At 42.1% G+C, this 144,179-nt stretch overlaps 2 protein-coding genes across 3 annotated transcripts; one reads left to right on the forward strand and one right to left on the reverse strand.

Annotated features, from left to right (window-relative positions):
* The first annotated feature begins 28,542 nt into the window (after positions 1-28,542).
* RMDN2 (regulator of microtubule dynamics 2) lies at positions 28,543-75,529 on the forward strand. Of its 2 annotated transcripts, XM_075708176.1 has the most exons (11): positions 28,543-28,997; positions 36,555-36,753; positions 37,721-37,823; positions 39,921-39,981; positions 53,098-53,173; positions 54,861-54,938; positions 63,715-63,813; positions 65,531-65,584; positions 65,673-65,753; positions 74,336-74,383; positions 75,476-75,529. In XM_075708176.1, exons 1-11 carry the CDS (start codon positions 28,543-28,545, stop codon positions 75,527-75,529), a joined length of 1,308 nt encoding a protein of 435 aa, XP_075564291.1. The 2 variants fall into 2 exon arrangements, with proteins under 2 accessions (XP_075564291.1, XP_075564292.1); XM_075708177.1 differs by lacking the exon at positions 74,336-74,383.
* Positions 75,530-100,900: 25,371 nt separating this feature from the next.
* On the reverse strand, positions 100,901-105,021 carry CYP1B1 (cytochrome P450 family 1 subfamily B member 1). The gene is made up of 3 exons (XM_075708162.1): positions 105,002-105,021; positions 103,186-104,202; positions 100,901-101,513 (listed from the first exon to the last, which is right to left on the reverse strand). The coding sequence occupies exons 1-3, from the start codon at positions 105,019-105,021 to the stop codon at positions 100,901-100,903; spliced, it is 1,650 nt and encodes a 549-aa protein (XP_075564277.1).
* Between the last annotated feature and the right edge of the window lie 39,158 nt (positions 105,022-144,179).

Consider the following 144,179-nt stretch of genomic DNA (forward strand, 5'->3'; position numbering starts at 1 on the left):
CCACTACTCTCCCTTCCCTTTCACAGCCACACTTACATGCACATTACTTCTGGGCATGACTCACTGTCCACCTCTCTCAGGAAGAACCTCCTATCGAGCTGGGGTGCACTGGATTGCACAATGTTTGTAACTGTGTCTCCATACTCAAACACTTGCATAATGTGCTTGATTTGGTAAAGAAATGAGGTACACAAATGCTTCAGCAACCTGAGCTGTGCTTGTTCAAAGAACCTAGCTGGAAACCAGGGGATGATGGCAGGAGTTGCTTAATCTGATTTTTGCAATTCACAACTAGCACGAACAGACTTGAGCTTTAGGTGGTAATTAGATGCAATGTCAGAGCTGTATCTTACTTTTGAGTCCTTTGCAGATAACAAATTATTGACCTTAAAAAGGGTTGAGGTATGTCCTTTTCCTAAGATGTTACCTTTCTCCTCATCCTTCTCCATGTCTTTTGTGCAGCCCCATAAACTGCTCTTTTAACAGCTCAGAAACTAAGTAGCAAAACATTACCAGCTCAGAGTGCTTGTGGTGCCCTGCCTGCAGCAATGCTCAGGTGCATTACAGGTGGGAAGGGAGAGGAAATTTCTAAGAAATAAACCCAAGTCTTTCTGTGAAGTGTGTTCCCTCTGTGCTGGGGTGGAGGTGGTGGGTTCCTTTCTTCTTCTGTGGACCCAAGCCCTGAGTTTATAATAACTGACCATGCAGGGATACAACATACAAATATTGAGTCGTCTTACACCTTCTCTGTTCTCCCCTCCATCCATGGCTTACAGATAGAGCACTGCTTGGACCTCTACTGGGACTCTTAACTCTCCGTCTCCAAAAGGCTTTATTTCTGCCTAGGGAAAGGAGGCTAACAAGTAAAAAATGCGGGGCCATATTTGGAAGAGTGATCCCTGTAGTTCTTTTTGCTGGCTACAGTTTTGCACACTACTACTGACTAGTCCATAGCAACAACTAACAACAGGGACTTCTCTGTATCCCCTTCTGTATGAACACTAAGTACTAAAAACAGATGCTAATTGTATGGTTCCAGAGAAAAAGAAAAAGAGTGTGCTGGGGTGACTCAGGACATATTCCCACTGTTGTGCAAGGAAAAATGGTATTTAGATATGTGGAGATTTGTCTGTGGTTAACTGTGGCTTGTTGGGGGCAGGGGAAGGGTATGCATGTATATGCAAAATCTCACAAGCACCACCCTGAGCTATTTTAAGTCTTGGAGATGAAACTGGTGATTATCTACTGTCTAAGTTGTTAGCAAATGACTATTCAATGCCATGGTGGGACAAGCTGAACTCAGTGACAAATAAAGAATGGGATAATAAACAGAATTTTACGTGTTTCTTTTGAAGCATAAAACTTGCTACAAATTACATGTCATTAAACAAAGGCATAAAAACTTATTGGAAAACAGAGGGTGGCAACACTTAGACAAAAATGTAAATGTGACTCTAGTGCATGTATTTTTACCTGAGGGAAATCAATGCCTGTGAAAACACTCAAGACGAGAATGCCTATGAAAATGAAAACACTCAAGGCAAGAATTTATTACCCTACAACTATATATTTTTTATTGTATTCTTGAACATCCAGCCAAGTGATAGGAATGCAGTGCTCTGGTTCACAGTCACCCTTCTTTTAGTGCTTGACTGTAAGCACTGACAAGGAACTTAGGACACCATTTTACATCTCAAGTAAGACACTTAAGTTTATAATTAGGCACCTAAATAGTTAGCATCATTACCTTAGCTAATAACCACAGAAACTGAACAGAAAACTTCTTTAGAAAAGTTAACTGAAGTTGTTTATTTAGGTGACTTACAAATACCAAAGCTTGACAATGCTGTCTATAACCTTCCCGTGCCTTCAATTACTTTAGTTGGAGGGATTGTAAAACTTCACTTGTTACATGACATCGCATGCTACAGCTGTTTTTTGTCACTGTAAAGCTCCTCATGCTGGAGTCAGGTTATTAATTAAGAATTAGTTTTTTGACACTCTGCTGTGACTTACATCCATAATGGACTTGCAGCAAACATTGGTTCCAAGCAGTTAGCTTCTCCAAACTCTCTTTTGAGTATCTCCTTGAATGTTTGAATAACAAAAGCCATTATGAAGGGTATGGCTGTTTTCCTTGGTATGGTCCTTCCTTGTCCCACCTGATCTAAATTCTGTCTTCAGGGCATCTTCACTTTTTGGACAGACATAATTCTTTCTCAATAATGCTCTAAGCTGCTAATAAGATTGTTTATGTAGACTGTAAGTAGTTAGCAAGAAGGAAAGCTATTTTTACACCCACCAAAAATGAAAATTATGGCTCTTGACACCCCTTTTCATCATAAGCCTTCTGGTTATGAGGTCTCATTTGTTGCAATGAACTGTCAGATTCATTGCTAAATGTTACGTTACTCTCCAGTTCCAAACTCCAGGCTGCAAAATCCTCCAGTAATCCCTCCAGACCAGACAGAACTCTGCTGGCAGGATGAAGCCAGGAGTGAAGGAGGAGTGGCAGCAGTATACTGGAAGCAGCTCTCCAGGCGTCTGCAGCAGTGAAAAGCAGCATGTGGTGGCCAGGGCCAGAAGAGCAGTAGCAAGCAGCTACTTGTCAGCGGTCACCAAAGAGCTCCTGATGACAGCAGGCCACAGCTTGCTGCTCTGTGGCTCTGCACCCCAAGGTGTAACTGTCTGTGGGTGGAAGGAATAACCTTCATGTTGGGCATGAAGAGATGCATTTATTTTCCTATAATACATGGACCTGTTGGGGCTAGGTATGAAGGTGTAACCTGAACATTTACATTAATTCTTAAGGCAACTGTGCCCTGAATATTTGTATGCAATGTCTCTGGCAGGCCTCAAGAAGTTCTTCAGCTTCTTTGCCTGTGGACATTTGGGGGACACTGATGTGGCTGGCAAATGAAGAACCTGATGTATGAAGAAACCAGGATAACTTGCTCCCAAACTTCTAGCAGATTAACGGCAATTCCAGGCAGAGTCAACAGTGGCATCCCACTGTGCTAAAGGCAGACAGGGGTCTCTGCTGGTAGGGTCCTCTGGTATTTGGGGTGGTATCTGTATTGTCCTGCTTTTTTTAAAGCTGTACATGCTGTCGTCAGGTTGATATCTGTGAATGTGAGCTTTTGTTAAAAAGGAAAATAGTAATTTAAAACCAATAGTCTTCAATATGATAACAAGAAGCTTGAAAATGTAAACCCTAAATGTCCTAAAACCATGAGGAAGCAAAAGCAATACTTCTGGTTTTTTAGATCTAGAATTTTTAATCCAGCTTTTGGTGGATGCCCAGGAATGGGCTCAGTTTCACTTGGTTGTTTTGCTTTCCCTGCACATGTCCTGTCACTGGAGAGCGGTGTCCAACTTTGTTTCTCTTACCAGTGATGCTGGAGTGAGAAGGTTTGCCACCATGAAGCTTATGTTTACACTGGCTGCACCGTGGCCCCTTTTTGTGGTTGTTTCCCTCCTTCATGCCAAATACTTAAGTTTCCACCACCAGAAATAAGAAGATGAGGTGAGTGAAGGGTTTTGGCGTGAGTGAAAAGCAAAGATGGGGTGTGTGATGACAAAGGGAGCAGAATTGGGAAGGGGGGGGAGAATGGAGAGGAGGAGGAAGCTGAGACATCAGGAAGGACTGTAAGACTCAAATGCTTTGTGTCATTGAACCTTCAGCACTTCCAAGACAGAGATCTCTCTAAGTTCTAAACAACATTATTTTAGTCTGGTTACTATAAACTGATAAACAGGAAATGTGTTAAAGTAATAAACAAAGGACAGGAAAAAGGAAACGCTACTAATCAAACAGGAACATGGGCTGGGAACTCAAAAAGGAACAAACAAGAGTTAGGTTTTGCCCCATTCTCGCTCAGGATTGAGAACGATAATAAGTATGACAAAGCACAGGACAAAGAAGAAAGAGACAGTTGTGGTAGGACAGAAATGAAGACTAACATTATCAGAGACAATTTGGGGCCTTGTTTGTTGCTAGGAAAGAGGATGGGAGCTCTTGGCCTTGTGCAAACTCTAGCTGCTGTTCTACCTCTTACACGGGAGAGTTTTACAAGCCTATCTGTGTACGAAACTGTAACTACCCCACCTTAGATCCGTCTCTTGTCTTTTGCACGCATGTTTGCATCAACAGGATGAAGCTGTATTAGCATGAAAACATGTACAATACTCAGCAGTTGCAAGAGCTAGGCTATGCTAGGAAAGCAAAAATATAACTTCTTTCATTTTTGTATACATACATTTTTTATATATATATATGCACACATATATATATAAAAAAATATATGTATGTATTTCTTTGTGCGGGAACATCTATTTCCAGCATTTTTAGGTTTTACTTCAGGGCTAGGGAGTATCCTTTAATGTACCCTTTGTTCTTTTTTTGTATGTTTGTTCTGTGTTTAGCCACAAAACCCTCTTTAGAAAACAGACTGTTTCTGTAGAGAGCCTTTAGTCAAAAATAAGTCCTAGTGTTCTTCTAAATGTTGTCCCATGAGGTTCACCCTGAAAACAAAACCACTTTCTTGGAAATATTCTGTTACAAATTTTATTGGATTATGATTCACTTAATAATCCCATGGCTTTATGTTGCACCTAAAACACAAAGGTGAATAATGGAGAATCATTTGGATTTATTTTCTACAAATAGGTCATTCATAAATAAAATGCTTAAATGAGAAAATGAGCTTCCAATGGGTAAAAGCTAGCAGCATTTGAAAAACCTGACTGTTCTTCATTAATGACCTAGATAATGAGGCAGCCTGCACCATCAGCAAGTTTGCAGATGGTACAATACCAGGAGGAGTGGTTGATACACCATATGGTTTTGGTGCCGTTCCAGGGGACCTTGACAGGCTGGAGAAACGAGCCAACAGAAAACTTATGAAGTTCAAAAAAGGGAAATGCAAGGTCCTGTCCCTGAGAAGGAATAACCCCATGCACCAGTACGTGCTGTACGCTGCCCAGCTGGAAAGCAGGCCCTGGGGATCCTGGTGGACTAGAAGTTGGCCATAAGCCAGCAATGTGGTGGTACCCACTGAAAGGACAAGAGGCAACAGGCACACACAGAAATACAAGAAATTCCATTTAAACATAAGAAAAAATGTTTTACTGTAAAGGTGATCAAACACTGGCACAGGTTTCCCAGAGAGGTTGTGGAGTCTCTACCCTTGCAATATTCAAAAGCTGACTGAACAATGTCCTGAGCAACCTACTGTAGCTGATCCTACTTTGAGCAAGGCGGCATTGGACTTGGTGATCATGAGATGTCCTTTCCAATGTCAGCTATTCTGTGACTGTGTAAAATAAAAAACCCCAATAATGACAGGCTGAAGATTAAATGACTGGCAATTCACAGTGAAGGACAAGAAGGGGAGTAATCTGCAGAGCACCTCTGACTACCTCATTTCTGAAGGTACCCAAAAAGCAAGGAGATGCTGCTCAGCAGTGCTCTGGAGGTGACTGGAGAGCTGACATTAGCAGGGACCAAGCAGTTGAAGGAGTGCGCTGAAGTTTCCTCCACCAGACACTACAGATGGCTGAACCAGGAGGCAGTCGGTGAGGAAATTCATTGGTTCTGGGATGAGAGAGAAGAAGTGCAGGTGGAGTCTCAGCATGCTGTTTGGAGAGGGTTTACATGGTGGCACAGTAGCTGGTAGGGATGTGGCTGGCTCCCACTGCGTGCCTCAGTCCTCTTAGTGCTCCTGAATGAGTACAGGGTTGTGTCCAGCCCAGATGGATGCTGAGCTTCGGCTTGAGAATAGGCATGGGTCTGGCATGAATGCTTTCTCATTCAGCTCTGGCCATCACCTGCTTCTTTCACTTTTCCCCCCAACTGGCTTTAGCTGATCATCTAAATTCCTACCGATCATGACAAAATGACTTAGATATTCCTCAAGCAGTACAGGAAGGATAGCTTTGGAAAGTACTACCCAACATAAGGATGGCAGAAGGATGGGCTGAAGCAAATCCATCTCCCTTGTCTCTTTTGGGTCCCTGTGCCAGAAAATAGCACTGCAGAGGTCTGGAGAAAAGGGACTAGACAGGGTTAACATACACTACTTGCATGAACTTCCCACATTGTAGCTTAAAGAAAGGAGTGAGATACTGCTCCTCTAGAGACCAGGGTACCTGCAGCTTCCAGCCTAATTAGCAGTGGACTGTACCTGTAGCTAAGAGCTATATTTCTCTGTCAGGGAGGCACACATGTGCTTGCTTCGCTCAGGGTTAGCATGGAGGAAATGCTTCACTGCTCTGCCGGGAGCCTGAATCTGACAGGCTGTAAGCACATTTTCTAGACCTGCATCCTCCCTGCAAATGCCCTAGCTTCTGTCAACGGATATGCCTGTAACTGGTATCAGAAGATGATTTCAGGTGTTGACTGGTTTCAGCACACTTAAGCTGTCAAATATGGACCTTGTTCATTACTTTCTCTCACCACTGCACACTCTGATCGCCATCCTGTTTGGCGTTCCCAATACAAGCAAAAGCTGTGGCAGAGCAGCAGGAGTGGAGAAAGAACAAGTTCAGAGCAGACAGCTCTTCCTACATGACAGACCATTGCATTAAGCAAAAGGCCCAGTCAGACTGGGCACATATGATGTAATTAAGCTGATTTAGCTTAATGTGTGTATTAAAGAAAAGGACACAATTGTATAATGACCCATTCCTACTAAAATGGCATCAACAGGACAAATCTCAAATTTTGCCTATATGAAACCACGCTGAGGTCGTGAGCAGAAATACGAAGTGTGGGGTGCAGGACAGATCTCTGACTCCGGACACACAAAATACCACACATGGTCCATCATCATAGCACACAAAGGTATCAGCATGTATCACCAAATATGGCTGTGGTTTAAAACACTGGTAATTCTGATTCTCAGACATATCAGCCAGTTCTGCAGCTTTATTAAAGTGGCATATTTTCCCTCAGGCCATAGTTTGAACCCATGCCTTATCTGCTAAAAATCCTGATACTTGTATTTTTTTGCACACACTAAGTGCTGAACACAAGTATGAAGAATTTTGGTAATAATGATAGATCATTCACACTGGCTAAGCACACAGCAAGCAAATCCTTTATGCAGCCCATTTCTCCTCAGTATTATTAGTAAAACTATTTAAAGTTTAATCAGTCTTTCCAGTTCTTGGCTAGGCTCTCATTCTGATGTCTGCATGAAAATAAAATGAAAAATCTCTAATGAAAAATTCCCTAAAGAAGTTTTGTGCCACTAAGCTGATACAGGTGCAATACACCAGCTTGCTAAAGCAAATTACTCTGGCTTTGAAAACCTGAGACATTTATTCTTGAGTCCAAATTTTAAAAGCTTTAAAAATCAAATGTTAGAAGTAGAAACATGGGAGTAAAGCAAACCAAAGACTGCATAAGTTAGTTTTGGCAAAATTCGTAAAGAGAACAAAATCAAATACGATCAAGGGAAGGGGAAACCCACGAACATAAAGGCACTCACGGTGTGATTTTTTCAAAGTGGATTTTCACCGAAATCTTTACATAAACTGAAAACTTCATTAAAACATAAAGCTTGAAAGGGTTTAGTGGACAGGGCTCTTGTTTATTATGTGAGACTGTGATGTCAGTCCAGGTGGAGGCTGTAATGAAAATAGTTACATGATTTCAGTGCAGTTTCTTTGAAGGTTAACCTAACATCACAAAGCCACCATGTCGTACATATAACGCCAGCTGGTAAGGCCAGGGCTGCTTCCATCTAGAAAGCCCTAAGGCTGTGTGGAAGGTACATAAACCAACCTACAAATCATTTGCGGGATAGTGGCTCAGTAAACGTAGGTTAAAATCTTTTGATGCTTATTATCGATAGTTTGGAAAAGATGAAAGGCCAGGTTTTCCAGAAACATGCAGGTGTCTGTCTTGAGCATGAAAAATATTCTCCAGGTGCGAATGGGATCAGTGTTTGCACAAACAAATACCTGGGGGCACCTGACTTGCAGGTTAGTCCTGAGCACTGTGCACACTCATGTCACATGTGATGCAGACCATTTAAAAAGCAAAGCAAACAGTATCTTTGTAGGAAATACGCTATAACCCCAGAATGGAGAAGAGGAAAGAGAGGAATTCAGCTGACAGGAAACTTGCCACATATCCTCTCAGCTTGATGCGATTTTTATGAGAAGCTAAAGAGAAACCCTTCTCAGGAGGTCCCACAATGGGTCTGAACCAGCCTCCAGGATCCTCTTCTTGGCAGAAGAGCTGTGATATGCTGCCTCTGTCTGTTGCTGCCTGGGAAAACAAGTGTAGCGAAATTATTAATGCTGGCTGTTATAACTTCACCTGGGTTAAGGGTATCGCAAAGGACCTTTATTGCAGCTTGGCCACTATACACTTAGATAATTATCATGCACATGTACACACAAAAGGCTGCATTTACTCATTATGGTGTACGCACCACAGCCTTAGCAAAGTAATTGCATTAAACGCAATCCTTTGCTAAGGAGGTCTTTATTCCAACATTGCAGGAAGGAAATCTGTCTCTTGCAAAGCATGCATTTCAGATTTCTAACTCAGGCTGTCAGACGGGCTGTCAGATGGGCTGGGAGGGCTGCTCTGTGCTCCCCCAGCCCTCCCTGCCCACATTTTCTCTCATGCCCCTCACTAACAGCTAACAGCACGGAGGGGATCCACTGCTCCCAGTTAGTACCTGGATACCTTGTCAGACACTGTGTAAGGAGTCCTGGGAGTCTCCTGGAAGCTGAAACGCTCATTGTGAAGCCAGTGGAAAGTGCAGAGGGGCAGGGCAAGGCTCTGGGGCAGGTGGGGACCTAACCCCACACTGGCTGGATGCATTTACATCTCAATATTCATCACCATGTGCCTTTTCCTCAGCACAGGTACCAAAAGCAAGTCAGCCCCTTTCCACGAGAAGAGGGTACTGTCTGTCTTTTTCCCTTTATAAGAAGGGTGCAGGTTATTCTACATATCCTGAATGCCCCTTTTTTGGCAGGGGGCAGACTCTACTATCTTCCAGAGGTTGCACTAGTCAGATGAATCAGGAGCAAACACCTTTGCCAGGAACACCATGTGTCAGACCCTGTGACAGCGCGAACAGAAAATGTCTGGAGAAGCAGGCCTGCAGGCAATGTAGATGTGCTAATAGCTTGTTTAAGAAGGGCTTAAACATGTAACAGCATGGACATACCAGCACCTCAGTAGTTATGACACGCTGAGGAGCGGTAATTTAGGGAGGCAGACAACTCCGGTGCCTCCCTGGGCAGGTGCATTGGAAAAACTGCTTGGAGATTTGAGGGCTGAATTCAGGTAGCTGAAGTGGCAGGTGGGGGGCCTCAGCCCCTTTGGGAACTGATCCTCTCATGGTTTGCTAAATATGGAGCAGGGGACTGAAATTTTTCTGCAGGAGTGAAAAAGAAATTGTGCTGTTAGTGAAAAAACCACCGTTACAAGTCTTTGTGATTTCTGCAAGGCAGACTTTGTCACAAGCCCAGGCAGCAGTCTCCCAGAGCAACCTTTAGAGGCAGCTTTATTCAGAGCTCTGCCACTGCACTTGGGTGTGCACGAGCTCCTCAGGTGCTTATGCAGTAGTGTGGAGCCCATTCAGACTTCAACGAGCCTCCCAAATACTCAGCTTCAGATGTATTTTCCTGTTCCAGTTTTCTCATCACTGTGGCAGTCTTTGGCTCTAGTTTGTACCAGAAGAAACCATGCATTTGGTTTTTTGTTCTGAATTTGTTGGCATTTTTTTCCTTCTGCCAACACCAGCCCCCCTGCAAAGTGGCAAGTCAGAAAGAGTTCTGTTAAATGCTTGTCTAAACCTGCTTCCACCTAAGTAAGTTACCACTAAATTCTGCTGACTGAGCATTTTCACCTTATGTATGGGGACACAGCTTTGCCTGGTGGCTGGAACCAACCCAGACAGTCTGGGTTTCCAGGCGAGTGCCGGCTGCCTGGGCCACGGTCCACTCCAGAGTATTAAGTGAGCCCTAGGCTGAAGTAGTCAGGAGACCACACAAAGGTGCAATGCTTGGGTTTGGGTACAAACAGATTCAGTAAGTCCACGGACACGTGGTACATGCCCTACTAACAAATGCAGAATAGTGCAAATCCCAAGGTCTTCCGTAATTTGACAGCTTGTAAAAGTAAAGACTGTTTATAAGTTGTACAAACATTCCTCAAATTTTATTTAAAATTAGAAATTTTCATAGAATTATAGAAAGACTCAGGTTGGTTAGAACCTTCAAAGACCATCTAGTCCAACTCGGAATCATGAGTAAAAGGATTCACATGTGAAAGCCAAATGCCATAAGCCATATGCTCACTAATCCCTCAAATCATCTTCTCTGGAGATAAGTAGCAAACGTATCTGCAGTTCTACACCAAAGGTGAAATTGATGTAATTTTCAAATAATTTTTTTACGATTTATAAAGAAGGAATAATGGCAGAATGTCACGTGTGTCATGGCCAGCACAGGGTGCAAGTGGAAAGGAGAGAGTGCTGGGCACAGCGTATCTCTACCTCAGCAGCTCTCTGTGTCTCAAGGCGGCCCACAGAGCTCTCCTTCCCCGGAAACATTAATGAGCTTGTTGTTATTTTCATATATTTATTTTTCTTAGCATCTAATAGCAGAAATACATTTGCTATTACACCTTCGTTGGAAATTTAATAGCTGCTGTCTTTAGACTGAACTATTGTTTTATTAGTCAATTCCAAATAAATTGCTTTTAAAAAGAAAATATTTTTTCTCAAGATAATTAATAGAAAACAAATGCAGTTTTTCAAATGTTCTCTACATTTCTAACCTCATTTTTATGTTTCCTTTCTTTGAACTAATTGCTCATTCCTGACCGGTTCTGTTTCCCAGTATCCCATCTGAACATCATTACACTGTGGATGTATTCAATCACCTTTTTATCACCTCAGAAGGAGGGGCTTGTAACATACTACTTTCTCTAGCTTACTCTTATTCAAAGAAAAATAATATATTACTTTAGGGACCAACCTTCTTTTACTCTGGTTATTGATGCTATCATCTGATATCCATCAATGAAGCTTTTTATTCTGTATATATCCATGTATAATACAATTGTCTGGAGAATCAATGTGACCTTTTAAAAATCATTAAAACAATGTACAACCTCCTTTATATGTGATAGCAAGTGAAAACCTTGTACAATTAAAGTATCGGTATTGGTTTGGTTTAGTTCCCAGATGTGCATGTTCTGCTTCTCCCGTAACTCTCTATAAAGACCTGTTTGGCTCAGTATAGCAAGTCTGTTAAAAATCTCCCCAGTAACATCCATGTTACAGCAGAAGTGCTTGGCTGCTAGAAGGATTCTGGAGTTTGAATGTTTTCCTGTTTGCGTAATAAAAAATGTTGGATGCGAGGCTGTGACATCACCGTGTCCCAAATCCTATATTTACAGTTTCAACTGCTGCTTTCCCATGCTTACAGCAGTTTCAGCTCCTCCAGCAGCTTGTTGGTTCAGTGGAGAAATTTTTGACTCTTTCATCCGAAGTCTACCAAGCAAACACTGGTGATATGGCATGAGTGGAGAGCTTTATTTGCTGAAGTCTGCCTCTCAGGGGAACTTTATTGGCATATTTGAAGAACTGAGGATGTTTTTGTAGTAGAGAAGCCAAGCTGACTGTGATAAGACCCTGTGGGGTGGAACACCACAGTATTTTCTGTGTTTAGTTAACCTCTTGTATCTGTGAGTAATTTAAAATACTGATTAGATTTTATTGAAGACTTGTGATTCCATTTTCTCAAGAGGCCTATAAACATGAGGGTCGTCTTAGTCTATGAACAACCCATATTCCAATGCCAGGATTTATAACAAACAAACAAACAAACCCAAAATGTCTCCTAAGACAATAGCTGAGATTCTAAAGGCCTATAAATTAATTAGCTTTCCAACAGGAAGAGAGGGTAAAGTCTGGGAGAGTCACTGACTTCCCAAAATAATGGGCTAAGCAAGCCAGAATCTGACCCAAGGCTTGTTGAAGACAGTGAAAGGACTCCTTTCACTCCAACAGGAGTCTAAGGACTCTGCCACATCCAATAGCACCATGAAATATAAGGAATTGTGACTCAAATTTTATGACATATTACAGTCATTTGGACACATGACATTTGGAAGGAATATTTACTTTATGGACAAGAACAACAGAGAGCTGGAATTTTATATATGTGAGACTGTCTTGACATAAGTCTGTGGGATAGTAGAAGTTACCAGCGCCAATCATTAGTTGAATAGTAATAGGATGCCTTACTTTAGTTTGTCTGGTCAAGACAAATAGAAAGAGCCCACAAATATATAGGGCAAAATTACTTCCAAATTCCTGTCTTTCCTTGCTGAGCTGATGTTTATACAGTATGTGCAACAGATACAGTAGCATGTTGCACATACCAACCATTCTGCTGTGACTGCTACCCTGTTAACACTTGCTGCTCGGTATATAGCTAGCATATACCTAAGAGATATTCACACTAAACATTATTTCTGTTGGAAACAACCTTCGATGTTTATGACAGTCTCTAAAAGAATTACAAATATATAACAATTCTGTACACCTTGAATCTGAAATACTCCACAATTTACAAAAATATTAGTTCCATTGTTTCCAGGAAATCTGCCCTGTATTTTCCCATTGACTGACATGACTGACTTTCATGACCCAGCTAACCTAGACTGTTTTCTTGTGACACAGCAAGCAGGCAAACACAGAAACCTCTCTACTTTCTGTAGCAGAGATTGTAATCATTTACATGTCTAAACTACCAAAAGACAAATTAAATAACCTCCATAATACTTTGCTAGTTGTATGTTGGATCTTTTCCTGTGCTAAGCTCCTCTGCGTCCATAGGATCACAATTTCACACTGGTTGTATATCTGCTTTAAACAGCCACATAAATAGACATCCACTGGGGAGAAGAGGGGACTGCTGCAGTTGATGGGATTTTGACCAAATCATCCACAGTGAAGAAAGAATTAATTTTGCAATATCTTACTCAAAACAAAAATTGAAAACCTAAATGTCTAAAGACGTGCTTCTGATTTTCACGTTACTTGTATCTAAATTCATGAGCACCCATCTGCTACTCTTGAGTATTAACTAAAAACACACCAACAAAATGATATTTGGAAAAGACAATTATTTCTCAGGTTTTGTTTGGTTTTGGAAAATGGAACTTTTACGGTATTCTGGAGTGGTTTTGCCACATATGCTATGTAAAGGATTGCGAGGAATATAACTTCAAGCACCAGCTTGTTTTCAGTTCTAGAGCTGAAGGATTGAGCAGCCAGCCAAGAAACACCACAGAGGAATGTGTTGGGGGAATAGTAGTTCAGGTAGATGGTTTGGCATGTTTCCTTCTACTGCACCGTTAAATTCCAGACGACTGGGCTTGCCAGGACTCAGTGCAGCCTTCTGCATTAGTTACAGCCCGATGGGGCTCCCAGATTCACTAGATTCACACACCAGAAACCTGCCAGCAATGCTGCAGAAAATGTAACTCTTTGAAAACCAGGCTTGCAGTGGCAGAGAGGCCAGTATTCATACGCTCACAGTATGTCCAGAAAATCCCACCCATCAGCCTCTTGCTGTCAGCACCTTAACAAATCCTTCTGGAGTCTCCTATAAATTATTTTTCAAGAAAAATATACTTTTCATGGAGTTGCATATGTTTTGTCACAAAAACACAGATCCTAAGAAGCTTTCATTTTCTTTTAAAATGCTTTAGAAGTTCTATAGTAATTTGTTCAGGGTTTTGATTGCTCTCTGGCTTTATCTCTATTGAATTTTGTGAAATGCTTTCATAAAGGAAATAATTCATTAATGGTGGTAGCCCTTAGCACAGGCCTAAATGAGGAAGGGAAGTCTGAGCTCCCCATTGCTGGTGATGGCAGTACAGAGGAAATCCTTGCCCAGTCCTCCCACCCAGTACTTGGCACGGGACATGGTTGGAGAGCAAAAGGTCTGAGCCAGGGAAGCACTATATCTAAGGTGATTACGATTTATTAGGGCTATACACAAACAAATCCTCTGCACTAATTAGGGAGACTGGCAGAGAAGGGAATAAATTGCAGCTGAAAAGGAAGACAGGAAGGTGAGCAGATAAGAGTCTCCCTGACCAGAAGCCTGCAGGCAGTGCTGTCAGCGCTGCTTGTTTTCAGTCCTGTGGTGAACTGCAGGCCAAGTTAAAATCAGTGCTGCCCACTGAGTGCTATGGTCTCGACAGGACCCTGATTTCAGCTGTCATCTCTAGAGACTGTATTCAAAAGGAATGAACTTCAGCAAGAGAAAGACAGAGGAACAACAGCGGGATTCCTTAGAGCTCTTAAAAAGGTTGCCCAGGGAAGAAGATACAGACTACGTGGATTTAAAGTACTTGCAGGTTGTCTCTGTCAGGTACTGCTACAGGGAAGAACCAAGACTTTTCAAAAGAGAAAAAAGATCTTTTCTCAGACTCAAATTTCCTTTGACATCCAGGTATTACTTTGTCTTATGTTTGGAGTGACAGAACCAGGTTTTTCTTACCTTCATTGAGCCTCAAAACTCTTAGCGATGGAAAATTGTCTTGTTTAATCTTTTCACAGTGGCTTATTTGGTCTTTGGCTTTACTGGTTCACTCCTGATTCTATAGTCTCCATCTGTAAAGCACACCCAATGTAGAGCTGTATTAAATTCTGTCTGCTGTTCTTGTTATTAGGAGCGTGATTTCAGTGATGAATGTTTATAACACAGCTTGAGGAATTTCATCCTCCCCTGGTAAACTGTGTAGGAGATTGCCTTAATGGACAAAGAAAAATGTCTGCTGGATTGTAGCCAGAAGCTTGGACTTGCTTACAAAGACAAAAACACGTTTAACCTTCTGGTCTTGTGTACAGAAGACACATTTAAAAAAATATTCACCTCTCTTCTCACAACCTAAAATGGAACCAGTGAAACTTTAATGTAGTTTTCACTATTTTGCGGCAAATCACTTAGTTGTGACAAGTTTAATTCTCCCTCTTAACCAGACGTCTTACAAGGCTGTCCTGCACTATTTGCTTCCACAAATACCTCTAACTGGGAAAATAAATTACAGATTATTTTGAAAAACTGAAGAGAACTAAAAGGTATGCAAAGAGAAAGTGATAATAGGCTTTATTCACAGGTGCAAGGATTCTGACTTGAAACAACAACTTAAAAGCTGCAGCCCAGTTTTAACTTCTCTGAAGAGTCTTCTTGAGCAAGACTTGGGACCTAAATTCAGCAAGCCATGATGTTAGATAGATTTATGCTTGTGCAGTTCATTTAATCATGGCCTGAATAAAGACTTCAGGATGTGAGCTGTTCTGAAGTCTACGTGACACAGGGTGTCCTGAGCTTAAGTTAAATTCACGGTAGAACAGTTTCTAACCTACACTGAAGCGAAGCAGAATCACCATGTGTTGTCTGGCTATCTATTATGTTGCATTTATTGTACAGGAAATATACATGCTCAGAGGTATATTGAAGAATGGCTACTAACAGGTAGAGAGCCTAAAAATATTCATGCCAAACAGTTGTTGAGCATTTCACTGCTTGCTTAAAAACTGTAGATGCCTAGCAGTTATAAAAGAGAGTTCCAGACAGGGCCTAAGTATCGCTGAGCCAGCAGCCAGGGTGCACTAGTGCCTCTCTCAGCCTGAGAAGAGTAACTGAGAACTTTGAATCACCCTCTGTGTTTCTTCCCCTTACTCACTGGTCTAGGTTAAATGTCCGTTAACCATATCCCCGTGGAAAATGTTATGTGCCAGGAATGGAAAAGTACAGCAACGATAGTCCCCTGCAGTTGATGGAGTGATTAAAAGTTGATGGGTTCCTTCTGCTGCTGCACCTCAAAAAGGGAAGAGAGGATGCCTCTTTTTCCTTAGAGCGCCTTATCCCTGCTGCTGCTTCTGGGTTGGAGAGGGATGGATGCTCCTTCTGCTGTTGGCATTGCCTCAGGTACTCTGGAATAGGAGATTATCTGCTCTTTCCTTCACTGGAGCCCTGGAGAACCAGAATTTCTCTCCCACGTTTCTGGAAAAGACTATCCATCCAAAATGGGATTACAATCAAAATGTGGGCTTGATCCTGGCCCCACCTCTCAGGTTCGCAGGCTCCCTGACCCATGGTAGCTTCCCTATTGAGCTGTCAAGACGCCCAGAAAGCATGCAAACTGCTGACAGCGAAAGCCAAGTAAGCCTGCAGGGGAAGCAGGCAGCTTGGGATCCTGCCTGGCTTCTGTCAGAGCCAACGTGCTGCTCAGAAACCTGTCAATTACAGTTTGGGGTTTTTTCCCAGTGGAGAAATTTTCTGTCAGAAATTTCCAGCCAGCTCTGCTCTGTGTTGCTACCGCTGCTCCAAATGAGAAAGGCAAAAAGGCCCAGAGAGCCTCGCACAGGGAAGGCACAGGTCCCTGGGAGACCTGGCATTACAGCGTGGCTGCAGTCCTGGCTGCCACAACCCAACCACGAATACTCTTCTGAAATGTCAGATATTCGCGCCAGAATTAAGTATGCGTATTCACTCTAGTGTGACCGCCAAAACAGTGCACGTGCCTTGCCAGTGACTTTAAATAAAGGATTTTATGCAACACTGTAGTCCTCTGATAAAAAGTTCTGCTTCTTATTAGAGTCCCAGTCCTGGTCAATATTCTTTGCATTTAAGAGGAAAGTGAATTCTCCCACTATTTTTTTTCCACAAAGAAGTATATGCTTTTTTTATTAAACACCCAGTTGTTTAATAACTTGCACTTGTTACCTTAGCTGACTGAAATGCACTTATAGCCAAGCTGGACAATGGCATCTATCTGAAGTATGCAGAACAACCAAAATTACTGGGTCCAAAACTGCTACCACTGAAGACAGGCTCTTAAAATGAATCGGGACATTGCTCCTGATGAGTAATATTGTTAAAGTGTTACTGTGACTTTGCTGGCTCAGCTTAAGCAACAAATCAATTATGTCATTTCTTTACATTGCAACTCTCCATGTACTACTCTTTTCCATACATTAGGAAGTGAAACATGATGAAAATATGAAGCTTGTGCTTAATGCATGTTTTTTCACCTCCTCATGGTATTTAGAAGTAGATATTACAAAGAAAATGAACCAGAATCTAAGTAGTAACTTGACTTTTAAAATAAAGTGCCTATAATAATGCTCTTTTCCAGCTCAGTTTCAGCTAATTTTTATTATGCTTTACTGGTAAACACTGATTATGGTCTTAGAGCCATCACAGCTAAAGAATGCCATTGCCTCAAAGAGATTATAGTATATATATATTAAAAAAAAAAGATGCAGATAAGAAAAAATGCACTGAGAAACCCATGTTTGTTTAGAAATACTGGTCAAGCTTCTTTGCTGCACCAGACTGCTGTTCAGTACAACTCTGTGGGAGAAGGCAGCCAAGATAAGCAGGGAAGCTATCATAGCTTCGTGATTTTCTGCTCATCTTCCTGTTTCAGTTCAAAATAGATTGCAGGACATCTTGCCAAAGGTTGAAACTAAAGTGACCTTTTTTAAGGCCAAAGGGACAATGATGATCACATGGGCTGCCCCCCACCCCCCCCACCTCCCCCATATAACGCAATCCAGTATCTGTCTCCAATAATTTCCATGACAAGGATATCTTGCAATAGGCAGAGGTCAGTACACCCTAGGAACTTAAGAGCAAGACTCAGCAGTCTACAGCCTGAAGCAGACAGAAAACTACGGATATCCAACTTGAAGATCTGTTCCCCTCTGAAGGGGCCTTTCTCTCCACAGAAGTTACAGGAAGCCTATACCTGCATACCCTGGTTAGACATTTAAATTCAGGACCAAGGAAGGAATCCAGGTCATGGCCACCTTTGTTGCAGAGACAAGCTCTCTTGGCATTTAAAATTTTACAGACCTTCTCCACCTTCCTTTATTTCTTGCTTCTTTGCTTTTACCTCCAGTTTTTACTTATTATTATCACACATTTCTTCTGAGCATCTGTTCTGCTGCTTCCATTTCTCTTTGATATTTTTGTTCTAAGACTCGAAGGACACAACACTCTGAGCTGAATCTTTCTCATTAAGGGTCAACTTACACAGAGCCACACCATGAGAATTACTCTAGTTCAGATCTACACTAGAAGCAAGTACAAACACTACAAAGATTTCTCCCACTCTCTTAACTAATCCCTGAGATATCTGTTAATCTCCTCCTGGTACAGATACAGAATACAAGCAGTTAAGCACTGTCTTTCCTTTCTCCATTTGCATCTTGCACCTACTACAATAGACCCACTTAGTGGTGCACTCTCAAGGCGCAATTCCATGAGACGAGTCGAGTGGAAGTCACTGTTTTCCTTCAGCCCTTGACCATGTGCTCCTGCCTCTTTTCTCACACTGGGCTCTGCCCTGAGCTGATTCAAGCCACCAGTCTGGCAGAAAATTAACTCAACCAAAAAGTGGTTTTCAGCCAAGTCAATGAGCTGAGCCACCTAGTGAACACTGGATTCAGTGCAAGGGAGGGTGTAAAAGCACAGGGGAAAATAGGGCACCTGCTTTGGATGGCAGCAAGCTGTTGTCCAAGCAGCTTCATTTCCCACTGCCCATTCTTCTCCCTCATTCAGTTTTCCTTTTTCCAGATTTCAGGTCTTCCCTCTTTCCTTACCTCTTCTTAGGTAAAACTAGTGAAAACCAAAGCCTAACATGGCTGTTTGTTCACACCTCAATCTCCTGATGCCAAAATTTTAAAAGCCAAGCTCCTAGATTCACCCAAGGTATGGCCAAAGCGATCGGCGGGTACCACCGGACCCCCGGCCTGCCCCGCTGCCGGGCACCACGGATGCCACCGCTGCCCACGGGGCGCCTGCAGGAAGATTTCACAGCCCGATCTGCAGCCGGCCACAAAAACCCAACAACAAACGAGTACCTCAGGCCAGTCCCGTCGGGTATGACCAGGGATCTCACACGAGGGGACTCTGGCGTGAGGCTTCTTGTTTATCGCCGGGGCAGCGGGCACTCGAGGCACGCCGCCGCTGCCATTTGCCCCCCCCCCGACCCCCCCGGCATGCACCGCAAAGCACCCGGGCAAGTGAGGAACACCGGGGAAGGGGAGGGGGGTGCGTGGGCTTTTCCTTCGTTATAAACAGGCTCGTTTCCAGGCACATCACCGGCCCTTCTCGCCCTCAGAAGATCGGCGTCTCCCCACACCCACTGCGACGCCCCCCGCGCACCGACGCAGTTTCACGGCGCTGCACAGCGGGGCGGCTCGGGCCGGCCTCGGCGGGAGCCGCGGGGAACCTCCCGGAAAGCGGCCAGGCCGCGGGGCTGCCCCTAAGCCGCGGGACAGCGCCCGCCCGCGCTCCCGGCCCGCAGGCCGGCGGCAGCCGCTCCCCGCGGGCGGCACCGGGGCCCCGCCGGGCCCCGTCAGGGCGGCGGCCGCCGCCACCCCCCCCACATCCCCCGGGCCTGACGGCCGTTGGGCGGCGGCGCTCGCGCGCCACCCAGTGGGGCCGTTGCGGCGCGGCCGCGGCCTGAGGGCCGCCGGGGGAGGCGGGAGGCGGGAGGCGGGAGGGGGGTCGATTCCCCTCAGGTGATGATAACCCGTGTCACTTCTAAGGGGCCTTGCGGGCATGGCAGTGCGAGGAGGGTGAGTCCCTGCTGGGGCCCAGAGTGTTTCCGAGAGCAGCCGCCTGTTGTGCGTGGGGAGAGGCTCGGGCACTGCGGGAACCACGGAGGGCTCCGTGCTCCCCCTGCCCTGGAAGCACATGCTGCGCGTATGGCACCGTGTATGGTCTGGGACCAGAAAGGGACCCGAGGGCCACGGGCTCCTGTCCCCTGCTGTCTCAGGGAGGCACGTTACGAAAACCAGGCAGCGTTGCTGCATTTCACACTTCATTGCAAGGCTGCTTTGTAACCCAGCTCCTCTGATAGTTCTCATTTCCAGGCTGTGCCTGCCCGTGGCTAGCATGCACCAATTTGGTTTTATGCCAGGTGTGTGCTTTAGCATGGGTACCCCTTCTCCCTGCCTCCCCCCACCCCCAGCGTGTAGGTAGCGGCCTTGCCCCCTGTGCTTGGCTCACCAGCCGGGCTCTGGTCACTCGTACCTGCGTCCCTTGGCAGGAGCCGGTTGCTGTGCGTTTTGGTGGCGGCAGAGTGTCGGGTGAAGGGAAGGTGGCAAGCGGCAGGGTGCGGTGTGCTTGTGAGACAGGTGTCGTCCCCAGGACGGCGTGTGGCCTTGGGGAAATCATGCGTGTCTCAAACTACCCCTGCAAAAGGTTCGCTCTCAGGGACAGAGGGGACCAAGGCTGGTTATGGGGAGGCATGTGACTCATGCGTCGCCTTGGAGCCAGCCAGTACCCAACTTGTGCCCTGACCTTCCCAGCCTGGTTCTGCTCATTGCTGCGCAGCCCCACCTTGCCCTCCAGTCTCCCACTTGCAAGCCCTCATCAGCAGTTCCAAACACCTCAGCCCAAAGGCATCATTGCATCATGACACTTAATACTGGCATGATGCTGGTTTTGATAAAAATATCAAGGAAGATTTAAATGTCGTCGCCCAATATTACTTTGCAGCCTAACACAAATGAGTAGAAATTACTCTGAGATCAAACAGATTTCCTATTCTGCACATTTAAAAATTCCATTTGCACCCTCATTTGGGAGAGCACTGCAGCAAGTTAAAGGATAAGCACCCTTTTTTAGCAATTCTTTCTGCATTTTTGAATCGGGATCTGCTGCAAAATAGTGAAATTGATACCTTATCTACATCACACACTGCTTCACACACTGTTGGCTCTTCAGAGTAACTCTTGATGTGTATCAAACTTGTTCAGAGTGTAGTGCTGGATTTTATCCTTACTTCAAACTTCTTGCTTAGCAGGACTTTCAGTCGTGTGAGGAATGCAGATCTATGGATTCCTTTAATGCTTTAAAAGCATTCTAAATTTTAAAACCAGTTTTGCATCTGGAAGATGTACCATATTTTGCCATTATAATACTTTTGGAAATTTTTTTCTTGCCTTTAAAATAACTGTAAGACCAAACCAACCTTCACACTCCCATTCTATTTAAAAAGTGACAGGCACAATCCCACTGAAGTGAAAACAGCTTAATCAAATTGCTTTGACATTAATTTTAATTTTGCCAGCTCTGGGGCAAGCTCTTCCATTTCTGTCTTTGACTTTTCTAGGTGTTTCGCTTGCTTAAGTCCAGCTTTCCCAATCCAGGGCTATTGAGTAAAACACAAAATACCTCCTTCATGAACATGGATGATCTTGAAAAACTGCTTAGTAACCTACTAAAGTGGATTATGTCAGTGTGCAATAGAAGTGTATCAAGTATTTGATGTGCCTGTTGACATTCAAATCTGTATTTTCATGTGCATTTGAAAATTGGAAAACAAAAAAAGAAAACAGACAAACATGTTTCAGTTGTTGGTACAATTTCTTCTTGATGCTGGAATCTTACTCTGTTGTTCTCAGAAATAACTGGTTTGAATACAAAAGCACATGCCAATGAAAATGCTTCTAAAACAACTGCTCTGACCAAAAATATGCCTGTTTAAGAGAAATAGTGTAATGTTGCTTCAGATGCTGTTCTAGCTGTTCATTAGATTTGGATTTTCAAAACTACATATTGAGTAACCGTGCAGAGCTTTAAATAGTGTCTATAAGAAGTAGCAACAGAAGAAACAGTTTCACTGCTTTCACAGACAGCAGTACTGTATACTCCAGAATGTACCGGGAGGGATTTTGTTACTCCTGCTAAAATACAGTACAAAATTCTAGGCAGTCAAAGAACCCAAATCTCGATCTGGACCACACTGAATAATGATTCCCCATATAACCTAGTGGTTTAATCACTCTAAAACAGGCTGGGTGAAGTATCTCTAAATTAGGGAAAAAAACCCCAACAAAAACATGGAAACATTTAAAAGGCCATCATTACAATTCTTGACAATTGATCTTAACACCCTCTTTTACAAGAAGGCTAACTTGGTGTTGAAATTGCTGCAGCCTTTTTTTCCCACAAGGTAGCAGCACTAGAACTATGAATGAGCAAGAGGCTTGCGAGCCCATCTCACCAAAATTCAGAAAGACTGCCTGGTTTATTTACTTTTTAGTCTTCAGGACTGCAGCTCAGAATCAGAGGAAAAGCTTCTTAAAGACCAGGACTGGGTGCAAACAGCAATTAAAAGAACAAAATCTACATTTGCATTTTACTTCAACAGACCTGTCTCCTGCTGAAAAAGCACATCAGGGGACTTGAAACAGTAAAATGCTGTGTATATAAATGTATTTGTGTGAGTGTGTATGTGTGTGTACATTGAACACAGTAGAAACCCTGTCTTGTTGTATATAGCAAAAATCTTGTAACTCATTAGCAGTTTCTTTCTGCTTCCCCTTAACTCTCCTGGTTTCACCACTTTTCCTCATGCTTTTTGCTGCATTCAACAAACAATTGTCATTGTGCAAAAATGATCCTACAATGAAGGAGGGACCCCTTTGCCAGCACACAGTAACTGCAGAGGGGAAGTGACCTCCCACCCTGCATTCACTCTGTCCTACCTGAATAATTGTGTAATCCACATCAAAACCTCCTAGTGTAACTATGCGTGTATAGAGTAATGATTTGGGTTGGGTTAGGTGTGCACTTCTGAAGCAAATCTCCCAGCCATCCCAGCGTGGCAAGCTTTGCTTCACCCCAAGGAGCAGCCTTGGGGCATACGGGTTGCACTTTGGGAAGATCCATTGCAGAAGCACACCCAAGGCACTGCAGCCGCAAATGGGTGCGCAGCCCCTGCAATCAGACTAGAGTCAGTCAAAAGTTCACCCAGGGCACAGCATGGATGTCACGGCCTCAGCACCAACTGCTTTGCCTGCAGACGGTCGGTCCCCACTGCTTGTTAATGCAGACAGAGCCTCAGATGGAAAGTGAAAATCAGAAGGGAAATTTTTATAAGCTCACAAGTGCTAGTATGGAACAGGGGCAGAAATGATGGCAGAACACACCACATCACCCGGATTAAGGTGTTTTTTTTAATGTGAAATTGCAGACATTCTAGGGCCATGTATTAGGTGGTACTTACTGGAGGGACCAATCTGTGGAGTTCAGGAAGGGGCACTCTGGCATTTGCAGGTGGAAATGGTAAAAGTCTTTAATATACTTTAATATGCTCTGAAATTGCATATTGATAGGAAAGTTGAAAAAAGAAACACTTATTAAATAGAAGAAAATATATTAGGTGATGTGGAATGTATGTGCGCACACACGCATATATTTACAAAGAGTTTGACTCTTTTTGAATTTTGACTCCCCAGGAATATATACATATATATGTACAATATACGTTTATACATACATACTCTTATGTTTTTTATGAGTATTCATATATTTTTCTTCTTTGGAGTATACCCAGGCACTCCCAGGACCATTTCTCTTTGTGAAGGAATCAGGCAGCGCTGTGGAATTACGTCTCATGTACCCTTGAGTATTTATTCCTATTGTTGTCAACACAACATGCACAAACCCTTTTGGGCTGCCAACTCTCTTCTCTTACATCAAGGAAACTGAGTCATGTACCTTGACCTAGAAAATTAACATAGCTTGCATAAATATATTTGATAATGTCCTTGAGCTTCCTGGTGAGACAAAGACAAACACAAAGAAGCGGGAACAGCATGTACATTTTTTTTTTTTTTTTTTTTAATGCCATGGCATCAGTGACCATTTGTACTTAGCTGAAATTGCAGCACTGGATCCTATCAACACACTAAATAAATAAACAGATGGTTCTGTGTGTAGTTGAACTAATGAAGCCAGGTCTCCTATCAGGTTATAGCTTGTAGTTCAATTCCCTCACATCTAATAAAATGTAAGCTCTGCTTTAGCTTTTCCTATTCTTGCAAAATCCTTTTCTCCTGTGTAGATTCTCAGTTGTCTAAGAAGGGGTGAGCGATCTTCCCTATAGTGGGGGCACTAATTCAGGGCTTTCTCCTTTAAAAGATCAACTAATTCAAAGAAACTGGTCAGAAGTTAGTTTCTCTGTTGAATTTGACTGAGATTGGCGAAAGATTCAAAAATATTGGAGAGGATGCAGAGGTACAGTTACACTTGCACACACACAGACATGAAGACAGTGCAGTTAAAGTAACTGTTCTCCTCTAGGAACTACGCTAAGCAGTATATCTTTATTTGAAGAAAACAGAAGAGATCAATGTGCTTTTACCCCACCTCCTTTTAACTCCGATTTATTAATTTTTCATTAAGGACACTGGACAATTGTTCAGGGCAAGAGCAGCAGAGAATATTGACAAGTCTGGTAGTGAATGCTTCCCCTCCCTATGAGGTAAGATATAATTTTGTTTATTTTTATAGCAAAAGATTCAGGAGAATTCAATACAACTTGACAGAACAGTAGGATTTCTGGCAGGCTGGCTGCAAGTCTGGTCAAAGGTATTCAAGCTTTCACAATATTTGGTGATTTATTAACAAGGTTTGATTACACGCTTGCAAGACAACTGCTGAAGTAGTAAGTATGAAGTGTTACTAACATGTTAAAAGTTTCTGTATTCGTTACAAGCTGTAGATTAATCTCTAGTTGGGTGGGGGGCATTTCAGAAAGAAGAGCATACCACAAAATAAAATTTACAGAAGGATTACAGCTAGAGAATTTTATGTCAATTGTAAAATGCCAATGCCTTCCATACAGAAATGAAAACACCAGTACATTAAGCTACATCTTGGCTGGAAATAGCATGCATCCATTATAATGTAGTGATTCTCTCACCCACTGAACACAATTGCTCAATAATAAGCTACCTTTTCTAATATGACACAAAAATACTGTCCAAGTTCAAAATGTCCCAAAAGATCAGTTAAACTGCATGGCCTGGTTTTAGACAAATAGTGCTGTAAGAAGGCTGGTGCCCTGTGCAAATGTGTCAGTGTTGCAGCTCTGGTGTGCTGAGCTCATCCCCGAACACCTGCCTGGGGCCAGGGGTGGAGGGAGGCAGGATGTTCACAGGGTCTTACCACCCCAGAGCTGCTGACCTTCATGAAACTTGTTGGAACTTCACTATGTTGACATCCTTCTTCTGTCAAAATTGGCTGAAAGTAAGCTACAGCTTCCAGAGCTACTACTAGGTGGAGAAAGTGTCACGGTATTGCCTGACAGAAGGACAACACACAGACAACGTGGGGACATAAGCTTTGTCTTCTTAGGAACTAAGGCTAAAAATACACTAAAAATACTAAAAATACACAGGGCTAACCATTTTATAACAGATGGTGGTCTGGACTTGCATGGTTTTTAGGACTTCAGGTACAAAGTTTCTTTTCAACTAGGAAAAAAATTCCACGTGCACAGCACTTTTCTAGAAATAGTTCCTTTCATTTTTTTAGAACATATATCAGATTTAGACAAATTTAATTGTGCCAAATCTAGGTAAATTTGCGTTTAGTTCCCCAGTTTGGAAAGCTGTTGTGTTCTGGCAGGTTTCTACATGCATGCAATAACTTCTATGCTTCCACCCATGTGGCCTGGGTGAAATGGCCACAGGTGAAAAGCAAATAAGGAGTTTGGGACCAGAAAGGTGACCTGATTTTCACAGTTGCTATTCATCCAGGCAGTTGCAGACAGCAGTTCTCCTGGGACTTCATTTCTGAAAACAGGCCACTTGTCTAAGGCCTGCAAGGTGAGACAGCCACTTTGGAAAACTCACTTTAGTTTTTGCATCCATAGTTTTTTGTTTCAGCTTTGTGCTGTGTTTGCCCTCCAATTAATTATCTTTTAAAAATCCTTTCCCTTTTTAATTGCCTTATAGAAAGATTTTTGGCAGATGATATTGAAAAGAGAAAATAAAAATAAATGTTCTCCAACAAATTTTTATTACCATTCCTGAAGATTTGAAATACCATCAGCATGGAGATTCATGTAGTCCTATGCCATTTTAAAACACTGATGGATTACGTAACTTAAAACAATTACTTATAGTGAAATTTGTTCTTTAAAATAATTTTATTTTAGTAAAGTTTCCATAAAATTGAGGAGATTACCATCCGCAGTTTAAAAATCTCAAATTACAAACATATGAACAGATTATACTTTTTTATAACTAGGAAAACTGTAGAATACCGAGACAGTATTCATTTTTCCATCTTAACAAATTTCTACATTTCTGTCAGGTTGTGGTTTGGTCTTGTGTAAGGCTAGTTTCATCCTCAGGTTCTTAATGGAGAATTAATTAGCAGCTGTAGTTATTTTAAAGGAAGTCTTTGTTTGAAGATAAATAGACATTAGACATTTACATTTGATAATTTGCAGTAAGAATGAAAATTCTTGAGTTCTTGGTACCTGTTTAAGGTACTTTTTTTTTTTTTTTTTGAACAGCACTTTGTTCACTTTTTAGAGGTAATTAGTATGTTTTTTAAGAACTACATTGTATTCCTTTGTTTCTGAGTGATATGGCTGAGGAAAATTCCAACTGTTGAAGAGCAGTTTCTTTCATTGCACAGATACAATGGTTTCCATAATGGTTTCCGTGAGCCCTCATGCAGAAGAACATGAGTTTTACGCTTTAAAATTCAGGCAGGATGTTGTGCATGGGCACCCTCCAGAAACCTTCAGGAAGACAAATGGGCACAGCAGGCTGTCTGACACTCCTTCTTCCAGTCAAGGCCAGGAACAGGAGGCACAGGAGGCAGATCCAGAAATACATAGTGTCATAGAGGAGAAAGAAGGGTCTCATGAACATCACCGATAAAAGTGATGTCTCAGATGGGACGCAGCAGCAATACCTCCCCACACCCTGTTAAACCCAAGGTCCTCCATGACTTTGGGCAATCTGTAATGGACTTTGGTGAACTGAGCTTTGGGCCCTTAGTGGCTAAAATTGCAATGAAGCTTTTGTGCCAGGACTGCTCCTCTTCCTGGCAACAGGGCAGGGGTTGTCCGTGATTTTGCAGCTTCAGGTCTCCACTAATGCAGTGGAAACACTCTAGAGTCATAGAACTGTTTAGGTTGGAAAAGACCTTTAAGATCATCCGGTCCAACCATTAACCTAACACTACCAAGTCCACCACTAAACCAATTCAGGGTAGAGTAATAATTAATTTCATGTTTCCTGGCTTGGTGGCTGGATTATTTTTTAATGAGTAAAACTAGGAATCATTAAGGTTGGAAAGGATCTCTAAGATCATCAGTCCAACCATCAACCCAACACCACCATGCCCACTAAACCATGTCCCCAAGTGCCACGTCTACCCATTTTTTGAACACTTCCAGGGATGGTGACTCCACCACCTCTCTGGGCAGCCTGTTCCAATGCTTGACCACTCTTTCAGTAAAGAAATTCCTCCTCATATCCAATCTAAACCTCCCCTGGTGCAGCTTGAGGCCATTTCCTCTCGTCCTGTCGCTTGCTACTTGGGAGAACAGACCAACGCCCACCTCACTACAACCTCCTAGGACCAGTAGCCAAGGTTAAGTTAGTGAAAACAGGTAGCCAACGGACTGCAGAGAGACACACGAACATCTACATCTGCACCCGAACAGCGCATTCCAGCAATGCCTGGCGCAGGTGCAGCAGCCGCCCCCAGCAGCACCGCCCGCCCGCACTCCCAGAGCCGCGGCGCATCCGGGCCCAGAGCTGGAGGCCGCGGCCAGGCCGAAGGTCCCGCCCGCCCGCCGGGCCTGGGGCCGCCAGGGCCACAGGGCGGGCCCGCCGCGGCCCGGCCCGGCCCAGCCCAGCGCCCTCCTCCGCAGGGCAGCGGCCCGTCACCCGGGCGGCCCGGCCGGCGGCTGCGGCGGAGGCCCGTCCCTCCTGATCCGGGTATCGCCGCCCCGGGGCGGCCCCGCCGCCGCCGCCGCCACCGCCCCCTGTGCCGCGGCGGGAGAGCTGCGGGGCCGCGCCGCGCCGCGCCGCGCCTGGGCCGGACCCGGACCCGCACCCGCACCCGCACCCGCTCCCGGACCGGCCCTCCGGTACGTAACGGGGGCGGCGCCGGGCTCGGGGCTGGGGGACGGGCGGGCCCCCGCGGGGAGGCGACCGCGGGGCTCCGGCAGCCGTTCGGGGCAGGGGGGCCGGGGCGGCGGCCAGACACCCCTCCGGGCGGCGCGGGCTGCGCTACGGCCTGACAGCTGGGTTTCCGCCGCTCCGCAGTTGCGGAAAATCCGATTGTATGAGTTTCTCGCATTAAAACAGAAAAGAAAAAAAAAAAAAAAAGAGAAAGGAAAAACAACCCCGCCAAGATGCGGAGAAGGTGAAAAGTGACGGCTGCGGTCCTGCGCACGTGCCGATGCAGAAGTGTGCCCCTCATCCCCCCCGCCCTCCCCCAGCCCTCTTGTTTTTGCTGTCATAGCGCATAGCCTTTTATTGCAGAATCTGCTGGAGTTGTATTGTAACTTTGTATCTGCAGCGCGTGCCAATTATTCTAGCCTTACACTGCTGTGACTTCAAAGCTAAGTTGTTTTGGGCAGAGTAGGAAAAACGTCTTTAACTCCGACTTATTGTTGTCTCACGATTTTAGGAGAGTGCAGAAATGTCTCGCTTCGAAAATAAAGGACTAATATTGGGCATAATGGCAGGGACTGCTGGAATAAGCCTGATGCTGTTTTGGTACCGTAAGATCCGAAAACCCGGTGCAGCTGTGCGTATACCTGCGTTCCTAGATGTAGGTAACAGGCTTAATTCTATGGGCTTGCCAAATGAAGCTCCTAATGAGCAAGGAGTAGTAATGGTTTTACATGGAAGGCAACTGCAGATACTAGAAAAATTGAATGGCTTGCTAGTAAGTGTGGACGAACTAAAGAGAGAGGTGACATTTCTGAAAGAAGCTATTCCAAAGCTTGAAGAGCTTATTCGAAATGAGCTTCAAAGGAAGGGAGATGTTCAGAGAGTTAGCCCATCGCACAGAGCAACAAAGCGGAGAAAAGCCGAGACAGCTCCTGGTGCAACAGAAACTACCAGCTCTGAGGAGGCCGAAAGTGAAGGAGGGTGAGTGAATAATATTTTGTATATGTTACAGTACACATACAGTGCAAACTGTGTCATTACCTATGTGAAACTTCATATAATAAACAGGAGCCCTTTTAAAGTTTTATGTATATTTTATATTTCTCTATGTTCAGGGGAAAAAAAACCCCAAAAATTCAGATTAGTGATTTTTAGATCAGAGAAAACTCTGGGTGACCATCTTTAAATCTGCACTACAGCTGAAGTTGGCTGAATACCAAGCATAATAGAGATTTTTAAGGGTGCATTTGATAACAATCTGATGCAGTATTGCTACATAGCTATGCCATGAGAGGCAAAGTTCAGAATAATGGTGTGATTTTAAAAGTGCTTCTAGTAAGAAAGTAGTCTTGTCTTGTGTCTCTGACAGAGTTTGTTCAAACTGTACAAATGCTCTTGTGCTTTTCATGATAATTGTCTTCTATGGGCCTTAAAGATGAGTTATTACAGTGTTCTGCCTAAAGGTATTACATGTTATGAAAGCTATGTCTGAATGCAACACGTGTACAAATGGCAGTATGTTTATGTATATTTGCTGTTGTAAACAGTTTCTGGTGGCTTAAAAAGTAATCATGAAGGATTTAGGATACTGACTCCATAAGGTAGAAAGTTCCTAGTTTTGATCACATCTTGCTGTCCCATTGTGTCCCATGGGACCTTTTATACGTGTGAGTTGAGGAACATGCTGAAGGATCAGATGTACCTGGCGTCCCGGAGAAGGACTATATTTTTGTCTTTTGATATGTTACCTAATATACCTTCCAGTAGTAATGTAAAAATGGTGATGACATGACTCTCCTGTAATTGCAATTTTGTTTTGAAATAATCAGCTGAGATACTTACATGCAATTTAATAAGGGTATGTTTACAGCAACTGAGTTTTTTGAACCATCTCCTCAGCGTGTTATACATACCTGCGTAGGCAGCATTGTATCTGTAAATTGCCTATCTTAAGTCACTTTTTTTCTTTAAAGATATATTAATTAACTGTAATATTCTGAAGATAGCAACATGCTGCATATAATAATTAATGGAATTCTATTTTTTGAGAGTTCCTCCAAATTTATTTTCAGTTCCTGTGGGCGGAATTTCTTGTTGTGTTACATGCCAGCCCACATGCTTCACAAGTCTTATATTTTGATACTGTATTTTGAGACCTGTCAGTTCTATTATGAACCAGTTCTTTAAGTATTCAGTATTGGCAGGAGTATTCAAAGACATTCCCCCTTTGTATGGTGTAGAAACAATTCAGTTCTATTCATTTCTTAGATTGTTTTATCCATTAGTTGGTTTGCAGAGGCCTTTATGTTATGCACAAAATATTTGGAGATGTAGATAAGGCTAAAGGACCAGTTTATGAATAATCAGGTTCGCAGATGCAATATAGGGGTTATTCCACACCTAGCATTTGAGAAGATCCCGTTTTCTGGTCAGGAGAGATGCATTGCTGTTTGGGAACTAGCCAAGGAAACTTGTCTGTTCAGGTTCTGCTGTGTGACGAAGAAGCTGACGAGATGTTCTAATACAAGTGATTATAGTGTGCAAGAGCTTTGAATGTGTCCTTAAGAGAGGCCTTCTCTGACAAATATTTGTATACAGTCAGAAGGAAGGAAGATAATTCAAGGTTATAAATAGCGTTAGTCGTTTGGGTATGTGCTTTTCCAATCCTATTTTTTAACCCCTTTTGAAAAGAGGTGTTTTTTTCCTACTAACACCTTGTACTTGATGTCCTTGTTTTGCATATCTTCTGTAAATTTAAGATAATTTTATTTCATTTAAGTAATTTTCTTTTTGTATTTTTTTCTTCCTCTTGCAAATGGAAATAGGTTGTTAATCCTAATGTGTGTACAGTTGCAATGTATATAGCTTTTTCTGAGGTCTTATGTAACTTCAATCACAGTGGTGCATGTTCTGTGAGAGTTTACCATGAGAGACAATAACAACACACTTTTTTTTTCCAGTTAATGTGCATCACCACTTCATGTGCTGTAGGTATAACACTATGTGCATTGTTTTATACTGTTCTGTGGTGAATTCCACACAGTAACGCATTTGGTTGCTAGTTGGTGCACTAGAGAAATAATTTTTCCCTTTGTTACAGATTAAACATTTTTTCACTTTCTGTATTCTATCTAAAGTACATGCTACACATTTCACTGCCTCAGCAGTATTTTCATAATCTAGAAGACAGGATTTTGCTTGTATTAAGCACTGCTGGTTTTAACTGACAAATGGGTAGATGCTGGAAATTGACAGATGGAGTAATCTTAAGTTTTATGGACTTGTGCTGGATGACTACATAAGTTTCAGATTTGTAAACTTCTTCCAGAAAAACTTTTAATACTACCTGTTTTTTCCATAAAATATTTGAAGCTGCAGTCTCTGATATGGTCCTCACTGCTTTGATCTGCTCTGGTCATATTCTCAATGTCACTCTTGGTATTCAGCACCTTGGGAAGAGAAGCTTTCTATTTTGCCTTTCAAAAATTATCTATTTCTGTAAGTGAAAAAATATCACATGCTTTTTAATAAATGAGATATATTTTTACATAAAAAAACAGATAGCGTGAATGGAAGGTACGCTGAATGGATGGGACATTGGCTGTATGCCAAAAAGCCTGCGGTTTCTAGTCTGTGCTTTCCTGTATTCTGTTCTTTATAGTTTGTTTCAGTTTCCATCATTCACTAGTGAAAACTTTAATCGTTAACATTTGAGAATGTGTAACAAGCACTCATTCATTTACAAATACAATAAATTGTGTCTAGATGATCACCTGGGATGGAAAGTGTCACCTAATTCTCCTCTTTGTGATTTTAAAGCTGTTTCCTCCCTGGTACAGCAGTGATGAACCATTGACATCAGTGTCATGTTTGGCACCGGTCTTCAGCTGGCCTAGCATCCAAGCTTTTCAAATTACATTTGGCATCAGTCACCAGAAAGATTCACCACAGTAAATCGTTTTCCTGCAGATGTTTTATTTATAATTTTTCCTTGAAACAGTTTAAATATTCAGCAGGAAGAAATGTTTCCCTTGCCTGCTTCTGAGTACCACTTCACTTATGATTTCTTTATTTCTTCATTTATTTTTGCTGCCCATTTTGTTTTCAATGCAACCCTCAGTTGACCTAAGAATCTGGTTTGCCAAACTTTTCCTTGAAGGCTGCTTATCATTACTTATGGATATGCACTCTGCTGGGTCATACAGTGTAAATTTGATCCCGATCAGTCTGTGACATATAATCACCTTTCTATTGAATTAGCTGGAGTGGATGAGACGGTGTTTGTGTCATCTTGTGATTTTTTTAAGTTGGCAGGGAGACAACAGATGATATTTGATCTGTCTAAAAGCTGAAGTGTTGTGAACAGACAATACCTGGTTAGGCCCAGTGTATGCCAATTTACAGGCAATCCAACATGGTTTTTGAATGAGCAAAGTGAGTTTATACCACAGTGGTATTTTATACCATGTAGCTCAGTTTTTTCTTAATGCAGTACTAGGTGCCTGGATTTACTAAACAGCTTAACCACGGTGTGGTGAGTCTCCAGCACAGTTTCCACTTGGTCTTTGAACAGTCCTTTGTGATCCAACTGATTCATGTTGGTTGATCATTGCTCCTCATATTCTTACCACTGTTTTTCTCTTTTAAATAAAATCTAGTGGTAATAAAGGTGAAAACAAGTTGGCACTGACTTTTTTAAAGTTCTTCCATTTTCTCTCAAATATTGGTCAATGTGTTTATCACATGGAAATACTCAGTTTTCTATTTATCATCTGATAAAACCTTGTGCAGCAAAATACCAAGTAGAATTGCACATGTCTGTGTTGTTATATGAAATATTTGTAAAACAAACCATAATAACTTTTTCTCATTTTTTGTTAATTTCCCTTTTGCATTAGTGTCATCAGCCCTTAGACTCTTGGAGGTTTTAAACTGTGTTAAAAAGGATCTCCACTTCTGTTTGTGTTAGTACTGATTTTTTTTTTTAATAGTATTGCTTTTCATAACATGCTTTTCTAGAATGAGTAGATGTATAAGTCTGCTAGCTGCTTTGTTGAAGTGAATTATCAAGCTCTTCTTATCATGGTTTTATATCAATAATATCTGTTACACTCTTATTTTGTCCTTAAGTATCTGGAAGGACTTCCTGTCTTGTAATAAAACTGGCTTCAGTTCAAATTGGTAAAGTACAGCTTACCCAAGTTGTTAGGAAAAATCCTAGCTGTTTATTTTTTAAAAGTCTGTATTTCCTTCTTAACATGTTATATTTTCATGCTTAAAACATTTCAGCTATGATAAGGATCGAACAGAGAGATAGTAAGAAAATAAATGTCATCAGGAACAAAACAGAAAAATATTCTTTATGCCTAGTTTGCCACAATGTTTGAAGTGATATTTAGTGTTTTATACTTGGTTAAATTACCTTGCTGTCATTTAACCCCCATGACTCCCGAGCAATGTAGGAGTTTGCCTGGGGTGTGTGACTAGTGAGGTGGGAACTCATGACAAATAAGTTATGAAGCCCTTGGCTGTCACCTTGGTGCTTTTCCTGTGGAAAATGCTGGAAGGCAGCAATGTCAGCTCTGGAGCCAAAGAAGAAGAGTCAAGGAAGAGAGGACTCTCTGAAGGCACTATGAAGTTACTTTTCTGAGGAAAGAAAGGAAAAATTTAGAGGACTGCTGCTGCAGCTTGGGGGTAACTAGCATGCCCAATCTTAAGCACTAGCAATTGTTTGCACTCCCTTGGACATTTTGGTATCAGTACATTTAATTTCTGGCCTTCCCGTGAAAGACACTATTCACTTCAAACCAAACTTGGAAAAGATTTTAAATATTTTGTTTCTTTTCTTTGAGAATGGCATTCTTCTCTGTTGGTTGTGTAGAAACTGCTGCCCCTTAGTGTAGATCAGTGTCTTCTCATCGATGTCAGCAGGCACAGGGTTCTGTGGTTTATTGCAGTCCCTAGGAATTACTGGCATTACCTTACACTGAAAAAAGTTATTTACTGTTGTGTTTTTCACTTCCCACATGTTGTTTTACAGGTATTGTTTTGCCTTCTTTAAAGCACACAATCAACAACTAAATTGAAATTTATGGCATTCTCATCAAGGTTTAAGATGGTCTGCTCCACATTTAAATTCTTTGAGGATTCATAAGGCAGATAAATAGTGGAGGTAGGAGAGAATCTCCCAGGACAGCGGAGGTGAGAGGGAGTGAGGAAGAAATGACCTGTCCTCTCTTCTGTTTCTCAGCACAAATGTGGCCTGGAGATCATGTTTCTGTAGGAGAGGTGGGATGAGGAAAGGCTTGATGCAGTATGGTGTGATCTTAAAAGATTATTCTTCCATGATATTTCATAATTAGCTCCTTATGGGTTCACATCATCTGTTAGATAGTGACCTACTTCACACTTCTTCCATTTGAGTCTCTCAGTGAATATTCTTATGTGACTTATCTGATGCCATATGAATTTGATGTTTGGCCATGACAGTTTAATACAGTGCTGCTGGAAATCTCTGCCGGGCTTGTTTGGAGTGACAAGGGCTTGGCTCTCAGCCCAACCTTGGCCTTTATATTTTTGCTAGGATAGTAACATTTTCTAATAATCACTTTTGTGTGTTTTCTAACATTGGAACAGTAGTGATCATAGACATTTTAGCAGATGTTTATGCAGCAAAGATAAAAATGACAACATCAACATTGACTTCCAAACACTGATTCCTTACTCTCATACCTACCTGCTTAGGTAGCATTTGATGCAGTGCCCAAATTCCTGTAACTGAGGAGTGTTATGGTGGTATGGGAATATGAAATTGCCTTTCCTGTTTAGTTGCTGTTACTTTATATTATCTAGTGCCCTTATTTTAGGTTGGTAATTGCACAAACCCTCAGTGCATTTATCTTTTAATTGGGCGGGAGGACATCTGAACCATGTGAGGAAAGGTACCTTCCAAATATACTTCACAAGATTATGTATTGGAGCTAAAAGACTGCCCCCTCCCACCAAATCCCTTGTACTTTTGGTCAAGTTAGTGCTCTTACAAATGCAGCCTATATATGATGTAGCTCTGTACCCACTCCAAAATAACTATGGAAGAGCAAGATGCTGTGTTTTTAAAGATGCTTCAGAAAACCAAAATAAATGTTCAGGGACTTACAAATAAAGACTCTGCAGGATACAACATTGTATGTGTCATCAACTTCAGCATCATCAAGATTATGTAAAACAAATCTGCAGGAATCTGTGAAGTTTCCCGTCTCTGCTCTGCTCCACTCCATGTTGTTTTTCCATTTGAACATGTACGCATGGTTTATGTGTGTATTGTTTTATCCAAATGTATTTTTGACTCCTCTTTCCCATATTACTGGGTTAATTTTGCAGTGAAACTGTCATGCCACATCTAGCACTTCTGTAGCTTGATAAGCTTGTTCATTTACAGGCTGTAAGTGTATCTGCTCGTGTTTTAGTTCTGGTCACTTCCGAAAGCAACGTATTGAGAACAGAGTATTTAAAAGCCATGATTATTAACCTCCATTTATGTTGCTAACATTCTGTACTGGTTACATTTCTGGAAAAAAATAGATTTTATAGATTTTGACTGTCATGACCTACTTTGATTATTCAGTTGCTTAATGTGTATAGTACATTTCATGCTTTTTCTGCTCATAGTTACCATTTAAAAAATCTGAACCTGGCAGCTAATATTTTTACATTATTATTTCTCGTCAGAACAATATTTTCAAAAGTGGAAATGCAGAAGATTAGGCTTTTCTGTCCATTTTTAGTACATAAGCAAAAAGCTACTTTTGAAAAATAATGCCATTCAGCTGTTCCTATATGAAATTGGAGGACCCTAATGTATGCTCAGCACTTCGACAGTAAGGCCACCTGCTTATCTCTGCATGTTATTTATGGCTTTTGTAAATATTTCTTTGTCCTTGATTGCCTTGTGCTGAGTACTTGTGTGCTAAGCATAATGAATTAATATAAGCTCTTTCCCAGTTTCAGATATTCTGACCTTCAGAATATTCAAAAGAAATAAGTAAAGGAATTGATAACCGTGATGTTATTGTTTATATTTAGACATTACAAGTGTTTACCAAAGCGTTGTATAAATGATTCTTGTAGCACTTAGGTTTTGGTTAGCAAGCTCATTACTATTTCAAAAAATAGGGAAATTGAGGTAAAGAGTTGAAGAGGCCTATTCAGGGTTACAGGGCATGTCTTAATACACATTCATGATTTAAAGTGTTCTGCGTTTGAAACACAAAGATACATGTGTTTCTAATATGTATCTGCATTTTTTTAATGCAGCAGGACAGTGTAATTACTTGTCTGTTATGTTTGGAATATGATTGTGCTGTCCCTTTGAAGAAAAAGGTTTTGTAATAATAAAATAATAAGCTTGATACCATGAATAAAAACTTCTTTAAGGTTGGACAACTGGAAGAAATTGTGCTCCAGAACTTTGGCATTTGAATTTAGCAATGCTTTAACAATATTTTTAGAAAAGATGGTTATTATTTTCTGTAATTTTAGTTACCTCACAGCTCATACTGATTCTGAAGGAGACTCTGAGGAAGAAAATGGATGTATGAAATCACCCGATGCCACTGTGAAATCAGAAGAAGAAGAAGAAGAGTTGTTTAATTTTTTACAGCAGGTGGACAATTTGCACAAGGGTTCAGAAGATGATAAAAAGCAGGGCTTCAGACTGCTGTTTGAGAAAGATGACAAGGTATTAATGGGTAAACTTAATATTTTGTTGTTACTAACTTATGCTTTGCACTGCTTTTGAGAACTTCCTTAATACAAGCATTAAAATGCACACAGGAATGGGAGATGAAATTTCATGCGTATTTTTAAAGTACAGTGAAAAAAGAAATGTCTCAAGGTGGTGTCAATATTCATGTGGGGGAGCACAGAAGTCTTATTATTATTATATCCCATCCAGGCTCAATAACTTTGAGGCTTTGTTTGATGTATGTATTCTTGCATATGACAAAGAAAGACCATAGGCTTTTTTCTACGTAAATGATACTTTTGCTGGTTTTAGAATGGTCTATGTGAGAAAGTCCTGTGGAATTAGGTAGTAACCAGACCAAGTGTTCTCAAGAAATTGAACTATGAGTCTGTAACCTGCTTATACCTTTCTGGTGTACTTCATGTGAATTTTTCCTTTGACTTTACTTTGCACATGTCTAACTCCAGATAAAATTTCAAACTGGCTTGATGTGCGGTGCTTAATTCAGTGTATTGGTTTCTTCTGATTCAGCAAACATTAGTTCTGATTATATTTTCATTTACCTATTGAAATACCCAGGAAGGTAGATGAGATACGAATTGTGAGAGAGTGTGGTGTTTATGGCATACCTAAAAAAAGTATACATCTCATCATTGAGGAATCTGTTCTGCTTTACTGGATTACTTTGTTATTTTTTATAAAAAAAGAACTTTAAAACTGATTTATGAAATAAAACCTCTTTAGACAGCCTGGGCTATTTCCAAAGAAGAAAAGCTTTCTTCTCCTTTGGTTGTGAAAGATTGGTCATCTGGTTCTCACATAAACTAAAAGTAGTATAGAAGGATGCAAAATAACCAAAGATTTATGCCATGTTCCAATAACCTGCTTTAAGCATTATGAAAGGAAACTGGTTAAGTCACATTCTGATCAGTTTAATTACCCAGCTGTCCTCTACTTTCAGTATGAAAACTGTGTGGACTTTCTTTGGAGATTTGCACGTGCTTATGGAGATCTGTTTGAGATGACTACTGATGCTGAGGAGAAGAGGAAATATGTTACTGATGGTAAGCGGAGGAAAAATGTTTATGTAGAATGCCATCCGAATGTAGTGAAACATGCTTTGAGCTTTGGTTAAGTTTTCCAATCCAAGGAATTTCCAATCCAATGAATGGGAGCATTTGTACTGTAATAATAATGTTTTGTGCAATAAACTGCCATGGTATACAACTTTGGTCCATTCTTTCTTCACTGGAGAGATCCAAAATTGGTGGAGAAGAAGTATTGTGGCTCACAGTTGAAGGCTGTTGACTCTGGATGGTGCCTTAAAATCCTGTATTTTGTTGAGAATCAGATGGATACAGAATGTGAAAAAAGACAAATGCTGTCATTGCAGTTTCTTAATTACATCTTTGGGAGAGCGAGAGGAATAAATAAATGCCAAGGCAAAGTCAAGGTCTGTTTTCCTGCTTTCCTGTGGCAAAGGAGCGCTCCTGCATATCAGCAGCCTTTTTTGTGGTGGTGGTGGGGTGAGTCTGGAAGAAACATTGACCAGAAACAGAAATCATGTGTGACAATTGATGTTGCTTCCAGGCTTCTCTCCCCATGTGTCCTGTTTGACAGTTTAACCTCAACAGGGTTCTGATTTTCTTCTTCACAGCACTTTTTCTTTGTTGCTTTTGAAGGCATTGCCCTTTCTTTCACTGTCTGGGTGCATATTGGCTAGAGGTATAGTTTACATTTCCCTTTTTGTTTTGGGCCTTCTTCTCTTTATTACTATAAAACCTACATCTTTTTTACCTATGTCACTCTCCTCCAGTTAACACACTGTTCTTACAATAATCCTTTTGCCCGTGTCTGGGAGTACTTCTCTCTCTCCTTTCTTTCTCCATTGCCTCTCTCTTTTTTGCTGCACCAAATTCAGGTTTTATAAGTGTATTCCAAGTTCAGGTTATTTTGTCTTTTGTGACTCTTCCCATTTTCTACTTTTTGTTCTGTCAGCAGTGACAACATCACTGACAAAACAGTTTTGACTGCCCTTTGTCATCCTTAAAGGCAGTGTCATGCCTTTGTGCTGTCGTTACATATTCCATAGCCAACCTCAGCTTGTCCAAGGTCCTTGTCCCTATCCTTTTGTCATCTAAATACTCATGAAGACTTGCACTGTCTTAGCTACTTAATTGATACAGTCGTTGCTTTAGTAGCAACTTGTCGTCTTTGTATGGAAATCACCCAGTGCAGTGAGGATTCTGACACAAACTAAATTACAACAGTAAACTCTGTTGTTGGATCCTTTGCTTTTACCAGTGACTACATGTAGCCTCAGTTGATGAAAGGTAATGGCATGGCAAAAGACAGGGAGAGATAAAGAATGATGGAATGAAACTGGGTGTTAGGTGTTGAGTAACCAGCCTAGTTTGGCTCATTCTCATGAAGTAGTGGGCGGCGGCAGCCTTTTTTATCTCAATTTTTGGAAGTGGTGCAGAGGGATTGAGACTGCGGGGGAGCTGGCAGTAGTTTTGTGGATTTTTTCATTCCACTGGGTTGGAGGACTGTGTATGCTGTTCTTTGTTTTTATGAAGTTAACTTGCACTACAGAAATGTCAGTGTGGCTTAATTGGTTGCAGCTGAGACTTTGCAAACAGCAAGCATCTCATCTGAACTTCTTACTGGGAGCGTGGGTTTGATCAAATCACCTACTGTCATCTTTATTCAGTTAAAAGTGGAATTTAATGGAAGTCTTTGTGCTGGAAAGGAGCTTCAACTACTTCATTCCTGTACACAAGACAGGAAAAAGCTTTGCTGGTTCTTCTGACAGGTGCTTCTCTAACCTGCTTTTAAGGGTCTTCAGTCTTACAGACAACACAGCCTCCTTTGGCAGTCCAGTCCAATCCTTCCCTGATCTAGCTGTGTCTGAACTGGATTTTACGAGAAAATACTAAAATTGCACCCATATATATATACACACACATATTTATATATGTATGTATGCGTATGTAAAGGATGTAAAGCCAGGCTGTTACATTGTCCATCTAAATGTTTACAAGAGCAGGAAGCAATATTTTCTTTGCATTTAGAGTATATCAGGTTGCTTCGTTCTTGGTAGTTGCCTAAAATGTGGAAGAGCACAATAAATCCTTTAATATATTGTATTCCATTTACAGGAAAGATTAAAGCTGAAAAGGCTGTTCAGCTGGATGCCAGCAGTGCTGAGAGTCACCAGTGGTAAGTCTGAGAAAGTGTGCATTTTTGCAAAGTTATATGTGCTTATCAAATCCAAGAAAAAAATCCAGCTGTCTTTGGCTCTAAATAGTGCCCACAGCAAGTTACATTTATCATGCTGCAGTTTGACATCAATTTCATAAATTATTCATTAATATATTTTCATAGTGTTACGGAACTCAGTTATCATCAGTTGCACCTAAAAATTACATTGCAGTATTCCGTGAAGCATTTACTGTAGCATGCGAAGCAGCTCAATAACCATACTTCAGTATGTACCATGAGGTACAGGTGGGAGTATTTACTTAAACCAGTGTATTACTGCTCAGAGAAGCCATAGTTTTCCATTTACATTCTCTTTCAACACTTGGCAAAATAATGTCATTTGACCTCATATTTTGTCCTTTGTTTTACTTGTAATAATCTAAAGTCTAATAATTAAAAGTAGACAATGAAAGGACTATGGAAATTTCAATTAACTTCTCAATTTTTGTTTTATCATATCATTTTCCTCCAAGCTTGGCACTTGGATTAATTTTGTAGACCTTGCCAGGACTAACAAACTCTTTGCAAATGTAAATATTTTTTATCAAATCAACGCTGTCAGGTAAAAGATAATTCTGCTGAGTTCTAGCTGGTAGTTCCTCACTTTACTATTCAATTAATCAATCTTACTGAGTTCCTGATTTCTTTTGTAATAGTTAGCTTTTCCTCTCCATTTTGGTTTCTGTGTTCTTCATTAATATTGTTGTTACACAGATAGGGATTTCACTTAACTTCTGCATATCTAAACCAAATCCTTTTATCCCAGGCTCCCTTCACAATCTAAAAAGAAGTAGCCACTTGTGGAGTGCAGTTCATCTGAGTCCATTTTGCGCATCTGCATTAGGGTGAGACGATTTTCTCATGAGGTTCAGTTGACAACATCTCCATTGCCAATAAAGGGAGCACATGTCAGCTAGCTCAGGTTTAGATACTCAATTAGACACAGATGTTTTCATTTAATTAGGTGACTCTCTGGCTTGGTCTCTCTCTCTCCTAAACTTCAAAGATGGCTGTGTTATTGTTCCACACTGCGTTCCTGTGAGTGTTGCCATATTTCTATGATTCTTTTTTTGTTCTGTTTATAACAACTAGTGATCCAAACACCTGCTTTGTAACAGCGGGGTGGGGTGCTAGAAATGGTGTGCTGTGGGAATCTTGACTAAGCTTCACCATCACAGACAGATTTGTGTTTGCTCTCTCTGATGTCTTGGAAGTAATGATGATGCCTGCCTGGAGGTGAAGCCTAGGCCCCAGGTGGCTATACTGTGGCAGTTTAAGATAGCAGCCTTTGCTTTTGGTCTTACCCAGCTGCTTGTTAATTCCTGTCAGCTGGAGGTTGCCACCGTGGCAGCAAAACTAACAGAAGAGGATCATCTGAGCATCACTCCTCAGTGCAAGGTGATTTGAAGCCCATATAGCTTGAGCACCTGCTGAAAACAATTCACAGCCATTTCTGCTGTTTGCCTGACCACAGCCATGGTCACTTCTTCAGGGTAATGCTGGTGTACCCCTCTCAGCTAGAGCTATGTGTATAAACAACCACAAAAACATATGCAAGCACAAGTCCTGCCTTCTTTCTGTCCCTTCCTCCCAGCCCATGAGACTGACAAAATCTTCTAGTACAAATACAACTTCACTGGCAGAAACTATGCTGATAAAAACTTACATGTTGTTCAGGGAGATGTAGGTGGTCTGCTGGACTTCAGATGTGAGATCCTGTACTGGCAGGCACATCTAGCAAGGGAAGAATTAGGAGTGTAAGGAGACATGTTCCAGAGGTTAGCTCAGAAAGCTTATTTGAGAGGTTTAAGAGGAAAATCTTATGTTTTGTAAGCTACTGCTTCTTGTAACAGGCTTTGTAACAGATTTCTGTATGGTTTACAGTTTTCATCCTTTTTGTTTCTGGGTTACAAGTGAGTGTGAGGGTTTTATCAGTTATTGTTGAACTGGTGGTTTTCTAGTGATATAGATGGACACCACAGATTTGAATAGTTTGGTATAATATTTTTTTTTCTGAATGTTTTATCTGCTTGTATTTCTTTTCTGAAGTCTTTCTGACTTGATGCATAATTTTTAAAGTGTGATGCCCCATGCTGGTTATGGCACTCTAAGTGAGGCTCTGAATACTGGGCAGAATGGACTTCCGTGCTCCTGACAGACATTTGTATGTTTTTGTCTAGCTTGCCAACTGTTGTTCAGTCTGTGGTTCCAGTAGGTCCTTTTCTGCTGTGCTGCTGCTTAACTAGATGGATTTGTTTTGTAACTGTACATTTCTTTCTTCCTTAGTGGAGTACTTTACACACATTTCGTTGATTTCATTTCTCAGGTTTATTGATGCCATTTAGGTTTGTAAATGCTTGCATCCCATCCCAGATTACAATTTTATTTTAAAAGGATTTTGTTGTTTTGTGGGTTTTTTTAAAATCATTGATTTCATTAATGAAATTACTGGAAGACAATGAACCCAGTACAAAACTTTGTGGAATACCTACAATGATGCTCAGATTCACATGAACCTGGTTCTGCAACCATCTACTGGTGATTTAATCTAAATGATATTTCCATGGTTAGATTTTGAGGAACATCAGGTGGCACAAAGTCAAAGGCTACATTAAGGTCAAGCTATATCCCATTTGTTGCATTCTAATATTCCAGGCTTGTTTCTCTTGTCAGAAAAGAAAAATAATTTTGTTTGATACTGTTTGTTCATGAAAATCTTGTGTTAACTGTTTTGTATACTTCTGCCCTTACAGAATAATTTATCCTGGAATGCTTTCAGGTTAGGCTGGTTTGTCCATAACCTCTGTCCTTTCCTTTCCTTCTTTTGTAGATAGCAACTACGTTCGCCTTTTTCCCTTCTGCTGGGTCTTTCTGCGTTACCCAGGAGATTTTGGTAGTCAGTTGTATGTCAGATCTAGATTGTTTGAGTCTGGCTGATGCAGATTTATCCAGTTTATCTAAACATTATTTCACATGTCAATACCCATGAACAGGAAAAAAGATTTCAGGGAATCTTCCCTGTAGAAACTGCACTCTCAAAGTTGTATGCAAACAGAATTTTGCCTAAAATCATAAATAGGTAAGACTGTGCATGAGCAGAAAACAGTGCGATACAATTAAGGCATGAAGAAATAATACATGAAAGTAATATGAAATGCATAGTTAAAAAGGATAATAAGAGAGAAAAAAAAATTAAAAGAAAAAATAGAACAAATATTTATACAAAAATCCTAGGATCACTAGCAGGTGGTCACTTAAAGAAGAATGGCGTACCAGTTTTACTTAAGGACAGAGATGAAGGGCAGTACCCAACCCCAGATTGACACCTAAATATAGTCTCCATATATGTCCACATGAATGAGGAACTTGGCCTCCACTTACAGCGGAAGGAGAGTTAACGTTTCATAGGCAACATGTGCCATTTGATGTGCAATGATATTTGCATGGCATGGCAGATATCACACAGGACCTTTGGGGGTCTGTACCCTTCCAGGCCAGCAGCTGGAAGTGGTGGGAAACCCTAGGGCATCTCCAGTGGCAGTAGGCACCTGTGTCCAGGCAGGGATCCTGTGAATTGAACAGCATCTCCATTGACTGTAATAGGAGATTAGATACACAGATGAGAAACTTGGCATGAATGCAAGCTCAGTGTGAAAGCAATGCTGTCTCAGACCAAAATCCTTCCTTTTCATCTCACCGCCAACACAAAATTTTCTTAAGCTGTATAAGGTAAATAATGTTAGCCTGTGTAAGATAAGCCCGTCTGTTCGTTAGACAGTTTTCTGATTTTTCATGTCAGGTTGTCTCATTCTGTATTAGTTACTGATGAGGAAGCTGGCTTTCTGACCTTGCCGAAGGAAAGTTTTGGTTGATTTCTCACTAATCTGTACTTTCTTATTTCTGACGGGTTTAGATATTTCCTATCAGCACAACTGCGGTTTTAACTCACGTTTGGTATAGCTGTTATCTATATTGTCAACTCATGCATTATTTCTAATGTTCTCTTAAGCTGTTTAATATATTATGGCTTACTAAATGAGTGAGGATTAAATGATAGGCCTGTTCTTTCCCTGGTCCTGTTCCTTGCTCTCTACTTACCGTTAACCCTTGGGGGGTAGGGGAAATATAAGAGAAGAAGAAATTGAATTCAGCCTCTTTGGTTTCATCTTTTGTCGTTTTTTCCTCATTGCTATTGTTCTGTAGTTTCCTTTATGTTTCTTTTCCTTCTGCTGTAGTTATAGAACCTCTTCCTATTGCATCCTGTGTCTCTTGTGAGTTGCAGTTTAGTTTGTATTTAGCATTTCTGGTATATATATCTCTTTAAATATGCCATCCAGTTCTGATATATATATATCTTTAATACCCATCCAATATCCCCAGTTTAGCCGTGTGCTTATTTTCACTTTTAGGGTCAATTACTTCGGGATTTTTAAGTCAATAGACAACGCCTCACTGGAGCTGAATTAGTCTGTAAAACTCTTTCCTGCCTTTCTTCTGTATCAAAAAGGGTCATTTGCTGCTGTGCTTTTCAATAGTGTCTCTTAATAATTTTTCTCTAGAACTTTTTATAACACGGCACTTCTTTATGGTTTAGTTTTCTTCATTAGAAATGTACACCATGCCTGTCAAGCAAGGATTAAGTCCGTAGACCTCCTTGAAAGTTTCTTGTGGAAGCTTACCCCTGCTGCTTGAAACCTCTGTTTACCTCATAAGTATGTTTTTGTCACACCCTGACTGACATAACTGTTCCAGCCCTAGTGTAGAGAGAATTATACTGGCAAAACCATCCCTTTTCCAGAGCAGCGTTTTTCCTGTTTTGTGGAATTGCTGTAAGGTGTCTGGGAAATAGAGTGTATCTTTCATCTCCACCAGGAGAATGTAGTGGAATGGTCTCATGAGCAAACTGTTCCTAATGTAGGCCTAGAGTTAGCTGTCTTGCCTTGCTTTTCATATTTACTTCAGTTACGGAAAAAAACCTGCCATATATCTCCTTAGTAGGTCACCTATATTTTTTACAAAACTGTATCATAAAATATATCAACAATAAAACTGGCCAACTTACTGATCAGAATACTGACAAGTAACCAATATTCATCCTTAAATTAAAATTGATAAAATATATGCAGAAAGAACAGAGAAAAATATCTTGAAGTAGTCAGTTGGTTTTGGTAATGAACTTTTGCAGCTGTGAATAGTTTTCATATCTGAATCCAGATATTTTGAAAACATGTGATCATACTTAATATTGTAGTTGCCAGTGAGATCAAAAAACTTTCAGATTTTTTGAATGGTGACCTCTAAAAAACTGAAGTAAATGGAAGTACTGGAAAGAAAAAACATAGCTGTAATCTTTTATTATTTATGTGACCACCCTAAAGAGAGGCAGAGTAAATATTCAAAGTGACTTGTTGCTTTGTTCAGCTGGTGTCAATTATTCAAGTTGTGAAGGAACTCACATGCAAAAATTGGCATTAGCCAGTTGCAGGTCTTGTTTTTCCCAAGCCTCAAACAAAATCCTTTTGTGGGTCAGTGATTCCCAAATGATATCACAGCTTACCTTGGACCATGGAGCATCTTTATCATCTAGATTTTAATTGGAAGTGCTATGCGAACAATTCAGTGCTGTAGTTGCTTTGGATGGCGCCGCTTTACAACGTTACAATTACAGAAAACAAAATGTAGAGGCTTGTTAATAGTGCTTTTATTTAAAACTAAAGAGTCACTTTTAAGTTCTTTTGCAAAACAAGTGAGTTTTTATGTTTGGGGGGGGGGGGTGGGGGGGTGGGGTGGGGTGTTGCTGTTTTGCCTTCAGGAGTTTGGAAGAGATCCAGAAGGCTTCTCTGCTGTTGCCCAGAACCCCACACCTCCTTTTTTGCTGAGGAGGATTTGTTACAGACTTTGCAAAGAACAGAAAAGTTACTACATGTGGCCAGTGTTCATGACATTTACTTGGAAAGATCATTCTTTGCATTGAGCTTTGGTTGGTTTGCCGCAAACAAACTCAGTGCTGCCATTAAGCTTAGGTTATTCTATAGAACTTACCTGCTGATAGGAGTCATATACGTATCCCATTTAGATTGAAGTTATCAAGTGAAAACCTAGTAGTTTTAAGTGAGGACTCCCCCTGAATCACAGCTGCCCCCAAGACTTTTCTCTGTTGTGTATATGTGAATTACTCTGATAGTGCAGAAGCCCTTCCAGGGTTGTCCATGGAAGCGGGTTCCAGAGCTGATGGTCTGTCACTGAGAGGGAACACTGTGGAGTAGAATGGATTGGCTTCATTGAGGACGTGAATAATTACCGCTTACTTGGGTGTTTCGGCTGACCTGTATTAGCAAGCCAAAAAATGGACAAGGATATAATAATAGAAATTGTATTAGCTTTTGTTAGTTGTAGAGATTTGTTATTCACTTCTAGGACTAATTCAAAATGTTGACCCTTATGTTCACATAGAATTTTGTGCTAAGTTTGTGCCTGGGCTAAGAACTGATGCTTTGATTTGCTAGTATGACTTATACTTCTGAGTGGACTTGCTGTTCTTGGTATACAAAAAAATGAAAGAAGTGATAGTCCCAGGTAGAAGATGTTTCAGTGAGGAAGTCTAGAGATTGCAAAGATACTGAGAGGCTTGTATGTAACAGTGAACAGTGGAGTATCTAGCCAGAAGGTGTTTTGTATTACTTGAGAGGTACAAAGTATTCAGAAGCGTAGAAAGTTGTGTTTCTACACAACGACAAAGAAAGTATTCAGAAATGTAGAAACTCCTAACTCTTGTGTCTTGTGAACAAAAGATGGTAAAATCACTCATAACAGGATAAAGAACTGCTCAGAAGATGGTTCCTAAGAAAGTCAACTACTATTTTAACCCAACCGGGATTAAGTTTCTCCTGGATTAACTTTTAAGATTAAGTGATATTACTACCCAACATGATAAAGTCAAGTTCTTAAACCCATATAACTTGGTTATTTTGCAGAAATGTGGGAAGCTGTGCAGAAGCAGGAAAAATGTAGTTCTTACAGAAGAACTTTTATGTTAGGTGGCATGTACCTGCAAAGGGATTTTACACAAACTTTCCACAAAAAAGTGAATGGCATGTAATCTCAGCAGTAGAATTATAACAGTTAATTTGTCAGATTTGTAGGGTGCAATGGCATAAAATATTTCTCTAGTGAAACAAAACTCTTCAAAATTATAAAATATGTTGTAGGATATTATCTTACTACTACAACTTTTAAAGTTAAATTCATACCATGTTTCTAACTAAGCTCTTGTAACTTTCTGCCCTTAATTATCCCTTATTTAGACTTAGAAGAGACCTTACAAGCTACAAGCATCTGTTTCTATCACACAGTCTTATTTTTCAGGAGTTGATACCTTGTCCAGAAATACTGCTTTCGGTCAAAACTTGGTATAACAAAGTTTCAGGTTAGTAGTTGTTTGCCCTGTATTTGATTCATGGGATGACCAAAGAAGTTTTACATCTATCTTTGTTGTTAATTATGCTTAATCTTGGTCAATTATCTTTAAAGTACTTATTATTTTGGCAAAAATAATTTAAAATTTCAAATACAGAAAGACAAATTCAGAAGCCATTTCTGAAAAGCTGCAACTTGTTCTGTAGTAAGTGGATCAGAGGGATGTGTAGCTTCTTGTGTGTTTCTGGTTACGAGCCTTTAAATGAGAGAATGGTGGAAGGTCATGCATTAGGATCGTGTGGTTGCTGGTGTTAGTTATTAGAACTGATAAAAGTCACTTTGTGTGCAAAAAAAAGAAAACACAATCTAGTGGGGAGTTGTTTGTTTTTTTTTTTTTTTTTCTTTTCTGCAGGGCAGGTCAGTGAGTATTTCAGTTCAGAAATGTTGTTGCAGTGCCGCAGGGCATTTGTGGTCGCTTCTCCAAGTTCTCCATCTGTTGATCTTCCCAGTGCGCATTTCCCTCCCTGCTGAAGGGAGGTAGCAGATGTTGGCACTTGCATGACAGTAGCCCTTTGCAAGGGACTGAGCTCAGGTCTGTAGTCCAGCCTGTGAGGAGGAGTATGATGCATCCCCTGGGAAAAGGTTCTTGAAATAGTAGTGCATTGGTAAAACACTGCAGCATCCTCATGCAAGTGCAAAGGAGGTAGGTTCGAAATGTGAAAAGATCTGTTTACTACAAGCTTTTTGCCAGAATGGTCACAGAGGAAGTAATACTGGCAACCTAGTGATCCCTATTACATTTCTGTCAAGGAGAATTGTTGTGTTACTATATCTGAAAGCTATTGTTTCACTCTGTTTCCACGTTTGTGAAGACTTTATCTTGCTAATTTCTTCAAGACTGTGTTTGCAGCTATAACAACTAAAAACGTCTGTTTCAAAAATAAAAGTTAAATTTCTGGAACACAGAAATTTAACACAGTTGTGGGTTCCACAGCCTCAGAAATGCAGAACGTGGCGTCCACATGTTCTGCTGGTCAACTTCTGTGAATATGCATTGACAGCAGCATTTTTCGTTGTTTTAGTATGTGTTGCAATAAATTATTAAGCCAGAATTCTTAAATGTCCTTACTTTTGGGGTTTTTTTACCAAAATATGGGTTTGTTTCCCGTGTTTTTTGTAGGTGTCACCTATGCAAGTGTGTGCTACATGTGATGTTTCCCTGGAGCTCAGCTGCAGTGCTCTGGTGATTTTTTTAATATAAAAACTATATTTCTGCCAATTTCTACAGTGTAGACTCAGTTGTATTCCAAGAAGAAGAAGAAGAAAAAAAAGAAAACAAAACCCAAACAAAAAAAAAGCCCAAAACAAAAAACCACCTAAACACTTCACTTTGCACCTTGGCGCATTTCACTTTGTATTTTGGCAGTCTTTCACATTCTTAGCTACTGCTTCCATACCCTCAGCACCATGAGGAAGGTGATATCAAACTAATACTTTACTTCTTCCGTGGAAACCTAGTATCAGACGCATTTTTATAGATGAAATACCATGGTAGGAAAGTGATACACATTTAAATATCCAAAACTGTGATCTCTGGAAGGGTAATGCAACAGGGGTCATAAACAGTACTGTAAGTTGCAAAATCTCCCTACATGTGAATTGATATCTCCCTGAAGTCAGATTAAAAAGAAAGCCTGAGGGTCTGGCTGCATTGCAGAGACTGTCAGAATACGTAAGTGTGTGAAACTGGTGAGTGAGGGAGTCGATGGCTAAGAAATGTGATGCACATGACTCTGAGCCATGCAGAGGTGGGGAGTCGCAAGAACACGTATAAACTGGAATGGAAATGAACTTTCTTTTCGCTGGGCCTCTCTTGTGTTACCCACCACATTAGCCTTTACTCATACTACCTTACATGTCCAATGTGTCTCGCGTGAAGAGGAGGGAGTGAAAAATAGGTATGAAACAGATGAATTAAATTCTTTGGTATTAGTAAATATAAAAAACTCTCCTCCCGTTCACAAAGTCATACCAGTTACTGTTAAGAAAAACTTTCATGTTGATACTAGGCTGCTAAAAGGGAGACCTAGACTGCTAAATGTAAGCCCTGTACCCACACATTTCCAAAGTCTACATGAAATAAGAGGGGTTTTTGGAGTTGGGATACATGGAAGGGGATATAGAAGAGGGAGGAACAAGCCTGGGAAGATGTATGTTATTTCTGATTTTGGCCCTGTGAAATTTATCGGGTAAAAGGTAAAACTTGCTGTATTTGAGTGTCCTAATGTGGTTTAATCTTGATTTGAGACTTTAAATCTTTTCTGTAAATCCGTCTCTGGGATAAGCTGTGGTTGCCAGGGTCTAAGTGTTGGTAGCATCTCTCTGCATTTTTGGTATTAAAATACAGGTTGCTTGCGAAAATGCTTGATAAAACTTGCGGGATCAACCTGCTGTTCTTCCTCTTGCCGCAGGTAAGGTATGCCCCTTACAGTTTTACCTTTTCAGAGTACATACAGAAATTCCGGAACACCAGAAGGGAAAGTGTTAATTCACCTTGATATGGACCCCTCTACGCGAGGGCCACGTAGGCATTTGGCATCCTTCTCTCTCAACTGCGGTTTCTTGTGAGTGAGTTTCAGTGACATTGTTTGTAGCAAAGGGACGTGGTCCTGACTTACTGCTGAGGTGGTGTGATTGTGTTGGGCTTAGAAAAGGAGTATTAATTGTGGATAATTAATCTGTGTGCTTTGACACTGTTTTCAGAAACTTATCTTCCACCTGGAAATAACGTTTTTTTATGTTAACAGAAGTACTGTGTCTGTCTCGATGAGGTTATGATTGTTAAGTTTATTTAGATGAACATGTCTGTGGCTGATTTTTTACATTATCCAGGAGCAGCATGAGCTCAGCAGTTAGGTCACTTCCTTGCAGTGCTTAGCTGGTGGGATTTCCTCTTTATTTTTCTCTGTGAAGACATTGTAAGTGGCATTTTAATCTTGATGTTCAAAGGGCGGAAGGCAGGCCGTGGTTGCAAGGAAACCCAGTATCGCTTGCCGTAAGAAAAGATACGTTCGCTTTACCCATTTCACTGGATATTTGCACAATATTGTGGATATTGCACATTATTTTTTTTTTTTAAATTTATTTCCCCTTCCAAATTTTTATAATTGCGCCCAAGGCGACGAAAGGCCCGGGCCCGAGGCTGCCTGCTGTATCGGAGTGTCACCAGGAGATGGGGCAGGTGACAACGGAGAGGGAGGGCCGGGGCCGGGGCCGGCGGGCGGCGGGCGGGGGAGCGGGGCCCTCCTGCCTCGGGCTGCTGGCCCTGCCCGGAGCCGGGCCCTCACTCTGGAAAGCTGCTTTCGGGGTCGAATGACAGGAACCAGACGGAAGCATTTCTACTTAGTTCCTTCTTCGTTTTCCCTTATCATTTTCTTAATATTACCCTCTGGATCAGTGAAAATAAAGTTTGCTTTGTTTTTAAATTCTTTGATAATTACTCAGAAAGCCTAAGAATTCTTTTCGGGGTGGGGGGAACCCACAACTTTGTTTTCAAAACATTAATTTCGAAATTAATGTCTGAAATGCCACAGAACTCTAAAAATTAAATAACTGATTTATGCCAATTGCCTGCCTAGCCCAGTTCAAAAGTACAAAATAGAAAAAGAAAAAAAAAAGCACTAATACATGAAAGACATTCTTATTTTTTCCTTGCAAAAATAAAGTGTACTTAAACTGAGCTTATTTTTCATTTGTTGAAAATTTTACTGGGATTTCTATCCCCAGAGATTTTAGCTGTAAGTAGAACTTTTTCTTTGAACTGGTTTAAACTAAGGCCCTCTTTCTTGTCACGCACAGACAGGGAAATATTGCAAGATGCTGGATTAGCTTGTTCGCTTTTCATTGTTTTCTTTTGTAGCAGCAATCCGTTTAGCTATGGTATGTGGAGTTTATCTGATTAGCACTTAATGAGTGAAGGGAATAGGGGAAATGTTGCCCGAGTTACTTAAGCCTAATAAAGTTTTCAGTACCTTCCCCCTCTTTCTAAATACCTGAACTTTCCTGACCCCCCACTCCTTGCTTTTTCCCTCAATTGCAGCTCGTTCCCATACGAAATGCACTCCCCCTGCAGCTTTAACTGTCAGAAGTAGTGGTGCCAATAGCCGGATTTTGGTCAGTGCGCATTGGTCACAACATACACGCTGCTCAACAGTGTTTGACAGGCTGTCGGGAGCTCTAACAAATGCAAGTACGGTTGTTATACTGACTCACATGCCTTACCTGGGAACACTTACTGACTGAAAAGGCACCAACCTGTAGCATGAGTGTTTTTAACTTAAAACCAGTAGGTATAACTGTAAATGATAAAAGAATTTCTTTAGTTATGTTAGCAGTGACATTTTGATGAGGATTCACTGGAGCTTGAATAATTACATTATATAAAGAAATTCAAGAAAGCTGAGGTTTAGGAATGCCTAAAAACTGTGTGCGCCATACAAATTGTGGGTCTGTTACCATAATTAACTCGATAGGTTTCTTGCATAACTCTCACGGTTTTCCTCTGGACTTCAACTTGATTTCCCTCTTCTAGAATTAATTTTTGGTTTAATCTGATATTGCCTTGTAAAAGTTTTAATACAAAAGCAAAATTCTGAAAAATTTAGAGAAATCATCTGTATTATTTTATGCTGCTTAGATATATCTTTGGTGGTTCTGTTAGTTTTAAACAGAAATGCAAAGTTGTCTTAATACCAATGAAAATAGGTCCAAGGAAAGTACAAGTGACATCTGTGCAAGAGACTCTTTATGCATAGTAGGTTCTATAGCTGTTGAAGTAATAAGGAAAAAGCGATAGAAGTTTAGGTGGAGCATCAATAAGACAATAGTCTTGCTTAGGAAATCTAAATCTTTATAGGTAGGGACGTCTGAAAATATTTTCAGTTATACCTGCTTAACCATACAAATTTTTAATAGAAATGATCTCACATTTCTTTTATCACTGTCCCCAATTTATAATAATAATATAATAATAGTAATATTAATAATCATAGCAATAGGCAGCTAGTAATAGCAGCAGTGATCCTGTTAGAGCAGAATGTGTGTGTATGTTTTTAAATAATTTTAAAGATATTAAAAGAATGCTGGAGGTGCAGGGTTGCACCAAGATGCTTGAGAAGGGTAGAAGACGACTGAACGATTTCTGACGTCTGCACACCTTTCTGCTGAGCACACCCCAAGGATTTGCCTTCCCGGGTGAGGCACCGCAGCTGATGGTGTTTATGTTCCCAGTGCACTGCAATGCAGAGTGCAGTGTGTCCAGTTAAACTGCTGTCAGTGGTGGAGCAAGTCTGGAAGTGTTGCACTCTGATCTGAATGGTAGAAATTTTGGAGGAGAAATCCCTGTTTTTCCACTTCACTGACAGCCCAGTGTCATTTAAACAACTTCTTGTTTCCATTGTTGTTCTGTTTTGTTTTGGTTTGGTTTTTTGTGTGCTCCTGAATATGTACAGCTCATGCCAAGGTTCTATCCAGCCATCAAGATGGAAGAAAGACAGGTGTTAATCTGTGAATTAGGTATTGAAATATTTTGTCATTTGATTCAAAGGTTTATTTAAATCACAAAAAGTATGTGTGTGTGTTCTTCTTTTCCCCTCTCAGGTTTGCAATTATGTGTGGCTATATGTCTCAGTTTGAAAGTATACAAAACAAAATCAGGAATGGTTATCTCTTTAAGGTATGTTTTTGTAGGGTTTTGGGTTTCTTTAAGCTATTCCTTTAAATTATTTCCTTATATAGTGTCTAAGGAAGATTTTTCCAACACAGTAATTCAGCTTCACAGGTCTATTTTGTTGCTGATGTTAAAGTGAAAAAGTTATTGTTATATATGCAAATAGATGATATGCTTACGAAATCTAAGAACTGAGGTAGGATTCTGGGAACAGCATTAAGGTTTCAGTTTTATTTTGTAGTCAAAGCAGGGAGGAAAAGGGGAGTAACAATTATGTTCAGAAAATAAAAACATATGAAATATTAAGCGATGAACTAATACAATTCTGCAATCATCCTTCATGCCACCCTTAAGAAGTAATATTTGTTTTAACACTGTCCTTCCAAAGGTAATTGTGTTTTTTAGAGTTAGTAGTTTGTGTTACATGTGTTAACCCTCCCCATCCTTGTCCTCGGCATTGCTTAGGTGCTTTGCATCCCTTGCCCTCTGAGCCGGCGTCCCTCCTTTCCGGGTGTCAGTGAGAGGCAGCAGACGTGTTCCACTTTCCAGGGAATGCCTGGGATGGGTCTCTGTCACATCATGTCCGTGTTAGGGCTTGGAGTGTTGTGGAGCTTTCCTGTGAGAGAGCATTAATTACATCTGAGCTGTGCCAAGCGAGCTAAGCCCCAAGCGCTGGGACAAGCTAGGAACGAAGGGAAAATGACAAATAACACAAGTGCTGCAGTTGTTTAAGGATGGAGTTTAAAAAGAGCCCACAGTGTTAGCAGTAGCCTTTTCAGGGAGGTTTTCCTCTTCAGAAGTAGTTACTGAAATCCACGTGAAGCATTTGGAAATGTTAAGGATTTGGGAAAATAATAGCATGAAAGCATAGCTCTTATCTGAATAGTTTGTGGACAAAATGATAGAATAATAGTCTCTTAGATCTGTATGACTCAGATATTTGAGTGACTGGCTTAATTAGAAAAACAGAGATATCTGGGGTGGGGGAGGAAGTGAAATTTATTGAGAGAGGCAAATGGTAGATTGGGGCAAAATAACAGTTCTTTTTTCTTCAAACTCAGGTTCAGCATAAGAGCTTTCTCTGGTAATTACAGAGTGAAATAAAGATACTCATGACATGTAATGAAAATAGTTTTGGAAGAAGCACCTCATTAGATGCTTTCTAGGTTTTATGGTTTCACTACAAACAACCATTTTATTTTCTGAATTGCACATTATAGTAACAATTTGTTGTGTCATGTACCATTTCATCGGGGCAGTCACATCCCAGGGTGGAAGGGACTATGCTTCTGTGATAGGTGCTGGCACGCAAGATCTATTAAAGAGAGTGGTTGCTTTCTCACTGATCTGGTGTGTGACAGTTTCCTAATACTAACTGTAAATAAAATGAATTTAATTGAAGTTTTTGCCTTTTTAAGACAAGTTCTTGAGTTCTTTGAACTTTAGAGCTGCTTAGTCATATTCTAAATACAGCATGCCTTCTTGCATTGTGTGCAAAGTTGCTAAATAATTTTGTTTGTGGTTTCCCTCCATGAGGAAGGGGTTTGCTAGTTAAAATATTTTTAGGTTGTTGGAAAAGAATTGCGGCAGAAGAGAATTTCTGTATTTGTTTATGATTTGCAGCTAACTTCTTAGAATGTAAACACACTTGCTAAACAGACATGTGAAGTGACACTGATTTTCTTTCTAATAGGAGCACCTAGACAAAGCAATTGAACTTAAGCCTCAAGATCCTTTTTTATATTACCTAAATGGAAGATGGTGCTATTCAGTAAGTTGTTTGTTTTTTTTTTTTTTTTTAATCTAACATACGAATTTGGTATACTGAAAAATGATAATGCATTTGAAATGAAATAGTGGGACCTAAGAGAAAGTAGGTGTTTACTGAAGTAGGTGTTTTGAGCTAAATGAAGCCGTACTCTTACATTTCCTGAATTAACTTCCACATGTGTGATGTTAACTGCTGACCATTCCTGTCATGTACATTAAGTAAGCTGTGCTTGTATGTCCCTCATTGTTGTGTTCAGGTTTCTTATCTGAATGTATGAACGGAAAGTAACGGATACTTGGAAGGCAGGAAGGGTGACCTCTGGGTATTGTAAGCCTTGATTTCAGTTCTTTATTCTGCCACAAACTTTCTGGATGACCTTGGGCTGGTAATATAGCCTTTTGGTAACTTTATTCCCCATCCATACCTGAAGTTAAAGGCACTTACATGCTGTGGGATTATGGCTTGCGGTAGCAAGGCTTGGTAAATTCCAGGAGAATGTCAGAACAAAGATGCAGGCATAAAAATCTACAGTTCACCAAAATGTTTTGCAAGAGATGCAATTTGTGTTATGGCAACACAACGGGTGCTTTTAAATATTGTGTTAATGACATAGTGATAAGTACTCATATATGAAAAATTCAAATAATTGTTTTACAAACTTAGCTGTTGATTAATTTTTTTTTTTTTTTAGAAAAATGGTGCTTGTGTTTGTAATGAGAGTTGTCTTATTCTTAAGCTCACATCTTTGATGGCTCAGATGGCTGTCCTTATTGCTTCATTTTTAGTGCCATGAGAAATCTTTTGTCAGAAGAAAGTGTTATTGCATAGTCTATACTGTAAAAGATCACTGGGGGGCTTTGTAGCATGTTAACTGCTAATGTGCAGTGAATTCCAGTCCTGCCTTCCTCCAGCTACTTCCAGTGCTAGTCACTATGAAGTGCCTGCAAACTGGAAAGAAGGAGTTATTGTGATACATTACAGACTTTGACTTTGTCTTTATCTGCAACAAGACTTAATGCAAAGTAATCTTTCAGCAGTTTTTTCAGATCATATATTTAACTTTCAAAGAGCTTTCAGCAACTACATTTTTTCTCAGTTGATTTGGATAAGGAACGACACCCACTTTTTCAAAGAGTTTTCATTGTGGTTTTCATCACCCTGTATTCTTGATTATCAGCATTAGCTATGCAAAAGTGAGTTGCTGAAGATTGTCCTATAGTACGCTTGCTGTCCTGCCTTTGAAGAACATCTCTCTCACCCGTGATTTGTTAAGCACTTTTATACTGTACTGTGTCCAACAGTGGACTGTAGCTTCCATTTATGTCAAACACTCCCACATGTTTTTCATGACTTATTTCTCACTTGAGCTATTGCTTTTGGAAACTTCACATGTAATCTCAGTATACCTCACTTTGTTCTTATAGCACTGTTTTTTCACTCTTGTTTCACTTTAGTGACAATCACCGCTTCCAGACTAATACATGTGGTTTGCTGCGCTCTATCATTACAGACTCATGTTCCACACTTGCAGCATCTATGCAGGGCTTCTTTACTGAACATTAAAGCCACAGATTAGCATTTACTTTAAAGTATGCCCTGACCTGCATTTTATTAAGTGAAACAATCCACCTAAACAGATGTTGCCACTGAAATACGTACGGATTTATTCCTTTTTTAATTCTTTTTTTTTTTTAACTCTTGCCTCTGTGACTGTCTCGATGGCCATGACAAAATAGTAACCTGAAACACTTAGATTTTCATCGTACAAATAAATACAAGTATAAAACTGAATAACATTTTGGTTTAACTTCTGGGGCTGCCAACTCCTAAAAACTTTCTGTCAGTTGCACACTTTCAGTAGCAGGATGAGGCCATCATTTGGGAACATTAGTTTTGAGGTTCTACTATGGAAACTAGATCTCAGTCCTGGCCTGGTGAAGTTGGTGATATCCTCGTTAGTCTTAGCACACTGTCTGAGTAGGTTTTTGTGCTGATCCAGTAATACAGGTTTTGGCCATACATGTGAGGTAGATAGTCTTGGAAGCTTGTGGAAGATGTGGCAAATTCCTTAGTCCTATTCTGCAGACTGTGGTGTTTTGTGCTGTGGTAATTATCCTGAAAGCAGACTGTTGGCTGTGGGATTGGTTCCAAATATTCTTCGGGGTAGGGATTATGATAGGGTGCTTGAAAAATACACTTATCACTTCTTCTCTGTACTGGTACCTGTAGATGGAGTGATAATGCTCCTCTTAGACCTTCTGTTTCTTCTGTTTAGTCTAGCTGAGATTGAGGCTGGGAAAGCTGTGTTGCCCAATGTGAGGAAATTAAAGAAGAAAAAGGGATGACTGAGGAAAGAAGGTTCATTTTTATATTTAGCCTAGCTGACTTTGGGGTCCAGTTAAGACTGGCTACAATATTTGGTGTTTCACAAATGTTGCTTCCAGGGGCATTATTGTTTGGTTTTAGTCATATATTCTTCTACTGAAGCAGTGTAGTTCAAAAGAGTAAGTAGCGTTCAATACTTTCTAGGCTTTGATAACATTTTTGGGAAACATGATGTACTTAAGTCTTCCTAGTAAAGTCAGACGCTTCCCTTTCACTCCCCATTTAATGCTGGGGGATCTTATTACTATCTTCTAGTGCTGTTTTTTGGGCTGACACACTGGAAAAAATTGGTATAGCATAAAAGAGTGCAAAAGGGGATGCTCTGAGTGTTGTAAACCTGGGCTCCAGTTCATTTTCACAAATGAAAATCAGTTGAACAGACTTTTAAGTAAAAAGTATAGTGGAGGCAAATGGAGAAGATTTACTGAAGGCTGAAATCTATACTCATAAAGCTATTTGATTTGTGGAGGTTTGCCAGTATTTGGCTCTGACTGCCATTTCTCACCTTCCTCAGTGTGACAGTCCTTTGCAAGAGCAATGGTACAGCAATGCCAAGTTTCTTACTCAGCAGTTATTCTCGCTGGGCCAGATCTGAAGCTGATGCAAAGTGTCATAGCACCTTCCAGCGGGAGGGGTGAGCTGGATTTTCACTGCCTCGCAGCAGTGGGGGTTTGTCTCTGATGCAGAGCCAGTGACAGTTGTGTGCCACCTTGTCTAAAAATCAATTTTTGCTGTTTCTTATTTCTGTTACCATTATAAAGCCAGCAGAGCTATACTAAAGAGAAAGAATTTGTTCTGATGTGTGTATCATCTCAGCTTTGTTAGAAAATTGCTTCTGGTATCACAATCAGGTAGGCAAGATTTTCACCAATCATTTCATAGATGTCATGATGGGCAAAATTTTGCCTGTGAGACCTGGTGTGTATACAAGAAGCCACATATAGCTCTAATGTTTTTTGTTTTGTTTTGCAGAGGTGACAAGGGGAAAAAAAGCCCTATTTATTTATGCATTGAGCAAACACAATTGAACACCACTAGTAATGGATAACTGCAGAACCCTACGAAATGTTATTGTAATATTCCTTTTTCCAGAGGAAAATTTGAACTTCTGTGTAGTGGTCATTTTTTCCAGGGTAAAAAAAGGAAAAGATGATGACTATATAATTGTAATGAAGATACTTTAAAATATTGAGTAAGCAGAACAAACCAGCGTTTATTATGTAAAAGAGATGTTACTATTCCAAAGAAAAACAACTGCAGCAAAATAATTTTCATTTAAAATGTCTTTGGTGGTGGATGAAACTTTTTCTTCTCAGCCTTCTGTGACAAGAACAGGCTTTGTTAAGTACATATCTTTTAGGGAAGGTTTAATGTTTTAAATATATGCCTGGGTTAGTTCATATGATTTAAAATAAGTACAGTGTTTAGAGCCTTTCAAGTTTCAGCTGTGTTTTTGTTAAGGGAAAGTGAAAACTACTTTGCTCTTCAGATCAGCAAGAAATATTTGTTGGAAGTGAATTGATCTGTGGTGCATGGTGTATAGAAATTAGTTTTCTTTCCTTAGAGTTTTTGGTGCAATTATCTGATAATCCTTTAAAATTGCGTGTTTGTGAGGTTTTTTGGTGTTTTAATGTTTAGAATAGCTTTTAAAATGGAGTATGTATCTAGTTAAGACTTACGGCTACTTGTCATTACAGGACTGACACAGAACAGTTAGCATATACTTGTGAAACTGGATCAGAGCCTCTGGTAAATGCTAGTGGGGTGTTAAAAAGTAGATCTTGTGGGATTTCCTTTTTGCAGGTTACATGCCAGGTGTTGGATTAATCTCTGCTGTATCCCAGTATCTGTTTGGGTTACATCAGGGAACAAATTGACCCAGTTCCTTTGTCTGTGTGCTCTGTAAGTCTGCTCCCCTTACCGGAAAGTGAAAAGCCCAGGGAATTCAAGTTGGATAAATGCCTAAATGCCTGTGTAGACTGTCCTGGTTCCTCAGCTGGCAAGAAAGAGAATATTTGTGTTGGAAGCCAGTATTTTAAAACTGCTGTCCAGTTACTTAATCTCTTCCAGAAGTCAAAATATTGCAAAATTATTTAATGCAATTTTACATTAATATATTGTAATAAAAAAGGAAAAAAAACTCTCTGGGGACATTTAAGTAGGTGCTATTAATATTTTACTGAAGCTGGATCAATGGGATGATTTTCCTTTATGGAAGGCAATTGTGTGATCTGTCTTCAGTAAGCTATTAGCAAGGAAACATCAGGGGCTGCAAGTCAATCCTGGCTGAATTTTCAATCCAAGTGGGTTAGTTTCCTTGGTACCAACATCCTGGAATTTGAAGAGAGCTGTCAGTGGGCAGGGTTTGCATCTCATCAAAAACAAAGAGAAGACAAAACAAAAAAACGAAACTCTAGCCAGTGTTTCAGTTCATATGTGATTTTTGCTCATCCTAGGCTAAGGAAAAGAAAGGGATGTTAGGAAACCCCTTTTCCCAGTATTTAGGGGAGAACCACATTTTCTGCCTTGCTCTTCAGAGGAACGAGAGGCCTGATAGGAGCATGCTGGGTACGAACTTCGCGGTCAGCTGCAGTTTAACTCTGTGGGTAGCTTTCTTCAATCTCTGGTATTAGTAGAGATTTGGGTAGAATAAATGGATGAGAGATTGTTGTTTGACAGATCTATAGGAGAGATTGTTTGAGACAAGCATCTCTGTTAGATTTGTGATACTGAAGAGTGGCCTTCTTGGCAGAGGCCAGGCTGTCGTCATGACCCACTCCCTGCCAGCCCTAGGGAAGTTCAGGAGTTGGCTGATGGTCTCTCAGGCTCTTGTTTTTTGCTCTCGAGCGAGTGGGACTAGCTCTCCTCGTGTATAGCAGCTGGGGAATGATGTTCCTCAAGTGACCCAATACATTAAAACCTGATATTCTGTGGAAACACAGTGTTCCTTGCAGTGCTCTTGCGAATTTTCAGGCTGCTGGGGGCACTGATGTCAGGGCTTGGGAGACCTAAAAAAACAAAACTCACTTAAGGTTTGGAAATCATCTGTAGGGCAAGGGCAATCTTTTTTTTTTTTTTTTTTGTTGTTGTTGTAGCTATTACTTGCTGCAGTAGCTGTTTTTCTTATTACTTTCTGCTGTCCTATACCATTCTTGGAACACGCATTAAGTTAAATCGTGTTCCTGCTGAAGTTGATGATACTTACAGTCTCTTTGTACTTGATTTTTGTATGGACCTCCAGATATGCTTTGCACTATTTGGAGTAACCTTGACTGTAGAAGTCAAATTTGCACTACTCTAGAGCATGCTACACCAGGGTTTCTGTTGCCTGTGCTTGCTCACACACAGAGAATGCTTAATAAAGTTAGTTGGTATAGTAGGAATGATGTTTCCATTTCACTGAACAAGGCATAAGATTTACTGTAATAAAGTTATTTCAAATTAAAGACTGTGCTTGTCCGTGTTTAGGGGAAGGGTATAATTTCCTGTTCATCATTATTTCTCCAGGACACAATTTTGCATATTGCATAAAACAGGTCTTTTCCATTTGTCCCACCTCAGTCATAGCGGGGTGCAGACTGACTCAGGTGGGGTGTGGTTAAGCTGTTGTGATGGGATTCGCCTCACCTGTCTTTAGCCATTCACAAGGTATAATTGTCTATGCTCCTTTTGTAGTTGAAGGAAAGAAAGAAGAGAAAGAGAGGAGTGTTCATCCCGGGCTAATATAGGTGAAGAGGAATTGCCTAATGGAAATGCCTGTCTCTGTACTGACCATGCAAGGAATCTGGACAACTGGCGTAAACTAGGCACTTCACTTATGGATGGCTGGAGTTAGCTGCAATGAATTCATCAAGCCAGTGGCATATAAGTCTGATGGCTCAAAACATTACAGAACTCTTAGACTATCTGTGTAATAGTCACAAAGTATAATGCTGGAGCCAGTGCACATTAAAGAAAACTCACTATTGTGCATACATGCATTTTACTTTTAAACATTTTAAGTTGGTTGGATTTGTAATATAAAAATGGCCAAGTGCATATATATTTGGGTTTTTTAAGTTTGAATAATGCAAAGCAGCACCCAAGCCAGACAAAATAAGGACTAAAACCTCAGTAAATCAGTTCTGATTAAATCTTGTAAGAAAATAAAACAACTGTCAGGAAGAAATTGTGTATTCAATAGGTAATTATAACTCCACATGGAAAAACTGCAATTCTGTTTCCTCACTAGTGCATAACAGCAGACAGGTGTGTGGTAATTGTATCTGTGCAGTGTATGTGTATCTCCAGGGTGTTGTGTGGTCTTGCAGAGAACAGTGTAAGCGTATACATTCCCTTTAGTTTTTTCCCTCTCTTCCTCCTTCTGTAAGCTACCTCTATCTTGATGTGATGGACCTAGAAATACAGAAAACCCCTTCCTCTTCCAAAATAATAGAGAACACTGCAGCAGTAGATTGGCATGAAGAAAACAATACTTTTGCAAAAATCCTTTTAGTATCTCTTGCAGAATATGTCTCAGAAACTATAGAGCAGCTAGGGAAATGAAGTGTGTGAAGGAATTCTATACATACCTACAAACTGAAGTTTTAACCAGCATGCTGCAGTTTGTAACACAGTGTGAAAGCAAGGCAGTGCAGAGAGGGGAAACATCTTCTTGCTATAGTGAATAAGAACTCTGGGATTGCTGGAGATCTTTTGTAAAAAGCGACTTCATTCCCTTAGAAGAGGCTTCAAGAGTGGGGTATGTGAGAGAGAGACAGAGAATGAAAAAAAGCTTTATTTTCTCAATATTGTTTCTCTCTGGAATTTAACTTTTAGTGGTTTTATGTGAAAGACTTACTGACGGCATTTAACAAATAAGGCATTGGACCCTGCTGAACAACCAGCAAGACTTGACCAGGATGCCTTGTCTCCAAGCAATGTTGCTCTTCTGTAGCTAGAGTCATTGGGGCCAGATGAAGAGACACGGTCCTATGCGTTTTCCTGTTGCGTGCTGGCCTGTATTTGTACTCTTTGCAATGGTATTATTAGGGCAGTTTGCAACAAGAAATACATAGAGCTTGATGTCTGTTCAAAAGAGAAGCATTCTGCTTGATGGCTGTGGATAGTTATGTGTGGATGGATTCCATATTTTACCATAATTAACTGACATCTACTGGATAATTGCTGGATTTAGCTGGAGAAGGCAAGGGGAGCAGCAACAGCCCTGAAGAGATTGGGAAGCCAGAGAATGAGGTGGGAATAATCTAAAGCTATCCAAAACCATTTTAATTTTTACGGCAGTAAAAAAACCCCTTGAATACAAGGCCTAACTCTTTTATTTGAATTGCAGCTCCCTCTGAAAAAGAGATGTCACTATGTGACTCGTATTTCATCTCCACGTCTCCGATGAGAGGCTCTCTTTCTTTGCCTGAGTGTATCCATTCTCTGTGTTGTCTCTGCATAGATCATGCCAGAAATTGTTAGGAAAACAGAGGACCTTGTTTTCTACCATTTTTAAACTCAGCTGTACTCTGTGACAGGAGCCATCAGTGCTGTGGTTCAAATACTGATGTGAAGGAATAAAGTCCTGACTTTTCTTTACAGATGTAGTAGACGTGTCCGAAGGAGGGTGGCTTCACTTCTCCATTTAAACAGGCTGTGGTCTCACATAGCATTTCTTAGCAGCTCCATCCTTCATTAGAGGTGTGAGGTGTGTTTCGCCAGGTTAGGTGATGGAGCCAAATACCTTATGGCAGTAATGAGGACAGTTTCTGTCAGGTGTCAGTATATGTAAGGGAAGAAGTCATGTACATTGTGTGGCAATATGACAGTTCCCTAAAGTCCTCTTATAGCAGCCCTTCTTCCTGAAATGAGAAGAGGTCTTTGGCAAGTGTTATTTGTCAGATTTGAAGAGGAAAAAATGAAGCCTATGTCTTAACAGTACTTGTCACCAACTTCTGTGTAATAAATTAACGTTCTACAAGTACCAAAAGCACTCACATTTTTACTGTAGCAACAGCTTTTCATAATGTTGTAAAGTAGTCAAGTACATGGACTATCATGCTAAGCTGCCTGTCTCATGAAAACCTTAACAGGTTTAAAGCACTATCTAGCCTTAGGTTTTAAACAATGGCAAGGTCTTACGAAACCTGAACTATACTTCAAACTTTGTACATTGGAATAATCTCATATCAATGATGTTGGTGGTTTGTCATGTATTTCTTAACGTGTGCATTTTCCTGTTAACAGAATCTAAAATCCAAAAGAGTATGCTTTAAGCTGGCAAATAGACAGTATAAAACATTCCTTTAAAGGTTCTTTTGCAAGCATAGGACGGTATTTGCTCCAAAACTGAGAAGCAACCCTAAAGACTGTTGATTTTTTTTTTTTTTTTTTTTTTTTTAAATAGGTAGCTCAGTTGTCTTGGATTGAAAAGAAAGTAGCTGCTGCTCTCTTTGGGACTCCACCAACTTCAACAGTAGAAGAAGCATTGCAGAATTTCCTTAAGGTAAGTCCTAGCCAAGAGTTTTCCTGTGTGACTGTTTACCAGCTGCTATATGTGACTGTTGTCAAGATGTCTGCTCAACAAATTGTGTTCAGTAGCTCTCCTAAGTACCCCAGAGCTCTCTACTAAAATATTTTTTCTTTTCTATTTTAAAATTAATTTGGAGATGAGTGGCTAGCACCTTTCTTCTCTTTCTTTAGTTTTAGGGAATTCTTCAATGACTTGCCATGGTTGATAGTTATTGGATATAATGTGAGATGGATACAGATTAGTTATATATGCCATTGAAACAAGTTAACCATAGCAATAACTGATGATTTGCCTGTTTCTGCAAGAGGGTTAACATAGGCAAGGAAAAATTTGACATTGTGACACTTGTCTTTTTCTGATCTGAAGCATTTTTCATTGAATTTCAGTAGAAGCCTTTCTTGTTTGTGGGATTAAATTACCTTTGTAGTGAAGTAGAAAAGAAAGCTCTGTCATATAGGTCCATGTTCCTGGGCATTCTACTTGAATGCACAGTTATGAGAAAACACCACATGAATAACATAAACCTATCTTTCAGTGTCTTTTATATGAATCATTTCTACTTCTGGAGCTGAAAAGTACAAGTTTTTCACTTGACTGAATTCAAAGCATAAAATTCCATCATTACAATTACTTTCAGACAGGTTCTCAAAGGAGTTGGACAAACATATTTTCTTCACTATCAAAAGTGCCTGTTTCCTGTGTTCTTAGTCTATTTAAAGATGGAATGATCTCCTGAATTTTGGACAATACAATAGGTTATCATCTTCCCAGTTTGAAGGATTTTATCTTTAATGTCAAACTCAAAAAGTGGTAGAAGTAATTTGAAATGTTCACTTTAGCTTCAGGGTATTTCGTGGTGGGCTGCAGAGTAACTCTGGTTTTAAGTCGTCTTCTGCACCAAAAATTAAATTACTGTCTAAAAGACAACTGTTTGGGCTTCTTTTTCAGTTGTTTGATAATACACAGCTGTAGTGAAAGCAGCATTGTTTTGGTCCAAGGAATACAGCTACTGTAAATTTCACTGGTGTAATTTTTCTCCCCCAAAGCTGTTTGTTGATTAAAGTTGCTTCTTGGTTAGCAAATAATTAGTAAGGTTTTCACTCACCTTTCAAGCTTCTACATCTTTGATGTATTTTAAAAGGAAGACAATCCTGAACTGTTTTAATGACCTGAACTTCTCAGAAGATGGTAATGTGAAAAGAAAGGTGAACCTAGAGCTAGAAGATACAGGTCTGTGAAAGAAAAATAATTATTAAGTTGATGAATACAGTTCATTACCCATTATTCACAGTGTGAATGGTTGGTTGCTTGCTTATTTCTTTGATGAGAAAATAAATATTAACAATCTAGAGAGAGCAGTGTCTTCCAACCCACCGTGTAAGTGAATGAATCCAATAGATATTCTATAGAATGATACGATATCTTTACAAAGCACTCAGGCAGACAGGAGAGCAAGAAGTAGAGAACATTTTTATGTGTTCATTATCAGCACCTCATGTGCCTGCTTTAGGGTTTGGGGTTTGGGTTTTCTTGAGTTTTTTTTTAAGTGCTAAACAGACTGGGGTGCACACAGTAGGGATGATTTAGTCTGATGTTTGAGGAAGCTTAGTGCATTACTAAAAATGCTATGCAGACCACATAAATCTCATCACACAAGTTTTATGTCTATTTTCTGTCTTTTATTATTTAGGCAGAAGATATGCATCCAGGATATTCCAAATACAACTATGTGTATTTGGCAAAGGTAACCAAGTTCTTTTAAAAATAATGATTTGTAGACTCTGGTATTCTTACAGTGGTCTGATTGGAAACAAAATGTTTTTTCTTCTCAGTGCTATAAAGATCTTGGCCAGAAAAACAATGCACTGAAGTACTGTGATTCTGCACTGTCAATTCTCTCAGTTACTAATGAGGTGGGTATTGAAAGTGATAACTTGTTCTCTTGTGACCGCTGTCTTGTCTTTGTCACCCATTATTGTACTGTCAGTAATAACATAATGTTTCACATTTTCCTCTGGACACAGAACCTTCCTTTTTCCTCCACTCTAGGTTGGCTTATTACAGCTGTCTGTATCTACAGCTTTAAAAAAAAACTTTGGGGAACTGTCAGGGACTTGTCTGTGTCAGAGACTGCCAGAAATTGAATTGCACTCTTTGTAATTCAACTCATTTCATTAGACTATCTTAAGCATAAGCAGTTGAGTGTGTCACTCTAGCTGTGCTGAAATTTTGCCCCAGACCTACTTTTTCTCAGTTGAAAGCATTCTGGATTTTTGTCCCACAATCTCTATTTCTGCTCCTGAAAGCCTCTGGTTTGTAATTCTTGTTAAGGCCTCCAGGGCAGTGTGTTAGCTATAGCAGAGGTAGATGAGTTAGTCAAGATTGCCTTTTGTCTTCAACCACAGTGCAGTTAGAGAGGAACAGTTCTTCCAGTTGCATCTACTGGAACATAGTTTATTCTAAGAGATTATTAGATTCCTTTTTAGGCCCTTACAGTATTTTAAGTATATGGACACAAAATTTCTACAGATATTTGAGAGATTTTAAGTGATTTAATTTCTAAAATATAAACCAAGTCATGGCAAGAAGGTTCACTCTGTCTGATCTCGTGTAGAAGCAAGTTCCATAATTACCGACCTATGACTGGAAACGTCTTACCATCCTAGAGCGTGACAAGTTCAAACCTGAGCTTTGTCAGCCTAAGGGGACCCCCTTTGAGCATAGCAGATGTGGTAGGGAGAGAGAGAGGTGATTGCAGAGACGAATTGGCCCTATCCCATTTAATTCTTTGAAGTTAAGGAAAAAGACCATTAAATAGCTCTGTAACTTGATTGACAATAAATGCTGTGTGTGGAGCACTAACATGTTTGTCAAGTGTTCCTGCTGGGAAGAAAGACCACTGCATGCCTCACCAGCAGCTGCTCCTGGGTGGCCTTTATTTTTGGCCCAAGTTATAGTATGTACCAATCATAAATTAAGCAATCATTGCTTAAGTTCAGTGTTTCTTTAAATATGTATTGGTACTGATATGACATTAATAATCTCTTAACTCTGCTTTATTCTTTACTTACTGTTGAAATATAACTTCAGCCTGCCTATTACAGAATGTAGGAAAGACTGCTGCTATAAATTATCCGTTATTTGGCACCTTACATCTTTGCATAAAAAGCAGGACCAGTGGTGTGAGGGAGAGAGCACACAACTGAAATTGCTTTAACTCAGCCTGTTTTGTGTATATCTGCAATGGTTGTGCTGGTGAATTTTTTGTTTTTCCTGTATTCAGCTTACTACAGGCCAGGTAATCTTGCAGTGAACTCTAAAGCTATCTGGTAAAATTGCAAACAAACATATATCACAGAAACTTCTGGTGGGCAGAAGACTGCCTGTGCTTAGTAAACTGGAAGTCATTCAACATATTCATAAAGACCCCTTGAAAAAGTGTAGAGATAGCATAGATTGGGATTCATCTTTGATAACAATAGCTGGACAAAATTTTGGTGACCAAAGGTAGTTGCTGAAGCTCCCCCTGCACTCGGTGGAGAGAGGTAGGTGCATCCTGCCTCTCTCTGTCCCCTGATGGCAGAGAGAGAGACTAGATGCGAAGATACATGTAAGATGTGTACCTGAGACACCTGACTCCTAGACTGTGAAGTTAATGAGATGTGAATCCTGCCTCTAAAGTCCAGTGTCATCAGCCTAAACATGAGCTGGAGTTCAGTGTGTCCTGGGCCACTTGGAGGGGCTTAGTCCCTGGTAAAAGGAACTCCCCATCACATTTCTGAAGTACTGGCAGACCTCAGGGGACCCTGAGGTGAAAGCAGGAATTTGGGAGCAATTTGAGCAGCGTGTGTGGGGGTGTGTGTGTATTCTGGCAAGTAGGGTGGTGATGAGAATAAGAATGGTACTGGTTTGTGAACAGAAGAAAGAGCAGCAAATGGGCCCCAAAAATCTTTTAAGATGATTTGTCCTCTTTTGTTTTGACTAATTCTGTAGATATCACAGATTTGTCTGCTTTGTCTTGTTTACTTGTGATGTGTTTTAAGTTTAGAAAAAAAAGTCCAGGAGAATATGGCATTGGGGCAATAGTGCATAATTTGATTAAAAATAAATAAATAAATAAATAAAGCAGCCAGCACAAGGTAAAACCAAGTGCACGCTGAAAGGAAGTACTATAAAATGGAGATCTGGAACACAAACTCTGACGATGCTAACTGTTACCTCAAGTCCCATCTGAATTAGAATCATAGAATATTATGTGTTGTTTTGGTTACTGTGTTAGAGAAAGACTTACTGATTTTTGGGGGAAACATGTTGGAACTGTAGTGGTTCAGGGCTTGGAGCTGTATTTAGGAATAACATTTAGTCAGGTTAGTTTAAGGGAGGGACTGTAACAAGACTAAAGAGACGCTGGGGAGAGAGTAACAAACAGATGCTGATAAAGTGCCTGAATTGACTACAGCCCTGTAAAAGATGGGGTTTATGGTCTGAAATAGAAAACGCAAGTCAGCAGCAGTCTGAGGATTTCTTTCAGTTTACCGCAGCACAGGATCTCAGGGCTGTCAGCAGCGTGGTATGTTGTCACAGTCATGTGAAACCCATCATTCCCAAGTGTAATCTTAGTTTCTCATGTGAGTTTTCTCTCTTTCTTCAGGCAGGGGAATTCCTTTATTGTTTTTAAATGTTGGCTTCTACTGAGAAACATGTATATCTATAAAGGCATAAAATCAGGAGCAGACTGAGAGACAAAGTTGCTGGAAAGGTGCCACATTGAGGAAATGTATAGTATTTCATGCTAGAAATCATTCTGCAGCATAAGTATGAAAAATAATAGGAGACAATGGTTTACTTTTTATTGCTTCTGAGCATCCACAGTTTCCAGTGACTTCAGTGGGAACCAGAGGTGCTCGGCGTCAGTAAAATAGCCCATAGCTCATTTTAATCCTCAGGTCAAATTCTCAGCTGGTCTAACTCAGGGCACTTCTTCGATACTTTGCCTAGGATTCACTTCATGTAACATTTCAAGTTCAGTGAGATGATTTTTGTCTTGAATGTTGTATCACATCCAAATATCCCTTCTGTGCATCTGTTCTACCACTTACAGAATATGTTTTTAATTCAAGGGGTAGAGGGGCTTCCAGACAGAGGTAATTCTTATTAAAGAAAAAAAAATAATCAGATGACCAGTTTCAGCCCTGTTATAACCCTTAAAAAGGATACCAAAGATATCATCAAAGAAGAGACAAATTCTGACTGACTGACTCCTGTAAGTCCTAATGCCAGTTTTTAAAAATAGTTTGGCACATTTTTGACTGATCAGTCTATGGATTTTTTTATTTTAAAAGGAAATACAGGAGATTTGGTGCAAATTAAATCTGGAAAACAAAACTGATGTTACAGTACTACTTTAGAGACCTTTCTCTTTATCGTCTCTACTCTAAACAAAAACCTCCAATGAATCATACAGTCCTTCCTTGGCCATAAATACTGTCATACTGTAGAGTGGTACTTCACTGCTGGAGGTGCATGGGACATTAAATTGTCCTGCTTTTCTCTGGTTGCTGTCCAGGTGGGTAACCTCAGGGTCCTGGGAAATATTCACCCCTTCAGTAAAAGAGATCCTAATGTTCAGGGCTGCTGTGAGTTATTGTAAAGTGCATAACAGCTGCTCTGTTTATCTAGTAGATGTTGTATTACCCTTACTGAGACTCATTACTTTGTAGTGTGCTCAAAGCCTTGGTAAATGTGGCTACGTGAAGGGCTGTCGAAACCAGATGTGGTGGACTAGTGTGATGGAAAAAAAAATGAATTTTTTACATTTGGGGAGAAAAATGTAATTTAAATTTGAAAACATGAGCATTCATCTTGCATATAGAAAGACAGAATGAGTATGTGGGGGTGTGTGCTTGATTAAACACATAGTGCTTTGCACGTAATGGGAATAAGACACTAATTTCTTGTTTATAACAAAGATTGTCAGGTATTTTCAAGGCTGGAACTTGTAGAAAATTAAAGTCTCAATGTAGGATTATAAAGTATAACAGTAAAGAAATTATTTTTTCTTGTATCTGGAGATGAGCATGGGCGTGAGCGTGAACTCTGTGCTTGTAGGACCAGTAAGCTCACCACAAAGGGATTAACAACCTAGCAGAGAAAGAGATTAAAATTTCAAGGTTCTGGTCTCTGTGACATTTTTTGAAAATGAATCTAAAAAGCAGCAGTTATATTACAAAAAATGTAGTCTTGGTGAAGGGTACAAATTATGTACAATTATGTGCATCACAAATTATGACTTGTTTGTGAAAAAACTACCCATTGAAACTATGTGAATAATTTGGGTTAACCTTATAAAAAAAGTTTTTGTTTTCTCATCAAACAGAACATTTTCTTTTCTCAACATCATCAGCTCAATACAAAATGTCATTCTTTTCAGAGGATATTTGTTCCTTTAGATTTTATGTACATTTGTTCTCCAAATGCCAAGCAAAAGTCCATGGTGTTTCAATTACAAAAATAATGGAAGTATTCGGATTTGTGTTCATTTTGAATAATACTGTTTGTGGAGTTGAACAAGAATTTCCTAATAGCTACCACGAACCCAAAATTATAAAACTGTTCTTTAGTTAGTGATTCTGTTTACAGTGAATATCAGTGCTTCGAGCTCAGGGAATGGGCCTTTTAAGAACTCATAATAAAGAGATCAGATTTCAAACTGTAAAATGCTGGTAAACATGAGACATTTGTAAAAGAGCTGCTAAAAAAAATTGAGACCTCCTATATTTTACATTATTTTGCACTTCAGAGAATATGGTCTGTTTTTCTCTATCTTAGTCATCAGACTGATTTGCCATCTGCATGTTTTTGAAGTTCTTGCCAAAAGGTTTGTTTGCATTGTCTGCTTATTCTTTCTCCCCCTCCAAAAACAATTCCAAAAAATGATGAAGATATCTTTGGTAGTGTAGTAGTTGCGTACCTAAGGATAAAGCCTATCCTGATAAATACTGCGCCTATTATATTTATGACTAAATTGGCTAGTTTATCACAAAGTATTCATTTCAACATCCTATCAAAGGTAACACAGTTTCACCATAGCTCTTAGTGTGGCAAGACTGATCAACGGATGATTAATCAAAGCATGGAGTGTGTCTCCTCCGCTGGCATGCTGACAATGCAAGAGTGGGAGAAGCGTTCACGGAGGTGGTGGTGCACTGCAGGATTAAGAGGTTCACAACTGGTTTCCTATTTTTGTAGAGTGGCCAGGGGAAGTCAAGCTTCCAGGAATTTGAAATATATTGTCTCAGAGTCAATATACAGGGTGAAGGAGAGTCTCAACAGGCATCTTTCTGAAGGGGCTGTAACTGGGCGTGATCATGTTCAAGCCGTTTCAGTGATGACTGCATAGAAAGAAGGGCTGTAGGTCCCGCCATGGTGGGGGGGGGGCAGCTGGAGAGAAAGAGGGGAATGTCTTGAACACCAAAAGCTCCACGTTGTGTACAATAGTAAAAGGAAACCAGATTACAGGTGAAACTTAGTCTTTTAAGTCATAAAAGAACTAGCGGATAAAAATTTTGCATGACTATTAATTACTCTAAATCTAATTCTGCCATTTTGTAATTTTTCAACAGCAGTCCTCGAACTAGCTGAACTGTTCATTCACGGTCTTCTGGGTGTGAAGGGGTGTTTTTCTGTCTACTTGAAGTATAATGAGAAAATGTGCAATTATTGTTCAGCTACATATTTTAAAGCTGTGCATGCCTTGATCCTAAAAACCTTGAGAAGTCATGGTTCCTACCCAGAGGAAGATACTAAAAATATGAAAGAACATAAGATGCCCTAACTTGCAACATACAGCAGTCATATAGAAGGTTGCAAGTGGATGATTGCACTGGTTTGTTGAAATATCTAAGGGGAAAACCAGTATTATGCAATTGTATGCAAATTAATGCCTACTACAATCACACCGTCTGTGAGAGTCTGTCATGAAGCTGAGAATGGATAGCGTATAGCTTTATATGATTTATATTGTCCACAAGAGTTATTACTCTCTAATTAACAATCCTTGTGCGTTTGGGAGTCTCTTCTGTTACAGTCCAGGATTTCTCCTGGAGCTATGAAGGAATGATACAGCTGTACCCAAAAGCAGGGGTGGCTCTCAGCACCTCATTGCTGTTACCACATATCAGAGTACAGCTTCGGACCACCCTTGCAGCCCAGCTCATTTAATATACCATGCAGCCCCGCTAACTTCAATGAAACCCTACAGGATGCATGTCAGCTTGGGATTTGGCAGTGGTTGCACACAATTATGTTATAGTTGGCTGGTGTATCCATTTTGGCTGTGGCCGTGGGGTTGTATCATTCTCTGTTGACAGTTGGGACTTTGTCAACAAGTGCACACATGTGCAGCGCCTGGGTTGAATGTGTTTAGTGCATAAGGAAATAATTAGTAGAGATGGAAGGTAAAATCATTATCTTTCTGTCTCTGCTTTAATTGCCATTTAATTTTTACATGCATGTTTATATGTGTATGTCTCTGTGTGTATATATATTATCAGTAAATTTTTTCAGCAGAAATTAACTGTCAAAATGTGGACTACCCCCAGTTAAGCCAACATTCCCTTTTTCCCACCAGCTCTCTCTTCCGTCTTGCTCTTGTTTTCAACTCCCTGTCTTCCCTTGTTCAGTCCCTGGCCTCCCAGGTCTTTTTTTCCTGTGCATATCCCCTGTGGATGATGAAACATAAAAGAAAAGCAACTAAATAGGAAGAGGGGAAAATACGGTCACTGACCCTGTGATTTGGATACCTTTTTTGTAGCAGTTTGCAGAAGATTTTGAACTCATATTCAACTCTGAAAATTATAGGAGAAGTGTTTAATAAATGTAAGCCTTGACAGTAGAAAGTCAAGGTTGAAAATGGCTGTGTATTCAGTCAGCGCTGAACTAAGCCTCAGGGTGAACGAATGGGACTAACGCAAATATATTGCATTCCTCCTACAACTTGCATCTCTTCCTCTCTCCGCTGTACTCCAGAGGGTGATCAAAGCCTGCCTGTCTTAAAAAAAAAAAAAAAGCTGACCTGATTGTTCATTTTTAGAAAGCCACAGATCCAGAAATCAGTGAGGAAGAGCATTGGCCAAATACAGGATTTATGGCTTTGTCTTCCCATTAACGGTCAAGCTTTTGGCATTAATGAAGTTTTCATCCTTAAAACTGGAGACTGGTGCACTGAACGGCGTTGTGGCTTCGCTATTCTTTTAGCGTGACACACCTCTTGGTCTGGAAGGACTCTACCTGAAGGTGACATAACAGTTCCCTTCACTGAGCATTCTCAGCTTTGTTTTTAATGCCATTACTGATTTTTTAAAATGCTTTTGCCATCTGAGTTCTTATGATTGACTGGAAGCCGCTGGCCCAATTAACGCAGCCCATTAAGCAGTTTGCAACAATAATAATTCCTGCTTTTACTGATGTAGTCTTGTTTAGATCTGGCAACCCAGAAGTAGGATGCTTTTCATGTTTGCAGTTTCTTCTCCAGCTAGTACTGAGAACAATCATGGATTTGTTTCATTATTTTTCCTAAGCCCAGAGGAAGATTCAGGAAAGACTGCCAATATTTTTGGGACCTTTGCAACTCGTTAAAAGCTCATTGCCCAATGTAAGCCTTTGCTTCTAAGGAGAAAGACTAGTATACAAAGTTGCGTGGAGATACATTTTTAAAATGCTGTGTCGTGCAAAGTGAGTAAAAAAATCCCATCAACCCATGAAATGCTGAACACCATTCAGATATGAGAAAACCTGCATCTTTATAATTTTTGGCTTAGAAAAGTGTGAAAAAGGTAGGAAAAGATACAATGAAACCTTTTTCATTTTCTTAGTAGCACGGGACAATATCTGGCTTTTTGCTTTTTTGTTTAATGGAGTTTAGAATCATCTTCACAAGTTGACCACAGTCAGTACAGAAAAGAGTGTATTTTCCCTGAATTAATCAACATATTGATGCAAATCTTGAGTCTTCCAATTTTTAGTGAAAGTCACGGGCTGGTGCTCCAGGCAGCCTGTAGTGACGTGGAGTTTAAGGGGTGCTGAATTCAGTGTGACATTTCCTTGTGTTAAGAGTATTTTGGCAAGAGCTTACTGGCTTTGCAGTGTGTGCCTTTTAAGGCCTCTGATAAATGATTAGGCAGATAGTTTAGCCTATTGTTGCCAGTGGGAGCAAGGCAGTGACTCCAAGAGAAGTGTCCAGCTAATGTATTAATGCCTTAATCCAGACCAATAATATAATGTAGTTTGACAGGTCTGGCATATGGTTTCTATCATCTCAATATTCTTCTCTGTTCCTCCATGACATTATAGACAACTAACCAAAATAAAGAGAAGCAGGAATTTCTTCACCCGTAAAATGTATTTTAAAATGTCCTGTATTTTGTTCCAGCTCTTTGGTTGATTGGATAATGAAGTGATCCTGAAATTCAGTGATTACTTCACTGTCTGTCTGCAGTATTTTCTTGCAGAATTGCCTGTGGCATTATCTGGAAAAGAAACGCTGGTCTCTGTCATTAGAAATACTTGCACAAAATTTGTGATGTGCAAGTGCTTTTGGCTTGCACTGCTAAGCACACATGGGTGCATGTATTGGGTGTTTGGACCCTTACCAGACTGCAGGCATGAGGTGCTGACTTTTTAGAAATGTGGCTTTAAACCAGCGTGCGTTTTGCAAGCTAGAAGTTTTGCAATGGCAAGTAAAGCAAGTGGAATATATCCAGAAGACATTTCAAAAATAAGTAGAATAATGGAGTTTTTTGTATTGTGGTTACATGTTCATATGCATGTACCCCATTCCAAACACATTATACATGGAATAGCCAAAACGTATGTCACTGGTTACCTGTGAAATAGTCTGTGGGCTGGGTTTGGTTTAAAGCCCTGTGCAAGCTGTGCACTTACATGTACGTCAGCCTAAAAGGAGCCTTTCCGTTCTGTCCTAGGAGGTATAATACAGTGTTGGCTCTGAGCATAGCAGATTACTTGCCTCTTGCTCTCCCATTGGCTCCACTCTGCTATGAGCCCAGTAGCATAGGCAGAGCCCACCAACACCAGTATGGAAGATACTGAGGGTGTAGTCAGTCCATGGTGGTTATTACAGGTAGGTACGGCTATATGCACTGAGACCACGATCTAACCTATGTCATTAATCACATTTCCCAATGTTTTCTTGTCAATTGCATAATAAATCGTTAGCAAACATCACAGAAATATCTTTAGAAAAACTGCACACAGTCAGGGTGCAAGCCTACGTAAAGTATAAGGCAAGGCAGCACTTCATGCAAAGTACACCAACAAAAGTTACGGCCTAAGCTGAAAGGCTTACTGGTATGCTGAGAAGGCTATTTGTGGCTAACATTTTAAGTGCTTTAACAGAGCTGTAAAGGGAGGGCTGCCATCTGGCTCTTGTTTTCACTTCAAACTTTATTTTTGCAATCACTGATAAATTAACTTACTATGCAGTCTTGTACGTTCTGTGGCTGTTACAGTTGTGTGTTATGTCTGTTGTTAGTAAAGAAATGTGGATAGGCACGTATTAGGCAAATGAAGGGATTTATCCTATCTAAGTTGATGCATGATTGTCTGTTTCTTTCAGGATAAAGAGGCCCAGAAAGACTTAGAGGCTTTACTTCTCACACTGAAGCTGTGATACTACGCACTTTTTAACTCTTCACGCTGTGATAAAAGTGAGAATCTATAGTGACTGGGAACTGTGGGTGAATTCCAGCTAAGTCAATGGGAAAACTGTCATTGATTTTAGCTGGCTTGGATCATGGCCTTTAAACATCTGGTGATTATGATGTGAAAATGATGCATTCTATTTTGATTATTTATAATCTTGTACTGAAGGTTAATTTTAGATTACTGACACTGTGAGTCTGATTCTCTGAACATGAAGTCCGCTGCTGGCAATGGACATACTGGGGGTTACAATTTATGAAACGTGCATAAATCTCACTCTTTGAAAGATTAATCGACTAGTATGTGATGCCAGCATAGAACTGTGTGTAGCAAAAACAAACAAACAAAATGTTTCTATAGTAAATTATATTTGTATCAACTTATTTACACAGATGTGTACAAAAGAAAATCATGAATGTTTATGCTTACATATTTGTCTACTCTTATAAAATTACAATCTTGTTGAAGTTAAAGAAAAAGTTTTTGCCTCCACAAAGCTGTTTTTACTTTAGACCTACTGTTGGTTTTACATGGAAATGTGAAAACTTTATAAATTAAATATTAAAGTTATATTTCATTTGTAACATCAACTACAATATTAAAAATCAGACCAATGAAATTAAGTGGTTTAGATTAATCTATTACAGATGTGATGTTTAATAGATTTGTTACAGGACCTCCATCAAGTTTGTGAATCCTGGTGCTTTCTCTTTGAACAGTTGCCTAGCATGGTGGCATTAGTGTGTCTTTGGAGAACCTAGCCCAGCATGCAACCATCACTAACCTTTTAGATCATCTATATAAAATAACCTGTACATAAAAATAGACTAATTAAAGACCTACTACTTCTGTCTTGAGTGTGTAGGACAGCAGTGTTTTCAATAAAATGTAACAGGCAGGGAAAGAATTTTGTTCACCAGTGGACTGATCCAGAATTCACCAAAGTCTATAAAAAAAATAAAGGCCAGTTTTCATTGGCTTTTAATTCAGGGTCTTAGTGTATGTGTGAGGGGTGTATCTGGAAGAAGTAAGCATTTCTGTTAAAGGAAATACAATTGGATAAGGACAACTTGACCTATTTGATGTGCAAAATGACATGGACCAGTTTGTGGCTAAGACAAGGAGGACTTATATGGCACCAATGTATTGAACTAGTGATTGGGGCTTTAATTTTGGATAGATGGGGGACGGTTAAATTTGCAAGTAGGAACTACAGTCACCACAACAAAAATCAAAAAATTGGGCAGATGTGAAGCGGTATGTATACATATGGCTGAAGCATCTCATAGCAAGAGTGAACTTTAACTACTAACAACAGAAGGCAATAGATGCAGTAGACTGGAAGAAGACAAGCATGTAGAGTTACATTTGAATTTAGCATGACTCTGTGACTCCTCATAAAGTACAGAGATTTCTTTTCATAAAGTAGGGCTGTCCATTTTTTTTCAAACATTTTCTTTAAAAATATGTTTTCAGACATGCAGGTATCACTTTGAGATGTCCCTGAACAAAATCTGAAAGTTCAGAACTGGTTCTGAGTTCTTGCTGTTGCCTTCATGGTTTTAATTATCCTGAAGGTCTTCACAAATTGAAATATGCATTTTAGTTGTTTCTAATGTTCGTTCTGAGGGAAAATAGTTCCTATACCTCTTTTTCAATTCCAGAGTTCTCTTTTTTTCATACACAATTTCAGAGAAAAGGGGAAATACCATATGAGAGAAATCCTATCAAGTAATTTCTTCTGTGACAGAATAATTGACTTGTGAACAGAGAAGCTACAAAGGTGACACATCTTGATTTTGGTAAGGGGCTTTTGGTAAAGACTGCTTTTGACATTTTCATAGCCAGTTGCAGGAAGCATAGTTTAAATGGATCTACAAGAGTGATTTGTACTTAGGGTTGCTGTTAGCAATTCATTGTTACCCAGGAGGATGTAATAACGAGGCCTTTACTTAGATCAATTTTATGCTAACTGATACACTTTATGAAATAGATTGGATTATGCAATAGATTTTTAATTTACAAGCAATTATTGCTGATAAAGGCTGAAAGTGTATCAGAGGAATAGATTAGAACAAGAAGTTATTTAAATTAGTTGCTGAAATTAGGTAACATAAGTAGGATTCGCTTCATTAAGGGCAAATAGAAAGTATTGAATTGAAGTAACAGATAGAAGATGGAAGAGACCTGGCTAGTTGTAATTGTGTGGAAATGGACGTGCAGATTCCAGTGAGTGGCAAGCTAATCATGGGTCAATAATGTCATGTTTTTGTGAAAAAAGCAAATTTGATACTAGACTGGATAAATAAGCATTCCCCATTAAATTCACATGAAATAACCTCTTACTCTAATTAGGCCTAATAAGGTCTAATGAGGTCTGAGCTGGAATACTATATCCAATTTCAGGCACCACACTTCAAGGAGGTTGTGGGCTAATTGGAAAGAGTCCAGTGGAGAGAGACAAGAAAGATGAGACTGCTAGACAACATCATTTTGTGTGTAAAAATTGAAAGAATTTGGTTTGTTTAGTCTGCAGGAGCAATGACTAAAGGAGTATTCGCATTTGTAAAAAGCCATTGCAGAGAAGACAGTAAAAAAAACCCCAAAGCCTTGTTCTCCAAATCTGCTGTTCATAGGACAAGAAGTAATTGCCTACCTTTAGATTAGGCATTAGGAGAAAATAATCCTGTAACTTTTCAAAGCCTTGCAATACGTTTCCTGAGAACATTGTAAAATCATTTACACAAGTTTTAAAGTAAAAGTTAAACAAAGACGACTTTAAACATTGGCGATGTTTAAGGCACAGTTCATCCTCTGGCAGAGGTTGGACTCGGTAACTTCTTGAGATCCCTCCTGGCCTTGCTGTCCCTGGGGAGCGCACAGCTCCAGCCCCCGATGAGCCATGGGCGCTCCTGCTGGGTTTCTGCAGCGGGTGGGGTTGTGTCTGCACACACTGGCTCTGCATTTGGGCCCGGACTGCCTGGCGAATTTGTAGTGTGGAACATTTACCAGCGTGTTTCAAGACTTGAATTTGAAGATGCGCATCATGACTGCCCCGGACTATTTATTTATCACACCTGTGGTTTTAATCCACATGATTACAGTTTTAATGAAATTTTTGATTTTATAAATGAAATTACTGATCTCTCTTTTCAGCCTTCTGAATTAAGCCCATTCTTCTCTTTTAATTTTTGCTCATTACTAGTCTATGTGTAGAATCACAAAATAACATCTGGGAGAGAAAAGGCTGGTTTTAATCATTCTAAATTGGCATTCATAGTTTGCAAAAAATATTCCTTGCATGGGGAAGAGATTGCTGGTTTATACAGCGAAGATATTTTGTGCTTTTTAAAATTTTTTTACTACTTGGTGTACATGAGCATTCTCAACTTCTTTGAGTTTCCGTTCTGCTAATCAGAACTTCTGAAATCGAAGCGTGTTCCCTAAATTGTTCTCTAATTGCTCCTTGGAATAAAGCTGCTGCATTTCGTTCTAGGCCTAGGCTATCTGTTCTCTGTGTCATATCAGCTAGAGAAACAGCAAGCATAGTTCCAGAGGGCCATATGTTTTCTTTTTTGTTTAAAATATCCACAAGCAGACATTCACTTCCGTAGTTTTGTCTCCGTGGAGGAGCTAGAAGTTAACCGTATTAACCCCTGCGGGCCTTTAAGCCACGTGGAGCAGATGGGGCTGCAGGCTGCCTGAAGCCACGGTGCCTCGGCCGTCTTGCCCACCACCTCCTTCAGCTCCTCCACTGTGGCATCTCTTGTTTGGTCTCTGCGCCAGTACATACACTGGAACTTCTCTGGGGGAATGTATCTCTTTACATGCTTGCAAAAGGTGAGTTCAGGGGGCCTTGATCTGGTACTAGGATTCTTGTGCTTCATTACAGTTAAAATTACTAGTTCTGCCTTCCTGGATAATTGAGATAATTTTTATTTCTTGTGGCGAAGCTAAGGGCTCTGTCATTGGATCCTGATACCTTTGGGATTGTCCCTCTGCAACAGCAGGCAATCACAAACTAAGTTATATATTTTTTGTAGCAATTGGCCACTGGCACACTGTGGAAACTGTTACAGTGGTACACTCTCATACTACTTTGTTTAAATTACCATCTTTCCTTTTGCAGAGTTTTGAGATTTACTCATTTTTACGTAGTAATAGCAATACACAGACTTCTGGAATGAACTAAGAAGCTGTCCAACAGCGGTGAGTAGCTGGCGATTTAGAAAGGAAAGTGACAATTCCTGTGTCCGGTTAAATAAATAACCCCCCCGCCCTAAATCCATGTCTGCAACTCCGTTGTTCTAGTAGTAAGCCTGAACTAAAACCCAACCCAAACCAAACCAACAAAAAAAAAACAATGAAGAAGTGGCTACCAGAGATCCAGCCATGTTCAAGCCAAACACATCAGCTTATCTGGATCTACTCATCTTCAGCCATCACTACCTGAACACCTTCCACCTGAAGTACCTAGAACTGTAGGGAGGTACTGTGGATTCCAGCAAGGTCCATGGGTTTTCTGGAATTTTCCTGGACACCCTGGAGGGCGGTCCTGTGGTGTTTTCTTTCAGTGGGCACAGTAGTCATGATGGATGCCTTACACCTACTCCAAATCAGAGAATCCTGCAGTAATGTGACAAAATTGTATTGCAGCATTCATCCAGCATCTTGCAAACTCAAGGAGGAGTAATTCTGACTGAAGGGCCAGCATTATTGTTTGCTTTTTTTTTTTATTCTGTACGTAAGGTTATATTCTTATTTTCCAGCACTTTTCCTTCTTACGGACTCTCCCAGGTTCCTTGGAGAAGAAACAAATCAAACTGTCTTGACAATACAAAAAGAAGTAAGCTTTTCTGGCCCCATCTATGTTTGTGTAACCCATGCATGTGTGACACTCGTAAATGAAGCCCTAGAACTAAGAATGTGAGACGTAAGTAATTTTTTTTTGAGGAAATATTTTACTCGATTTCATTAAAATAGAAGTATCTGTGGGAGCAATGTCCAGCGTGAACTTGAATACGAACAATCTGAGCTCTGTGCTTCGTAGTGCTACTGACCCATGATGTGACTGTGGGGTAAGCTACTTAGCTACGTACCCAAGTTACACGCATGCAAATGCCATCTATACGCTCTTCACATGTCTTGTTTATTAATTATGAGCTGGTTCGAATTGCCTACCTGTATGAGCCAAAAAAACTGCGACACAATATTGACTGGGAATATTGTAACCTAAACATGTCTTAATGATACAGGCATGAACGTGGATGTACTTCTTGACCTACCAAACTAAGTTCAGGTTTCTAATTCATGGATAAGGTAATCAACATGGATGATGAAATTTCAGCCCCTGGGTGAGAGAAATGTTCTTGTTTGTTTTTCAGAAAAATGTGGCAAATCAGCAAAGTGGATTGAACGATTTACTTGTGTTTTCCTAAGCTTGGAAGAGGATAATTTATGAAGAACTGAAAAGTCATTTGTAAAGCTTCTGACTGTGGCTCTGGGTTAAGGATTGCTGTTTTTCAGAATGCTAGGCCAGCTAATATAGTGCACTATAAAATCATATATGAAGTCCTAAAGCAGTAATAAAATCCACATTTTTGACAATAAAAGAACAGAATGCGTCTACAGGAACACTTTTGAGTGCAGCAAGGGGTTCATATAAAAGCACTGCTAGACTGTGTGGTGGTTTTGATACCACTAGTGTATGGGTATTGGCAGTTTCAAGCAAAACAGTGTTCCTGGTGCATTCATCATGAATCCCTGAGCAAGAATTACCTGTGCACGCTCGCACAAAAGACCATAACTGAGTGTGTGACCCCATGGTCATTTGACGTCATCTTTGTTTTAGAAGTGGTTGTCTTACTAAACAGTAGTTTTGTTTGATTTGTCCCTATAAAACCTACCTGTGCCATTTTGGTGCCATTGAGAACATGGCAAAACAGCCTCTGGACATCAGTGAGATCCAGGCTTTTGTGCCAGGATGAGATTTTTAAAAGTATCTGCTTAACCTTGTGTGACATTTGCTTCTGAACATCCTGATACTTGGTTCGGCTTGTTCAGCTGCATGCTGCTTTCAGCCCCTTTTACAGCCATTCCTATGTGACCAAACATAGAATCATGTTGATTCAGGAAATGAGAAGGCAGGTCTTTTCCGCTGTCATGGGAGAAATTCAGAAAAACAGATTGAGGGGGCGGGAGGGAGAACCGCAAACAACTGGACCTGGACCTGGACCTGGACCTGTATGGTCGGTAGTTGTCCACCAGATGTGATTTCTGTAAAGGGCTAATGTAACTAATGTTATTCCCTAGAGGGGGAGTTTTATGATCAGTCTAGCCCATTGTACACCACAGAATTTTTCTCCAGCCTTTCCATTATAATATTTATTTCCACACCCGACTTATTTCCCCATCTGAAAAAATGGGGCTGGTAGTGCTTCTTTCAGCCATGTGGATGGTTTGAAGGAAAACATGTCAGACAGTGAGGTACAGTTCTCCACAATGGGGGCCACCGCAGCATTTGAACGGACTGCCCGCTTGCCACCGAAGCTGGCAGCAACTCCCCCATTGCCAGGCTGGCATTGCAAAATGGGAAGGCTGACCTGTGGTTTTTCAGAAACCGGTGGAGCCAAGCCAAGGTTAGCCAAGGCCAAGCCAAGGCCAAGCCAAGCCAAGCGTTAACTGGTTGGAGAACACACACAGCAGCAAGCAGTAAAATAGGCTTCACTTTTGAGGCCTCTTTTTCCAACGGTAGCTGAAGAACTGTTGGGAAGACAAAGCCTTGGGAAACATTTATGCTGCGTTTCCAGGCTGTTTTGGGACACGTGGAAAGCCCGTGCGGATACGTCGGTAGATACACAGCTGCCCTTCCAGCCGCAGAAGCGTATCTGCAAGTGCGGCTGTCAGCGGCCGCCCCAGCTGGTGAGCGGCGGCCGGGCGGGGAGCAGCGCGGGGGGCTGGAGCAGGGCTCCCCACAGCTGTGGGTCAGCAGCCTCGTGAGGCCAGGGGAGAGGCAGGCACACCTGGCCGAGCAGTGGGGGAGTGGCCCCGGGTGCCTGCAGCTGGGGTTTCGGCGGGCTCTGACAGCAGGGGAATCAGCAATTTGGTGCACGTGGTCCCACTAAAGCTTCCCAGAGAGCTGGTGAACAGTGTTGGGCTCACACATCCGGCTGCTTCCCATCTTTGGGGGGCGTGCGCTGGTCACTCGGGAGCTGTGTCGCTGCAGGAGTTCGCTGGAGGATGGGCTGAGCCCTCGGCTGCTGCTGGCCTGGAGGCGAAGGAGAGGGTGAGTACGTGCTCTGCGGGGCATCCAGCTTCACACTGCTGCATCCGTACCAGACGGGGAGCGCGTGTGACACACCAGTGGGTACTGTAAGGGGGGTGTTTCACAAGCCTGTGTGTCTGTCTGTCTGTGGCACCTGCCAGCGTTCAGTTAAAAGAGAAAATCTGGAAGCCGTCCCTAGGAAAGCTAACAAAAGGTAGACAGGATTTGGTAACTCCTGACGAGCAGGCATATGAAGTCTTGATCCTGTCACTACCTACATGCAAGACTCTCCTCTGTGCAGGGCTTTGGCTCCCCTCAGGGCCTGCAGCAGGACCTGGGGGGCAGCTCCAGAGCCTTCCTCTGTCACCACCGCATCCTCCTCTGGGCACTGGGGCATACAGCAGGTGACAGTGAATTAAAATGGTTTTTTTTCTTCTTTCCTTACTCCAAAAAATGTTTGTGTTCATGTTCACTAACTTAAATTTATACGGAAAAACACAAGGTAGAAAAGACATTTCGAATGCATTACCTATGAACCGCCATTTTCCTGTCGGAAGAGCTTCTTACTGTTAAGCAAACAAGTACTAAAATCAAGCTAGAACACTGGTGTGAAAACCTTGCTATGGCTTGGTTTTGTGGGATATATTTTAACTGCCAATATTTTATTCAGTTTCCTCCACAACCGCTTACAGCACTTGGTTAAGATCCTCACTTCATGAAAGTCCTGTGGTGGGTGCGAGGCCCGCCGGCTGCCATCAGCAGTGCTCTGCAAGGGGAGTTAATGCCGATTCCCAGGTCTGCTCCGTCAATTGGCAGCCTTAAATGAAGGCTGAGGCGTGTTGTATTTTTCTTAAATTGTTGGGGGGGGTTGTTTAATCCTTAAATTTAGACTAGAGAAGGAACTTGAGTGAAGGAGCTTTTCTTATACCAAACAATAAGCAGCAGAACAGAAGAAGCTGTTTAGTATATCTACAATGGCAGCAGGTGAAGGCAAACAGGCTGATTGGGTTCACCTGCAGCGCAACATCCCGATTTCTGTGTTGCACTGGATTTACTGTGGTAGGAATGCTTTGGATCCCGTCTTATTTTAAATGTCAAATTGTAATTACACTTGCAGAAATTGTATGGGGACCACGGTTTCTGTGTTTGTGTGTGTATAAAAATATTTGTGTGGATATATATATCAGTAAGTTTAATAGAGGAATTAAAATAGATATGACTTGCTGCATTTTGTAGCTAAAATAAGCAACTTTATTACTTTGTGGACCTTTTGAAATTTCTGTCCATGTGTGAAGTAGAAACTTGAGAAAACCTCTGCCTGCACATCCTTTTATATCCTAACTTCCAAGAACAGAGTTAAAACTGCTTTGTGAAAGGGAATTGACATAGTTCAGTGCTTAATTTGGCCTCCTCCTGAGAGGAAAGACAGGCAAAAATCTCTGTTGAATGTAAGGTATTGCTAGATACCTTGTATGCTGGAAAGGAAATGCTAGATGATAACCCCACTGGAAACTGCAGGCTCGTCTTGATACAGAGCTGTCAGTTCCTTCTGGAATCCCCTTACATGTTCAACTTGGGGCAGGCAGGTGGTAAAAAAAAAAGGGGTAAAACTGTAAATAAATGTATTAGCTTTCCTTGCATTGGCTTCTTGACCCGTGAGCTTGTGCACTCTAAAGGGTTTACTGAGTCAGTAGGAATCAACTCATAGTCCACCAATCCTGTCTCCAAGAGAAATAGTTGTAACTGGTATCCCCAAACCATCATATCTGCTTCTAGGGAGTCTGTGGCTGAAGGGGAGGGATGAGGGGGGAGAGCCTTATGTGTCTGGAGGTGGAGTTTTGTCTTTTGAGGGTGCTTCTTTGTAAGTAAGGATTATGGTTTGCAGAGAAATGCTCAAGGAGGCTTGCTTAATACCCATCTAGGGTATGTTCAACTTACTTTGGTTTCCTGCACTCAGTACTCATTCACCAAAAAGTAAAGTAACTCCTGTGGGAGTGGGAAGGGGAGAGAAATTTCAGGCAAGATTGAAGCAATCTTGGAGATTACGTATGAGGAGACTGAAGTGCATCCCTGAATGGCTCCTGCTGAGATACTAATAGCCGGTCTGCTCACCCGTATTACACTGAATTTCCTCCAGTCTTCTTGCCAAAACAAGTGGTATTTTCAGTCGTACTCCAAGTAAAGAGAAGTCAAAATGTAACCTTAAACCAGTGAGCTTTAGAGCCAGTATCGCAGGGGCTGTAAAGTGCTTTTTCCACCAAGCAGACAGGCGGGGCATTCAGCAGGAACCGCAGGCCCGTCAGTAAGTTTGGCCTGAGACAATTGGCACCCCGTGGCCAGAAGGGGAGGTGTCCATGAAAATTAAGTCCTCAGCAGAGCTGTGCACATCTCCAGGACTTCAGTTTCCAAGGGTTTTGGCAAACTCTGGTTTTCAGTGTTGATCTTGTGTGACTCCTTCTCTCTGGAGCTGGCTTTGATTTTTATTCCGATTCTTCTGACACATGGCAGTCGGAAACGGACAATTTTGGATCCTCGGTTCAACGTTTGCTTTATGCATTGGTATCTTCATTACTAGGTACAGTCTCCAATATATTTAATGCTTAATGCATACAGTATGTGCAACTGAGGGGAGGTAATACTGAGCTACTTGATCATTGTCTTGCCAAACTAATTCTAATTACTTACCTATTTTATGAGACGGGGTCCCTTCTCATCTCTAGCGTAAGCTTTTGCAACTAAGTGGAGCATCTCTTTTTTCAGAGTCTCCTAAAGGCTACAAAAACATATTTCTTGCACTGGAGACCTGTGAAACTTCCCAGTCAGGTAGTATTTCACTCAATATAGTTATGATAAAATACAGCTGATGTGGAAATTTGGGTACGAAGCAGCCCAAGGCCGCATTTTCTTTTTTCCAGTGACACAATAGATTTCCGGTTGTTATTGACAGATTTCATAAGGATATATCTCATATTCAGAGAAAGGTTGAGTAATTCTTCATATTGCAGGCATCACAGCAGCCTTAGAGAGGTGTGTGGTCTTTCAGCGCAGAGGGAATTATCTGTTAAATTTTGCAGAACAGTTTAGAAAACTTCTGGTGTGAAAGGATACCCTTCTGAGAATTGCTTTGTGTGAAGCACGTTATGCCAATGTTTGTGTGCCGTAAGCCTTTGAAGCAATCTTTTTAGACACAGCATTTACCTGATCTCTTTTGAGAAATATTGTGTAACCCTTTTAAGATATTTCTGCTATAGTTGACGCTCACCGCTTGCAAATTGCTCTGCATTCCTCATCCTTCATGTTCTTCTAGGTTTAAAACCAAGAACCAAACAACGTAAGCCCTCAACTCAGTCTCTAACTGCCCCAGAGAGGCATCCGAGTGCCCTGGAGCTCAGTAGGGATTCTCCTGCTGATTTCCAGTGGAGTGTTCTCAGGTGTGATAGTGAATAGGGTGCCATAAAATTAACTCTAATTATCTTCTGGGTTTCTGTCGCTGCCTGAAAGGATGTGAAGTGACAACAAATCAATGCCCTGGGATAAAGCTAGCCAGTGAAAGCGTTCAGAGAACACTGTTTGCATGTTACAAGAGCCACAGTTTCTAAACTGACTGTAAACTTAGGGGATAGAGGGAATTAACAGGTCTTGTGGTACAGGAAGAAAAACAGTACATTTCTACCACAATGTTATCAGCATGACAATTCAGTAAAGAACTTACAAAAATCATATTAGAACCAGATTGAATATGTTATCTTTGAAACTATATTTTTCGTATTAATTAATCCTTTTTTTTTCCTCATGAAAGTAGCTTTAGCATTTCCCTGGTATTAACATGCAAAGAGGCATGTCCATCAATTAAATCTAACAATATATATACAAATGCATCATCACTATTCTTCCCATCAACAGAGACCACACAGCAGCCTGTAGGTCTATCCTAATAAGCAAATAACCCTGTGAGGACACATGTGGGGGAAACAGTGATGTTGGGCTGCCGCTGAGTTACCAGCCATGTGGTTCCCTCTCTGACAACGTGCTGCTTTGTGGAAGCCCCATCTGTTGTTTCAGTTGCTGGAGTCCTCGTTAGTCATAGTGGAGACAGCAGTGCAAGCATTAAAGAAGAAAGAAACAAGAAACACTGAGGTGTGCTGTCATTTCTGCTTCGACTCTCGGTGGTTCCCAGCTGCTGTTCGACTGGGACAGAGGGACACTGAGGAGTCTCAGCAGTGCCAGGCAGCAGTTGCTGAGGTGCCTGAGGCACAGCATTTGTTCCAGGAACACCGCGTTTTGTTGGTTCCACAATTAAGTGCTATGGGATTTTAATTTGCTATTTACTCAATTTTCATTTCGTCATTTTTGGCATTCAGACCCAGTTGTGATGAAAAGATTGCCCCAGGACATGAACACTTTCCTGGAGCTGAAAAGTTGGATTAGCAAAGCACTTTCCTAGGATCTCCTCCTTAAAACCCGGCCCTTTCCCTAGGGAAGGAGTGAGCTCGCTGTGAGGGCCGTGGCTCAAAATGTGCCCACAGGTTTCATGGTAACAGGAGTCCCCAGCAAGAGCTTTGGCAAGGCGCTTGACCGCGTTGATGTGGTGGTGTTACTCTTAGCTCTTCTGTTTCTAGGTTGGGGAGTGAAATTTGTGAGCCTGCCTGGGATCCCAGCCCCTGCAATGAACAGGGCGAATTAAGACGTCTCACAGCATAGCAGCAAGGTGTGTTTTCCTAGGGGTCTGCAGCCTTCCCTGTTAAAACGCTTAAGGTAGCACATACGTCTGCATCCTGTGATGTTTTCTCAGTCCATACTCTAACCCTGGCAATGAGCCCATTTACTGGCGAAACTGCTACATCCACCATTAGGAAATGAAGAGGCTTGTCTGCCCCTAAGTGCCACCATTGCCCGTGGCTTAGGTGTATGAGTGCCACCCCGACTTGTTTTATGTGTTTGCACTTCATCGGACGTTACCAGTAGCTTTTAATTTAAAGGACTGTATTTAACTGTTGGTGACTGTGGGTTGGTCCCAAACAAGGTCTTCTACTAAAATCACCTTGTGTTTGGGTGTTGGCCGCAGCATTATTTACTGTTTCCTGAAATGCAAGGGAGGAATAATGCAAACGTGCATCTGTGTGGAAGATGTTTGGCAGTATGTTTTTCTAGGATAACTCCTTATTGTTGAATGATTAGTGCCAGGGTTATGTCCAAAATCTCTCCTCTTCCTCCTGCAAAAATATGAAACTTAACTACAGCATTTGTATCTCTTTACATGAAAATTTTCACAGAAAGATTATGGGCACGTTGTTAAGTTTTGTTTGTTGTGGGTTTTTTTTGTTTTGGGGGTGTTTTTTGCTAGAGAATAAGTAACTTTGTAACATAAGTAACACTGCGTCCAGTTTTTTGAGTACCTGGGATTTAGGTGCCTAAATGACTTTAGGGGATGTGGTATTGAAAACTTGGGAACTCCACCCTGAGCTGGAGCAGAAATATATTGGAAGCATCTGATATTTGTTGTGTACGAGCAGAATCCTGAAGTTTTGTCCTGCTAATATAATCCATCTTCAGTTAATATAAGGACCAGCTGAGCTTCCTTGCTAACAAATATCCTTTCTCTACTCCCCAAAAACTTAGGTTTATTTGCAAACATTCAGAACTAAGGAAACTTTGGGTGACCTGCTTCTTTACAGTGAAGGTATCTGTGTGGCTTGTTCGGTGAGAGCGCTGTTTGGTTCCATTGCAGCAGTAGGCTGCTTGCTAAGATCTGTGTGTCTTTTTCCAAACACCATAGACACCCATGTAGATACCAAGTTCACGTTCCCAGCTTTTCTAGACATTTACTCTTTAGATACAAATGCTGAAGGAACCTAGAGTCTGGTATCACTGCAGCCAAGTGGCCTGTCTGCTCTCGTTTGGTTTCTTTGTCACTGCAGGATAGCTCTAGGTAGCTCAAGAAACTCGTCATAGGTATTGACAGCAAACAGGGATTTTTGGATTAAATTCTAGGTACTATGCTACCTGTGAAACTACATTTTATATTCTGTCATGACCAAGGCTGTAGCTGGAGCGTGAAAAGGAGAGGAATTTGCTAACTAGGATGCAAACTGAAGCTTTCTAGGGGCTTAAACAGTTTACATGATACACCATTTTAATTGGTGTGAACCCTTCCAGCAAGGAGGCAGAAGGGGATTTACTGAGCTTGGAAATAATTAAAATCATGCTGAAACTTTCTTAACAGGTGCTAAATGTGACATAGTGTGTGGTCTCCCTGAACAGGGTTGGCTTTCCCTGTAAATGGGAAAGTGCGACATCAGATGTCTCAATGCATGCACGTGGATAAACAATGCTTTTATGGCATATTTAGAACAGTTTGATTTGTGTCTCTTTAGATGCATCTTAAAATCTTGTTCTATGATGACTTTAGCAGAGCTGTCCAATTTCCAAGATGTGCTTCTAAAGCAGGAAGAGGGTTGTACCTGTTTTTTATTAACTATATTACAAGCTAAAAATAAACCAAGTTGCAGACAGCTGACAGCAATGTGGACCCTCAATGTGTTTCATTAAACTTAATAATAATTCTCGGGGGCATGGAGGCAGACATCGAGCTCTTTTTGTCTCCTGGAAGCCCTTTTGCTTGTCTGGGGAGGAAAGTAACCTGAAAGTCTTTGAAATTTACTGATATTCATCAAGATCACTGGACTCTGAATGGAGCTTTAGTTAATGATGAACTTCAGCTCCATGTTTTAGTTTGTTCTTGGACAAAGTAAGTGGCTTCGTTGTGCCTGGCAGGCTGCTGGCAGAGAAGCTTCCTGGTAGTGTGCATAAAAGGATCCTGGGGTTGCATGTTGAAACTTGACAACTGCAAGTGCAGAATTCTAACGAGGGTGGTCTAATTTTTTAGACCAGCATAGGGATGTGGTGATTCTCTCTAATTTGTTATTAAATCATGTCTGAGTGCCTTTGCAAAGAATGGACTCAAACTGACTTAGGAGTTAAAGTTTCAACAGAGAAATTCATAGGACCTCTGCAGGAGTGTAAGCTAATTACTGAGCACAGGTTGAGGGCCAGTACCTTGAAAGAAGCGTTATAAAAAACCCTAGCCTGGACAGAGCTAGGCAAATGAAGAAATATTCTATGAGAACACTGGGTCTTTTTTTAATCTTTACTATGTAAGCCTATGCTACTACTGAAACCGAATTCCCCAAGAGTCATATTTCACTGAAGTCTGTCTGTCTTTTCTAGCAGTACTGCTATTTAGTAGTCAAAACTAAAAAGGAAATAAACCCCATGCATTTAAGCTGAAAACACGTTGTACCTCTTAATAGATTTGGAGAAAATTTCTGTGGCACATTTTAATAAAACTTCGTTTTGTGAACCATCTGTAAACAAATGTTTTTGTGCATTGGATAGAAAAAGCCTCTACAAAATCTAAAGTACAGTTTTGATACCTCTTTCTGATAACTCAACAAAATGTTTCTGGATGCTAGGAAAGGAAGTCTTCTGCAAATGATCTTGACTGATAGCTGAGCAAGGATGAGAGAGCAAAGGGGGGAAAAAAAACCCCAAAACCACAAACCAAACACTGGAAAGAAAAAGGTTGAGTTCTAATTTCTACCTATTTTTGAAGTGCTGTTCAGTGGCCTGAATTCCCCTGTTCAGATTTGGATTGACATAAATTCTAATTTGTTTCCTATGTTTAAAATTTAATTTTCAGTATGCAGTAAATTTAAAAAAAAGCAGTAAAACGTAATGGCCAGATTAGGTACTTAGGTGTTTGCAAACATGTTGCTCTATAGCTTTATCTCTTTTAAATCCTGACTACAAAGTTTGACTGAACACATGCCATGCATTTACCATCGTTGTCTTGATATTTGGAAACATAAGAGAATAGATGACAGTACTTTGCAAGGAATTTCTTTTCAAATACTGGGGGGAGAGCTTAGATTCTTTGATTTATCACCATTAAAATAAACACCGACTTCTGTGCTAAAAATCAGTGAGCAAACGGGGCGCTGTTAATTACCCATGTCGTAAATTGCATGGCTACTTCACTTACTGCTGTAGGTAAGGTTGCCGCACGTAGTACTTAACTGTTACTTCGAGGATCAAAGATGCTGTGGTGCTATTTAGAACTTTAAAAGGATTAAAACCCTTGAAAGATGTGGGGGTTTTCACCAGTGGGCCATACCTGTGTACGCTGGTCCCAGTGGTTCAGGAGCGGTTCTTTGTTGGAGCTTTTTGCATGTGAAGCATCCTGGACCAACCCTGCTCCTGCAGGCAAGCAGGCGCCTCGCTCCTGAAGTCAAGTGGAGAATTCGCCCCCCTCTCTGTTTGTGCTGGCCCAGGTCTTCAGGGAGAGCCAGCAGTACATGCGGTTCCTGTTAGTTCAGAAAACAGAAACATCTGGGGAAGATGTGAACGACTTACTGGCTCGGTTCAGCAGCAGGAAAGCCTGTGACAGATCGTTCTGGGCAGACGGATCCTCCCCGTTATGTGCTGAAGCGGGGCGCAAATGCACATAAAATCCAGCTCAAAACAGCAAGAGATGGGCAGTAATGGCTGTCTTGTATGGCCTTTCCCTCTTCCTGCCCCTGGGGATGCTTCCTAAAGGAAGGTGAAGAAGGGGGAGGCTTTTCTCATCCAGTGGGAGTGCTGAGGAAAAGTACCTCCTGGGGACAGCAGTGGGTAATGCCCACAAAGGTTTAACTTCAAGAGGAAAGGAAAGTGAACCAGTGGCGAACATATTATTTGCAATGTGCTTACTGTAAAAAAAATGTAAAGGAAAAAGCCTATAGTGCGGTGGGTAGTTATTGTTATTATTGTGAAGGTAGAATAACTAGACCAGCTCCAGGTGGCCCTGCTTGAGCCGGGGGTTGGACCAGATGGCCTCCAGAGGTCCCTTCCCATGTCAGCCAGTCTGTGATTCTGTGACATCAGGTAGTTAAATCGGGTTAGACTTTGCAACATGGCCTGGTTAAATCGGCGTGACTTAGAATCATAGAATGCTTTGGGTTGGAAGGGACCTTGAGAGGTCATCTAGCCCAACCCCCCTGCAGTGAGCAGGGATTGAACCCATGACCTTGGCATTATTAGAATCATAGAATCATAGAATGCTTTGGGTTGGAAGGGACCTTGAGAGATCATCAAGCCCAACCCCTCTGCAGTGAGCAGGGATTGAACCTGTGAACTTGGCGTTATTAGCACCACGCTCTAACCAACTGAGCTAACATCAAGTAGTCTACTTCCTCAGTCCCTAGGGAAACGCGTCCCACCAGTGTAAAAGTACTGTTTTTTCTAATCTAACTGCGCCATTGAAGGTGTTCTGTAGCTTAACATGCCTGCTTCTAAGCAGGGCAGACCTAAATATGTGTCTCTCGCATACAGTGAGTAGTAAGGGAGGGACATGGTGCATCAGTAACCTAAATGGTAGATGTTGAGTATAAGCAGGCTGTCTATGCTCTCTCGTCAGTGGAGGTAAAAGGGCAGATGGAATGAGTTGCCCTCTGCCGGGGCATGTGTGTGTGTGCCCATCAGTTGCAAACTGTGGTCCCGAGGGTACCCTGGGGAACTATTGTACCTGCGGATGGGGCAAATTAGCGTTAGCAGCTGCTCGGGTTCTTTTCCCTCATTTTCATTCTCCTCCATGTGATGAAACATTTCTTTATATTTTCTCTGGCCTATTATTTTCATGGTTCTCCTTCTCTGCTGTGGTCTCTTTCTCACTTCTCAACTGCCCCAGTTTTCCCTATACTTATTCCTCCATACATACAGAATCTTTTTTGCTATTGAGCCTGAAGAACTACTGCTTCTATTAGCGTATGATGAAACCTTGCTGGATTTCCCCAAAAGGCAGGAAGGTGCCTATTTAGAAAAACAAAAATGAAATAACTGACTAGAATTCTTTAGCCAGCTGAAGTTGTGTGTATTTCAGGGAAAAATTTGAAGAAAAGAGAGGGATGACAAATCCTCAGGGAGGAACTGGTTCATAATTACATGAAGACCTCGACTGTATATGAATGTAAGGATGCAGGAAGCCCTGCTAACTGGATCTTTGCTAGGGAAAATGTTACGGTCTAATCAGGATACAGTTTGGGGGCTACGAAGAGAGCCAAAGAGGTCCAGTCACTTCATTAATTGACTTTTCATAAACCGTAGAAGAAAGCATCTGTTCTCTTGAGAGCAAAAGTTACCTTCAGTATCCAATCCTTATGTATCTATTCTGCTTTCACAATTTCAGCCATTCAGACAATTGATGGAGCATCTATTTATTCTAAGAACTTCCCTAAAGGTTTCTATTCTGCTGTACAGTTTTATGGTTTTATACCTAATGAAAACTCCTGTATGTGCTTAATTCTGGGAACAGGCTAGAGCTATTTATTCAAGCAGAAAGGCATTGTATTAGGGTAAGAGATAGCTTGTGAAGATAAGAAAGGAATCTTTCTGGCTTTCAGTAAGACATGAAGATATTTGAAACAGTGTTGTATAGTGAATACATTATCAGCCAAATGCTTTGAATTCTGGCTCTGCTGATGACTTCAAGGAAATTAGTAGCTTATTCTTGAAATGCAGAGGACAATACTGTCACTGTGCTGTAGATCTGTGTTCACAGATGCTAAGTATCTTAGTCTTACTGCCAGCAGGAGCAGGATTTTTTTGTACAAGGTTTCAGTTCAAGGATAATGCCACTGAAGGATCTGCCTTGCAGTTCTCTGGGGAACCTTCTTAATTTAAATATTTATCTAAACCAGATTTTTTTTTTTTCTCCCCTCCTTTATGGGAATTCATCCTTGCTTAATTTTATTGAACATTTCTGTGGTGTTTCTTACCAAAGTCCATCAGCTGATCTGCCCTCAGCTCAGTGTGGCACACGTGCTTGTCACGCACGTGGAAGATGCAGGCTTGGCAGGATGTTGGGCACCTGAGAGAAAGACTGCTCATCCAGGGAAAGCTGGTGGAAAACACTTCCCTTTTGTTCCTGTGCCACCTGGAAGGGTTGCCCAGAAAGCTTCCCTGCAGGGCGTATTGTTCTGAAGGGTAGGTACAGCTCTTCCTCACTTCTGCCAGAAACAGAAAGATGAATGTAGTTATGTCTTGGAACAAGTTGCAGCACGACATGGTGTCCCAGCAGCTATATACATGAATGAAGGGAAGGAAAAGGAGTTTTGTTACAATGAGACAAAGGTTCATTTAGGAATCTCATTTTTCATTAGGGTAATTATTGTGAAGTCTGAGTTTAATTTCTGGTGGTACTTTTTTTTTTTTTTAACTTGAATTGAGTTATTTCCTGAACCACAAAAGATTAATAGCTTCACAATTTATGATTTTTCTCCATAGAGTGAAAAAGTATAATTAAAAATAAGATATACAGTAGAATTAAATTTTGGAACTGCAGCTTGGAAGTTTTTCACAGAATACAAAGCATAAAAGAAGCATGGAGTATTGTTTCATGCTGTGCTGCAGATGATTGCAAAACATACTTGGTTTGTGAAGTTAAAATTTGCTTTCGTACTGGGAACGAGGGTGTCTCACACCACATCTCCACTTCAGTTATGATGAGTAGAACAGTCCAAAAAGAGGAGGGTGTTCTGATATTCTTAGCACAGAAAACATCATTATCTGAAATTCCATTTGTTATCATGAGAGGATTAGAAGCCTGTTTCTGCATGATAACTGTTATGCTCTAACCAGTGCTCAGGTTGGGAGAAGGGAGATTGTGGAAATAGAGTCTACTCTTGTAGACCTGTCATTGCCAACAAAAGGTGATCCACGTTGAAAATATACCAATAATATCAGAGAATAAAAGCAATTCTGGACACAGCATTCTTTCCCTAGGGGATATTGAGCAAGCCTAGATACAACTGAAGACATAACTGTGTAGCATGGAACAGCCAACTGATACAAACCTCTTCCTGCTCAGCTTGCTCAAATAAATGACACTGACCTGTCTGAATGGATCCTCGAGACCAGTAGCGTTTCTGTCTGGTGTAGTGCCCGCTCCTTCCACCATGCTGAATGTCAAGAGGAAGATTTCCCCAAAAGGTGTTTAGACTGTTGCAGCTGGGGTGTCTTTTCCTCCCTGTTGTTCTCAGGCACTGGGGATGCTGAGGCGAGGAGAATGACAGACTCTCCGTGGCTTTCTGTTGTAGACTGGTTTTGTTTTCAAATCCTGCAACCTGTATGGCACAGCCCAATCCCTTGTGTTTAGTTCCTCAACTCTCGTTTCCATGTTTACTACCTCCCAAATCTATTGTGTTAACAGGCAGTGAGGAGATAGTACTTGGACATCCTTTGTTTGTCCAAAGTTTTCAGGAAAATAATCGCTCATTCTGTCTTCAGCCTGGTGTGAAGGTAAGGTTTGGTCCAGGTGCTCTGATATTCCCTGCCGCTGATGTGAGTGAGCCTCTTTAATACTGTGTGGATTCTTATCCCCCTAATCCTGACATACTGTGTGTACAAGCAATGTAAAATCACCGCCTCTCTTTTCCTGGAAATCAGAGACCCTGTGCACATTTCCTCCCTAGCTGGAATCTTCCTACACTTCAGGCATATATCTTCCTCTGCTAGCTCTCAGCCACTCCAGCAAATTACTCCTATATAGCTCTGCAGTTGATTTACGCACCCACCTTTAGTAAGTCGCCTGTGCATTCACTCCCTTCCCCGCCTCTGCATGTGTGCAGCTGCAATGCTTCAGCATCCTGTATTTTCTGAGTTAACTATGCTGATGGATCAGTGTCCCCAGACATCCAGCACAGGTAAGAGTGTAGGGAATTGAGAGACTCTTGTTTGATTTGGTCAGCTCTAGCTTTGTGCTTTCAGGCTGGAGCAAGATCTGCTCTAGGTATTGAAGGACAGGGCAACACTAACAAAGCAAACAATTTTTCGGTTAGTGGAGCTGTCTGAAAAGTTGGCAAAAAGCCCCAAAGGAGGGCTATCAAAGCATCGACTACAGCCATCTTAAATGCTCCAGGCTGTTTGTGCTTAACACTGAACTTGTTTTCACCTGACAATTAAGTGAATTGGCCTGGTCTGAGTACAAGTGACTGGAACATGAAAAAACTCAGCTGCAAAAATCCTGGGCGGTAAAGAGCAGACTTGAATCACTGTATCTGTGTTGCACTGCATACCAAAATAACAGCACCATTCAGAATCCAGCCCTTTCCTTTATCCATGAAAAAGCCAGATCCGCCTTCAGTGCTATCCCAAGTTGAATTTGTTGTGTGGGCAAATGAAAGGTTTGAGTAAAATTTAACCAGGCTAAAGACACAGCAAAGGCAAATGTTACCTGTTCACTTTCCATGGCTAATTCCTCAACTTTTCTCAGGTAAAATGTAAGCTCCCAGTTGCCTAGTCTCTGGTTGCTCTGCCTAGATAATCTGAACCAGTTTCCTACAGACAGACCTACGCCTCAGTACCTGCCGCTCACAAAAACGTACTGGGTCTGATGCAAAACTAGTTGGAATTTGTTGTGAATTTTCATTTAGTTACATTGTGCCATGACTACGCCAGTACTGGTAGCTGTTGCACAGATGGTGGGCTGACCCCCCCTCCTCTTTCTAACAGCAGTTGTTTCTTAAGTTCTGATGAGTCTTGTTCCTTATTGTTATATTATTCCTATTTATTTCAGCAGCTCTGAACTGACTCCTGCTGAAGCCAGCAAGTTTAACTATTAGCTTCACAAGGAATGTAATGGTACACTTGAATAGTATAAACGTATTCCGTATCAACTCTGCTAGCTCAGCCTACTTGCTTCCCCTCCTTGTTATGTAGTGGGGTGGTCTGACAGCTACTGGTTTTCCAAGAAACATCTGCTTGTCCTAAGTTCTCCCTGTGCTTCCTGTTTTGTGGGTTTGGGGTTTTTTTGTTGTTTTGGTGTTTGGGTTGTTTTGTGTGTGGGTTTTTTTGTTTTTTGTTTTTTTTAAATCCCTTATGTCAACTTGAATGAAAGATGTTACTAAAATTCCGGGAGATGAACTAAGTGTGTGCGTGCACACATACACAGAGAAAGCAAGCGTGACATGACATTCGGCTTTCCTGACCCGTTGAAATCACTACAACCTGAGCATGAAGACTTTTAAAGGAAAACTCGTCTCGAATACAGCTGTTTAACTTCCTTGTGCTTTATTTCATGAAGAAAGAGCAACATGTATTTGTCTAGTATTGCTATGGTGACATCCAGTCACAGGTTGGTGAGGGAGCCAGTGACAGTGCAAACACAGAATCTCATGAGAGGTGCATGACTTGCTGTTAGATGTTGACCTTGCCTAGTTTTGAAAATGATATTTTTTCTAACAACTGCTCCAATGAAACTGATGGAAAATGGAAATACAGGATTTAAAAAAAAAAAAAAAAGTCAAGCCAATTTGCTGAGTTAGTCTTCTTCTATTTCCTTAAAATTTGGTACTGGCATACAGCAGGCAATCAGAAACTTTTGGTTCTCTACTCAACTCCCTATTCAACAATATAAATAGTATTGTAGTGATCTCCAAGAGTCTCTCCAAGAACGCTTTCTTCATGCCAACTTCTGGCTGCATCAGCACTGCACCTTTTGGCATCGAGGTCGCAGGTGTTGCTATAGAAGTGTGCCTGTCAACACTGAAGAGGGAGTCTAGACTTCAGCTGCGGACAGCTGGTGAAGCAGAAAAATACCTAAAAATGAACAGGAAGCGGGGCGAGTGTGGCAGCATCTCTTGATGGCATGAAGTTGCTCTTGGCTTTTACCCAGGGAGGACACCTGCTCTGTAGCTACGCGGTGTCCCACTGGTCAGCCCCAGCCACATTCACACTGCATGGCGTATCTTTGGACACCACGCCTACTCCACAGATCCTTAGCGACTTCTAGGGGGTCTTTGTAAGTCCTCTTCCACTTGTGCTCCTGATTTCACCAACTCAGCCTGTACTTAGAATCCTGCCCCCTCCGGGAGAAACTCCAGCTGAAAATAGCCCAAATCAGGAGAGAACTACTGCTAGTCAGTCTGCCCAGCCTTCTGTCCCACCCAGCTTTTGTTCCGCTTCCTTGGGGGTAGGGAAAATGTGAAGCTCTTTTCTAAGATGGCTCTGAAGTAAGCAGGCTTGTGCAGCAGCCTGAGGAAAAGAAGACAAAGGCAGGGGGAGAAGAGCGGCTGCATCATGAAGAAATGTTCTATATATGCAATAATGGCCACCCTTCACCACAGGATTGCCTTGATTTTGTGAGAGGTTGCTCTGCAAGGGCACGTTAAGGCCTGTTTGGCCCTGAGATTTCCTTCCTGGCACTCCTGACTACGCACCAAGGCCAAAATAGCACAAATTGGTCCCAAGGGCAGTGGTGGGGATCCAGTATCAGGAGTATATAGATGCCAGCTCTAGTCCTAAGAGGGAAAAAGAGAAAGGAAAACCAGCCTGTGGGCTTGAAATAAGGGGAGGTGGAAGTCAACTGAAATGCCAGAGGGAAGAACATAGCATAGGAGACTGTGCAGGCTGAGGAGACATTAACAGGTGTTAGAAGAAAGCAAAAGACACGAGAGAATTCAGATCGATGCTCAAGACGAGCAGCAAGGGATGTTCTTAGCAAGGAGCATGAGGAAGTTGAACACAGATGGCAAGGTATGAATAAGCAGGCAGACCTGAGACCCTGTAAGGGCAGGACAGAGAAAAACTTCAAAAACCAGAAATGGGAAGAAGGTAAAAAGTGTATGAACAAGTATCTAAAATAATAATACTTCCCAAATTGGAGATAATAAATCTTGTTTATCTTGATGTTAGAAAGCCATACATAAACTAAGCAAAGGCAGTGTGAGAATAATTTTATTATTCTGGTAACACAATGATACATCTCAAAATTACCATAATAGCTCACTGAACAACTGCGTACATTCTAAATGGGTGCTACTAAATTTGAATAACTTCACAGATTATACGAGGCATTATTTCACCAACAGCTATATAGTGTGTGACCCCTGACGGACATGAGCAGCGTGAACGGATATTGCATTAGTAGCCAATGCACAGTTAAAGCTTTTGGAACAGTACCAAATTGCAAAAGCCATTTTTATTAGAAATAAGAGTTGGTGATCCTTGCGTTAGAGTAACTATTCAGTTGTAGGTTACATCCTTTATATATTTTTTTTTTAATAACAATACTTACAAAGGTACAAGGAAAATTGTCGTGCTGGCATTTGATCTAATGCAGATCTCCATATGAAAATGCTGAGTATCTTATAAAGCTTTTCACAGGTATAGGCTAAGTTCTGGGATATCACAAACTTGTATATAATTCAGAAAAACACCTGAGGTTACTCCTTGTGTATGTAACAGAAAGCTTTTTTAGGTCTAAAAAAAGAAGATAGAAGCCATATGAAGTCAGAGACTTTAAACAGGTACGTTACTACTGTGTGGGGTTACAGAGCAGTACTTTTAGGCTTGATTCAGTTTTAAAATCCGTAGCGAAGCTTCTACTTAAGATCAGGATTGTGTTGTTAACCCAGCTCTTCCCAATGTCAGTATGAGTTCTGTCACTGCTGCCGACGTGACTAAGACTGGCCATCTATCAGAACACCCAGTGCAAATCTGCATTTGCTCAGGTCTCAGCAGAGCTACTTCACTGTGTACCACTGCATCCTTATTTTTCTAGCTCTAATACCTTATTTAGTGCTAGGCTGAACACGGCGAGTCATGCAAGGTACTCTCATTTCTGACGGATTTCATATGTAATTGAAGGTGACGTGCAGCTCCAAAGAAGTGCCCAACACTTTTCAAAATCAGGCATTTACATAGGATTGTTTGCTTTTTAGACACATGCACGCAGCTTTGTGTACACAAACATTAGCCACAGGTTCAAGGCCATGAAGTAAAACATACATGTAAAACTTTAAAATAGTAATTTTGAGGTTTGGGTTTTGTTTTGGTTTTTTTTTTTTTTCATTTTATGTCCTTTGCCTCACAAAACTTCTTTTAAAAGTACTTTTTCTTCAGTTAATGGGTACATTAATTAGGACATGTAATGTTAGTTTTCCTTCTGAGACTTTGTTCCAAGCAAATCATACTAAAAGTACCAGGTCGATTTTTGGATACACCATTTAACTAAACCTAACAGAATGACTAGTGAGCAGGGGTGTATTTGCTGTAGTCTTTACTTCAGGCTTGTGGCATGAAAGTTTTAATATAAAAACCCCAAATTCTCACTTCTAAATACCTCAGCCCATGTGGATTTTACCGGACTTACCTATGTGTCTAGGGACAGGGATATTAACTCTTTACTAGAGAAATACAAAGTTCAGCTATACATTTATAAAACTTTCTAATTCAAGTATCTATTTTGTTTATGAATATGCTAATGAACAGATTAACATAAGGTTTGTATCACCCTTCCCATCTGGTGACATATCAAATCTGATCTTTCAAAACTTAATGAAAAGTTACCATATTAGGCCATTCTGCTCATTCTCATATAAAATATAAATCTTCTTTTCAAATGTGCTTATAAGCAAGTCTATTTTTTTTTTAGTCATTTATGTAAACACTTTGGAATGCTAAAGGCCAGACTTTACATTGTCATTTTACCAAAACTCATTTGAACATTTATTATTGAGGCATTAATGTACATCCCAGCAGTCACAACACAGGAGCTGCCATGTACCTATGGCAGTTTCCAGTAGAGTGGAAGAGTGAATTCAGAAGCAGGCTGCAGTGTTCTGAGCAACCACCCCCTGCCCCCAAAAAAAAGATTTCACTTTGGGATGTGTCATCACTGAAGACAGAGTTAAGGCATAGTGGATGGAGCCATGGAAAGGATTGTACAAACCGTTCCTGGAGATGCTCCAACCAGTCAGTAGATAAAAAGCGCTTTACCATGGTGACTTCTGTGAACAAGCTAGAAAAGAAAAGGCTTACTTTTCAAATTGCCTATGTTTTGTCATTTAAAATATTAAATGGTTCCCCTGGCTCTCCTTCTAGAATTAAAAAGAGGACTGAATTATACCTTGTGCAGTTTTCCTTCCTGCTTTTATAACTTGTAATACTGTCTATTTTCCAAAAAGATCACCTGAACAAACTATAACTTATTTAAGTCTAAAAAGAGAGAGAGGGATTCTCTTTAGATGCTAGGTTTGTTGCTTAGGCATTTGCTGACAGCTGATTTTCATTGCCTGCTTTCTCTGCTTGCAGTCTTTGGACAGCCTGATCGAGCAAATCCATAGTATCTCTAAGCGTAACATTCAAGGTAAATGGCTTAGGTTTAATGGTCAACCCATAGGTAAAGTCCATTTTAGGGTCCTCGTTTGGATTAGCAGTAAAATTGCACTGATGCACCAGTATGGAGGTAAAGAGAAACAGCTGCACCTTGGATAACTCCTCTCCAATACACCGACGTTTTCCCAGTGAGAAAATCATCACGCTACTAGTAAGATCTTTATTGATGAATCCATTCTCATCCAGGAATCTTGTTGGATCAAAATCCTCTGGGTTGGACCATTTTGCTGGATCGTGATTCACTGACCACTGATTAACAAAAATCACCGTGTCCTTGGGAATGAGGTAGCCCATTATGAAGGTGTTGGTTGTGGTGGCATGCGGGATAGTAACAGGCACGAAGCTGCTGAAACGCATGGATTCATACAAGAAAGCCATGATGTAGGGCAAGTGAGGCTGATCTTCAGCACATGGCAGACGGTCTCTTCCGACAATCCTATCCACTTCTTCTTGCATTTTCGCCTGCACATTCGGATACCTGTCGTTTAAAGCAAGATGTGCGTACGTCCACAACACTTTTGAAAGATTTTCTTAACTATAGTCCTTGCTGTAAACATTTTTTCACAGAACCTCACCCCTACCCTAAATCATGCAGTTTGAGCAAAGTTTAAATATATTGCAGGAACGTGTACGCCTAGCCGGAAAACTTTGAGAGAAAAATCCAAACTTCCCATGCGATGGTGTCATTTTAGATTTGCTCAGCTTTCACTTTAATATCACATGTAACTGATCCTCAACATAAAAAAATGAAACTAACTTAAAATGTGCTGAAACTGAATATTCTGATCCAATTTTGAAAATTGATTTTAAAACTAAAATTACTTGTCTCTTCTAAATATTTGGCTTCCTGTGGGAACGAGAATTTGGTTTTCCAGCTCTGTGTGACTTCTGAAAGTTAGCACAGAGTTTGTTATCACTAGACATATTACATGCATGTGAAAGTCTGCAGGTTTTTAAACTGAAGAAGCCCCTGCTAATAATTGTCAGAATACCTTTCTGAACATCCCACTCTTAGTTTGCGTATACTTTTTTCTAATTAATATCAAAATATGTTTTCTTTATAATGTATTTTAAGATGACCGCCTTGAAGGCTGGATAATTTGGAAGACTACACAGTAAGCAGACGCGATCAAAATATTAATTTTGCGTATTTTCTTTTGCTTGTCTAAAAGCTCGCGTTCCTCCAAGGAGCCTTTATTTGCTTTAAGTATTCAAGTTTGGTTTCTGTGTCCTTGCCTTTTCCTCCTGCAGCAGATCTGCTTGTCGAACGCTGGGCAAACGTAAGAAACGGGGAGAAACCCAACAGGTTATGTGAACGCTGGGCATCACACCCTTGGCTCGAAGCGTTAAATATTTGCCCGGTTTTCAAGAAGCGGCTGAGTAGGTAACATTTGCGTAAGCCTACGAATTATGCAGATGATGAAAGAAAAAGCCGGGACGGGCAAGAAAACCGGTGTTAAGCCTTCTTCTATTGGACCACCTCCCCTAGCTGAGATTTTCCCCCTCGAAGAGCAGGTGCGGGGGCACGCGCAGAAGCGGGGTGCCTGCACCCGCCGCCGCCCAGCGGCTCTGCCCTCGCCCCAAGTCACGCCGTGGTGGCCAAGGCACGCGCTGCCGGCAAATTAACCCAACGGCGGGTTTGTAAACCGGTGCACGAACTCCTTATCTTGCTTTAAGCAGCTGTCACCCCGTTCCTACGATCTCCCTGACCTGGTAAAATCTGTTACGTGCAGGTTTTATTCGGCCGCCTTGTTGCCAGCCTGTCTTGATGCACCGTTGCCCGCCCGCCCGAGGAGGGTGGGTGTCTCGGGTTTTGGGGGGCTTGTTTTACCCTTTCTTACCCCTTTTTCTGGCAGGTTTCCCAGCGCTTAGCTGTGCGGAGGCCGCCGCGCTCCCCCGGCCCTGGGCCGCTCCCCCGGCCCCCGCGGCCGGCGGCGGGTCCCCCCCGCCGCCTCTCCCCGGTTTGGGCGGTGGGGGGGCTGGGGGGGGGCGGCGTTCCCCGCCGAGGGACCCCCTCCCGGCGGGGCTGCGGGGCCGCGCCGCGCCATCCGAACGCGGCGTCCGGCGAGGCTGGGGCTCGCAGCGCGACCGCCCCGGGCCGCGCTGCCGCCTCCCTCCCCGGGGCGAGGCGAGGTGGGGCGGCCGGGTACCTGATGAGGAAGATGAGGAGCCACTGCAGGGCGGTGGAGAGGGTGTCCTGGCTGGCGCCGAAGATGTCGGTGACGGTGGCGGGCACGTGCTCGAGCTGCAGCCGCGGCTGCTCCCGCTGCAGGCGGATGAAGGCGTCCATCATGTCGCGGGGGGCGGCCCCCGGGCGCAGGCTGCGCTGGTGCTGCAGGAACTTGCCGCGGACGAAGCCGTAGAAGTCGCGGTTGAGGTCGCGGAAGGCGCGGTAGGCGGCGCGGACCGGGCTGGGGAAGCGGCGGAGCCAGGGCAGCGCGTCCACCAGGCTGCCGGCGCCCACCGCCCGCCCGAACTGCTCGTTGCGCCCGACGAGGCGCAGGAACTCGCCGTCGCCGTGGCTGTAGCGGCGGCCGAAGCACAGGGCGCTCATCACGTTGGCCACGGCCACCACCAGCCCGCGGGAGGGGTCGAGGAAGGCGCCGCCGGCGCTGCCGCGCACCAGCAGCGCCACCAGCGCCCGCGCCTCGCCCAGCAGGTGCCGCTCCAGCAGCCGGCGGGTGGCGGGGCTGCCGGTGGAGAAGGCGCGCACCGTGGCCTGCGCCGCCCGCCGGTGCAGCTTCCAGAGCTCGGAGTAGCCGCCGAAGGCCAGGCTGCGCCCGCCCGACACCAGCCGGAAGGAGGGGAAGGGCGGGCGGCCGGCGAAGGCGGCGCCCTGGCGCACCAGGGCCTGGCGGATGGCGCGCTCGCCGTTCAGCACCACCACGGGCCAGCGCCCCAGGCGCAGCTGGAAGACGGCGCCGTAGGTGCTGGCCAGGCGGGCGAAGGAGAGGTGCGGGGCGCTGCCCAGCTGCGCCGCGTTGCCGATCAGCGGCCAGGGGAAGGGGCCCGGCGGCGCCCGCCGCTGGCCCTGCCGCCGGCGCCGCTGCTGCCGCAGGAGGAGCTGGCCCAGGTGGAGGGCGGCCAGCAGGCAGAGGAGGAGCAGCAGGGAGCTCTGCAAGGGGGGCGCGCCGCGCAGGGCTTCCCCGAGCCTCTCGAGGGCCATGCTGCAAGGGAAAGGGGAGAGGGGAGGGTCAGCGGGCCGCGGCCCTGCCGGCGGGCCGGGGAGCTCCGGGGGGGCTGTGCCCGGGCGGGCGAGGGCACGGGGGCGCGCTGGCGGGGCGGCGGGGGGCGCCGGCAGCCGCCTGGGCGCTGGCGGTCCGGCTGCCTCCTTGCTGAGCGCTCCCCGTCTGCCTGAAGCCCGCCCGCAGCCTGTGCGAGAAGCAAGGGGTAATCGATAACCAAGTGGCAAGCCCTCGGTGAGGCGATGGAAACCGTGTTTGGCGGCGGGGCCGCTCCTCTCCCCCCGCCGCCGTAGGGAAAGTTTGCAGCGGGGGAGCCAGCAGGGCACGGCCGAGAGCGGCAGGCGGGAGGATGCTCTCGCCTGAGCGGCTCCGCGGATGCAGGCAGCCGCCGTGCGCTGCAGGCAGGTTCATCCCGGCGCTGCGCATCGCTCCTCCCGGCCAAAGAGCCCCCGCGAGCAGCGGGCTCCCCGCGCCGCCGGCGGGGCTTCCCGCGGCTCCGGAGGGGGCACCCCGCACGTGGCCGCGGAGCCCCCCTCTGTCCCGAGCCCTTCCCTCCGCCCCGCGCCTTCCTGCCCGTCGCGGCAGCGCGGGCCGGCGGCCCCGGGGATGGGCTGCGGAGGATGCCCGAGGTGCCGGCGCGGCGGAGCTGTGACCGCCCCCGCTTCCCATCCCCGTGCCCGGGGACCACCGGCTCCTGCCGCTTGCTCCAGCCTTTCGGAAGCAGCCGGGGGAAGAGGGGGTGAACCAAACGGCCGCCTCGGGCGCCTGTAGCAGAACTGACCTGTTGCACGCTGCTTCCATCCGAGACCTCGGGGGCGGGGGGCCGGAGAGGAGCCGGGCAGCCGGCGGCAGCTCTAACGGGCAGCCCCGGGAGGAGAGCGGCGACGACGGCGTTCAGATCTCAGCCTCCGGGAAACTCATCAGGAGCCCGCCGGCTCCTGTCACCCGGAGCTTGGCAGGACGCGTGCAGGCAAATGCCAATTGCACCCGATCGCAGCGCCGAGCTGTTATCACCTTCCCGGCGCTTTCACCCTCCGGAGCTCGGCGGCCACCTGCCCGCTGCAGCCCCGCGGACCGGGGGCGAGCGGGGCTGCTGCCGCCCCCTCCCTCCCTCCCTCCCACCCGCCTGCTGGGCTGCGGGGACGGGACGGGGCCACCCCAGGCCGCTGCAGGGAGCGAAGGCGAGGGGCTCAGAGGGCGCGGGGAGGGCGGCCCGCTGCCCCCGGGCTGAGCCGGAGCCGGAGCCGCCGCGTCTGGGCGCCTGGCATGGGTACCCGCGGCTTTAAACCCGCCGGCATCCGCGGTGCGCGGCGCGGCGCGGTGCGGGCGTGCCGCGGTTGGCCCCGCTGACAAATCGCCGCTGCCCGGCCCTTCCCCTGGCTGGAGGGGTCGCAGCTGTTTGCCAGCCGCCCTTGGGCCCTCGCCAAGCGGAGCGGCTGAGCCGCGGATGCTTTTATGGCCGGGGCCAGAAGTGTTCGCGGAGGAGGTGCCGGGAGGGGAGCGGGGCGGCGGGCGGGCTCGCAGCCCGCTCTGTCGGGAGGCAAAGGCTCGCCTGCATCTTGAGGGCTGAGGAAGCCGCAGAGCTTCCCCTCCTCCGCCTGTCGCCTCCCCGTTGCGTGCGGAGTTCGCATTGCGTGAGCCGGGGCTGGAAAGCCTCCAGCCATCTCCTCCCCGGGCCCCTACCCCTCCTCGCAATACCTGACACCGGCTCGGGGGGGAAGGAGGCAGGGGAGCGCCGGGCAGCTCGCACCCCGGCCGGCCCCGCTGCCCTCCAGCCGCGCCTCCGCCCGCGCTCGCTCCTCTCCCGCTCGCGGCACTTCTTTACCCTTAAATCTGGCACCTCCGCCCGCCCCGGGAGGGCTGGCGAGGGGCGTGCGGGTGCGGCGCTCAAAGACCCCCCCCCCCCCCCGCCACCACCCCGGGCTGTCCGGCGCCCCGGAGGGAACCGGGGCTGCAAAACCCCCAGGCATCAAGGAAAGTGTTCCCCAAGCAATCGGAACGCTCTTGCTTTGTTGTCGTCGTTTTTGCTGTACCAAGCAAAATTTAAAAAGACCGCATTTATTTCAGATTCCCTACAGTCACGTCATGAGAAGAAAAGAAGGTGTTTTGGTAGCATTTAGGGATTAGACAAAATTAGATGCTGGGAGTTGGCCCAGCTCAGGGTGTGAACCCAGGCCTGGCCAGGCTGCTGCTGCTTCTGTCTTTCCTAAGAAGTGTAATCCTGGCTGCTGTCGCTGTCCCGGGCTCCTCCAGTCAGCGGTACTACCTCTTGCTCGGACTAGCATCAGCCGTATCTCGCCGTGTGCCTCAGAGCGCACAGTGCTTCTTCCTGCCATTGCCAAGTGACAGAGGTGTCGAAACCTCTTTTTCCCGCCAGTGCTGGAAAAAGAGAGCTTCCCTCTTCCCAGCTCCATCTCCGGGGTGAACTGGAAGGATCCTGTAGTCCAGCGCAGCAGATGGCCCAGCTTCAAAGAGGAGCAAAGATAGCTCCATCCCTACGGCGTTAAGGTTAGGGCAAGCTTGGAGAGAGACTAGGCAGTTTGATCTCTCCATCACCATCAGAAAGTTGAAACCAAATTTCACATGCTGTAACCGCTCAGCTGTGGCAAAATGGCCTGTCCCACCCTGACGGCCACTCCTCCCTCCTTCATCGGTCAAAGAAGAGACGCAGGCTTCCCCCTGCAAAGAGTGTCCTGGGCACTGGATCTGCGTGGTAAGGACTAGCTTGGATCAGTTACCTGAGCTCTGGATTATAGTGCTGGGCATTTGCCATTGCCAGCAGGTGAATTTGCCTTTTTCCTGGTGACTGTGGCGATCAGTTGCCTAAAACCCGGGCATTACAGCTCTTGTTAGTAAGTCCCTAAATCCTTTCTTTGATGCAGCACTTAAACTGGTTGTATTGCAGTCAAAGCGAGAGATTGCCATTTACTTTGGAGCAAGCAGAACAGATTCCATTCTGGCTCCCACATAAATCCAAATTTATAATGAAACAGTGTCCTCAAGGTGGCCAAACTCTGGTCGCAATTGGTAAGAGGAAGAATACCTCAGCATGGGGCTGCCAGAGGTGACACGCTGTGCTGTGCCATTTCTTACCTCTGCTGCAAGTGGCCCTGCACCCGCCTCTCTGTTTCTTATCCGTTTGGTGAGTGAGCGTGGGTCCAGCGCACGCGACGCTTCGCATCCTACTGACATTTTTTCTCAACATCATACCACAAGTGGGATTGCTTCCTGGCTGCCAGCAGGCAGTACAGAGGAAGGAGTGCATTTCCACTACTGTGAGCTGCAGATGCACAGTTTAGGGCATGAGCCCAGGAATTACAAGTCCTGGTACATTTTTTTAATACTATAAGAAAACTTTTTGGTTTTTTTGACTTCTCTTTGGTCTTCAGGAGTTCTGTCGCTTTTAGACAGGAGAGAAAGAAAAATCTGGTTTAGATGGTTTGTTCTGTTGTGGTAGTACCAGCTGGTCCACCTGTACTATGTGCTGTACAACCAGGATATTTACAGTCTTGGATTCCTATTGCATCTGTTACAGCCTGAGTATTATTTTGACTGTATGCAATGAACGTTTACCCAATTTTCTAGGCTTTGATTCTATGTGACCTTGATTAGTTCAAGCATAGCTTGGGTGAAGCATTTTATCACACCAATGAATTAGTGTGGTACAAAATTCAGGCAATGGATGATCAGGCCCTTGGTCTCTGCTATATTCCACAAATTGCCCTCCTGCCTACCTCTTCATTTACTCTTCTCGCTTCTTTTGTTTCTAGAAGAATAGAAGTTCAGAATTGCTCTTAGATAATGCATGGGGTTTTTTTCCCAGTTCCGGGCACTTAATTCAGATGCGGGTCCTACTGAAGCCAGTCCCAGATTCCTGAGTCAGTTAACTTCGTTAGGCATCAAAGACTGAATCACTGAAAATATACGCCACCTAAAATGAATTATTTCCGAGGCCTAGAAAGCCCTATTTCATGTAAGATACGGAAGAGAAAAGGAGTTGAAGGGGCAGAAGTGGGTGGGTTTTGGATTAAGGGAAAGGAATTTGGCCTAATCTGTTAAGAATCCTGATTGATTTGACAGGAATGCCAGATGCAGGGATCTAGCAGAGTCTGTGGGGACATCAGCACCTCTGCGACTCTGAATTAAGGTGCTTTATGTATGTGGACAAGAGTCCTTGTTGTGGAGGTAAAAGTTTGATGAAGGAGGAGGAATTATACAACCTGGAGAGTCTTCATTTGCCCTTTGAGAGGAAATTTTTATCACTGTGTCACAGTCCTCCCTTTTCCAAAAAAACCCTTTAACCCCTAAGAGATGTTTTGCAAGTGTTAAGAATTACTTACCTAAATAAGGGTTTGCAAGCTCAATTCTCAGTTTTTCTTCTAACTGTGGCAGCTGTTGCCTTCCCTTTTGGACACTGGCAAGGTGCTCATAAATCCTCATGAGCCGCAACTGGAATTTTTCAAGGACTTGACCTTGTCCCACTTTCTTTTGTTACCTCTTCCTCTTGCAGCTTTCCATGGAGAGCCCTCCCACACTGGGTTTCTCTGTCTCTTTCCCATACCTGGGACTATGTATCTTTTCCTCCTCTCTTAATTTTACAAAATCTCAAGGTGGATTATATGACAGTTGAGCAATGTTTTATCCTGGGATTGCTTCAGTACAGAGCTTATACAAATTGTTTACAGTTTATAGAGTGATCTAAGCCATTCTTCATTAAATAATCCCTGGGAAATATTGTTTCTGATATTGTCTGTTTCTGAGTGTTGCACAATACTATATAAGATGAAGAAATAAGTAGCGTAACTGTAAAACACAAAGCACTTGGAAACTTAAAAAAATGCAATATCCTATTGTTTCAGGCTGCTTAAAGTTGTACAAGCGTTCTTCTGTACCTCTGGAGTTTGACTCTAGTTCTCAACAATACTGCTCTAAGTCAGGAAAATCACCATTACAACAATCAGATTACAATCAGAATTAGAACCTGTAAGCCTCCGCATCTGCAACAGCTCGCTCAGATTATGTTTACACTGCAATCCAGCATGATGCAGAGTTATCGCTACGCTTCAAGTATCCAGGAGCGGAAGATCTGCATCAGCCACTCAGTCCAGACACAGTGCCACCCTGGGGCAGCCGGCTCTGCAGCCACCACCTGGGCTTGCTGTTCTGCACCATATAGATATGCCTGCTTGCTCGGGCTTATCTACAGGATACTGAATTGCTCAGTGTTAAAACTAACCTGAGACTGGGGTATCAGAAATGTGGGTGATAATGAGTCATAGAATCATAGAATCGTTTAGGTTGGAAAAGACCTTTAAGATCATCACGTCCAATCATTAACTGCGAAGTCTACCACTAAACCATGTCCCGAGGTGCCACATCTACAGGTCTTTTAAATACTTCCAGGGATGGGGACTCAACCACTTCCCTGGGCAGCCTGTTCCAATGCTTGACCACTCTTTCAGTAAAGAAATTTCTCCTCATATCCAATCTAAACCTCCCCTGATGCAACTTGAGCCCATTTCCTCTTGTCCTATGGCTTGTTACACGGGAGAAGAAACCCACACCCACCTCACTACAACCTCCTTTCAGGTAGTTGTAGAGAGCGATAAGGTCTCCCCTCAGCCTCCTCTTCTCCAGGCTAAACAACCCCAGTTCCCTCAGCCGCTCCTCAGAAGACCTGTGCTCCAGGCCCTTCACCAGCTTCGTTGCCCTTCTCTGGACACGCTCCAGCACCTCAATGTCCTTCTTGTATTGAGGGGCCCAAAACTGGACACGGTATTCGAGGTGCGGCCTCACCAGTGCTGAGCACAAGGGGATGGTCACTTCCCTGCTCCTGCTGGCCATGCTATTCCTGATACAAGCCAGGATGCTGTTGGCCTTCTTGGCCACCTGGGCACACTGCTGGCTCATGTTCAGCCGGCTGTCAACCAGCACCCCCAGGTCCTTTTCAGCCAGGCAGCTTTCCAGCCACTCTTCCCCAAGCCTGTAGCGTTGCATGGGGTTGTTGTGACCGAAGTGCAGGACCCGGCACTTGGCCTTGTTGAACCTCATACATTTGGCCTTGGTCCATTGATCCAACCTGTCCAGGTCCCTCTGTAGACCCTTTTTACCCTCGAGCAGATCGACACTCCCACCCAGTTTGGTGTCATTTGCAAACTTACTGAGGGCACACTCAATCCCCTTGTCCAGATCATTGGTAAAGGCATTAAACAGAACCGGCCCCAATACCGAGCCCTGGGGAACACCACTTGTGACCGGCTGCCCACTGGATTTAACTCCATATACTACAACTCTCTGGGCCCAGTTATCCAGCCAGTTTTTTACTCAGTGAAGAGTACTCCCGTCCAAGCCATGAGCCGCCAGTTTCACCAGTAGAATGCTGTGGGAGATCATGTCAAAAGCTTTATTAAAGTCCAGGTAGACAACATCCACAGCCTTTCCGTCATCCACTAAGTGGGTCACCTTGTCATAGAAGGAGATCAGGTTGGTCAAGCAGGACCTGCCTTTCATAAACCCATGCTGACTGGGCCTGATCACCTGGTTGTCTTGTACGTGCTGCATGACAGCACTCAAGATGATCTGCTCCATAAAATTCCCCAGCACCAAGGTCATGCTGACAGGCCTGTAGTTCCCTGTATCATCCTTCCGGACCTTCTTGTAGATGGGCATCACCTTTGCTAACCTCCAGTCAACTGACACCTTCCCAGTTACCCAGGATTGCTGATAAATGATTGAAAGTGGCTTGGTGAGCACTTCTGCCAGACATGAGATCATGTCTGATGCAGGGTCCTGGTTTTGCTCAGTTTGGCAGCTTTCTTGTGATGACAAGCATGAGTTGTTACCAAAATACAAGAAGCCACAACCTCAGGGCTGCTCAGAGTGCCATGCATACTTAGGAGCCAGCTGTAGCTTCATGATTCAGGGTTATATATTTAGGCCACTCACTATGCCCTAAAATAAAGCATTTGTGGTATGCTTTTTAAAGCATATGTATTTGTGGTTACATATCACATTCTTAACCTTCATTAACTTGCAGCTTTCCTTGGACTTTCACTCTTCCCTGCATTCCCACTGACTTCACAGCTCACATTTTCAATTCTCCCTTGCTACTGAAAAGCATAAATTGGGCTCCTAATTCTGAGCCAAATTCCCCCAGCTGCTGCGAGAACGCAAGAAACTTGACTGGGGCTCAGCTCAGTGCTAGTCTGGATTATAGCCTCGCCACCTGTTTGCATTTTCTGTGTTACTTGCAAATTAATGGCATACATTGCGGTCTGCTCCCACACAGGTAACACACAGGTATGATTACAGAAAATGAGGACATAGCGTTATACTTAATTCAGGCATCAAACTTGATTATGAAATTGTTTTAATTTTGCATTGCCAAATTCCTACAATGTCTCTTTCCAAAGTTTGCTGTTTTCTTGACAGTGTTAGATGAAACCACACAGCTAAGTCTTTCTTGAGAGGAAAACACAGAGCTGGTCACTTTATGGCTACCCTTTGAGAAGCCTTTTTAAACTGTCTTCTGCTATGAGGCAAAAGAGCAAAATCTAATCTACACACTATTGGGCACTCATCTGTGGCATTTTGTGTGTGTCTGTATTTTTACTATACAAATGCTCTTTAATAAAGTACTCTGAAAGAAGTACTGTGAAGAAGACAGACAAAGCAGCAACTTTTAGGAAAGTTTAGCCACTACTCAGGATGTGCATTACTGTATCTATCCTCAACATGTGATGTGTGGGGAAACTGTTGTGCCTGCTCACTTTCCATCTCGAGCAAAGGGGCTCCCTGGGGCATCTGGCAGCTTTGCATCCTCACACAGGTTTGCAGAACCAAGAGCTGTGTTGCCAAGGTCCATCTTTATTTTGAAGTATAGAAACCTTATAGTCTGTATGATGTCCTAGGTCACTCTAAAGCTTAAAAATTATAACATTGCTTAGGGTCAATATTGTTAACAAGTTAACAAGCAGTAATATTATATTTCTCATCTGTTTTCCAGACTTTATTGGGTGTTGTATTAGTAGTGGTGATATGAAACTTGTAGTGCACTTGCTTTATGAATTCTAAGAGTTTAGAATTTGCCATTTTAGAAAATGCCAGTGCGTTTGTATGCTCAAGCGTAGTGACGGATGCTAGCTCAAAACAGCCCTGGGCTACAGCTGAAAGCAAGGTCTACTTCACTCACAGGCAGGCGCATATTCTGTAGGGGTGAAGGCTTTGAAAATTTACCTGTGAAGTTCTGCAAAGTCTTTAATACGGATGTGCAAAATACTATTTTTTCAGAGTTTGGAAATGTGTCCAAATTTGTGTGAATTATCAAGGGGATAGCAAAAGGCACAAATGTGGGAGAAAAGATGTTACCCAGACAAATGTCAAGTCCGTGCTTTAGAGCTTGAGGCTACAAACCTCTTCAAAGAAAAGGCCATAACCGTGTTTTAATAGGAACACATTTTCCTTGTTCTCATAAATGGGTTCAACTGGTTTTGGACTGAACATTTCTAAAAATTACAATGTGAAACATGGATTTTTCAGGGATATAAAATTTCAGGCCAGGTGATTAAAGTTGGACAAAGTTATAAGTAATAGAGGACCTGGAGTTTCCAGCTAAGGGAACTCTGTACAAGTAGACACCATGACTCTTCTGCACCGAGACAGAAGACAGTGAAGCACAGATGGTATGAAGAAACTTACAGTTCTTTAATGAGAACATGGGTTTTCCTGTCTTGTGTCCTAGGTGTCCTAGCCATTGAGTAGCCCAGCCTATGAACGTTCAGCTCACCACTTCCCAAGCAATAATTTCCCATGATACAAATATTGGTCATTTGGGTTCTTCAGTTTGTATTGCATGTGTACCATTCTTTGGTGCCTTGACAGCAGAACAACTTGTCAAAATGTTAAAATAGGCAACACAATTTGAATCTAGTAGCCCCTAGAACAATCCAAGTTGAGTTTCAAAATTCTCCTTCAGAGAATAAAGCTGGTTATATAGTGGGGGATACAGGTCTGATCTAGGTAAGGGAGCTGCACAGAGGTGTGAGCATTACTTTGTCCCCTGTTATGATACCTTCAGTCTTGCTGCTTAAGGGGGTTCTTGGACTGGGCTGAAAACACCTAAGAGTACTTCACAAAGCAATGCCAGGGGTCTAGTATAGTGTGTGTACGTATATATATATATATGCTTTCTCTTTTGGAGTCAGACTAGGACTGTTGCTGAAGCATAGTCTCAAGTGCAAAAGGCATGTTTTGGCTACCTGTGCGCGTTCCGTGTTTTCACAGGGCTGGCAGTGTGTCTCTCCCTTGTTCAGGCTTCAGTTCTAACTTCTGAAAAGCCTGTTCTGCTTACCTGCATGTTCAAGTGGATACACCAAACTTGCTTGCACTATTAGGCATGGACTCCATAGGGTCTGGGGCAATTTCTTGTCCAAAGGATTGAAATTTTATAATGAGAAGTTTTCAGCATTTTGAAATAATATTATCCTTAGTACTGCTTCTTTCAGGTTTTCAGGTGCTCTCAGAGAGGAGGTGGTGCTGGGCACAAACTGATTGTTGAGGTGGCAGTTGAGCCAAACAGGAACACAATAATTTGTGCTTCATGAGGGCTTTCCCTAGCTTGTGATCATGAAGAGACAGGCCTTTAGCTGGGATTTCCCGAAAGAGATTCATGCCACCGACCTAAGAAATTTCATGTCAGTCAAGGAGTTGCTTATAAATGTCACCCCTTAGATAGCCCTGCTCAAATGATTGAGGGAACATGCTCACCCCCCTTCTGCCTTCCATTATTCCAATTATTCCAATATGCCTTCCATTATTCCAATATGCCTTCCACTAGTATTTGTGAAGAAGCTGCAGAGCAATAGGTTTTCCACCAGAAACTGTGGTTGTGGCTACACTGGCTTTGCTGAAGTATACTGTCAGATGGAAATGCGTGAATCCAAACCAGGACCTTCAGTGAGTTGGTTGCTGAAGCTCAGCTGAGGAAACATTTCGCACATCCCTCTGCAGCAGGGCATTCTTGGCTTCCTCTGCTCTGTTGTGCAAGGGTTTGATGTGTTTGCCTCCAGCAGTAACTGCATTTCAGTGGTAAATGAAATTACTCAAATTCTAGGGACTGGGATGTATGTGGGTAATACTCTAGCCTATAAAATTATTCATGCTCCCCCCTGGGGTATGGGAAATGGGAGTTGTTTATTTGCACATCTTTTAATTTGCAGAAAGACTTGGAGAAAGTGTATTCAAACCAAGGGGATAAGGGAAACTCCCTTTGTGGTATCTGTGGTCAATGATGGAAAATTGAGCTTAGGAGATTTTTACAGTATTCCATGTAAGAGCTGCAATCTTTATCAAGACAGTTGACTCCTTCTGTAAGACTAATAATAATAATAATAATAATAATAATAATAAAGATTTCCTCTAGCCCTCAGTAAATTCAGCGGGAAGATAAAACACTCTTGACACATACAGATTGCTCCTAGCGTTCAGAAGAAAACCCAAGCAAGTGTCTGTTTCTGAGCCATTCAGGTCTTCTAACCTTCAGCAATGGCAGATCAAAGACCACGAGGGAAACAGACTGCAGGTGCCAGTCAGGGCAGGTTTCGTCTTGTCACAGCACTCCGGGAAGAGGCATTTGCTAATGTCTGTTAATCTCATGGCACGCCAAGGGAGAAAGACAGAAAAAATATTGCCATAAATTCTTTCCCTTCCCAAGCAGCCCACACCCAGGCTCAGGGTGGCTGCACGAAGGCTTGCGGCTGCCTCCTGAAGAGAGAGCAGTGCGGGAGCCTGTGCCCATCCTGGAGCGGCAGGGCAGATCTGGGGTCACCCTGCGGGGTGCTGGCTCTGCCAGGGAATAGGGGATGAAGCAGCCGCAGAAGCAGCATTGCACTGGAGGTGCACCCTCACGGCAAAGGCAAAAGCAATAGTAGCTGAGACCATGAGAGCAAAGGTCTCCCAAAGAAGAAAGCCCAAAGTCCATCTTGGCTGCTGTCTTGTCCCATAGAAACACTCTCACCCTACAATCAAGGAGGAAGTGTAAAACACTGTGCGGGGCACCGTGGAGAAGAGGTAGCAGCAGTGGAGGTAACAGGGTGCTTTACCAGATGCAGGGAGAAGGCAGGATTAGGCACAGCTTGGGGTGCTGTAGGGGATGGCTTTGGCCAAAATCCAGGTTTGCCCCTGTCTTTCTTTTGAGGTGTAAATGGCATGCAAGAAGGCTCCTCTCAGTGGCTTCCCTGTGAAGATAAATAACCTGATCCCCTGGTTATTATCCCCCTGCTTTCCTCCCCTTCTCCCTGGCTGACTTTGATTATTGTAACTTTACATGCGCTTTTAATTTGCGTGCAGGCAAGTACAAAGGCACAACCGGATATACCTGTTATTTGCCAATGACCTGAAAGAGTATAGTTTATGTTAAGCCTTGGGTTATGGTAAGGTTTGCACGCGATTCCTCAATATACATGCTGCAGGCAACTGATGGATGGAGGTGATGGAGGGTGGAGGAAAGTTTTAAAGTGACAGAACCTGATTTGGTTCCTACTTAATCCACCAGTTATGTAAAGGCCTATATTGCAATTTTGTGTGGAGCCCAAGTCTTGTCCTCTTTTCAGGCAAGGAATGTATGATCACTTTGTCCCGGCTGTAGTTTGTTCATGGCTGCTCCTGCAACTGATCTCATGAAAGCTTTATGAAACTTAGGCAATAACAGCGGGTAGGATATTTACACCTCCCTGTTTGTACATAGTCTGGTATGGCAGGGAGAAGACTGGAGGTGGAGGAGGAAGCTACAAATGAGATGATTTGTGGCAACAGAGTCAACGCTGAGTGTGCAGGGATGCAGCACTACTGAGGTGTGTGGGGCCTGTGATGGAGAAGGGATCCACGTTTTGTTGCAGGGGTCTCAGCCCCCCACACTGCTTGGAGAGAATTCATTTGAGCTAGCCTCCCTTAGCAAGATTTAAAGAATATCGACCACTCTGGGGTTGCCTGGTTCAGCAGGAAAAGAAGAGGGAGTAGTTACTGTAGTAGTTACAGCAGAAGACTGCAAGGAGATGTGGGGTCCAGTGCCAAGCCTGCACACTGTCTTGCTCACACTTGAAAGTAATCACAGAGAAAGTCTAGTGACATTTTTCTAAAATTTCATTTCAGTGATTCCACATCAAATTAGCTAGGTCTTCAAGCAGAAAGGAAGTGTTTTTATCTGCCAGGCAAGTAAACTAACCTTGAGGTCTGAAACCTGAGTGGTTTTATTTCTGGTATGTGTCTTAACCCAGTGTTAAAGGCTGCACCAAAGGAATTAATTAGACATTTTGTTTGAAGGTTCAGGGAGAGGGAAGGATCCTGTTCATTCTCAGCACCACCTCTTGTCTCCAGGGAAGCGAGAACAACATGAGTTAAATGCAGTTTTATGGGACTTACGGGACAGACTTTGCTACTCACACTTCCCTCAGAGACAGTGGGAGAAGGTACAGACAGTCAAGTGCTACACTTACAAATGAGGCCATCATAAAATGATTGTTAAAAAAACAGAAGACAAGATGGACCTATTGTTACAAGAGTGCTGTGTAAGTTTATGTTTCTGGACATAAGCATATTTAACCTTTTCTGTGCCTCAGCTTCCCCATAAAACTGGGAGTGATGATATTATGTGGATCCACTTAGTATCCATTCTACTCTTCTCTAGCTTGTTAAGATAGACGTTGTACAGCCAATGTCCAGGAAAACAATACTTAAATTTGCAGAGTAGCGATTGAGTGACTGAGTTTTTACTCCTGTTTTTAAGTCAAACAAACCACTGTTGCCATCCACCTTCACAAGCCCACAGTACAGCAGGCAACCATGGTCTGCTTGTGAAAGGCATTTATATGAAGCAGCCTTGAAAATAAATCCATTTTCTTTTCTCCTCTCTGCTCTGCCATTTCTTGCTTCCTGTTTGCATCCCTCCCGCTTATCTGCCCTTTTGAGGAATTGGTTTTATTGAAAAAAAATCTTCTTTTCCTTATTAGTTTACTGTTTACTATCATGTTTTTCATTTCTAAACATTCCAAATACATAACACTTCTGCATATCTTCATTGTTATTCTTCCTCACTTGTCTCGATACTCTGGCTGAGCAGAAAACTCACATCTAGTAGCAGCTTCTCAGAGGTCGTGAACTCTTAAACACACGGTTGGTCTTTCTGTGGTCAGTATATTTCTGAAAGCTAAAATGTATGTACAGACTTGTTCTGACAAAGAAAGTTTTCCATTTTGTTTAAAAAAATCACATATAGCAGTCCACAGCCTGATTTTTAAATAAGTTTAGCACAATTATCTAATATTGCTGTAAGTATTGATGCACAAAACAAACCCTTAAAGTGTTGTGTGCTCAAAAACCTGAAAGAGTGCAAAATTGTCTGCTCCAGCCCTGGAATAAAACATTCACAAGAGCAAACCCTGTTGTGACAGGGTTAAACAGTCAGGAAAGGGTTACAGGCTGCCTGCTTGTCACTTGATTCAGCAGGGGTTTAGATGAAGATGTGTGCCCTTTTTCTGGCATGGAAAGCCTGGGAGCCCCTGCAGCTGGCTGTGGGTGAGGGAATAGCTTTGCTTTGTGTTACTTTATGAATTTGATGTTTAGATAATAAAGTGTATCCCGGAGTGAAAGCTGAAGAAGACTTGGGTATTTCTGTGCCTTGACCTTTCCCTTTCCCCTGGGCAAGAAAGCCCACCAGCATTACAGGCTGTGAAAGAGCATGTGACAAGCATAGTAAAATATTTTCCTTTTCCTTTGTTAAAGTAATCCTGGGTTATGTTATCAGAAAAGAAGTGTGAGGAGACAGGTATGAAGAAGCTGTAAAGAAGCAGCAGGCCCATGTTTCACTTGTACATGCAAGAGACAGTCCTACTGAAGATATGAGAGATTTTGATGAAAGTGGAGTGATTGAGATTGGTTTGTGATATCTATCTAATACTGAGCATTTCCAATGCTCATGTTGCAAAGCGGTGGCTGCTGGAGCATGGGGTATGTCTTCTGTCTGCTGAAGACTTTGAATTCCCAGATAGGAAACCTAACATTAGTTCAGGGGGACAAACCAGCTACCGTGACCTTCTGCTGGATAAGGATCACAGAAATGGATGCCGAGTCTGAAGCAGTGCACATGTAAAACACGGTAGCGGTAATAATCTGCAGTGTTATTTACTGTTGTTGTTTCCATAGTGGGCAGAGCTCTTCCTGCAAGACACTTAGTGCTGTTGAGGTAGAGTGGAGTGGGAAGTCACTTCCCAAAAGAGTGCGTAGTCTGGGTGTGAGTGAGGAGGGAGATACAGATAGTCTCGGTAGGTGTGATTAAGCAACTGTTGCAGCACACAAACAGCTTCACTGTTTACAGCGCCTGTGGAAGAAGTGATGGTGCCAGTCTCATAGTAAGCATTTTTGCATGGCAGATTTCTTAAAACGCTGAGGAAATAAAAGTTTTGAAAAATGTTGGTAAACTCAACGTTTGCTAAATTATCCCCTTGACTTAAGCAGCATACTTTTCCTTAAGTTATTCCAATCAAGAGGAACGATGGGCCATTTGGTGTAAGTCAGTATTTCCACACTGAGACAAATTAGGAAGGCTTTGGCAGGCTGTGAGTGCAGGAAACAGGCTTAGTATCCCAAGTGATTTGGGTATGCTGCAGGGAAGACTGGACAACAACAAGGTGAAGTAATGGCAGTGCATAGGACTAGACACAAATGAGATTGGTTCGTGGTATCTATCTAACAGTCAGTATTTTCAATGCTTATGCCCCTAAAGCGGCAGCCTTGCCCGAGAAGGCAGCCTCTGCACAAGCATCAAGGATCAGGGAGGTTGGTGTCATGATAGATGACAAATTAAACAGAAAGTGTGGGGGTTTTGCAAAAGGCAGATGTCAGTCTGCAATGGGTAAGAAGCAGAATAATATGTAGGACATGGGTGGTGACTGAAAGTCTCTTCCTGCCCTGATGAAGTCACAGTAGGGGAACTCTGTTGAATTTAATTTAAGCACTGTATTCAAGAGACGTGGGCAGACTGGAGGGGGATAAGAGCAGAGCAGCAAGAACTATAGCAAAGGTTAAGAGATGGAAACTCTTCAGCTTGCTTAGGTGGAGAAGGACTTCAGTATTTTTGATGTCTAAAAAGTAATGATGACCTCTAATGGATGTATGGTCAAAACTTACCTGATCATTACACAAGATTTAAACACTAGGAAAAACTTGGTACCAAGACAACAAGCTACCAATTGGAGGGTTTGGCAAGTTAGACAGAAGTTTCTCTGCCGTCATTGGCATGTATGTGGTTTTACCTTGTTTTGATGGGGGTGAATGAATCATAGAATCATAGAACTGTTTAGGTTGGAAAAGACCTTTAAGATCATCAAGTCCAGCCATTAACCTAACATTACCAAGTCCACCGCTAAACCAGTTCAGGGCAGAGTAATAATTAATTTCATGTTTCCTGGCTTGGTGGCTGGATTGTTTTTTAATGAGTAAAACTAGGAATCATTAAGGTTGGAAAGGATCTCTAAGATCATCAGTCCAACCATCAACCCAACACCACCATGCCCACTAAACCATGTCCCAAAGTGCCACGTCTACCCATTTTTTGAACACTTCCAGGGATGGTGACTCCACCACCTCTCTGGGCAGCCTGTTCCAATGCTTGACCACTCTTTCAGTAAAGAAATTCCTCCTCATATCTAATCTAAACCTCCCCTGACGCAACTTGAGCCCATTTCCTCTCATCCTATTGCTATCTACTTGGGAGAAGAGACCAACACCCACCTCACTACAACCTCCTTTCAGGTAGTTGTAGAGAGCGATAAGGTCTCCCCTCAGCCTCCTCTTCTCCAGGCTAAACAACCCCAGTTCCCTCAGCCGCTCCTCATAAGGCCTGTGCTCCAGACCCTTCACCAGCTTCCTTGCCCTTCTCTGGACACGCTCCAGCACCTCAATGTCTTTCTTGTATTGAGGGGCCCAAAACTGAACATGGTATTCAAGTGTGAGTTTGACTGTGGCCCGTTTCAGGATTGTTGTGGCCTGAGATGGCTTTGCGGAGCAGGGATGATGGTGGCCCTGGTGCACTTTTATGCACCTTAATGCACTTTTACCAAGCACTGCAGGTGAAAGGCAGTCAGTGATCTGCCTGCTCTGTGCAAGCCCACACCTCTTCTCTTGCACGGGTCTGGAAGTTGACTCTTCCTAGTCTTGGTAACGTCACTCATATCTGAGTGCTTTTTCAGTCCTGTTAGTTGACAGTCTTGTTAGATGATTTTACTGTGATTTTTAATGTTCACATTGATGAGCATTCCTCCTTTCTGGTAACGATAACTACAACCCCTTCATTTAACTCTCCTTTAAGCTCTTATTTCTTGAAAGCCAAGGAAGTAGTGCAGCATGCACACACCTCTCTGGCCAGTCGCCTCCCAGCACGCTGAGCTGTAGGATCCCTGGGTGCACTCTAATGCCACCTCAGTGCGCTACCAGATCATCTGGCAGGACAAACTTGTTCTGACACAGTTTTTACACTTTATGCCAGATGTGTAAGGAGATATGATACCCATAAGAGCAGTATGGAAAAAATCCTATCTAGTCTGGCATAAACTGTGCATAGGTGACTATATCTCTTCAGAGTATTCTGGACTAATCTGAACAGACAGAATGAGCTTGTAGCAGTTTTACATAGCCCGGGTATTTTAGATCTATATTCCAAGTATACTTGCCTTGTGGAGTTGTATTATCGAGTTGTAGCCTGACTTGTTCTGTATGGTGTGCAATTCTTACTCTTCCATCAAAGCCAGGTGAAATTATTATTTCAGCAGGTGAGTACATGGATTCTGTTTACTAAGCCCACATTGGGCATTTTAAAATGAGTTGTTTACTGTAGTTTTAATGTACCCCTCCTTGACATATTTTACTCTACAGCATCCTTGTTACATATTACAGAATGAATTTTGAGTGGGCTCTTCACTATTTGCTCTTGATTTAAGATCTAGGCAACTGTCCAGATTATACAGCAAAACAGTTTGTAATGTGGAATAAGTGTCTCTGTCAATCAATTGTACTAAGCTATGGAGGAACAATCTAAATGTAAGTAGTTACTACTTCTAAATTCCAGCCAGCACCTGAAATAGATCACCTGGGGATGCAGATGTATTTGCATAAATGTACACAGATCATAGTGATAATAATGCAAATAACATTTTTTTGTGAGGTAATGGCAGACACTTTCGCAAACACTCCTAAGCATAGCAGTACAGCACACTTGTGAGGTGTGTAATTACTAAAATTCCTTTTTAGAGAGGAAAACATTAAAACAACATGATTAGAGACTTTCCAGATGCCATCCCTGACATTTTTTACTTGCTTGGCTGTAAAATCAAATTTAATTACTTCTGTTCCTGTACTTTATCTACAGACTCATTTTCCTTTTTTATACTTTTGCCTGGCGTTACCTGTTATACCTAATATCTTTTTACATTCAAGTAGATCCTTGCTAAGTGTTCCCACTGATAGATAACTTTTGACAGATATTTTCCATCTTTCTAAGAAAATGTGAGAAAAAAACCAAGCGTCTTCTATAGCAGGAGAAATAAATACATGCACCCACTTCTGATGTTTCACAGAGTTTGTTTTGACAAGCCAGACCTGTATTAAAATCAGCTAGACACCACACTCACTTCCATCTTAATGCCAAGTGGTGAAGCTGACTGATGACACTGGCTCACCCTACTTGAAACATTTTCCTGGCACCTCTTACAAACTCTTTTGGGAAATCCGGCAACAAAACACAGGTTTAAAACACCAAATATGGTAGAAAAACACTCAGGCAAAAAATAGTCAACTCCACATGCGGTCAGGGAGTGCATCTTTTATTACACTTGTTAGGTATCACCTGGGACAAACTACTCCAACTCTGCTGTGGATGTGGTCATGCCCTGACTCATGGGAGAAGAAACACGCGCACGGCTCTTATGCAGAGACCTGCAGCCATAGCCTCGGCTGCAGATGCGCTGCTCACAGTACCAGCAATGCATGTGTGAGCATCCAGAGGACACGGAGCTCCCCACTGTAACCCCTTGTTCCTTGGCTTTGTGTCCCCATGCACGAGGTGGAGCAACCTAGGAGGTCAAGCGGCTGAAAGCTACAGATGGAAATTGCAGAGAGGTAGTACCGAGCTGGAGCCATGGAGAACTGAGGAGGATCTCCAGGGATAACACAGCCTGCTCTGCTGCTGCCAAGCCTGCATCAAATATGTCTGTAACACTTCCAACAGATGTGTGTCTGAGCTCTCCTGAAAACCCTTCCCGATGGAGATCCCACTTTGTCCTTTGACAGTATGTCTGGGGCTTTGTTGCCCTTTCCCAAATGTCATGCTTCAGGTTTCCTTCGTGCAGTTCAGACATATCACTTTTTATCCATCAGGGATCTGGAGAATAGGTTCTTCTGTCTGCAGCCTTTTATATATTTGAAGTGTCTCCCCTCAGTGTTCTCTAGATGGAGCCCCCCAGCCTTCTTGTAGTAATCACCATTAATGTATGGTGATTCTTGTTAATTTTTTTCCCAGGCTATTACTCTGTGTTATTCTTAAAGCCAGAGCCTAAAACTGGACAGAGTATCCAAAAGAGCACAAGTGAGTAGAACAAAAAGATTTTTTCTCTTTTTTTAAGATAAATCTTGTGGCACACAACCCCAAGATTGCTATTTATATTATCTTGTGTCTCTCTTTTCAGAGCAGGAAGCAATTTGTTTTCAATATTATATGTCCTGCAGCAAGATCTTGTAAGGTAATGAAAAAGGTTGAACAAATACAGTATGAAGAAATTATAATAGTTAAATATGTGGAAGTGTAGATACCTTTGAATTTCATTGCTTTTATTAGTTTATCATCATAACAGTGTTGTGATAATTAAGAGTATTTCATGTTCTCATGGGAATGACACAGGGATTTGCATGTCCCCAGGAGCAGCTATTTCTACTTTAACAGGAGCTATTTTTATGATCTGCTTGGAAAACACTTTCATTATTCTTGACTTCTCCTACTCATGTCCCAGCTAGTCTGTTTTGATGCTCAAAACAATACAGCGGTGTGTGAGTGCTTGGGTAGAGTACACAGGTAGGACCATCTCCTTCATCAGAGTTATCTTTCATTTCTTTCTTTCAGTAACTGTCCATGTCATCTCTTCAGAAACTCATGTCATCTCTTCAGAAACTCTCTCTGGTGACCGTGGAACTAAGATGTTTCATGTCTTTTGTCATTTAAAATATCTACTCTGTTTTGTACAGAAAACAGAAATAGGGCAATAATGAAAACTGGGCAGACATGCAAGACCCTAATGCAGAGACCAATTCCTACTAGGATAAATTTCCTCTCTGAAGTTGATAGAAGTGCAGTTGCTCCATGACCACCGTACATTTCTCTGCTCGTAGCTTATGTAGAGGACTTATTTAGTTACTGCACCCAATTATCAGGCCCTTTCACTATTAGCCACATGAAGTGTGGGATTGCTATGGGATTTGGTGGAAGTTACAAGGCATTTCTGTATCCCAGTAAGGTTCTTCATGTGTTCAGTCCCCACAAATCTTCTCTGGCTTAGCACACTCAGTAGCATTTCTTTTGACTTGGACCTTCTTCAGGGAAGATCTGAGGATTCAGGCTAAACCTGTGTGTTGACAGTAGACCGGTTTTTCCATGGTATATGTGGCAGATTCCTTTATTTTCACTAAAATTGTCTTCTGTGACAAAGCTGGGGTCTTCTAGCATGAGAGGCATACGCTGCGATGAGAACACCAGCTTGAAAAGATTGCAGGTGAGAATGAAGACAAGAATCATTGGTAAAGAACGTTACACTAAAAAAACCACCACGAAAAACTTGGCTATGCTGTGGAAAGTTGAAATTATTAAAAAGTGAGATGTGTCATTTTTTTCTTCCAGCTACATGCAGCATGTGTTTCCCATGTCTCGTATTACAAGCAAATGTGAACTGAAGTTTTATGGTAATACCACCAAGGAAGTATGATATCATCTCCCCCACAGGTGGTAAGTCAGTTTTCCAAGGTGTGTTTACACAGAGCGTTTCAGAGCACTAGCACACACACAAGATACTTAAGCAATATCTGTAATTGCAGAAGAGTTTGAGGAATAAACTGTCTAGCCAGGTATGAGTTGTAAAACACCTTATGGCAAAATACGTGACGTCATTCATATTATCTTGATAAATACTTGTTAGGGCATGAATTTGATTGAAGTTAAAGGAAGCTGATAATGTGGTTCAGAATTGCACAGAATGTAGATCTTATGTAATAAGACTAGTCATTAATAAGATAAATAGTCTGATAGTGCAGAAGCAAATTTGCTTATATTTTGATATTTATAAGTCTGTGTTTCAGGATGCTGGTCTGTTTTTACCTAAGTTGTAAACCACAAACATAATAAGTTGTACAAGATTACTAGAAGAAAAGTGGCAAAAATGAGCATCAGTCACATGCCCAGCTTGATACATTTATTTTCATTTTGGGTCATCAGAGGACTGAATAACCAAAGATTGTTAATATTGTTGAAGAATTAGCTTCCCTTTATATTCTTTGTGTTTATGTTTACTGAAACAATTTCATGCAGCTAAACAGGCTGGAAATGGCTCTTGCCTGCTAAGTCTTTTGCTATTTGTTGTCTTGTACATTGGAAGCACATATATAAAATATGTGCTTAGAAGGTGTGAAATGGAGTAAAACCAGCTCTCTGTATGTCACTTTGGTTCCAGTGCCTGGCTCCAGGAAAGATTCACAGCTGTCTTTCTCTAGGACCTGGTATATTTTAGTCAGAAAATGGTACAGAAGGGGAAGGCTCTGTGTCCTACTGCCACCACTGCACTGGTCTCTCACATTGTTTTTCATTGTTGTTTTTTCACAGTCTGATCCTGTTCAAGTGTCTTAGCAGATGTGCTTGACCACCTACAGCCTTTTTGGACTGTTTTCCTTCCTGGCTTTTCAAGCTCAGCTATTCATGAAATCTGAACTATGTGTTGATCTCTGAGGTTGTTCCAACTTCCCTTAATGCAGCAATTATTTAAAAGAAGTAGGCAGCAGTTCTGCAAAATATTTGTCCACATTTCTGTTGGATGCTTTCCTTTGATAAGCAGATGAGGAGAGCGTCTGGGTTTAGCTAGCTTCCTGGGGAGGCAAGGCAAGCGCAATACTTGCTGACTGCACCTACGTGTGTGTCTTAATGCCCCGCAAACAGCTCTTGAACCCACTTGCCACTCTGGACTAGAGGGACAGAGATCCTCATGGTCCGGGATGTCCCTATAAGCTTCAGTCAAACTGAACAGAAGAGAGATATCTCATCAGAGGTTTGCTGAAGGACAGGCTTCATCACAAGCTCATCCTTTAATAGACAATTCAACCACAAGACACAAATCCACAGGGGCAGGTTCATTAGTTTCACTGCTCACACCACTCCTTGTAGGACTAATGAAAGCATGCACGATGAGCAGCTTACATCTCTTGGCCAGGAGTAAGGCAGTGCTAAAGTCTTGAATCTTATGAAAGACCTTATCAGAGCATATTTCTCCTGTCTTCCGCATCAGCCTCTTGATAAATTTGTCTTCTGGTTAGTTTAGGCATTAGGGAGCCCCACAGGGCCTAATGCTGCACCTAATTTTTATGCATATATGTTGTTTCTCACTCCAGCTTTCCACTAAAGAGCTATGAGGCATTGCTACATCGATCATTCTTCAGCACTCCTTCTTTCCTGATGTGTCATGTTCTTCTCTTTCATGCTGTGCTGGAGAGAGAGCATTAATAGCACACAAGTTTTTGATCAAAAACAATACCGAGCAAAACCAAAGTGATATTTTGCCGATTTTATTGTTTACGTGACAGCCTTTTCAGCTTCTATTTATAATCTCTTTTTAATCTATAGAACTGTAACATTAATGTTATTTCTTTTCCTTCTCATCTCCAAGGAGAAGTCTCTGACTGTCAGTCAGTCTTTAGACACAGCTTTTCCCAGAGGCAGCATCAGGCCCAATTGGATCCCCGGAGGGCTGAGGATGGCAGGTCTCCTCTGTCCCCATCCCCTCCCAGTGGTGTGTGTGGGGCTGCATCAGAGCTGCTGGAGCACCCAGTGCCAGAAGGGACCGGCCTGGGGATGGACAGGGTGCACAGCGGGTATGTGTCTGCCTCGGCATGCTAATAGAAGTCGGGATCACATAAGACTTGGGCAGTGAGTGCGCCTCACAGCAGTGCAGCGGCAGGCTGCTTTCTAGGATCATTCGAGCCTTTTCTAAGCTATTTAGTCTGCATATTTTGGATACCGTGAATATGCGTACTCAGGACTTGGTCCATTGGCTTGGGTTTCCAAAGCAGGTGGTTTATCTGAAGTCTGTTGCAGTCAGCCCAGTCCTTTTTCCTCATGGCCTCAGACCAGTCAATCCCAAGTCATACTTTTTACAGTTGATGCAACTTGCTTCTTGCTGGGGCAGCAACGAACTCATCTACAGAGATTTGCTGCCTGAACCCCTGCTCTCTGTCTTTTTGACCACTAATTGTGCTAAAGTCAGTAGGGGTCCAGATCTAGAGGCATTCACCTCATCTGCATTTTTTTATGAGAAAACCCTCTATTTCTGCCCATACTCCCTTATTACAACTTCAGAAGTAGCTGAATTGTTTCTAGTTTCAGATGAAGCTTTTGGTTTTTGCATTACAAAACAATATATGAGACCTCCCCAAGTCACTGATGTTGCTCAAAGGAATGAAGTGGCTCTGAGAGGGAAGTTAAAATAGCCTGAGCTGTGGAGAATCCAAGTATTTCAGTTTTTGTAGTTTGTGACTCTCTTAAAAATTACGTGCATTGCATGAACAAGACATTTGTGTCCACTTTCCTACTAAGGTTTTTGAGATGAGGACTCTTGCTTGCAGTAAGTTTTATAACACGTAGTACAACACATTCATGGTAGTTTTCGGCTCTTCAGTAATTTAATATCTGTTATATGGGAAATCAGATTTTTCTGTGAAAAGTATTAAGCAAAAAATGACACTTGAAATGTGAGTCTCTGCTTTCACTAGAACAAAGCTTGTATTCTCCTTAGCCCAGCATCGCAGTGTAATCACTATTCCTTTTAGGAAACACATTTCTTAGATGGATTTGAAATGGTAATGTTGAAACCTAACAATAACTAAAGAAATGTGTTTGAAAGATAATGATTTGCACAACCCTGCAACACTTGCCGTCAGCAATGTTTTAGAAGAGGAGTGAAGTTTCTAACTTGAAAGGAAAGAAGGCAGCATTGGATTTAGAAGCGTCTTAAGGTGACTAAATGAATTACTCATGTTTCTTCCACTGACATCTGAGGTGGGAGCTGCTTTTATTAGTGACTGACAGCACAGAGACAGTCACCCAGGAAAGCACCTGATAGTCTAATTTACTCACTGCCTTCCTCAACCTGAGAACCAAGAAGTCTATGAGCAAGTGATTTTCTAATGATGCCTCAGGCTGATGCATGAAAAAAACCCTTGCTTTCTCTGGAACATGCTTAGTCCAGCAGTTTGATCTCTCTGTCTTTAGATATCCCTCACCAGGCATGCTGTGTCGGTCCCTTTCTGATTGCAGAGGTAGCAAAGCTTTCCCAGTTTCCCCTCCTAGCACATGAAGAGCAGAAAGAGGCTGCTCCTGCCTCCTCCAATGAATCCAAGAGTCTTTCACAGAGTGAAAAGATTGGGGCTTTTTTGTTTGGGAGGGCATAAGCAAAAGGGAATGTGTAAAATTAGACAACATTGTAAAGTGTTTAGAGCAGTTTGATTTGTTGCTATTATTACCTTTCTCACAACACAGGAGCAAGGGGACAGTCAGAGATGAAATATGAGTAAGTTCCAAATAGATTAAAGGAAATGCATTTTATGTAATGTACAGCTGGAGCTTGAGACTCATTGCCAAAAAATAGCAACTAGGCTCAGGAGTCAGCAAGACTGAGGAGAGATCTGGATACTTCTGTGAGTAGCGGAAATGTTCAGACACACTACGAAAAGGCTCAAGAACAGGTTTAGAAGGGATGTAAAACCCGATATAGTTGTGAAATTTGCACAGATCAACCCTCTCAGCATTAAACTTACAACTTCAATGTTCTTCATCGTTTGATCTTTTGAGCCTGTAGGTAAACATACCTGTCAAACCTCATTGGTGTTAAGCAATATATTAATTTGCCTGTGCATCAAGAGTGTGCCTAGCTGCTATGGGGTGCTGCAGTTTCATGGATGACACTTTGTCAGTGTCTAGTTTGGGGTTTTCCCAATTTTTGGATTTTCAGTGTCATCTCGTAGGGAGAAAAGTTCAGCCTCTCCTTTTTCTTCAAGATTTTAGACAGGTGGGAGAGCCTGTTTCCCTGTTGGAAATGTTTGTTTGGGGGATTTATTTGAGCAAGCCTTGAATACTTATATCATCAAGTAAGTTTTGAACAGAGTAGGATTTTTGTGGCTGGTCATTATTGGTGTGTACGCTAGTTGGTCACCTCCAGATCCAAGTGCTTCTGCTCGAAAAAGGAGGATTTTGGTACTTGCTGGATCATTGCAGAAGAGATTTTTTGATATGTTATTTTGTTCCTGGGAGGAAGTCAGCCTGCAAGATTCTCCCTCCCTATTTTTCTCCCTCTGGACAATCACATGGTGTCCTGGTTTCAGCTGGGATAGAGTTAATTTTCATCCTAGTAGCTGGTATAGTGCTGTGTTTTGGATTTAGTGTGACCAGTATGACCTTATGTCACCGCTTGCTCCTTTCCTCCAATTTTTACCTGCTCAGGGCATGCCTCTTTTGAATGCAGAGGTTGTGTCAAGAGGTTAAGAAGGAATCTACAGGTAAGAAGAGGTGAAGTTCTTCTTGTAGGAGAGGAAGGACCTGGCTGTGGTCCCCATGCCCCTCTGGTAAGACGAGAGGGAAGAGGGAAGAGCCAAGAGATGTAGACCCACAGTTGTGTCATCTGTGTCACCCACATTGTGAAATCTAGACTCACAAGCCAGCAAATAAGATGAAAGCTTGCTTTGTCACGTGGGAAAAAATACTTAGCAAACCATAGTGAGGCATTTCAAACTATCTTCTTATTCATTCTTAAACTGTTTTATTTTCACCTAACATTAGCCATCAAATAAAATATTTGAAGATTTAAGAAGCACAGTTACTTTTTGCTTTGTAAATAAGAAAATAACTTATTCAACTATAGCTGTCTTTGAGATCTGTTTTTTGATTCAATGGAAAAGTGATGACAGGTGTTGTCACGCAGAAATTAATTCTTTCAGCATAGCTGTCCAGGCTCTCAAATGATTTATTCCATGTAAAGTATTTGGCAAAAATGAAATCGACTTAACCTGTTTAAACATCAAGGGAAAATTATCAAACTAAGCTTTCCATGCCACCCGCCTGGTCGATGCGGGTTGGAAAGCAGCACCCTCACCATTACAGCGAGCGGTGCAGAAGCTATTAAACTGATACTGGACAAGGTCTTGTAATGGGGGATTTTCTCAGTGAGAAGAATGCCAGCGCTTGTTTTAGGCCAGCACTAAAATCATTGTTCACATTCTTGTTGTTGTTGGTTTTCACTGCATTAGAACAGATTGCAGCCTTAAAAACAAAGGTCTTCATTCCCCATATCCATTACTTTGTTCTCATGAGAAGAAACCCGTGTCTGCCTGTTATAATAAACTGATGTGCCAGATTACGGTGAAGCTAATCAGAACTGACAGTACAATAGGAGCGATTGCAGCTTAAGTTGCAATAAATTTGTTTGTTTATAGATGGGATTTTGCAACAAAGAAAGTGTTTTATAAATCAAAGAGATCTCTCACCAAACTTACCTTACTGAGGAGTAAACCAACATCTAATAACTAGAAAACAGAGCAGTTCTGAGAAAGCCATTTATTTTAATTTTGCTTGAAATAGTTGGTATCTGATAATTTTGTTTATTTCAGGCAATGGAGCACTGCCATTGTTTAACTCAGTCCCACAATCCCATAATATTTATCCTATGTCCTGATGACATGTGAATGCCAGTTTCTTCCTTTCCCTTTTGCTTTTAGTAAGTTTCAGTTTTTCTGGTTTCAGGAAAAAACTGGGCTGTCAAACCAGGAGACAAATGCATTTTCTAAATTCTATTATGTATATTAAAATGCAATAAAATTCAAATCATTGTTGTGGCTCAGGTCCAGCTCATGTTTTTTCATTCTCAGGTTGGCAGTTTGTTATTATTTATCAGTCCTGCCAAGATAGATCCCATCAGGACTGCTGTGCTGTCTCCATATGTCCCAGTCCTGATCTCTAATTCGCAACTTAATCATAGGAATGGTACAGTAGTTATCATCTCGTAGTCACTGTAGCTGTGCTAACCACCTTTGCACTCTTCTTAGCAAGGCATTTGGGATATGAGCAGATCTGGAGATATATTTAGAAAACACTACCAAGATTTTTTGTATCAGTTTACTTGCTACTTCCAGAAAATACATCTTTTGCTTTTTGATGGATGGACCATGAGTACAGGCTTCCCACATAACTGCGTTTTACCCTTCTCTAACTTGATGTTGATTAATGAATATTTTAAATTATTTTAACAACTAAAAATTTCAAATATGTACAGAAGCAAGCAGTGTTTTTCTCCCTGATGGGTTAAGAAATATGCATCTATATTAATACTGCATATTACAGCATTCTTCTTTCAGTGTAATAGACTATAGATCAGTAATTTGCAGCTTGACCACAGGAAAGTTATCATCTCCTGCCTGTTGCTACTGCACCAGCCACCTTGGCTAACCACATTACCAGAAGCTAGAGGATTTTGCATTTTGATAATGTACAGTACACAGAAGGCAGTGTGGCATAGCTGAGAAACGCCACTGACATTGTGCAGCAATTTGTAAAATATAAGAACTGAGAAAGGGAAGGACCTTTTTGATTTTTGTACACAAAAAAACCCCAAACATTTCATTTAAGGCCTGTAAAAACCTGAAAATAAGGTTCATTCTTAGGTTTGGTTGCTTGCCTTCACTGGTCCTACAGGCAGTCTGCTCTGGAGCACTCTCCTTCTGATAGTTAGCTTGGCTGGATCTTCTCCAGCCATGATGCTCACCCCTGGCTATTAAATAGTGGCAACATCATACCTGTTTTTCTTTTGTCAGGATAAAGTCCTTCAGTTTTCTCTTGCATCATGCGTTCTCCTTCTCTTACCATCTTGATGGCCCTTCCCTGCCTCTCTCCAACTGAATTCATCTTTCCTGAACACACAGCTACTGAGAACTTTATACACCATTGTAACTGAGATTTTACTCTTCTGTGACATTAGCAATAATATTTCTGTTGCTGGAAACACTTTTTTTTTTTTTTCTCAGCAGGTAATAATGAGGAGTACCTCATCACATTCAGCATAATGCAGTGTAGTTGGCAGGATCCAGCCTAATGTGTACCTATTTCATAAGGTACACTGTCATCACCTCTAAGAATCACTAGCAATAACTCACCTAGCCTTTTTTTAATGAATTTTAATTTGATGGTTGAGATTTGTAGTTAAGGACTGGATAAGCCCTGTGCCAACAGGCTCGGTAGCTGCCAGGCCAGATAGATCGGGATAAGGTGTAGGCTGTGCCTCTCTGAAAATTGACAGCAAGGTTTCCCCGGGAAGCTCATTCTCAAGCTTACCCCAGGTTAGCACATTACCTTTTTATTGCTGTGTTGTTTTGCGCTTATTAAAAATCTCCGTTGGAGGGAGCCTGTTAAAACCTGCCAGCAGCACCTTCCCTTTGGCAGCTTCTGAGCCTGGGGTACTCTCATCTTGCTGCTCTGTGACTTTGTAGTGTATGCAACCTGTCCTGGATTTGATGTAACCCTGCCAGGAAAGTGACACTTTCAAAAATACGTTAAAATAATTTTAAAAATTCTAAATACCTGCATGAAAAGCAAAGTTTTGTATAAAGAGCCTGCCAGTGGCAAGGTTTTGATGGTCTTCAGGAGTGAGGCTCAGTGTTGAGGCGTGTGGCCCGTCTGCACTGCTGGGGGCTGACAGCAGCCCCTGCTCCTGCAAAATGGGCCCCACTCCTCCTCCCAGGACTCTTTCAGTTGAAATTACTTGGTTTTGCTGACACTAGTTGAGCTCATGGGGACCCAGAAGGACAGGAAGGCTCTCACAAGCCAGGAGGTGGCAGCCCAGACAAGGGAGGGCAGGGACATCTTGTGCCCATGCCGCTGCATCATTCCAGGATGTCTGTACACAGCCAAATGTTGTTTCTTGCCACATGCCAGCACTGTCGGGAGTCTCCCATCCATATTCATTCAGGGCCTGCCCTCTCTTGCTTGAAGCTGTGAGGTTTGAAATTAAGCATCATGTTCTCTATAAATAATCTTAATTGGCAGCAAGCTCACTGAACGTGGTCTTTTGCATGCAAATTAAAACCTGCTGTAGTGAACTTGAGATGGTCCTGAAACAGGGTCACTGTTGCAGAGGGACTTTCATTTTGTGCCACTTCATGTGAATTAGTTTAAAACTGGTTTGGCGGAGTGCTGCCTTTCTTCAGGGCAGACCTCTCTTGGGCTCTTTGTAAGGGTAGCTGTTCCACAGCCAACACTGAATCCATATTCTCCATCCTACAGGGTGCTTGGCCATGGCATTAATATGAATCATTTAACTGTGTTTGCAGCAAGAAACTCTGAAGAGCATGTCCTATCATTAGCTGCATCCAGGGTCTGTCCACACTCTTACCTCCCCAGTTATATCAAACTTATCTGTTGGCTGTGGAAGCTTAATTACGTACCTTACCATAGGCACTTGTCTGTACCCTTCACATTGGTGTTTCACCCCACTGATTTCAGTGAGATCGCTTCTGTGCATCCATCTGTACAGAAGTATTTGCAGAAGTAGAGTCTAATCCACATGTGGCCTCCTATTTTTTTTGCCTGCATCATCGTCAGTGAACCTTACAGTAAAGTCACCACAGCAATTTCGACCACACCAGAAATTGAATCACCTTAATACAATCAGTGCAGTTAGTGCTGGAACAAATGTTTAAGAAGTGGGATATCTGCTGCGTGGGAGTGGGGAGGGCTGGGGGATTTGAACAGTTATAAAAGATAATGAGTAAAATACAGTCCAATGTATTTTACAAATGTTTTACTCTTTTGAACAAAATTTTATTCAATCTTACTTAATGTAGCAGAGAGATATCAATTTATCATTTGAATCTGTAGAAATGTGGGATAATGCTAGAAGCTGTTCGCAACCCTTGAAGTTTCTCCAAATGGGACTTTAAGTTAATCCAGAAAGAGAGAATGTTTACACAATACAAGTCTGTAAGTACTTTTTGCACGGGGAGCTTGCACTGCTGTCATGTTGGTCCAACGTGAAGGCAACCTGTCTCGGTCGGCACTTTGCAACCATGATTTGTAATATGTTGGCAGAAGATGTTTCGTTATACCTAATTCAAAGTGCACTGAACCCATCAGGAGTCTCTCCAGCAATTTCAGTCAGATTTAAATTACGCTCTTAGACTATGGCTGCTTTCCCATGCCAAGATCTCAGTTAAAGTCATCTAGATTAAAGATACTACCAAATCTTGTAGGGCCAGCTTTACAAATAGGTCTTTGGAAGTGAAATACTAGGGAGGTGAGCTGAGGGAAAAGCCATGGCCCGTATTTGTTTTGAGGACAAACTTTCCTGACCCACCTCTCTGAAAGTGAGTGGCTAGCGAGCCCACCCTGCGCATGGAGGAGCGCTGCCCTCTCCCCGTCCCACCAGCAAGCCCATGCTCCTCCGGCACAGCCTGGGACCCGCACATGGCTGCACGGGCAAATGGTTTGGCACTTTGTCCCCAGGAACTGCAGGCAGTATTTCACTCTCACTAATCTAACTAAAATTGGAAGCAGTTGAAGTTTCTTGCGTCCTCATCCCTCTTCTTACCTGGGTGCCAAAGCCTGTCTGCACGCGGCGGAGACAGCTTCACCCTGGGCAGGGTGAGTGCCCGCGTGCCCTTCTCAAGTCCCTTATTTTGGTTTATTTTAAATATCTGTTCTCAGTCTACTAAAGGTAAATAGAGGATACAGGCTGAAAGAGTGAAGAAGCTTACATAGCTGCTTTTCTGCAGCCTACCTCTCTGTGTGTTTTTCTTCCTGCTATCTCCTTTCATGGAGAATTTCTTTATAAATAGAGAGCAGGAAAAAAACAATCAGCACCTACTGATTAAACATGAAGCACCTTTCCATGTTAGAAAACACTGAGTTATTGCAATGCAAGCTTAGTCAGATATGGAGAGAAAAGTAAATATTTGGAAAAAGAGGGGATCTAATTTTCAAAACCTCTTTCCCTATTTCAGTTGATTTCCAAAACAAAACCTTAAAAAGATCCAACCAAAAACAATGTGAAAGAAAGTGCAAGAAATGTTATTAGTGAGATTGTATCTGCTGAAATTGGCCAAGTACTTACACAGGTTGCTGAAAGAAATTTGATGCTTAATTCTTTCAGACAATTTGGATGTTGCCAGAGGTGGTGTTCCACCTGCCTACAGGAAACTATCTGCAACTTTACATCTTAAAAAAAAAGTTTTAAAAGCTATATTAATCATCTCATTTACAAGCTACTGGTACTATACATGTTGCTGCAGATTAAATGACTCATTGGCTGGGTTTCAAATAGTAGAAAACAAGGCTCTGCTCCCACATTTTCCCTTTCTGTCACGCTGATTAGACTGCTATTTGCATTCTTTTTATCCCATCTGGAGCCCTCAACAGAAGGGATTGTTTAGCCCTGAAAGATTAAGATTAAAATTGGTCTGATGACAATCTGATGGCAATTTATCTTGTTTTCATGCTGGCATTTTAGCATGCACTAGGTTTCCATTAGATCTATGCGGGCAAACGAGTTACTGTGGCAGTAGATCAGCTGGCCAGAAATTATAGGTCATGATCATGTTATTACCCTGTGGTGTATTGCATAGGCTTCCTAGGAGGGATAAGTCCCTTTCATTTCCTATGGGTACCACAAGTAAGACCCTATAACCACAGCCAGTTACTGAGGAGTAGCTGATATGCTACTAATTCAGGCCTGGCTTTAGCCTTGGTATCTACTTCATCTGATGATCTCCTAAGGGAGGAAAGGTGCTTTTGGAGTTAAGAAACTGAAGAGGTGCGTCCAGGTGTGATTTAGGTTCTCCACCACTTCACTTCGTGCATTGTGCATGGTTCCCTGTTTGCAAACAGGGACATTCCCAGGGCAAAGGGGCTGGTGCACGGGCAGGGTCCCTTCTCACCTCTGTGGCAGGGCTCATGGTGACCAAATTGTTTTGAACGTTCTCTCCACTCTCTTGTTGTTTGCTGACAAATCTAGACTACTGCCTGCTCAAGGAGATGTCTCTTCATGTCATGATGACTTTCGTTGCCTGATTATGAGCAGGCCTCTGGGCCAGTCCAGTATTGCCCTGCAGACTCTTTAGCTGTTAGATGCTCTGGGAATTTGCTAGTCTATTCTTGAATGATTAATTTCTCATACATACAGATATGAGACATCTGTGCAGGACGGACAAACGTGACACAGGGTCTACAGGAGACACACAATCTTCTGGGTGGCATGTGGGGGCAAAGAGATCCAGGACATATCAGATGCCTCTAAACACCGATGTTTAAGCTACTGCACTGAGATCTAGGCTATGTCTGTCCTCCAAAAGGCCCTGCAATAGAGTAATTAAACTATGAAGGGCACAGGAGGGCTAATAATTACTCATAAATACTGCTTTTGTTTATCTTACAGAGCATAAAGTCAGGTTTCTGATGGCAGTTGCTGTTCTCCTGATAATCTTTCTTACTTTACTTTTTTTTACAGTTGTGTAAGTCTTTGTATCACTAAGCACATATCTGCGTCTTGAGGTCAATTCTTTGTGGAGTTAGAGCCATGCAGTGTTTGTGCGCCCTCGCAGATGGAGATGGCTGGCAGCCTGCGAGGCTACGCCAGGCTCCTGGAAGCAAAGCTGCCTTTACTGCATCTCTGGGAGCTTCCAGGAAACAGAGAAAAGACGTCTTACAGATTAGTTGCTTCCCAAATAATTGGGATAAGAGGACTCATTATTTACAACCTGACATTAAATTGTCACTGAAAACACTAAATCGTATTGTTTAACCTGGTTCTGCAGAGCAGTTACCACGATGCTGTGAATCATCAGTGTGAGATGTGTCAGTTCAAATAAACAAAAGAGATATTGCTATCTTAGCTGCCTAAAATGTTACCCCTACTTTTACTGCAAGTCCTGTGAAGGGGATTCTTACGAAGCCTTTTGAAGAGAGGAGACCAAGAACTGATTAGAACGTTTGGTTTAAATTTGCTCTCTTTCTAGATGCCTGTGATTCTGTCAGTTCCAAAGGTTAGTATCCCGTATCACAAAGTATAGGAAAGGTGACATCTTTGAAGGACATCCACAGCAAAAGCTTTGTGTTTCATGAATGGTTTGTGTGCAGTATGTCAGGATCATAAACCATACACAAATCTTCAATCTCATATGCAAATATAGCCTTTTTTGGATGCAAATACTGTTTTGATATCTTTGCAGAAGTCCTTGGGAAAGCATCGGCTACTATTTGCATTTAGTTCTAATTGCTCAGGACTGGCTATTTAACCTCTCCTCCTTACCCCAATTTTTTTTGGTCCAAGAGTACATTTAATTTGTCTGTTCTGAATTGCATCATGTTTGCATCAGGAAAACATAGCATGTAACCCACAGGAACATTTCTCTCTGAGGCAGGAAAGGGATTTTACTGTTGTTGAAATTCCCTTTTCAAATGTCCATAACCTACTCCTATTTTATGGAACAGTGAAACGAAAACCATACTGACTCCATTGGAGCACACAGGTTGTAAAGATGAAAACCAACAGGAAAATACAGATAAATATCATGATGATTGTTGCATTTAAACATCGTATTTTATAAGATTTCTAAGGGAGTACAAAAAGCGTAAAGGCAGAAACTTAGAAGCCAGCCAGCCTGGGAGAGTGGATCGTTTATACAGTTCCAAAGAAACCTCTATGTGAAAGGGCGGTTATGGAAAGTACCAACAGAAAAACCATTGCTGGTGTCTACTGTAAACTGTAAATAGGCAATGCAGAATAAAATTAGTATGTTAAGTAGACATCAAGAAGGAAATGAGACAAATGGTTATCAAACCCACAGAACTAGTTACATCCAAACTCAAGGTTCTTCCTGGTGATGTGAATATGATCTGAGTGGTACTTCCTAACAGAATTTGTTCAGGTTTTATTAATTTTGGTGGGAATCTATGGGAAAGCAGAGGAGCCTGTGCAGGCAGTGAGTAGCTGAGAAAGTCTGGACTGGATAGTTTTCCTTTCCTTACTCAGGTCATTTGGGGCCTCATAAACATTTTATATTTGCTTTGAAAAGACCTTTGTTGTATGCATCAAGTGAGCCAACACACAGCACTGAGTGTTGTGTTAGGAAGGTTAATATTGGAGGGAATAAATCTTATGTTCAATTTACATCAGGCCAAAATGAAGACAGTTGGAATATAAAATGTGAATAGAATATAGCTTTGTACCTCCAAGTGTGAAATCAGTCTCCCCTATCCTATTCTGTCCTTCCTAACCTTCACCATTGCCCTGCCCAGCCTCGGGTTTTTCAGATCATGGTAGTCTTTGACGATTTACTCCTCATTTGCACTGCTCCCATCCAGGCCTTTTTTTGTAATCTATTCTCTATTTTACTGCTATTTCAGCCTTCCCACCAAAACTTTAGTCCCATTGTTGACTGCCCCACTCCTTAAATACTGAAATGTCTTCTGCTTAGCCTCCATTTTTCACTTTCTTCCCGAAATCATATTTCTCCCTTCATCTTGATTTGGGCAGACACCCTTCCAACCATGCACATGCACACACACTTTTGGCTCAGTACTGGGGCTCTCCTTGCTTTTTGCGTCCTGGTCAAAAGTTTTGTTTTTATCTTTTAAGTCCCTGCAGATAAATATTCTTTGGCATCTCTTCTTACTTCATACTGCATCCATCTGCTACCAGTGCTTCACCAGTTCTCCTTTTCCACCCATGTCCTTCACGCAAAACTGAGAAAACAGCAGCAGCCAAATAAAGATCTGAATAAGGATTGTGGGTATTACCCTTTTGCACCTTAAAAGGCATGATTTTTCAGTCCAACAAATTCTGAATACAGACATGGGAGTTCTTAGAAAAGAAAATAGCATTACAGCATCCTCTTTAAAGGGGTACTCATGAGTGCAATAAAGACCTAGCATGTGGGCAAGTGCTGATGAACCTGCTTTATCTCTTTCAAGTGCATAAAACTGTATGAAATTGTAATAAATACCCACTTACTCATTCAGGCCTAGCAGACTTGAAAAATCGTGAATCTCGTTTCTGTGCAATGTCGTGCATAGCATGTTTTATGTGAAGCAATAGACTATGCTGTACCTTCTGTGTTAATTGAAGGTACAAAACCAGAGAGTTGATAAGGATTCCCATTAGCCTGCAGCTCCATTATTCACTATTACTTTTCAGGCATAGTCTCCGTTACACATTCCATCATTAATATAGCAGAAAAAGCACTTATTCTTGGAAAATGCCCTTCACTGTTCCAAATGACTGTGATCAACAGCTTGGAGATCCTAATTGCAGCCCATTAGGAATAATGAGATTTGCATGGTAGAAGCCAGAGAATTACACGGATAAAGGAAAACATTCACAACATGAAAGGTTAATATAAACATATACTGCCCGAGAGTGCAAAGGACACATAAATTGGTGGCTCATTACTGCAGACTGACCCATGGGTAAGAATGTCACCCAGCTCAGAGGCTTTCCCAGGAAGTTTGGCTGCAAAAGTTACAAAAGATAAGGACATGCTTGTGGAAACTGCTAAACTAATGAGAGCGGAAAGTTGTTTGAAATATCCCGATGACCTCACAGATGGGATGCTTATTAAGGTATCTGCATCAGTCTCTTTTTTTGTCTAACAGACTGTTGTAAAGCTTTGCCGAGGCGTAGCCAACAGTCCGTGAAGGTGTCTCCATGCTTTCTGACATACCAAGGGCATTTTTTTTTTTGGATGAATTCAAAATGAAAACCAACATGCATATCCAATTTTTGTTTGTGGGCATATTTGTGGAATAGCACAGGCGAGGCAGTCAACTATGATTACTTCACCAACACAGGGTCTGCGCACTACCTACGTGCCTATCTGCTTGAGTGCGCTGGTCAGGAGCCAACTGCAAATTTAGGTCTTGAAAGTCTGAAGAAAAGCGCTTTATGTGTGAGGGTCCCATGAAGGCTCCGTAACGCAATTAAGCCCCATTTTAACAAAAGGCTAGCCATTTTCCTGAGGCATGACATGAGTAATTAAAATATCATTTTAAAAAAGACAAATGAGTGTTTTCTTCCACTCTCAGATATTGTTTGAGAAAGATGGGGGGACAGGATTATGGTTTTTGTTTGTTCCAGGGTCCTCTGAGTGGAAATCATGAGCAATGCAATAAGCCTGCAGCAAAATATATCTACCCAAGCTCCTACCGGGACCCTACCCTACCCTGTAGCAGCCAATATAACTGAAAAAGAAGCAAAAGCTATTTCTTTCCCTCCTGGAAATAAATAGGTTTTCCAGGTGCTTTTCTTAGTTTGTTGTAGATGACTGTGTAAGTATAGAAGTGTTTTAGAAAATCTAGGCAAGGAGGAGAAGGGAATACACAGTACAAATTGGTACATGAATTTTGCTTCTAGTGAAACAATGCTGGAATGGCATGAGATCATGGTGGGCCCACCGAAAGAGTGAGAAATAGGTTAAAAGGGGGGAGCTATAGTTCTAGTGATTTCTAAAGATGAGAAAACAAAGATAAATTTGGGAGGAAAAAGTTTGTGTAAGGTGTGTTGAAGGAAGCAGATTTCAGTGACTTTATTTCAGGAACTCTTTTGTTCGATTGCTTTTGCTAAATCACGGTAAGATGTAACTGTTGCAGTGCTTTTGGCCAGATTGTGGTGGATATCTGCTGTGAGACAGAGGTCTGGTGGATATTGGATTTGGCTCATTCCCCTGGCTTGTGATGGAGTTCATGGTTGCTATGAAATCCATTGTTTGAAAAATACATGGTTGTATTGCAGTGAGATGTTGCCTGCAATGAGGAATTCAGTAATAGTCCAGGCGCTGCCAAATCCCACTAAAATGTTTGGTAACCTTTACTTAAGGGCTTACATTCAGATTTAAGAGCCTAATTTTAGGTTCTCAGGTGCAAAAGGGTACCCTCTTTAGGAAAATAGCAAACAAAACCAAATCAGAGACCTGCTGCATACAACACCAACTAGGTCTTTTCCAGGGCCACACAAGCCAATAAACCCCTTCAGTACACATCCTCTGACCTTCTGGCAGTTTCCTTGGATCACCATCAGAAAGGAGCCCAGCAGCATGCCACAGCAACAAAACCACCATTTTGCTAAATTCCTTCACTGTCTCCCTTTGCCTTTCCCTTTGGGTCTGTTCTTTTGCTGAAGTCCCACAAAAATCTCCGTGGTTTCAGTTGTGGTGGGCAGGAGCCCTCCCAGGAGATGCGTAGAGTGCCCTTGTCCTCCCCCCACACCTTCTTCCCACTGTGGACTCTGTTCTGAGTTAAAACAGCAAAGAAAGCCAGGAACAGTGATTAAAACAAAAATCGGGGAAGGTTCCCGTCATGTCTCCACTTGCTCTGAACATTGAGTGTGGGTGGAGGAAAGGGTGGGCATTGTTCCGCAGGGAGCTCCATTTCCTACAACTACACTTACCAGTGTGAAAACCCTGACAAAGCCTTACCCTAGCTGAGGTGGTGTTTTTGAGATGGTTGGTTTGCTGGCCAGTGAAGGTGTGTAAGTTTGCAGGAGGTGCTCGACCCCAAATGTTGTCCACAGCTCTTCTCTCCTCCTTGCTCTCCCAGCCAGCCCAGCAGCTGTTTTGGGTTAGGAGTGGTGCTTCCATCCAAATGTGATGAGCACCTTGGGTTAAATGTTGATTTTTCACATCCCAAGGCAATAAAATCCAATAGGTTTTTACCCTACATACACTGAGAAGTATATTCATTTTGTGGAATTTTTTGTTCCTGCAAACAAAGCTATTATGTGTGAATGCATCATGCTATTGCCATGACATTTCCATTACGCTAAAGAATAGGACTGAAAATTATTAAAAATCTGGTGTGCTGTGTCTTTTGCAACTCCCACAATTAGGAGGGAAAGAGCAAGTTCATGATTCTTCTGAGAAGTTAACTGAAAACAACGAGGAAAGGGCAGAAATATTGACGCTTGAAGCCTGTCATTTCTAGGCACCCCAGTTACTCTGCTGTAGGACACAGGATACCATGTGTGTGTGTGGAGGCAGGGAGCTGCTCTAAGGATTCGAGTCCAGCAAAGGTTGTAATTCTGCTTTTATAACCCTATGCTGGATCTGAACTTCTGAACTCAGTATTGTCTTGGGCTTGTCCTCCTGCCAGTGTGCCCATGTGCAGCTGCGATACCATTACATTTCCATTTTCCCCAGCGTGCTGTCATGCGATTGTATATTGAAATGAAATGGAAGATGATTTATGGTGCGGGATCAGGTTTTTTTTCCTCTGCAGTGTATGGATGTAAATCTAGGGCGATTTCCCATGCTCCTGGAACTAGGTTTCACTTGAAAAAAATTTCTAGAATCAACAAATGGGAAAAACACTCCAGAGCACTAGAAAAATAGGAGTACTTCTCTCTGCCTTCCTGTGTTCGTCCAACAGGGCTTTGCTGAGGTTGCTAATGACTGTGAAATGTCTTGTACATAAATTCTCTAAACCCCTTCCCATAATTTCATAAATCTGTGCAACTGAATACACAAATGATGTTAAAATAACAGTCATGTAATACCTCCGAATTCTTGACGTGAAGCTATTGTAAGTTCAAGATAACTGCTACAAGGAGCTGTTTTACAGAATGGAAATGCCTGAGAAACAGGAATTCAGAAGGAATTGATGATAAAACTCATTGTGAACATTACTGTATCAGTAGTACAGCAGAAATCCATCCAGTAGAGAAGACAGCTCACCATTGAAATAAATGGGCTATTCTGATGTTAAATGAGGAACACATGAAATATATGTCATTTAAATTATTAAATAGACAATAATTGCTGTTGTTCTAAGCTCGCATTTTATTTTGATATTCTTGGGGGATGAATTTCTGCCAATCTTATCCACAGACCCAAGCAAATCTTTCTCCCACTGGGACTGTTTGATTTCATGATGTGTGAGTTTCTTTGTCTGCAATAACATCTGAGTTGTTTGTCTTCTTATTTTAGACCGTAAACTTCCAGGGTATGTAGCTGTGTCTCATGTATAGCTCATATTGTCCCAGGGCCCGTGTCTCCACTGGGGCTTTCAGGACCTATTGTAGCACAAATCATAGTAAATAAATACTGCTCAGAAGAAAAGCAGCATCAACAGCTGGATGTTCACTTTGCCTCACCCATCTAATAAGAACGTAGTCCATTCTTGACACAAGAAAATTACTGAGAGGTGAATGATAAGGAGAGTTTATCCTCCGTAGAGGATCACAGAAGATGTGACCAATGTAGTAAGACTGGGATAGATTTCATCCATGATGTTGGCAGACACAACACTCTTAAAGCCAGAAAGATATCCAAGGGCTTATGTGGGTGGGACTGATGAGGAAAAAAAAAGCTCAAGTATATGGTATTTCTGGAGAGTTTCAAAGGCTTGGGAAGTCTCCTCCATTGATTCCTACCAATCCTGACTGCCGATTTTTGCTTCAATATTTTTTACTTCCAGTAAATGCAGGAAAGGATGATAAGAGCTTTCTAAAATGTTAAACCTTCTTTTCTGTTAGCCAAAGAAATACTAAGAAATGGGACAAATAAAGAACGATTATCTGTGACTTTTTCCAGCTAGTGCTATTTGAAGCATTCATCTGCACCAGTCAGTGTATTATTACTCCAGGGGCTGATTAGGGGGCCTGGGAAGGGGACAGATATGGACTTTGCTGAAACAACTTACTTTTTCCCAGCTGGAACAAAAATGTAATTTGATAGGTGAGGCAGGAACCTGCAAGCAGGATGAGATGGCAGAAGTGGCAGTAATCAGTCTCCAGTCAGGGAGACAGCAGTGAGTTTTGCATCTCAGCTTGGCATTGCACTCCTGTTGTGGTAGCTCTGAATGGTTAATTTGGAGGATAACAACCTCCTTCACGTTGCTATGACCTATAGTGGCAAGGGTGATGGGCTGCCCTTCAGATTGAATCACAGCACGATGGCTGAGTTGTTTTTTTAACCCTAACAAGAACTGTCATTAAAAGTTACTGAAGCCTGACTTTTCCTCGCTCTTTGCCAGCCCCCCTCAGCCCGGGCTGCGGGTCCTGCATCCTTTGAAGCCAGCTGAGCTCCCTTTGTTGCTTTTTCAGCACATAATGATGCCGGGCAGCTCTGCAGCTGAGGGCGCCCAGCAAGACCCAACGAACCATGGCTGGCAGAAAGGCCAATACCTAAGTAAGCTGGGAAGCAATCCCTTGCAGTATTTCCTGAGCTCTGCCTGTTGGGATTGAAGGCAGCTGTGAAAAACATGGTACTTTTGCCAGTCCTCTGCCAAGGGGAAAGGAGCCTGATTCTGCATTTGGTGTCATGTAGAGTGTTGGATGAAGGAAGGTTTTTAGTTCTTCGCATTTAAGGTTATTGATGTTACGTAACACTACATGATGCTTTTGGCTGGCGAAGGCAGTCTCGTTAGCTAGGACATCCACTTATTAATTAGAAGCACTTCAAGATATTGCTTCAAAATCATAGAATATATCATTTCAGAAAAGGCTGCCTGCTGTCAGGAGCACTTTTTTCTTAGGTATTTACTTTCCCGTTTTGCCACATCACAAGTATCAATAATTATTTCTATCACATATTTATCAGCAAGAATCTGACAATGGGATGAGAATACAGAGAACAGCCAA

The sequence above is a fragment of the Pelecanus crispus genome, chromosome 3, assembly GCF_030463565.1.
Source record: "Pelecanus crispus isolate bPelCri1 chromosome 3, bPelCri1.pri, whole genome shotgun sequence".
Taxonomy (NCBI): Eukaryota; Metazoa; Chordata; class Aves; order Pelecaniformes; family Pelecanidae; genus Pelecanus; species Pelecanus crispus.

Bases quoted from the DNA above. Each gene is read 5' to 3' on its own strand.
- CYP1B1 (XM_075708162.1), bottom strand. From the start codon at position 105,021: ATGGAAGCAGCGTGCAACAG. The intron at 104,203-105,001 runs GTCAGTTCTGCT...TTTCCCTTGCAG, and splicing joins ATGGAAGCAGCGTGCAACAG to CATGGCCCTCGAGAGGCTCG. The intron at 101,514-103,185 runs GTACCCGGCCGC...TTTAAACGACAG, and splicing joins CTCCTCATCTTCCTCATCAG to GTATCCGAATGTGCAGGCGA.
- RMDN2 (XM_075708176.1), top strand. From the start codon at position 28,543: ATGTCTCGCTTCGAAAATAAAGGACTAATATTGGGCATAATGGCAGGG. The intron at 36,754-37,720 runs GTATTAATGGGT...CTCTACTTTCAG, and splicing joins TGTTTGAGAAAGATGACAAG to TATGAAAACTGTGTGGACTT. The intron at 54,939-63,714 runs GTAAGTTGTTTG...TTTTTTAAATAG, and splicing joins ATGGAAGATGGTGCTATTCA to GTAGCTCAGTTGTCTTGGAT.